General features: G+C 37.3%; 5 pseudogenes; 3 read left to right on the top strand and 2 right to left on the bottom strand.

Moving 5' to 3' along the window:
• Nucleotides 1-58,600: 58,600 nt before the first annotated feature.
• LOC100734292 (formin-like protein 2) lies at nt 58,601-97,401 on the top strand (annotated as a pseudogene).
• Nucleotides 97,402-107,183: 9,782 nt separating this feature from the next.
• Nucleotides 107,184-108,633, bottom strand: LOC100734573 (Golgi-associated PDZ and coiled-coil motif-containing protein-like; annotated as a pseudogene).
• A 389-nt stretch (nt 108,634-109,022) lies between these two features.
• LOC100734851 (solute carrier family 2, facilitated glucose transporter member 3-like) lies at nt 109,023-110,995 on the top strand (annotated as a pseudogene).
• An 11,843-nt stretch (nt 110,996-122,838) lies between these two features.
• Nucleotides 122,839-123,755, bottom strand: Cavporv1r-ps751 (vomeronasal 1 receptor cavPorV1R-ps751 pseudogene; annotated as a pseudogene).
• Nucleotides 123,756-141,401: 17,646 nt separating this feature from the next.
• Nucleotides 141,402-142,080, top strand: Cavporv1r-ps752 (vomeronasal 1 receptor cavPorV1R-ps752 pseudogene; annotated as a pseudogene).
• The last annotated feature ends 2,099 nt before the right edge of the window (nt 142,081-144,179 follow it).

Here is a 144,179-nt window from a genome sequence, read left to right as displayed (position 1 = left end):
AATCAGACAAAGCAGAATAAAACCATTTTGACTAATGAATGGAAACATAAGGCTTCAAAGCAATGTAATGTGGAATCATGATTACCATAAAGTCTTATGTACACTAACCATTTCTTATACTAGGGAGACTACACGGTGTTTATACAAGTGAATTTGATTTACATTGTTTATGAGTTTGGCCTCAAGTTGCGCTCATTTATTTATAAATATCTCCATGTGATCATTATTTATAGTTGAGTAGTATTCCATTGTATAAAAATACCACAACTTTTTTACCCATTCCTCAGTTGTGGCCCCTAAGTTTGTTTCCAAAATCTGGCTATTACAAATTGTGCTGCTATAAACATGGGTGCACATATATCACTGTGGAATGATGTTTTCAGTTCTTTTTGGTATATGCCTAGAAGTGGAATTGCTGAGGTGAATGGGACTTCCAATCCCAGCTTTTTGAAAAATCTCCAGACTGATCTCCACAGTGGTTGCACAAGTCTACACTTCCACCAACACTGAAGGAGAGTTCCTTTTACTCCACAGCCTCTCCAGCATTTGCTGTTGGTAGTTTTCTTGATCCCAGCCATTCTTTGAGTACTGAGGTGGAATCTCAGTATTGTTTCAATTTGCATTTCTCTAGTGACCAATGATGAAAAGTTTCTCATGTATTTATTTGCTGTTTGTTTCTTCATCTAAGAACTCTGTATTCATCTCAGATGTTTATTTTTACATTGAGTCTTTCAATTTTGAGGGTTGGATTTTTTTTAGTTCTTTATATGTTTTAGACAGAAGTCCTTTGTCAGAGGGACAGTTCGCTAAGATTTTTTTCCAAGTTTGTAGGATTTCTTTTCTCTACGTTGGAGATTTCTTTGACATACAAAAACTTTTTAATAAAACGTGATCCCAGTTATTGATTTTGGGATGTATTTCCCATGCAGTTGGATTCCTGTTCATGAATTCTCTACCCATATGACTTCAAGATATTTACCCAGCTTTTCTTACAACAGGTTTAGTGTTTCTCTTTTAATATTCAGATCATTGATCCATTTAGATTTTAGTTTAGTACATGGTGACAGTCACGTGTCTAGTTTCAGTTTTTAGCATATATAAAGCCAGTTTTTCCAGCAACATTTATTAAAGAGAATGTTGTTCTTTCAGTGAACATGTTTGGCCCCTTTATCAAAGATAAGGTGGTTGAGTGTGTTGTAGTTGTGGTTGTATTTTCTAATCTATTCCATTGATCTTTGGCTCTGTTTTTTATTCCACTACCATGTTTATTTTATTACAGTACCTTTGTTGTATAACTTCAAGTCAGGGATTGTGATGCCCCCTGCCTTGTCTTTGTTGCTTAGAATTGCTGTTGCTACTCCAGGGCTTTTCTGATTCAAGATGAATTTTAGGAGTGATTTCTCTAGCTCTATGATGTATGTTGATGGTACTTTCATTGGGATTGCATTGAATCTGTATAACAGTTTTGGGAGAATGGCCATTTTCACAATATTTATTCTTCCTGTACATGAGCAGAGATGTCTTTCCATTTCCTGAGATTGTCTTCAGTTTCATTTTTCAGGATATTATGATTTATCCTGTATATTTCTTTTGTAAGATTAATTCCTGAATGTTAAAAATTTTTGGATGCTAGTGTAAAGGTGTGGCTTTCCTTATTTCTCTCTAGGTGATTTTGTTGCTAGTGTATAGAAATGCTACTGATTTTTGAGTGTTGATTTTGTATCCAGCTACATTGCTGAATTTATTTATTATATGTAGGAGAATTTCAATGGAGTTTTAGGGGTCTTCTATGTAGAGTATAATGTAATCTGCAAATACTGATAATTTAACTTCCTCTTTTCTATCTTTACCCCATTTACTTCTCTCTCAGGTCTGATATCTATGGTAATATTTTCAGGATTACATTGAATAGGAGTGATGATAGGGACATCCTTGTCTTGTGCTTGATTTTAAATGAAAGACCTTCATTTTTGGCCATATAATATTATGATGGCTGTTGGTTTCTTATGGATGGCCTTTATCATATAGAGGTAAAGACCTTAAATTCCAATTTTCTGCAAGGGTCTTATCATGAATGAGTTTTGGACCTTATCAAAAGCTTTTCCTGTATCTATAGAGATGATCATGTGATTATTACTTTTGGCTTTATTGATATGGTAGATTACATTTATTGATTTATATATGTTGAACCATCCTTGCATGCCTAAGATGAACCCCACATGGTCATGGTGTATAATCTTCTTGAAGATTTGGTGCATCCTTTTTGCCAATATTTTATTGAGGATTTTTGCATCTGTGTTCATTATGGAGATTGGCCTGTAGTTCTCTTTTATAGTTCTGATCTTTCTCAGGTTTTGATACTAGAGTAATATATCCTTCCAGGAATGACTTAGTGAGAATTGTTCCTTTATAATTTCATTTCAGAGTTTGAGTAGTGTTGGCATTAATTCTTATTTGTATTTCTTGTAGAATTCCACAGTGAATCTGTCTGGGCCTGGGCTCTTCTTTGTAGGTAAGGACTTAATTGCTTTTTCAATTTCATTAATAGAAATTAGGTTGCTCAGCAGTTTTACATCTTCTTGACCCAGATTTGATACTTCATATGTTTTTAATAGTCTGTCCATTTCTTCTGTGTTATCAAACTTATGAGAGTAAATTTTTTTGAAATAGGTGTTTATGATCTTCTGTATTTCTTCAGAGTCTGTTGTGATTTCACCTTTTTCATTCCTTATTGCATGAATTTGAGCTTTTTCTTTCCTTTTTAAATTAGGTTCGCTAGGGGCTTATCAATTTTATTTATTCTTTCAAAGAACCAACTCTTTAATTCATTGATACTTTGGATTGTTTTCTTAGTCTCTATTGCATTGATTTCTGCTCTGATTTTTAAAATTTCCTCTCTTTTCCTTTGGGTTTGACTTCCTCTTCTTTTTCTAGATGTTTGAGGTGACACATCAGGTTGTTTATTAGTATTCTTTCTATTTCCTAATGTGGGAACTCACTGCAATAAATTTTCCTCTTAGGACTGCAGTCATTGCATCCCACACATTCTGTTATGTTGTATTTGTGTTTTTATTTGCTTGTAGATATTCTTTTAATATCTTCTTTAATTTCCCCTGGGTTGTAGTCAGGGGTTGTACACAAAGAACAACTAGGATTAGGACATGGAGTTCATAATATTTTTATAATGGTCACCAGAAGTTAACACAAGAAAATGCAGGTAATCTATCTGCATCATCAAAGACGTATTTAGTAAAGAGCCTAAACCCCATGGCAATGTCCCACATAAGTTCACATAAAACACAGAGCTCAGAACAATGCCTCCCTCGAAACCAACTGGAGGCCACAAGAAGGACTCACAGGGACTCAGAGCCCACAAGAAGGACTCATGCCAGCCTCTTTTATGGAACTGTGCCAGGAAGACCCAAGAGTCAGCGGTGGAAGCCAGAAAGTCCATGGCAGCAGGATGAAGGAGCTGTGCTACTGGGATGAGGATTATACATTGGAGCCTGGAGCCAAGAAGTCACACTCATAACAAAGAGCAGGGCTAGCCTGAAAGGCACCACAGTTGTCCTCAGCGACACAGAGGCCCCAAGCTCCTTTGACAACAAGCACAGTTGGGTATGTGCTAGGAAGCAGCATGATGAGTTAATCCTGGAGACCAAGCAGCACATGTCTTTCCCTCCAGAGCCAGGAAGCAATGCTCCATATGAGGACCAAAGCTTCTCCAGGAGAACCAACCACTCAGATAGCAACTTGTAGGAGAACCCACAATGCCTCCTTAATGCCTCAACCCTTCAACACCTCCCTTCCTCTCCACCTATTTATCCTGGCAACCCTCCTCAGGTGGAGCATCTTCTCTCAATGCATGCTGATATAATTCATCTGGCATTAAATTGACCACCATTTCTCAAACCATAATATCCTGTGAACACACTGATTTCTCAAGAGTGTATTATTGAATTTCCATGTGTTTGTGGGGATTTAGCAGTTTCTTTCATCATTAATTTCTAGTTTCATGGTGCTTTGATCTGATAACATTCATGGGATAATTTCAATTCTTTTGCATTTACTTAAATGTGCAAGTGGGCAAGGATACAGTCTATTTTGGCTAATGTCCCATGTACTGATGAGAAGAATGAATATTTTGGTTTTTTTGAGTGGAATAGTCTGTATATGTCTATCAAGTCCGTGTATTCACAGGTGTGATTCAGTTCTGTTATTTCTCTGCTGATTTTCTGTCTGGTTGTTCTGTTCCTTGGTGTCAATTGTATGTTACAGTCTCCTGTTATATTTGTGTTACTGCTAATTTGAGTTTTCATTTCTATTAATACTTGCTTTCTAGAACTTGGTGATCTATAATTTGGTGCATATATATTTAAGATTATCATCTCTTTCTCTTGAAGTTCCCTTAACCACTATGTAATGACCTTCTTTATCTCTTAGGATAATTCGTGGTTTGAAGTTTACACTGCCTGCAAACAGGGTAGCTGCCCCTCTGTTTGTTTAGTTCATGTTGCATGATGTATCTTTTTCTAATATTTGACTTTCATTCTGTGAATTTCCTTTTGGCTTAGATGGTTTTCTTGTAGACAGCATATGATTGGATGTTATTTCTTGGTCCATTCTGCCAATATGTTTCTTGTAATCATTGCATTGAGACCATTAACATTAATGGTTATAACTGTTATATATTGGTTTATTTGTGACATTATCTTTCTGCTGTTGCATCTTTTTTTTCCATTCTGTTTAATTGTCTTCCTTGCTTAAGGTTTTTTCCTATCTATATCTGAATTGTCTTTCAGTATTCTTTGTAGGCTTGGTTTGGTGATCATGAAGTTTTTAAGCTTTTCTTTGTCATGGACGTATCTTATTTCTCCATTGTTTAAAGGACAGTTTTTCAGGGTACGCGAGTCTAGGTTGGAAATCATATTCCTTTAGGATCTGAAATACTTCCCTCCAAGCTGTTATTGATTTTATTGTTTGTGTTGAGAAGTCTGCTGTGTTTCTGATAGGTTTTCCTTTATAGGTGATCTGTTTTTTCTCTCTGACAGCTTTTAATATTTTCTTCTTATGTTGTATTTCTGGGATGGTAATTATTATACATCTGGGTGCCGTTTTATTTTGGTTATGACAACTTGGGGTCCTGTGTGATTCATTAATCCATATGTCAGCTTTCATTTATTTATGAAATTTGCAGCTATTACTTCTGTAAATAGCTTATGGATGTACTTTGTGTTGTCTCTTTCTTTTTCATTTATCCCTATGAATCTTAAGTTGTTTTTCCTTGAATCATCTTGCAGCTGTTGAATTGTTATTTCCTGATTTCTTGTTATTTTTAAAATATTTTTCCTATCCTGTTCAGTGCATGCAAACTTGTATTTGAGATCTGACATTCCATTTTCTCTTTCATTGAGTCAGTTTTAACAACTTTCAGTGGAATTTTTGATTTCCTGTATATCTCTTTGAATATGCTTTATGTATTCTGTTTGTTTCTTATATTGTTCATCCTAGGATTCTATTCTTTTGTTTTGTTCCTCTAATTTTTCAACTGTGTCTTCTCTAGATGTGTTCAGTATCTCTGATTACTTTTATCATTTCTTCTTTTACCTGAGTGATTATTTCTAGTTTGAATTCTTTTAAAGCTTCCCAGAGTTGCTTATTTCAGTTGCTATTATTTCAGGTATTTCAAGTGTATGGCATATGTTTTCTTTTATGTGTGTGACTCATGGGCTTTGTTGGGGTCGGCTGGATGTTTGAGATTGCATTTGGGTATGTCGTTTTATCATTTTCCTATATTTCCCCATTTCAAGTGGTGTTTTAATGTCTTCACCTGGGCGTTTGTGAAATCGTCTCCTATGCCCAGGGCTCCTGGGACTGACTACAGGTTGCTACACATGGTCTATTCAGGACCTCATGACCTCCTATGCCACCTCTAGTGTTCCAGGAAGCTGAGCAAGCGCCTCATCACTGTGGATGGTGGTACAAAGCACTCGCTGGGCAAGGATTAATGTGTTGGCACTCACTTCATGTTCTCTCAACTCTTCTGATTGAGGAAGGTCACTGGGTGTAATCTAGTCAGGCTACAAACTTCCCAAGCCTAGTCTAGTGTGGCTGTAATCTGGGCGAATCCCTGACCACTGGAAACTATGATCTTAGACTCTCCTGGGGCTCAGGATAGTGAGCAGGTACTTACACTGGCAGGCAGCCTTGTTCCCTCCTCTAGTCAGCACAGTTCCCTGGATTGAAAGAAAGTCACTGGGCATGGCCCAGGCAGGCCTGAACCCTTCCTCGCCCATTCTAATGTGGCTGCAAGCTGGGTGCATCTTTGACCACTGAGAACAATGATCTTTTTTTGAATTTCTTTATTTTTACTAATGTATATCATGAATTGCATAATATTAATTTTTATGCACCTTTAGATACTTAATTCTATGCTATTACTGTTGAATATTTTTTGTTAGTGGAGGTATAGTTCTGCATTTGTAGATAATATAGTACATGAATATTCACTTTATCTGACTGTTTATTCTTCGACTACAAATTTTCTTTTTGTACCAGAAATTGAACTCACAGCCTCATTCTCACCAGGAAGGCACTATACCACCAATATGAATCCCCATCCCTATAGATCTTTTTTTACACTTAAGCTTGGTGCATTATTGGTTATTATGATACGTAAATACTCAGTTTGTCTTTGATGCTATTGTTGCTGATTTTATTGCTATTGCCAAGGTGGCATAGAAGACTAAGGTGAAATTAATCAGATTTAGTAAAAATATTAGAAGACAACACTATGATATTAAAAGAACTGTTTACAAAATTAATATGAGAAAACTCAAAATATAGGGAAATAATTGAACATATAGATAAGTCAGATGAATAGAACCTGAAATAGCCCCAATCAGAAAAGAACCTCTTCATGACACAGCATAATCAAAATCCCAGAAGTGTAACAGAAGTACAGAATCTCAAAAATGTGTTACAGAAAATCACAAAATCACTTACAAAGATAAGTCAATTATGATTACAGCTGATGTCTCACCTCAAACATTAAATGCCAGAAGATTTTGAAGTGAAGTATTTCAAACTCTAAAATAACATTACTTTCCACCGAGACTGATATTTCCTGCAAAATGATCTTTCAGAAATGATGAAGTAAGGTGCTTCTGTGACTAAAAGCACCTACAGAAATTCTTGACCATAAAAGCAGCCCTTCATTGCCTAGAAGATCTTAGAAAAATCAGTGAAGGCCTCCACCTGCCACCTGAAGGCTCCTTCCTTGTGGGCAGATAGCAGGGGCAGAGAGAGTCAGACAGATCTACCCCTGCCTGCTGGGCACCACCAAAGGAAGGCTCCTTCCTGTGGACAGCCAGCAGGAGCAGGGACACACAGAACAGCAAGCCCCAGGCACCTTCAGCCCACTTTTGAAGGCTATTGGTTCCTTAGGGCAGCCAGCACTCATGGGTAGAATCAGAAAAACATGCCTCTGTGTGCCTGCCACCATCACTGCAGTCCCAAAATAGACACACAAGCTGAGTGAAGTAGCTCTACCTTTACACACCCTTGATCATGAGGGAAGCCCAAGTGTGGAGGCACAGGTCTGGAGAAGTCTGCCCTATTCCCTGCTACCTTCTTTTAAGTCTAGGGACAGAGGAACCCAGGTGCCTCTCCTATCCCCCTACACAAGAGAGGGCCAGCCCAAAGTACAGAGTGCCTGGAGCCCCACAACCAGCTTGTTGGAAGAAACCCAGGATAATGTCAAGATGAATGAGCAAAAGGTAATCTGAGAGTTGAAACCCACACAGAGCAAATCTGGGAGATATAGTCATGGAGGAAAATGGAAGGCACATAACTGAAATCTCTGACAAGATAGCAACTGAAGTTAAAAAAGAAAAACTTCATAAGATTGTAAAATCAATCAAATCAGAAACAATGTCTCAGATAAAAGAAGAAATCACAAATGTAATGAAAGAATTGCTCACATATTTAAAGAAGACATAATTTTTTTAAAAAGAGAGCATAGGAAAATGACAGAAACCTTGAAGAAAAGTGATGGAAACCTTGAATGAATAATGTAGAAAGGAATTGAGAACAGAGCCCCAGAGTTCCAGCCATGGAGGGATTTGGGCAACTTATTCCCCTGCACTCTCGGTAAGCATCTGCCATGCGGGCCAGGAGAACAGAGCTCCAGAGTTCTGGTCATGGAGAGATTTGGGCAGCTTATTCACCTGCCCTCTCGGTAAGTTTCTGCAACACGGGCCAGGAGAACAGAGCTCCAGAGTTCTTCTGGACATGGAGGGATTCAGGCAACTTAATCCTCCACCCTCTTGGTAAGCTTCTGCAATGCAAGCCAGGAGGAGAAAAGAGCCCCAGAGTTCCGGCCATGGAGGGATTCGGGCAGCCTATTCCCCCACCCTTTAGGTAAGCGTCTGCAGTGAGGTCCAGGAGGAGAACAGAGCACCAGAGTTCCGGCCATTGAGGGATTGGGGCAACTTATTACCCGCCCTCTTGGTAAGCATCTGCAGTTGGGGCCTGGAGGAGAACCATTACCTGTGAGCCAACTTCCACGGGAGCTGAAAATCAAGCACCCTTCTTCCATCTGCCCCCTCTCCCTTACCTACTGGGGATAGGTATTTCAACATCTCTTGGGCGGATGACCATAAACGATATAGCAAATATGGGGGATTTCCTTCTATCTTCTGTTTGAAGGCATAGGTTGTTTTCATTTTTGTTATATTTCTTTTGCTCTATTCAATACTCTCAATTCGTTTTACAATGTTCTATTTTTGGTTTGATTTAACAATACATGATTGACTGGATAGCTATTGTTAAATTAAAGGGATATATCATAGTACTTATTACTAGTATCCCAGTATCCTACTGTGAAATCCTGTACCAGTTTCACAGCATTGTCTCGATTGGCTTTGTTCTGTCTTATGCTGTTCCATAATTGCTACTTTCAAAATTAAAAAAAAATACATGTTAAGACCCATGCATGTTTAGAATCTATGAACAGTCTATGAGAACTTATCTTATGACAATTGATGAAATGAACAGATACTTTGAAGAAAAGGAGACACTAAAATACCCAGTGCTGCTCCTGGAGTGTCATAATGTGAAACCCAGCAACAGTGTTATTCTTTGTTCAGAGTGATATTAGCCTGCTTGCGTTTATTGAAAGTCAACATAATTGAAGATATGAGTAACTGCATATATGTTTAAGTGTAGAGGATTGATAACCATATTTCTAAGGTTTTGTTGGATAGCTGAACAGAACTGGTTGCAGGCTCACTGTTTGAATCCCCACTTTATGTGCTCCAATTTAGTATCTTGAATAACTATTTGTAAGAAGACAATCTTTAATCATCAACTAGTGATTTCTTACTGTTTATTTTTCTTTGAAAGTATGTATTATTACTATCAGTTTTCTATTTTTTTAGTCTTTCTTTAAATTCAGTTTTAAAAAGAAGACACTACAGTACCGAGTGCTGATCATGGAGTGTCATGAAGTGAAATCCAGCAATACTATTACTCTTTGTTCAAAATGATTTTAACCTGCTTCATTTAACATAAATGAAGATATGGATAACTGCATGTATGTTTAAATGTATAGGATTGATAACCATGTTACTAAGTTCTTGTTAGACTGTTGATTAGAACTTTTTTCAGTCTCTCTGTTTGAATTCCCACTTTACATGTTCCACTTTTGTACCTTGAACAACTATTTTTAAAACAACAACATCAACTAGTGATTTCTTACTCTTTTTTTCTCTGAATATATGTACTATTTCTAACTATTTTCTGTTTTGTTTAATCTTTCTTTAAAAAAAACAAAAAAGAAAGGAATTACAATGCATGAAACAGATCAAAAAAGAGGTCCAGAAAATTAAAAAGTCAATCAAAAGCTGGAAAAACCACTTGAATAAGACTAAAGTTGGACTTTCAAACATGGAAAATAGGATTTCAGCTAGTGATTATGAAAGGAAAGATTTCTTAGAAATAACAAGGAATCAGCAAATAACAACTAAATGGCTGCAAGATGACACAGAGAAGCATAATTTAAGAATGACAGGTATCAGTGAAGAAGCAGGGGCCAAAACAAATGAAATTAATAGGTATTTACAGAAATAATAGCAGAAAACTTCCCAAACATGGGAAATGGATATGGCATGCAGATAAGTGAGTCATATAGAATTCCAACTAGCCATAACCAAAGTAAATCTACACTTAGACATACAATAATCAAGATCCCAGAAATTCAGCACAAGAATAGAATAGTAAAAGCTGTTAGAGTGTAGAAACAGATCAACTATAATGGAAAACCAATCAGAATCACGGCAGACTTGTCAAGACAATCCATCATGTCAAAAAGAGTTTGGAATGGAGTGTTTCACATCCTGAAAGAAAACAAACTTTTAACCCAGATTGATATACACTACAAGACTATCTTTCAAGGTTGATGGAAAAATAAGATACTTCCATAATAAAGAACAACTGAAAGAATTCATGACCACCAAACCAACACTACAGAGAGTGTTGAAGGATATTCTAAAGAGAGATAAAGATGACCATGGTCCCAGGAACAGCAGCAGAGAAGGATTACCATACAAGACAGGCAATTGAATGAAGGGGGAAATTGGAGGGCTAACCACAGGATAGTATAACAGAGATGAGCTGATGTGTGCTGGATATAACTATTAATATGGTGGCTTCAATTCAGCAATAAAAGGAAACACTGGAAGAGTAGATCAAGAAACAAGATCCATTAATATACTGTATACAAGAAACACATTTAACTGGAAAAGAAACTCATAGTCTGAAAATCAAAGGAGAGCAAACAATTGTTCCATGTGACAGAAGACATGAAATAAAAGCAAAGGCAACTTGCCAATCAACCACAGAATGGATAAGAAAGATAGTATTTTCATACAATAGAAAGCTATAAAGTAGAATAATCTTGAAACTCCTATAGATAAATATATGGAACTGGATATCATATTTATGGGAAAAACAGTTTGAACTTACACAAGGAAACCCTACCTAAAAAAACAGAAGAAGTTAGTGAGATTCAAAAAGGAAAATAGCTATGGCAAAATAATTGATAGGGGAGGAAACACTTGGGCAGGAAAAGTAGTAACTCCTGTTAATTTCTTATTGTCTTGTCTTGAACTCTTATTGTTGCACAGTGTTGTTAGGTTTGGCTTTGTTCTACTTTGTTTTGTTACATTTTAGTTTGTCTGATGATACAGGCAGCTGTTTTGAACATAATGGGGTGTATTATACTAATCATGATTGATTTCCTGTTATCTTATTTTGAAGTCTTACAATATTTTCATTTGTTTGCTTCATTGGTTTTATACTTTTATGTTTTGTTTGATTTTGTGTGATGGTATGAACAGCTATTTTGAAAAAATGAGACCTGGTAGCCATTGCTGATTTCTGGTCCTCTTGTTTTGAAGTATATCATGCTTTAATTCTTTTGTTTTGATTGGTCTGTTGTGTTTTGATTTTATTTTGTGTGACAGTACGGGCAACTTCTTTGAAGAAAATGAGATATTATAGAAATCATCGGTTTATTTTCTCTTGTTTTGAAGACTTGTAATGTTTTCATTCTCTTGTTTGGTTTTATACTATTTTGTTATGTTTGATATTTGTGAGAAGTTGTGGTCAACTATATTGAAGAAAATAAGAAACATGGTTGCCAATGTTGATATCCAGTTGTCTTGTTTTGAAGTCTTGTGTTGCTTGCATTGCTCTGTTATGATTTTGTCTGTTTGGTTTTGTTTTGTTTTATTCTCTTTAAAATAAAAGTTAAAAAGGCAATGAGATGAACAGTTTTGAAAGGTCTAAAAGAATGAACATACCATTTCAGGGTGACCAAACAGAAAGAACAAAAAAAAAAAATTGTTCATTGAGATGAACAAGTCAATACCTTTGAGAAATTAATGCTCATGGTGAAAGTCTCGATTCCCAAATTAAAAGTTATTCATTGGCAGGACAGATCAAGAAACAAAATCCAGTGATATGCTATACACAAGGATCAAATTTAATTAAAAAAATCAGAGTTGCACCAGAGATTTCAAATAATGGTTTTGCTAAGTATTTACACTATGTTCTACCACACAAAAACAGGCATACATTCTTTTTAGCAGCACATTGAACTTTCTCCAAAATAGGCCACATCCATAAGGCATGTTTAAGTGATGCAAAATAATTGAAAATATCCCACACATATTATCAGATTATAGTATAGTGTGTTGCAAAATCCATGGCAAAAGAAACGATAGAAATTATGCAAATTCATGGAAATTAATCAATATTGTCTTGAATAACACATGGGTCACAGACAAAAATCAATGAAGAAATCAGTTTCTTAAAGCAAATTATGATGACAGTACAATAAACTCAAACTTGTAGGACACAATGAAAGGTGTTCTCAGCAAAATTTATAAATGTGACCGCTCATATTGGAAAAATAGATCAAGTTAAAATACACCACCTAATAATGAATGGCAAAGCCCTAAAAAAGCAGAATTCAAATCCAGAATTTGTACAAAGAAGTATAGTATAGAGATTAAGATAGTAATTAATGAATGTGAGATGAAAAATATACCAAAAATAACCAAGTTAGAGTTGATTTTTGACAGAATGAACAAAAGAGACTGTTAAGCAATTTTACCAAAAAAAGAAAGAAAAGGTCCAAATCAAAATAATTAGAAATGAAAAATGTGTAACCACATAGACACCACTGAAATCCAACTTACTTAGTAAATCTTACTCTAATATATTTGAGAACTCAGTAAAAATTAGTAGATTCTTAGATAAATATGAGTTTCCTAAACTGAATAAAAAAGATATAAAAGTCCACAGTAAGCCAAGAACAAGCAATAAAAGTGAATCAGTAATAGAAAACCTACCAGCTATGAAAACCAGGTGATTATATATTCACTGTGGAGTTCCAGAAGAACTACACAGTGAATATCTAACAGCAATACTCCTCAAGTTCTTTAATGAAATTCAAAGGGAATTAGTAAAATTATTCCTGGTATCTAGTGCTGAGGACCAGCTTGACATGGTGCAAGCAAACAATAATTAATATTAATAAAATAGGCACAAAGATAATTTGAGAGTCTGTCTTAGGCCTATGTGAATTGGGGCAAGACCGCCAGTTGGTGTAGAGCCAGATTTATCTTGAAGCCAATGGCTAGAGCTGAATAGTGAAATGTTTGTGAAGTTACAGCACCCCAAAGCAAGATAACATGGCAGCTGAGGACTCTGGCATGTGCAAATTCTAACTCAGTAACTGCAGTTAGTAGACAATTGATTGCCAGTTAACTATGATCTGTCCTTGTGTGATTTGTCAAAGATACACTTCCTCACTTCGTAGATCATGACCATGTCAACAGTTCACTCCCAATGCTTCCTGCAGCTCACCAGCACCCAACCTCCAATCCAGCTATACACTTAATAAAAGCCAAAGCCACCACACCTCATGGTCCTAGCCTGTCACATGTTCCTTTGTTCATCCTGATGCTCCCTGTGACTAAATGTATGTTTTGTGTATTTTTATTCAATTGTATCTCTGAGCAGATCAGTGTTCCTAGACCTAGACCCCAGTAACTAGCACCCAATATGGGGCATTACAGGAAGGCAACCCTCAGGGGCTACCATTGGAAAATAGAGATGAGGGCAGAACTGCCCATGACAAATAATGGAAACACTCGAATAGTGAGGTAAGTGATTACTGATGCTAGTAGTTTTTCAACTAGGTTTAAAAATGGAGGAAGATTTATCAGTTGAGGAATGGCATTATATTCACTTGCTTTGTGTGTTGCTAAAGCAAGCTAAGATTACAATTCTAGCCAGCAATTTGGCTAAAATGCTACAAATATTGTCAAATTCAATCATTGGTTCCCTCAATCAGGGACAATCAACATATAAAATTGGATCATCTAGGAGATTTACTAAGGTGTGTTCAACAGCATGGCAAATTAATTTTTCCTTAGACATAGACTTCCAGGAGCCCTATTTACTCCATTCTTCGGTCTTTGTATCCTAAACAAAAAGGTTTCAATACTCTAAAATCTCAAAAGGAAAGAAAAACTAGCTGAATCACTTTCCAAGTTGGAAAGTATCTTAGCTACAGTGGATTTCCTGTCATTGAAAGCTTCCAAAGCAATGTAGGGTCAAAAATCACATAGAGGAGGGAGATGCACTCCCACCTTCTCCCTCAGAAGCCTTACTGACTCCTCTGCCCAAGGGACCATTTTCACCACCCAAAGTGGCTACTACTTTTTATCAAAGAATTTTAGAAATCACAGGAATCCAGGGAGAAAGTTTTGGCACACTGTTGTTCCCCTATATGAAATACTAGGATTCCTCACAACCTGATCAGAATACTTGCTGTGTCCTTCACAGCTCTCAAAGTTCCTGGCAACAGTGAAAGGATGGAGAAATAAAGATGAGACACAGAAAGCTGTGGTCAGGTGGATCCCTCCCTCTGGATGGGAGGAAGGAAGCTGTTCAACCACCACCATGCTTTTATTTATGCTTTTGTCAGGTTCATGCCTGCTTAACTAGCTCCCCTCTTGTGTCCTACGTTCTTGGAGCCAGAACACTATTCTCCTTAGGAGCTCCATGTCCTCAGGGTGTTCCTTGGGCATCCTGTATTCTTGGCTCTACACCTATGAACCATCATTAGCTCAGCCACTCTCAACGTCTCCCCCTTTTCTGTTTCTGTAGTTGTCACAATAGATATTCATTTGAATTTGGAAAAGCTATGTTTTTTTCAGGATTCAGTAGGCATCTTTCTTATTTGTTGTTATACTTTTCTGCTGGAAAAAAAGACCTAGGAAAAGTGAGATTTGTATTTAATTTAATTTCCTGCTAACTATCAATGTCAGTTAAGTCTCCTCAAGAATTATCTTGGAAATATGCACATCAGCTCTTAGTATTTCTTTTTTTTTTTCTGATTTTTTTTTTATTTAAGAGGAAAAAGAGAAAAACACAAAACAAAACAAAGCAGTGTAAGGTTACATATAATACAGAACTACAAAAAAAAGCATAACAGTAAGAAATCACCTGTTAATAGATTACATATTATCATCTTGGAAATAGTTGCTCAAATCACTTTGTATTCTTTGATACTGTGATTTGAGCTCTTAGTATTTCTGTCAGGGTCAGCTGTATGGATGAGTCATAGCCATTGCTTGGCCAGGATGCTTTCTGTGAAAGCTTGGGAGATTTTTATCTGACAGTGACTCTCCTTAGACACACTGTACACTGCTCATCATTGTCTTCCATAGTCCCCCAATCTCCTTCGTGAGAAGACCAGGGACTTGCTGAGCAAGAGGGTGCCACTGCAGCAGTTCTCTTAAATTGTGGGTTCTAAAATTTACCTCAGATGACTGGCGTCAAAATATTAACTATGCTTTTAGCCCATCTATCTCACTAGTTTTGGGTCTCCCACCCGCAGTTATTGAGCATCCAGCAGAGAATATTAACAGCATTAGATTGTAATAGAGGCAGTAAGCTTAACATTGCTATCTTATCTGAATATCAAGACCTTAGAACATAAAATGGACAAACATGGATGTTCTAATATTTAAGTCCCTCTAGAGGTTTAACAATTACATATTTACACAGAAAATTAAAAATCAAAAGCCACCTATACTATTGTAGCATGACAATCAAAATGACATTTTGTAACTTAAAGTTTTCATTCTGATATAGTAAAACATTTTTAATCAATCATATCTGACACATAAGAAGCCTTTAGCTATCTTTCTGTCTTTTAATTGGATACACATCACTTAACTTTTTGTAAAGGTAGATGTCTGAATCCAAAAGCAAAGTTTACCAGTGTAAACAATCCTCCTCCCACACATCAGAAGATCTGCACATCTGCAAGCATAGATACATTCAGCATACCACAAGATCAACTGTCAAGCTGTGGGGAAAACTTTGTACAAGAGCATCTTAAATGAAAAGCTTTGTCATCTAGAAAACTTAGTCATTTGACAATAAGCAATGTAAACATAATACAATAATATATTATGATAGTATTTACTGGGATGTTTCCCATAAAGCTATGAACATCACTGGGGCTTCCTATTAATGAAAAGGGATAGGATAACTAGTCAGGCAGCTGCCTTTTATTCAGCATCAAAAGGCTTACCCAATAGTTCCTCTGCACCCAAAAGGATTTTTGTTCATTGTAATTTTTTGATGACTTATGAAAACTCAATCACAACATTTAACATGTTATTTTGAAGAGAGTCTCTCAAGTCATTATGCATAAACAACAATGTATGTTACATTTGCATAACAAATTTTAGCATCATTTTGATCAGCTGGCAACTTGGGTGAAAGCATGATTTTTCAATCTATAAATCAAATTGTATTAAGAATGATCACCAGCTCTATCACTCCCAACAAATATTAACGTATATATTTTCTTTCATTTTAAAAATTTAAAATCTCTAAAACAAAGTGTTATAACAATGGAGTCCAATGTCCATATATGATTGGACTATTAGAAAATGTCTTAAAAATTATCTGTTGTTTTCATTTGATCTGCATGATTTGGCTAACACATATTTGTCACCTGCTCAATTTCTACATTTTGAGGTTCAAATGCACTCCTTGGTTATAGAACAGGCTAAAAATGTACAGGGGATATTTCTAAAATTACACTAGATATGTTCTTTGTGATGGGTAACTTTACGAATCCACATGCTCAGGATCACTGTCCTGTAGTTCTTTATATATGATTGAGTGAAGTTTTCTGCCAAGCTTGGGTCACAGTCCCAGATGATGCATCTCCAACGCAATCCTTTACTAAAATCTTACAAGGTCTTACTGAAACATATTCTCAGTTTGTGGCTTAATTAAAAGAAGCTGTAAAAAGACAAGCCTCTAACACACAAGCTGCAGACACACCTTAGTTCTACAATTGGCTTAGAGCATGTTCACTGTGATTGCTAACAAGATATTAATCCAATCAAGTAAGCCAATTATATTAGGCACATGTTAAAGCATGTCAAAACATCGGTTTACCTTCCTATAACTTGGCCTTGATGATGCAAGTTATTTTTGCCAAACTTACAGCAATAGTGTTAATGTTATATTCTTTGGCTGTGGAAGAATAGAACATTTAAGATAGAATTGCAAGACTTGTTGTGTAATTTTTTCTATGACAATGGAGATTCAGTAGGAAATAATCAGCAAAAACTAGACCCATGCCCTAGATAAAAATAGGGAGAACAATGGGCCAAATTTGTTATTTTAAATATCATAAGGATGGTACCCTGCTTCAGGGAAACAGAACAATAGCATCATCCCAGGATTACCATAACATAGAAGACCTGAACAATGCCAGCCCATGGACTCTGGCTCAAATTTACCCTACTTAGTCTCATCAGCAATTCAGGGAACAGCAGTGAGTACCCACTGGGACATATTTTCCCTCACTCAGGGAACAAGCCAGAGTGAAGAACTACATACAGTTCCCTGCCTGTCAAAGCATTACATTCCTGGGGGAGAAAGGACCTGTCCTTTTCCCAAGGCATATAAGGGCCTCCCCCAACAAGAAATCTTGGATTCATTGTTAGTAAGGCTTCATTAAATTAAAAAGGAGTAAAAACCATTCAAAGTACAATTGATGCAGATTGTGACAAGGAAATTCAAGTAGTAAGAAAACCATTTACATAAAAATGCATGCATTTAGCCAAAAATGGTAGCAAAAGCATATAAAATACAGTAAGAAGAAACAGCATTTACGTTCAAGTACATTCTTCCATTTGATCACAAGATGGTAGCAAAGGCACCTAACTGTAGTAAAGCATAACTAGTTTACAAGGCATTCTTCCATTTAGCCACAAGAAAGCAGAAAAGGCATGTAAATACAGTACTAGCAAAACAAACAAACAAAAAAAGGCCACAAATACATTTTATTGTTCCACATCCAAAAGCATTCCTCCATTTCTTTGCAATATGGCAGCAAAAGCACAACATACACAACATCACAAAAACCATTTAAAGACGGGTCTCAAACTTAACTCCACTGTGAATGGTTCAGTTCATTTTTTGACATGATACTTGCACAAATTACTCATGGAATTCTTACTACTTCTGATTAAATCAATGTACGGTTATTGTAAGCTCTGGATAATAAACACAAGTCCTCACTGTAGCACTCATCAGACATGGACAATGTCCACCATCTGTTGCTCATCTGCCTGGTTGTGTGTTGAGAATGAGCAGCTACACACTTAGAAACCCAGTGGTGCACTCCTTACAATTGCTTTTAAATCTGCACATTGACATCAGTAATCCTTTCCCTAATTACTGTAATTTGGTGAGTTTTTGAGGTTTTAGAATGTTTATCTTGAAATTTCTTTAACTGATTTCAGTTGATTTAAATTAGTCAGTTAGGCTATTTGCTTCAAATTAGCATAAGAATTCCCATGTGTGAAATATCAGCAAACTACTTTGATCACCCAATAAACAGCTTCCCAGTGTTGACATGTATTAATGGCTTACCGTCTATGTGTGCCATATACTTTGGTGCATGGAATGGGGTATTAAAAACAGAGCCTTTTTAAGTCAACAACATCCTCAGCCTTATATTTTGATTTTTTTAATAAAAAAATTAAAAAAGAAGGAGATTCAGATAAAAGAGGACATAGCAACATAACAACACAGGTCAGGCCAGAACAATTTAAGCAAAATAGTGTTTAGCCACAAAATAACCTGACACAACAGTAGTTACCATAGTGTCTCTTTCCTTGAAATATTTGAGTATAATAACATATACTATAGCATCAAACATATCAAGACAGTGTAAAATCATTCAAGAGAATGAAAGTATTACAGGGTATTTATAACCAACTAGCAGAAAATGCAAAATGGTTTTTATATTATCTCCTTGTCTATAAAACAATTTTTATATTATCACATATATTGAAATCCAATAAGATACAACATGTTAAAAGCGATGGAGACAGAAGGAAAAAAAAGCTTAATAGGACCTCAAAACAAGATGATACTAAATCAGCACTAGCTATTATGATGTCTTGTTGTCTTCAAAATAATTGTGCATACCAACATGGACAATAAAATCAAACGATGCAGAATGAAACCATTCCAATTAATGAATGAAAACATTATAAGGCTTCAAAGCAATACCTTGGGGAATCATGATTCAACATACTTTTATGTATTCTTACCATTTCTTTTTTTTCTAATATTTTTTTATTTAAAGAGAAAAAAGAAAGGAAATAAAAAACAAACCAGTAACAGGATACAAATAATACAGAATTTCAAGAAAAAAATATACAGCAAGACATCACTACTTAATAGATTACACATTGTCACCTTAGAAACAGTTGTCCAAATTATAAAATTAAAGCATATAAAGTGGACATTCATCCAGTGAGATTTCAGACAGTTCCGTTCAATGATCCAACAAAACTCAGTAATATGGTTTTCTATCCTACACACTCAAACATACATGCAGTTAGATCCCTTAGACCCCCTCCCTTTCCTCTCTTTTTTACAATAACAATTACACTTTTTGTGGTTTTTTTTTTTTTTTACTCTCATGGTTCTTATTACATTTTTGAAGAGAATAAAACCTAACGTGACTAAACAAAACCCAGTCGGTTAGAACAGAAGGATGGGCATGGTACATGATGCAAAAATAGAATATTAGATGATCAAAAGTGGTTACCATCGTGCCTCTTGCTATTTTTAAAAAGAATTGCTTATATCATCAGGTATAATAGAGTTGATCAAAACAGTACAGAAAAAGACCAATAAAACCTAAACTGGAGACCTTACAGGACTTCAAAACAAGATAATAGTCAAACCATAATGGGCATGGTAGTAAATCTTATTGCCTTCAAAGTGGTTGCCTATACCATCAAACTTGATACTGTCAAACAAAATAGAATATAGTAAAATCAGACATAACAAGATGGGGAGAGCAATACTGGGGTTAAAATCATGTTAATAGGAAAACAAAAAATTTACTATAATATATCCCACTATTTTTTTAATTTAGTTTTCCTTAATTAAAAAAAATAAGAAAAATAGATTAATTTTTTTTAAAGGGGGAGGATTGAGATAAAAGAGGACATTGTAGCAGAACAACACAGGTTGGAACCAAACAATTTAATCATCATTGTGTTTCACCCCCAGATAATATAATATAATAGTAGTCACCATAGTGCCTCTTTCCTTGAATTATTTGAGTATAACTTCGTATACTACAGCATCAAGCATATCAAGACAATGTGAAGCCATTCAAGAGAGTTAAAGAATTACAGGGTATTTAGAACCAGCTAACAGAAAATGAACAACGGTTTCTATATTATCTCTTTGCCTAAAACATTTTGTTTATACTATCGCATATAGTAAAATATAGTAAGTTACAACATGTTTATAACCAGTGGAAACAGATGTACAACAATTTGATGGGACTTCAAAACAAGATGATATTAAATCAGCACTAGCTTTTATGATGTGTTGTTTTCTTCAAAATAGCTATTCATACTATCACTGATACTAAAATCTAACAAACCAGGTTAAAACCATTGCAACTAATGAGTCAAAACATTATATGGCTTTAAACAAATATGATTGGGAATCATGAATACTACATACTTTTATCTATTCTTAGCAGTTTTAAACTAGAGAAACTATTTGGCATTTATACATGTGAGTCCAATTTATTCCACTTATGATTATGGTCTCAAGCTGTGTCCATTTATTTATAAATATCTTAATGTAATCATTCTTTATAGTTTAGTAGTATTCCATTGTATAAAAATACCACAACTTTTCTATCCATTATTCAGTTGATGGACACTTAGGTTGTTCCCAAGATCTGGCTATTACATTGTGCTGCTATAAACATGGTGCACATTTATCACTGTGGTATGATGCTTTCAGTTCTTCTGGGAATATGCCTAGAAGTGGAATAGCTGGATCAAATGGGGCTTGCAATTCCAGCTTTCAGAGAAATTTCCAGACTGACCTCCACAATGGTTGTGCTAGTCTACACTCCCCCAATAGTGCAGCCACAGCCTCTCCAGCATTTGTTGTTGGTAGTTTTCTTGATGTTGGCCATTCTTTCAGGAGTGAGATGAAATCTCAGTGTGGTTTTAATTTGCAATTCTCTAATGACAAGTGATGATGAACATTTTTTCATATATTTATTTGCCATTTGTATTTCTTCATCTTAGAATTGTTTCTTTATCTCAGATGCCCATTTATGGATTGGGTCTTTGAATTTTAGGGGTCTGATTTTTTAAATTCTTTATTTGTTTTTGACAGAAGTCCTTGGACTGAGGGGCAGTTCACTAAGATTTTCTCCCAGTTTGTGGGGTTTCTTTTCACTATGCTGAGATTTCTTTTGATGTGCAGAAACTTTTTAATAAGAGGTGATTCCAGTTATTGACTGTGGGAAGAATTTCCCGTGTGGTTTGAGTCCCGTTCATGAATTCTGTACATACTCATATGTCTTCAAGGATTTGAACCAAGGTGTCTTCCAATAGATTTAATGTTTCTGTTTTAATTTTTAGATCTTTGATCCATTTAGATTTTATTTTAGTGCATGGTGATAAGTATGGGTCTAAGTTTTTGGCATATGGTGAGCCAGTTTTTCAACACCATTTGTTAAAGAGACTGTGGTTCTTCCAGTGAACTTGTTTGGCCCTTTATGAAAAATAAGGTGTTTGAGTGTGTTTGTAATTGTGGTTGTATCTTCTAATCTATTCCTCTGACCTTTGGCTCTGTTTTGCTTCCAGTACCATATTGATTTTACTACAGTTGCTTTGTAGTATAACTTCCAATCAGGGATTGTGATACATCCTGCCTTGCCTTTGTTGCTTAGAACTGTCTTTGCTATTCTAGGTCTCTTCTCACTCCAGATGAATTTTAGGAGTGATTTCTCGAGTTCTATGAGGTATGTTGATGGTGTTTTTATCAAGATTGCTTTGAATCTGTAAAAAAATTTTGGGAAAAGGGTCATTTTTGCAATATTTATTCTTCCTTTACATGAGCAAGTGATGTCTTTCCATTTTCTGAGATCTTCCTCAATTTCATTTTTAAGGGTATTATAATTTTCTCTATATAGGTCTTTCACTTCTTTCGTAAGAGTAATTCCTAAATATTTCATTTTTTTGGTTGGTAGTGTGAAGGGTGTGGCCTCTATTATTTCTCTCTCTGTGACTTTGTTGTTTGTGTATAGGAATGCTATTGATTTTTGAGTATTGATTCTGTATCCAGCTACATTACTGAATTTATTTATTATATCTTAGAGTCCTTCAGTGGAGTTTTGGGGATCTTCTTTGTATAGTATCATGTCATTTGCAAATAATGATAATTTAACTTCTTGTTTTCCTATCTTTACACCTTTTATGTATGTCTCTCTTGTCTAATTGCTCTGGCCAGTATTTCCAGTACTATATTAAATAGGAGTGGTGATAAAGGACATCCTTGTCTTGTGCCTGATTTTAAAGTAAAGGCATTCAATTTTTGGCCATTTAGTATGATGTTGGCTATTGGTTTGTCATAGACGGCCTTAATTATATTGAGGTAAAGACCATCTTTTCTAATTTTCATCAAGGTTCTTATCATAAATCAGTGTCAGACCTTATCAAAAGCTTTTTCTGCATCTATAGAAATGATCATGTGATTCTTACTTTTGGCTCTATTGATATGGTGGATTACATTTATTTATTTATGTAAATTGAACTATCCCTGCATGCCTGGGATGAATCCCACATGGTCATGGTGCATAATCTTCTTGATGATTTGCTGCATCCTATTTGCCAATATTTTATTGAAGATTTTTGCACCTGTGTTCATTAGGGAGATTGGTCTGTAGTTCTCTTTTTCAGTTGGGTCCTTCTCTGGTTTTGGTACTAGAGCAATATTTGCTTTTAGGATCGATTTTAGGAAGTGTTGCTTCCCTTTCAATTTCATTGAGGATTTTGAGGAGTGTTGGCATTATCTCTTCTTGTATTTCTTTTAGAATTAAGCAGTGAATCCGTCTGGGCCCGTGCTCTTCTTTGTAGGTAAAGACTTAATTACATTTTCTATTTCATTTATAGAATTTGGGTTATTCAGTAGTTTTGCATCTTCATGACCTAGCTTTGTTCCTTTGTATGCTTCTAGGAATCTATTTCCTCTGTGTAATCAAACCTTTGAGAGTAGAGGTTTTTGAAATGGATATTGATGATCTTCTGTATTTCCATAGGGTCTATAGTGATTTCACCTCTTTCATTCCTCATTGCATGAATTTGAGCTTTTTGTTCCCTGTTTTTAATAATGTTGGCTAGGGGCTTGTCGATTTTATTTATTCTTTCAAAGAACCAACTCTTTGATTCGTTGAATTTTTGGATTGTTTTTTAGGTCTCTATTGCATTGATTTCTGCTCGATTTTTATAATTGCTTCTCTTCTTTTGCCTTTGGGCTTGACTTGCTCTTCTTTTTCTAGATGTTTGAGGTGTAACATCAGGTTATTTATTTGTATTCATTCTGTTTTCCTGATGTGTGAACTGAGTGGAATTAATTTTCCTCTGAGGACCGATTTTATTGCATCCTACAGATTACAGGGAGTTGTATTTGTGTTTTCATTTGTTTGCATGTATTGTTTAATTTCTTCTTTAATTTCCTCTGTGACCTACTGATTACTCAATAGTGTATTATTCAGTTTCCATGTTTTTATGGAATTTTTGCAGTATCTTTTATCATTAATATATAATTTCATAACGCTAAGGTCTCATAGCCTGCGAGGGATAATTTAAACACTTTTGCATTTATTTAAATATCTTCTGTGAATTAATATATGGTCTATTTTAATGTGTATTCTGTTGTTGTTGGGCTGTATATGTCTATTAAGTCCATTTGTTCACATGTGTGATTTAGTTCTTTTATTTCTTTGCTGATTTTCTTTCTTGTTGATATGTCCATTGGTGTCAATGGTGTGTTAAAATCTCCTGTTTGCATCATGTTACTGCTAATTTGGTTTTTTATTTCTGTTAGTACTTGTTTTATATACTGGGTGCTCTGGAGTTTGGTGCATGTATATTTAAGATAGTTATCTCTTCCTCTTGGAGTTTTCCTCTAACCAGTATGTAGTAACCTTCTTTATCCCTTCTGATCATTATTGGTTTGAAGTTCACATTGTCTGCAAACAGAATAGCTACCCCCGCTTTGGGGGGAGGTTCCTGTTACATGAAGTATTGTTTTCCATCCTTTGACTTTTAGTCTGTGAGTATCCTTTTGTGTTAGATGGGTTTCTTGTAGATAGAATATGTTTTGATTTTATTTCTTGATCCATTCTGCCAATCTGTTTCTTTTAATTGGTACATTGAGACCATTTACATTAATGGTTATAGCTGTTATATGTTGGTTTATTTTTGATGTTATCTTCTGTTGTTGCATCTTTATCTTTCTGCTCTGTTTAATTGTCTGATTTTTTCAGTGGTTTTTTCCTAAATATATCTAGGCTGTCTTTCAGTATTCTTTCCAGGGTTGGCTTGGTGATAATGAAGGTTTTCAGCTGTTCTTTGTCATGGAAGTATCTTATTTCTCCATAGATTTTTAAGGACAGTTTTGCAGGGTACATCATCCTAGGTTGAATATCATTTTTCTTTAGGGTCTGAAATACATCACTCCATACTCTTCTTCACTTTATTGTTTGTGCTGAGAAGTCTGTTGTGATTCTGTTAGGTTTTCCTTTATACGTGATCTGTGTTTTCTCTCTGACAGCTTTTAATATTCTATTATTTTGTTCAATTTCTGGGATGGTCATTATTATATGTCTGGGTGTAGATTTATTTTGGTTATGGCTATTTGGAGTTCTATATGCTTCATTGATCTTGATATCAGTTTTCAATCCTGTTTGGGAAATTTTCAGCTATTATTTCTCTAAATATCCTCTTGACATCCTTTATGTTGTCCCCTTCCTTTTCATTTATCCCTATCAATCTTAAGTTGTTCTTTGCATTATCTTGCAGGTGTTGAATTGTTATTTCCTGATTTCTTTTTATTTTTAAAAGATCATTTCTGTCCTGTTCACTGGCTGCAATCTTGTCTTCGAGGTCTGAGATTCTATCTTTACATTCATTGGGGCAGTTTTTACAACTTTCAACTTTTGATTTCCTGTATTTCTCTTTGCAACTGCTTTATATATTCTGATTGTTTTTTATATTGTTCATTGAGGGATTCTATCTTTTTGTTTTGTTTCTCCAATTTTTAACTATGTTTTCTTTAGATATGTTCAGCATCTTCTTCATTTCTTTTATCATTTCTTCTTTTACCTGAGAGATTATTTCTGTTTGAATTCCTTTAAGGCTTCCCAGAGTGCCTTCTTTATTTCAGTTACTATTATTTCAGGTATTTCAGGTATGTGGCATGTATTTTCTTCTATGCACATGGCTCCTAGGCTTTCTTGGGATGGGCTGGATGTTTGAGATTGCATTTTGGTCTTTCATTTTGTCATTCTCCTATATTTTCAAGCTTCAAGTGTTGCTCCAAGTGAAGGAGAGAGGCCCACCAAGATGGGACAAGGTTCCGCATTGGGTTCTGTTGCTTGGCTGGACTCACTGTTCCTGGCAGGAAGCTGTGGTCTGGCCACCAGGGGAGGCCAGAGGGAGAGAGTTCTGCCAGTCTGTGAGGGGACTCTGTGCCTTGTTCCCACACACCAGTCCTGGCAGGGAACCAGGGCCCAGCCGCCAAGCAAGGAAGAGTGTTCCTCTAGACTGGGATGTGATTCTACACCTCGTTCCCACTCACTGGTCCTGGTAGGAAACCATGGGCTGGTCCCCAGGTGAGGAAGAGAGTTCTGCCACACTGTGATGGGATTCTGTGTCTTGTCCCCACTCCTGGGCCTGGCAGGGAATCGCGACCTGGTCCCCTGGTGAGGAAGAGCGTTCTGCCACACTGGATAGGATTCCTTGCCTTGTCCCCACTTACCAGTCCCGGCAGGAAACTGTGGGCTGGTCCCCAGGCGAGGAAGAGAGTGCTGCCACTCTGAATGGGATTCTGTTCCTTGTCCCTACTCACTGGTCCCAGCAGGAAACCATGGGCATTTCCCCAGGTGAGGAAGAGAGTTCCACCACACTGAAACGGGATTCCGTGCCTTCCTATTCTTACCATTTTTTACACTAGGCAAGTTTTTTAGAAATTTGTCCATTAACCTGCACAATGTTTGCATCAGGCTACACACCAAGCAAAAGTGCAGGAGATTTCCTTTTTCCCCACAGCCTCTCCAGCATTGTTGTTGGTGTTTTTCTTGATCCTGGCCATTCTTTCTGGAGTGAGATGGAATCCCAGTGTGGTTTTAATTTGCATTTCTCTAATGAGAAATGATGATAAGCATTTTTGACGTATTTATTTTCCATTTGTATTTCTTCATCTGATAATTGTGTATTCATCTCAGAAGCCTATTTTCAGATTGGATCTTTGAATTTTGTGGGTCTGATTTTTTTTTATTCTTTATATGTTTTAAACACAAGTCTTTTGTCTGAGAAACAATTCACTAACATTTTTTTCAAGTTTGTGGGTTTTGTTTTCACTATGCTGGAGATTTCTTTTGGCATGCAGAGACTTCTTAATAAGAGGTGATACCAGTTACTGATTGTGGAAAGTATTTGCCATGCTGTTTGATTCCTGTTTATGAATTCTCTTCCTACCCCTAAGTCTTCAAGGTTTTTACCCAATTTGCCTTCCAATAGACTTAGTGTTTTTGTTTTAATAATCAGATCTTTGATCAATTTAGATTTTAATTCAGTACATGGTGATAGACAGGTGTATATTTTTAGTTTTCAGCATATAGAGAGCCAGTTTTTCCAACACCATCTATTTAACAGACTGTCATTCTACCGGGGAATATGTTTGGCCCCTTTATCCAAGAAAAGGTGTTTGTAGTCATGGTTGTATCTTCTAATCTATTCCACTGATCTTTGACTCTGTTTTGATTCCAGTACTATGTTGATTTTACTACAGTTGCTTTGTAGTATAACTTCAAGTCAGGGAATGTGATGTGTCCTGCCTTGCTATTGCTGCTTAGAACTGTGTTGGCCATTCTAGGTCTTTTCTTACACCAGAGGAGTTTTAGGAGTGTTTTCTCTACATCTTTGAGGTGTTTTGATGGTATTTTAATTGGGATTGCATTGAATCTGGATAATGTTTTGGCAAGAATTTCCATTTTCACAATATTTATTCTTCCTATCCATCAGCAAGGGTAGGAAGAATAAATATTGCCATGATCTTTCCACTGTCTGAGATCCTCTTCAGTTTTTTTTTCAATGCATTATAATTTTTACTGTATAGGTCTTTCACTTCTTTCATGAGAATAATTCCTAAATATTTCATTTTTTTTTGGTTACTAGTGTGAAAAGTGTAGATTTTCTTTTTTCACTGTCAGTGACTTTGTTGTTATTGTATAGGAATGCTATTGATTTTTGAATATTGATTTTGTATCCAGTTACATTGCTGAATTTATTTATTATATCTAAGGGTTTTTGAATGGAGTTTTGGGGCTCTTCTATGTAAAGTATCATGAAATCTGCTAATAATGATAATTTAACTTCTTCTTTTCTTATATTTACCCCTTTTATTTCTCTCTCTCTTGTCTAATTGCTATGGCTAGTATTTCCAATACTACATTAAACAGCAGCAGTGATAAGGGGCATCCTTGTCGTATTGATGATTTTAAAGTAAAGGCCTTCAGTTTTTGGCCTTTAGTATGATATTGGCTGTTGGTTTTCATAGAGGGCCTTTAGTACATTGAGGTAAAACCATCTATTCCAATTTTCTGTAGTGTTCTTATCATAAATGAATGTTGGACCCTATGAAAAGCTTTTTGTGCATCTATAGAAATGATCATGTATTTCTTCCTTTTGGCTGTATTGATATGGGAGATTACATTTATTGATTTACATATGGTGAATCATCCCTGCATGCATGGGATGAATCCCACTTGGTCATGGTGTACAATCTTCTTGATGATTTGCTGCACCCTATTTGCCAATATTTTATTGAGGATTTTTGCTTCTGTGTTCGTTAGGGAGATTGCTCTGTAGTTCTCTGTTTTATTTTGGTCTTTCTCAGGTTTTGGTACTAGAAAAATATTTGCTTCCAAGATTGTCTTAGAAGGATTGCTTCTCATTCAATTTCATTGAAGAACTTGAGAGGAGTGTTGGCATTAAGTCTTCTTCTTACTTCTTGTAGAATTCTGCAGTGAATCCGTCTGGGCCTGGGATCTACTTTGTAGGTGATGACTTAATTATATTTTCAATTTCATTATTAGAAATTGGGTTACTCACAGTTATACATCTTCTTGACCTAGCTTTGTTACTTCATTTGTTTCTGGGAATCTATCTATTTCTTCTGTTTTATCAAACCTGTAAGAGTATAAGTTTTCAAAATAGGTGTTGATGAACTTCTGTATTTCTATAAGGTCTGTAGTGATTTTGCCTCTTTCATACCTTATTACATGAATTTGAGTTTTTACTTCCCTTTTTAAATAAGGTTGGCTAGGAGCTTATCTTTTTTATTTATTCTTTCAAAGAACCAAGTCTTTGATTCATTGATTCCTTGGATTGTTTTCTTAGTTCTATTGCATTAATTTCTGCTCTGATTTTTATACTTTCCTCTTTTCTTTTGGCTTTGGGCTTGACTTACTCTTCTTTTCCTAGATGTTTGAGGTGTAGCACCAGGTTATTTATTTGTATTCTTTCTGTTTTCCTCATGTGGGAACTCAGTGCCATAAATTTTCTTTTGTGGACCGCTTTCTTTGCATCCTACAGGTTCCAGTAAGTTATATTTGTATTTTCATTTGCTTGTAGGTATTGTTTAATTTCTTCTTTAATTTCTCCTTTGACCCTCTGATTACTGAATAGTGTATTCTTCAGTTTCCATGTGTTTGTGGGATTTTTGCAGTATCTTTTATCATTAATTTCTAATTTCATGGCATTATGATCTAATAACATGCAAGGGATAATTTCAACTCTTTTGCATTCATTTAAATATGTTCTTTGAGCTAATATATGGTCTATTTTAGAGACTGTCCCATGTCCTGCTTAGAAGAATGTGTATTCAGTTGTTGTTGGGTGGAATACTCTGTATATGTCTATTAAATCCATTTGTTCACAGATGTCATTCTGTTCTTTTATCTCTTTGCTGATTTTCTGTCTTGTTGATCTGTCCTTTGGTGTCAATGGTGTGTTAAAATCTCCTGTTAGAATTGCTGAGTCTGATAGCTGATCCTTTGCATTTTTCTCTCATGGAAACTGATTTTAAAAATTGCTTTTTACTATTCCCCTTCATTTTCAGGATAAGAACTGTTTGGCCTTCAGTCTAGTTTCTACTAATCATCAGGCCCCTATGCACTACTTCCATTGGTGTTGTCTGCCATAGGGAATGGCAAATATTCTGACTTTATGTCAAGAATCTGTGCCTGCAGCTGTTTTGTCAGTTTGTCTGTTTATCTTACTCATTACATGGATGACATACTATTGGCTCATGTATCTTTATCCACTTTGCACAAAGTATTTATCCAGTTGGGCAATTCCCTTCATACTGTAAATTACCTAGTTGTGGCCCCTGAGAAGGTACAAACCATGTACATTTCTCATTTGGGTTACATCATCCCGCAAAGACATATTGTGCCTCAAACTATTCAGATTCAAACTAATGAGCCTGCAATGTTATCTGATTTTCAGACTTTACTTGGTAAAATTAATTGTCTCTGACCAACTCTTAGGCTAACAACCCATGATTTAGGTCATATCTTTGACACCCTCAAGAGGGACCCAGCCCCCACCTCTCCAAGGACACTCTAATCAGAGGCTAAATTTGCCTTGGATAAAGTTAATCTAGCTCTCTCTAATCCCAGCTTTCTAGAGTTGGCCCAGCTCTGCCTGTGTTTTTAATTATCTTCCCTACTCAATGTATGCACACTGGGATCATTTGGCAGTCTCAGGGGCCTTTACAATGGCTTCATATGCCACATATCCCACACAAAACCATTATTCCCTTCTATGAGGCTGTGGCAGACTCTTCACATGTGGTCAAACATGTGCCATTCAGCTTTTTGGCTGTGAGGTGCAAACTATCATTGTTCCTTTTCTTCTTTCCAACAACAATGGATATGGTAATTTTCATCCTCTTGGAAAACTGCATTGGCTAACATCCCTGGTACTACTTATTGTCATTATCCTCCAAATAAATTAATTCAATTTGTTTCACTCACAGCCTTTGTCTTTGTTTCAAAAATAAGTTCACTCCCCATAGCAGGAGCCCTGTCTTCACTGATGGGTCATCATCAGGCAAAGGAGGTTATGTTATGGCTTCCTCTTCCCAGATACAGGATACAGGTTTCACTTCCATACAAAAAAAATGAATTATAAACTGTTGTATGGGTTCAATCCCTGGTACCAATAAAAAGGAAAAAGACAAAAATAAAAAATAAAAACTGTTGTATGGGACTTGCAGGATCATCTGTCCACTCCAGTTAACCTTTTTTCAGCCAGTGCCTATGTTTGTGGTGTGATGCAGCACATTGAAACTGCCACAATACACACTAGTCAAAAAGATCTCTTTCACTTATTTCATACATTCCAACTCGCCATTAGATCATTCAATGTTCCCTGTTTTATTGGCCATTTATGCTCCCATTCCCAATTACCAGGACCTCTCATCAAGGGAAACAATGCAATAGAAAGAATGCTGGTTACTATCACTGTTGCTGCCTCAGATGCCACTGAATGGGATTCTGCCTCCCATGCCATGTTCCATCAGAATGCTTCTGCCTTGCACAAATAGTTCCATTTAGCCCAAGAAAAAGCTACATAAGTTGTGAAACAATGCTTCTTATGTGTAATACGTCTCCCCTCACTTTCCATGGGGCTAATCTCCAAGGATTACACATAAGTCATCTCTGGCAGATGGATGTCACCCACATTTCTGAATTTGGCTCCATATGTTGAGTCCATGTTTCAGGGGACACCTTCTCAGGATTTATCCTTGGTCTTATTTACATGGTGAAGCAGCTACACATTTCATTTTTCACTGATTTGGATGTCTTTAGTGCCCTAACCTGCTGACAATAGCCTGGCTTATATACGTGCTGCCTTCCAAATATTTTGTAAAGCTTTTCATGTTTCCCTTACCAGAGTAATTCCTTGTAACCCTCAGAGTCAAGGAATTGTTAAGCATACACACCATACAATCAAGATTCAATTATAAAAAGCAAAAAAGTGAAGCTTTTTCTACAGAATTCATACCTCACTGCAGACGTCATTTGGTAGTATACACTATTAATTTTTAAAATTCTAGTAAGGATAGTATCAGAGCAGCAGAAAGACAATTTAATCAGGTAAAGAAGAGTGGGTTAGGAATGGTCCTTTGGAAGGATCTTCATACTGGAAAATGGAGAGGTCTCAACCCACTACTCACCTGGGGTAGAAGGTATGGTTGTACCTTTAATGGGGATGCTGTACAGCTTATCTGAGTGCCAGAGCATGCTGTCCAGATATGTCATGTACCTATACCCAGAGGAGTTGAATTCACCTCTCAAGAAGCAGATGCTGAGTCCTATGACAGTGCTGTCTTGGAGGCCACACCACAACTGATAGAAAAGAATGAAGCTACAACCAACCTTAATTGACCCGAGATGCTCAGAAGATGGTAATGAAAAAAAGGTCCAAATAGATGATAGGAGTATATGTTAAGTCCAAAAATATATATTAAGTATAGATAAAATTTTGTCCTATTAAAATTATTTGAAAAGAGTTCTCTGCTAATTGACCTACAACAAATCTGACTAGTCTATTTAAAATCACAGATTCTACAATTTTAAAGAAATTTGTGTAATTCAACCTGGCTAAAATATATTTGAGTGCATTTGATTGTGTAAGATGTTCATCAGTCTGCCTGTGTACATGTCTGTCTGTTTGTCCAGTCTTTTAAGCTGTTGCTGGAAGTCACTGAGTTAGTGATCACTCACACATGTGGACCCAATAGCACAAGTGCCTATACAAGGGTGTCCAAGTGGCATGAAGCACCTGAGAAATGCCCTGAGGTCATGGGGTGCAAGAGGTGACACGTGTTCTGACCAGAAGGACACAGGGTGTAATAAGCGAGCTAGTTCAGCAAAGGGGTGTCAAATAGCCCCCCAAAACTTGGAGAGATCTTGTGGACACCAGCAGCTCTGTGTTTCTTTCTATATCTCTTTGAATCTGTACAGATTGTTTGTCCATGTGTCCCTTTGTCTGTGTGTGAACAGCCATTCTTTCTATTTTGAGCTCAGCACTTTTCCATTTATAGATCACTTAATAAAGATTTATTTGAGTTATAGAATTACACAAAATGATTCCACCTTGGTTCCCAGTTAGTCAAAATGATGCTAAAATCAGTTGTGTAAATGTAATGTACATTACTGTTTATCATAATTTGAGGGTCTCTCATTGTTCAAAAATAATGTTAAATGTTATAATTGGAGTTTTCTTAAGCAAAAATTATTATAAAAATGATTTTTTAAAAATCCCTTGGAGCTTGGATTGTTGAACAGGACTTCAATTGATGAATAAGAAAGGGCCAACTGGTAAGATTTTACCAGCTCTGGTTTATTGATTGGAGGTCCCAATGATCTCCATTACCTTATGGGAGACATCCCCAAGTAAAGCTCTAAAAATATTATTGTAATATGTTCACATTGGTCATCATCAAAAGAAACAATACAATAGGTTTTGATTTTTTAAAATGCCCATAGGAAGGAATTCATATGGTTATGTCAAATTATTGCTGTTAACCTCATGGTGTATTGTTATATTTATGCTTCCAGATAAATAGCCCTTCAAAGAAATGTAAAATAGGGATTATTTGTGGTGGTAAAATTTTGATTCAGATTTAGACCTTTGCCTTCAACAAATGATTATGAGATCTACATCCCACTAAATGTCAACAAGTTAGGTAAAATATTTTATGTATTAGATAGAGATGATTAACCAAAAAGCATAAATTTGATGTCAAGATGAAAATTCAAGTGTGTTACAAAATGTCATCATAGGTTTTATTCTACAACATTGTACATGGTTTTATTTCTAATTTTCTATGGAAAACATTGATTTTTGTTAATATTCAATAGGTATTCAAACGTTAAAACAGCCATGGTTGTTGAAAAATAATGGTTGTATTTTATGTTGTAAGAGGTTTGATATTTAGATGATAATCTCTCTAAATACATTGTATATGTTATCAATCTTTCCTTCTGGATGTTCAAAAACTGAGTTATAGATACCAACAATTAGATAGTTGGGCTAAGAGGACAGCCAATATTTTGGACCTAGCCCTCCAAGATCAATGAGGACCAAGGACATTAGAGAACCTCTACTGTGTCACCCTGTACTCAGTGAGTCCCTGGTCTTCTCATCAAAAAGATTGTGTGACCACTGAGGAAGGTGATCATCGATGTGTGGTGTGCCAAAGGGGAGAAAAAGTCTCCCAAGCTTTCACAGAAGCAACTTGGTCAAGCAATGGCCATGACTCATCTGCATGGCTGACACCAACAGAAGGACTAAGAGGTGCTATAGTTGGTTCTAAGGTACTCCTCAGTAAACTTAACTGCCCTTGATAGGTAAAAAAAAATGATTGTATTCAAAAAAGGTCTCACTTTAGCTTGGTCTTGAACATCTTGCAGAAAATATGCAAGTACTAGAGATATATAAAACAATGCTAAAGTAATGTGGTATAAAAGAAGCTTGTATTACTAATACCTTTTGGCAGTTGCCAGGTACACTTGTAGCTCACTACTTTCACAGATTAATGGACTCCACACACTTTTAATTACAGAATACAGGGTCTTAAAATCTTTGGACTGCATTTAAAAGCTCTACAGAGCTCTCCAACACAGTTCCTCCAGCTTCAACAGATCACCCATCCTGTGCAACAAAACAAAAGAGATGGATATATTGGGAGCTGAGTCATTGAAGCTGGAGATTAATGGGGCGGGGGAGAGCTGAAGTAAGTCCAGCCCACAAAAAGCAGAGAAACCAAAACAAACTATGTAAACAAGTTGTTCCAGCACTGGGAAGCAGTGTGCCCAAGCCTGCCAGGCAAAGAAGTTGCTAGGAAGTGGGGCTGGAATTGACACTCTTCTTTGGAGGATATAAATAAAATGCTGCACTGGTTGAGCAGTTCCTTTCCTCTCATTGGGAGTGTAATGGCTCCACCTGACCCCAGCTTTGTCTTTTCTTTAGTTTTCTCATCCTCTCATCAGTCCTTAACCCCAAGAGCCCCAAGAGCCGCATTGGGTCACAGCACTTTATGCCTGCTGTCTTCAGTTCCACACTGGGTCTATGATTCTGTATAGCAAACATCATTTGGCACAAACCCATTTGCCACAGCACGAAGACTAAGCCTAGGTAGCTTGTCCAATTCATGACTTTCTCTGACAACTCACCTGTATTCACCCAAAATAGGCAAGCTGCTGCAATTAACCAGTTTATCAAGGTCTGCTTAACAGCCTGTGGGGCTGTTCTTGGCACATTCTGTAGGACTCAGTGCACATACTGGCTATGTGGGACATCTCCTGTGAGCCTACTGCCATGTAATCAGCCCCATCGTCTCACAACCACAGCAATCATGTGGATACCCTCTCACCTATTTTTTGTGTTGTTTGTCCAGCTTCTGCAACTCCATAGTTGTGTTGGTTAGGGTTAGTTGTTCCAGGTAGGCATAGGGAGACCTTCCAGCTCTCCTCCTTGGGCTAGGGGTTTCTCTACCTCCACCTCCTGGTGAATGGCATCTTATATGCAAATGTAGGAGACCCTCCCAGGACTCTTCTTAGAAGGAGGGGCTTATACTTCAGGAGATGCTATGAGAGGAGGCTACTCAACTTGGGCCACTCAACTTGACATGCACAGAGGTAGTTGCTGCTCTAGGTCCTCTTCAGTCGGTTGCAGCTGGCCTGCTTGTTAGAGGAGGATTTCTGATTCTAGTCCCATGCTGGCAGAAAAGGGCAAAGAAAAGCCAAGCCACCTGCCAAGCAAACTCATGGTGGGAGGGCGTCATCTGAATGTCTAGCACTTCCAAGGCTGCCAAAACGTTCCCCAGCTCTGCAAGGCTATGTGCCAGTCTTTCAGAGTCTTCCAAGCCACCAAAAAGATGGCTATAGATAACCAAACTGAGTCTTAGAGTTCCCATATGGCCATTCCTCACTGGACGGTACTGTTTTCACATTCACTGGGGAGGAGACACTCACCTTGCTCACTGTGCCCATTGTCATGACTGAGGCCTAAAGAAATACTTAGGCAGCTGAGATCCCCAAGGGAAAAAACACACATGAGACAGACACCAGGTCGAATGACTGGAAATAGTAAGAAAGCAGACTCATTTTGCATTTATTGTTTAACTCTTATACAGGTGATTATCTCACATTTACATTCTTCCTTGTGGAATGAACTAATGCACATGTAGCTGTCTATTGCTGAGTAATCCTTGTATAACTATTCCCCAGTTTGTGCTACACAGTGGATTTGTGTCCTATGAAATATATATATATATATATATATATATATATGTGTGTGTGTGTGTGTGTGTGTGTGTGTGTGTGTGTGTGTTTGTCCTGGGAGACCATTGCATTTGGATCAGATCCTTGCACATTAAGTGAGAAGAGGACAAACACTGATGTATAGTGGTTTGTTTTAAAATAATTTTAATACTGGTGAGTAAACCAAGGAGTCCCAAATAACTGATTTGCGATTATCTGTAGAATTTCAATCTGTATTTTTTTTTATTTTGAAAGTAGTAAAAATGCAACAGCACAAAACAAAACAAAGCCAATCAAGACAATGCAGTGAAATTTGTGCAGGGTTTCACAGTAGGATATTGGGATAGTAATAATAGGTACTATGGTATATCTCCTTAACTTCACAATAGTTGTACAGTCAATTAGGTATAGCAAAATCAAACCAAAAATAGAACATTATAAAACCAATTGAGAATACTGAATAGAGCAAAAGAAACCTAACAAAACAAAACAGTGAAAAAAACCTTTGCCTTCAAACAGAAGATAGAAGGAAATACCCCATATTTGCTATACTTCATATGGTCATACTCCCAAGAGATGCTGAAACGTCTATCCCCAGTAGCTATGAGGGAGAGAGGGCAGGGTTCTTTTTATTTCAGCCTGCATATCAGTAGGCTCACAGGTAATGGTTTCCTTTCTGGCCCACACTGACGGTGCTTACCAAGAAGGTGGAAGAATAAGCTGCTTGAGTCCCACCATGGCTAGATCTTGGGAGCTCTGGTTCTCTTGCTGGTCCACACCAAAAGGTGCTTACCAAGAGGGTAAGTGAATAAGCTGCCTGAGTCCCACCATGGCCCGATCTCAAGGTGCCAGTTGTCCTCCTGGCCTACACTGCAGGTGCTTATCAAGAGGGTGGGTGAATAAGCTGCCTTAGTCCCACCATGGCTGTATCTCAGGAGCACTGGTTCTCCTCCAGGCCCACGCTGCAGGTGCTTACTAAGAGGGTAAGTGAATAAGCTGCTTGAATCCCACTATAACCAGATCCCAGGAAAGCTGATTCTCCTCCTGGCACATACTGTGAGCACTTACCGAGAGGGCAGATGAATAAGCTGCCTGAGTCCCACCATGGGCAGATCTCGGGAGTGCTGGCTCTCTTCCTGGCCCATGCCATGGGTGGTTACCAAGAGAGCGGGTGAAAAAGTCTTCAGTCTGTATTTTGATACAGGTTTTCACTAATTTGAATACAACGGCCTTAATTTTATTTTTCTTTTACTTGTGCCCTTTGAGTAGCTGGGATTACAATACATCACCAGACCTAGCAAGATTTTTTTCAGGATAAAATAATGGGAAAGTAAATGTGCTTGGGATAAAATGTCTTATAGTTTAATATTCCATCACAAGATAGAATAGTGATGCATATTACGTATCTTTCTAGTGATGGTAATAAGCAGAGGTTTGCAGCAGGGAATTTGGACACAAGTTGTAGGGTGTAAAAATGACTGTATTCACCAGTATATTATGTCCCATGAATTATATTAGATATCGCTGATATAGTAATATATAATTGTTGAGTGATTTGTTTGTTTAAGCACAATTAAGTGTAGGGCAAAGTATGATGTCCACTCTATTGTGGGCATTTAAAAGTGAATTGCTAATTATGTTTTCATGATACTCTAACACCATCAGTTTTTGTATTCAAGAACACTGTACAAAACATTTTACAAAACATTTCAATATTTAAAAAGATATTTAAAAATACAGTAAAAGGAGACCAACTGGCCCTCATGTCCATACCTGACCTGTTTGAAGGCATTCATCACATAACTCAGAGTTTTCCTTATGAATAATGAAAAATGGCATTGCATAAACTTGTCCTTAAAATTGGGTAAACACCACAATCTGTTAGTAAATTCCACTTGTGATACTTCTCATGAATTAGGTTCTCCTCCATGTAATTATTTCAACTTATTAGGAAAAAAATAATGATGGCCAGACATGGTGGTAAATGCCTGTGATCTCAGCACTTGGCAGGCTGAGGCATGAGGATCACTATGACTTTGAGGACACCTTGGACTACATACTTAGCTCAGGACCACCCTGAACTACATAGTGAGATTTTGTCTCAAAAATATAATTAACAAAGATGTAATGTCAATCAAAGTTTCAGAGAAAAAAGGCGCTTGCCTTACATCCAATACAACTATTCTCTCCAAAGCAGCACCACAGTTGACAAAAATTCATTTGACAAAAATTCCTTTGAAAGTGTTGTTACTGATAAGTCATGCCATCATTTATAATTATGGAGAGGTTATTAGAGGTTATGGTATACTTTTGGAGACAAGTTAAGGTCCTGTTAGTCTATGGCAATCAGAAACTCACAGCAGTTTGAGTTATTTTTGAACATATGGTTGGAAAAATTGGCTGGTGATTTGGTCTGCCCACCAGCCAGCCAGTGTAAAAAAAAAAAAAAAAAAAAAAAAGGCAGAAAAATCTTCACAAAATTAAAGGCCATTGCAACATAAACAAGAAAAGTACTATTTTGATGGTGAGAAATCAAAATTTGACATAAATGATATTTGTTCTGAGAGAAAAAGAGGCAAAATTATGTACATGATATAATATACGATGTTGGTATATAAGCAGGTAATATCATGATATGAGAAGCATAACTTGCTTATGTTTGTTGTGTAAAAAAATCAACTATGGCAAAAACACATGTTCACAAATCTCTGAATATACACCTTAATATAAAACATGGCATCAAATTGAAAAATATTGTTATATAGAGTAAAATGTAAACACCAAAAATTTACAAGAAATGTAGTTGTGGAATCCCAACAATTACCAAAAGGCAATTAACAAAATTAAGTATCTTAGTGGACTACATCTCCTAATTGTAAAGACTAAACATTTTTAAAAACTAACTATAATTGAAAGCAAAAATGCATTTCAATTTACCATGCTTAATTAAAAGACACTGTACTAAGCTCAAAAACGCATAAAGTATCTGTTACCTCAGTATTTTTATATTAAATGCTACAGATGAAAAATACAGATAATTAAGTGATACACTGAAAAACCCATAATCTGTGTAGTGTAGGACATTTCTGTTTCTATCTGGCTGGCATTGTTTTTTCTGGCACAATACTGTCACCAAGCATTTGTATTAATTATTCCTACAGGTCTCCACTCCATGAAAAAATTTCACAGGATTATAAAATTATCTCATATGTGTGTGTGTGTGTGTGTATATATATATATATATATATATATATATATATATATATATTCTCTCCAGTGAGATTTCCAAATATTTGACAATACATGTGTCTATTTTTTCCACATTGCTTACTAAAAAACTCTTTCTCCAGTGAGTTGTCTTTGAAATACTAGCAAAGCTAAAAAATTTTCCACATGGCTTTGATATATGGAATTAATGCCAAGTGTGAATTCTTTCATGTTTTTTTTTACAATAACCAGTTGTGTTAAAATTTTTCTGCATTTACATTAGTTTCTTTCCCGTGGGACTTCTTTCATGTGTTTGAAAAGTACTCTACGTGGTAAAATCTTTCACACATTGATTACATATGTAGATTTTTTCCACCAGTGTCAGTTATTTCTTGCAACTTACAATAAAAATATGTGAAAAAAGTAAAAAGCATTCTCATATTGATTACGTTCTCCTCAGTGTGTTTTAAAATGTAGTTTACACCAAAGTTTTGTACCAAAAACTTCTCACATTGCTTAAATAGTTTTTATATCTACTGTGAGTTCCCTCATGTTTCTGAGTTACCATGTGTGATGAAACTTTTTCCACATTACTCACATACATAGAATTTCTCCCCAGTGTGAGTTCTTTCATATATTTTAGAATACTGTTGTGTACTAAAACATTTCCTACATTGTTTACATACATAGGGTTTCTCCCCAGTGTGAAAACATTCCTGTATCTTACAATGTGCATGGTTATTGAACATTTTCCACATTGCTTACATATACAGTGGTTTCTCCTCATTGTGAATTCTTTCATGATTTTGATAACTACATGTACTGAAAGCTTTCCCACATTGCTTACACACATAGGGTTCCTTGACAGTATGAAAGTTTTCATGTGTTTTACAATGGTTTTGTGTAGGAAAAGATTTCCCACATTGTTTACATACATAGGATTTCTCTGCAATGTGAATTCTTTCATGTATTTTACAATGACTTTGTTTACTAAAAGCCTTCCCACATTGCTTACATACATAGGGTTTCTCCCCAGCATGAGTTCTTTCATGCTCTTGATGTTCATTGTGTGCCCTAAAAGCTTTACCACAATGTTAACATCCATAGAGTTTCTTCCCAGTATGAATTCATGTGTTTTACAATACTGTTGTGTAGTAAAAGCTTCCCCACATTGATTACATACATAGGGTTTCTCCCCAGTGTGAATTCTTTCATGTACTTTATGATGAGTGTGTGTCTTAAAAGCTTTCCCACAAACCAGAAATCTGAGCATCTCCTGGGAGGTTGACCATAGCAAATAAGGGGGACTTTCTTCTACAATTTCTTTGAAGGCAAATTTTTATTACTGTTTTGATCTTTTCTGATTAATGGTACTGCTCCATTCCATATTCTGTTTTGATAAGTTCTATAGGTTTCTATATTTCATCTCATTTTGACATATGGGATTGAAATAACAACTATTATAAAGATAACAAAATATACTGTGATACCTATTACTGTTATCCTGGTAACCGGCCGTGAAGTACTGTACCAATTTCACTGTATGATCTTACTTGGCTTTACTCTGACTTGTTCTGTTGTATACTTTCAAAATAAAAATTTAAAAAAAGCTTTCCCACAATGTTTACATACTTAGGGTTTCTCCCCAGTATGAATTCGTTCATGTGTTTTACAATACTGTTGTGTAGTAAAAGCTTTTCCACATTGCTTACATACATAGGGTTTCTCCCCAGTGTCCTTTCATGTGTTTTACAGAATCCTTGTGTTAAAAGCTTTCCCTTATTGTTTACATACATAAGGTTTCTCCCCAGTGTGAGTTCTTTCATGTATTTTACAATGACCTAGTGTACAAAAAGCTTTCCCACATTGCTTACATACATAGGGTTTCTCGCCAGTGTGAGTTCTTTCATGTACTTGATGGTCATTCTGTGTCCTAAAAGCTTTCCCACAATGTTTACATACATAGGGTTTCTCTCCAGTATGAATTCTTTCATGTATTTTATAATACTGTTGTGTACTAAAAGCTTTCCCACATTGCTTACATACATAGGGTTTCTCCCCAGTATGAATTCTTTCATGTATTTTACAATACTGTTGTGTACTAAAAGCTTTCCCACAATGTTTACATACATAGGGTTTCTCCCCAGTATGAATTCTTTCATGTATTTTACAATATTGTTGTGTACTAAAAGCTTTCCCACATTGCATACATACATAGGGTTTCTCCCCTGTGTGAGTTCTTTCATGGATTTTGTAAGTTTCAGATCTTCTAAAAGACTTCCTACACTGCTTACATGCATAAGGTTTTTCCCCAGAGTGAATTCTTTCATGTTTTTGACAGTCACTATGTGTGCTAAAAGCTTTCCCACATTGCTTACATACATAATTTTCTCCCCAGTGTGAGTTCTTTCATGTATTTTACAATTACCTAGTGTACAAAAAGCTTTCCCACATTGCTCACATACATAGGGTTTCTCCCCAGTGTGAGTTCTTTCATGTATTTTACAACTACCTAGTGTAGGAAAAGCCTTCCCACATTGCTTACATGCAAAATGTTTCTCACCAGTGTGAGTTCTTTCATGTTCTTGATGTCCATTGTGTGTCCTAAAAGCTTTCCCACAATGTTTACATGCATAGGGTTTTTCCCCTGTATGAGTTCTTTCATGCATTTTGTAAGTATCAGATCTTCTAAAAATCTTCCCACACTGCTTACATGTATAAGGTTTTTCCCCAGAGTGAATTCTTTCATGTTTTTGACAGTTCCTGTGCATACTAAAAGCTTTTCCACACTGCTTACATACAAAAGGTTTCTCCCCGATGTGAATTATTTCATGTGTTTTACAGTGTCCTTGTGTGCTAAAAGCTTTCCCACATTGGTTGCATACATAAGAGTTCTGTCCACTATGATTTCTTTCATGGATCTGAATATCACTGCGTGTGCTGAAACTTTTCATGTTTTCCTTATATATAAAGATCTTCTCTCTAAAGTGTGTTCTTTCACTAAAATTAACATTGGAGTTCCCACAAAGATCATATTCATAGAGTTTCTCTCCAGTCTTTGTTCTTGCATCCTTCTGAAAGAAGTGGAAATCACTGCAGGTTCTTCCATGTTCATTACACTTACACAGCTTCTCTTCTGATCCCAAATACTCATGTGGTCTTCACTCCAGTGTGAGCTATGTTGACCATATTTAGTGGGTAGCATTTCTCTACCACTTCATTTCTGAAAAATTAAAAAAAACAGGCAACTAGGCCTCCATGTGAATGTTTTAACACAAATTCTTCTTGATTCTTCCTAAGAAATTCTGACAATTAACTGAATGCCCTGGAGGAATTCCTCAAAACAGCCATTCCCAAGACTGATAGTCATTTAGGAATTTTTAAATTTGTATATTTTACAATACAGAAGGCTTGGTTTCATTCTGGGCAATTGATGTACATGTGTATCATATTCTGATAATTTTTAAACCTTTCCTCCTGCACTTCCTCACTTCTCTCTTTGTGTTCTTTATCATCCTCATTTTCAAAAAGTTAGACTTAACCTTTTGAATTGTCTCTCATTTACTTTATCCCTTAATTTATATTATTGGTTTCTCACATATGAGAAAGCATAAGCCTTTTCACATTGTGTGCCTGTCTTATTTCACTCCACATTATGGGATGAAGTCTCACTCATTTCTTATTGCAAGTGTCATGATTACCATCCATCTTTGCGACAGATTAGATATCATATTTTTTCTTTTTGTTTCTTTTTTTATTGATATGGAATAAACACAGGTATTAATACTGTGTTTATCATCAGATTTTTAAAAATTATTTTCAGAGATTCTCAGTGATAATTAAGTTGCTCAAGATGGCTTTCAACTTCTAATCCTACTAAATCAGTTTACCAGAGTGCTGGGAATGAACCAACATGCCAATCAAAATTTTTCTTTATCCATTCATGCAATAAGAGACATCATGCTGATTACAAGGCTTAGCTGGTTTAAACTGTCCTGATTTGAGTATGCATATGCATGAGTCAGTATAATGTAACAATTTTAACTTTTGGAACTACACTAAGAAGAGGTATTCCTGGGTCAAATGTATTTTTACATTTGGCAAGTCTTTATATTGATTACCATACTAGTTATGCTTAATATTTCAACCTACATGTTGGAGGGTACATTTGAAGAATTTAAAACATGAATGGACTCATTTTCTGGGGATGGCTTGAAGCACTTGCTTTTACAACACTAGCATTCATTTTTACTTTGAATACTTGTCCAAGGTTAGCAACTTTTAGATAGTGAATATCTCATATAAATAGATATAATAGATACATATATACATAAATAGATACCCTGAAGATGTATTTCTGTCAAAACTCAAAATTCAAGCCACACTCACCCATGTGCCAGCAACAGTCGGGAGGCTGGGTGAGAACCACTCTAAGCCAAACTCTCCCATGTGCTAGCCAGCACACAGTTTGAGACAGAAGAGCCACTTCTCCACAATAAGAAAACAGCTAATTTGAGGGAACACAGATTGAGATGACAGCCAACAAGCCAATACTCTGAGCATCTATTTAGAGAATAATAATATGCAATATAATAACTACTGGGGATTTTCTATTGTCTTGTTTTTGAAAGCCAAATATTGTTCTCATTGTTTTGTTTTGTTGTTTTATTGTTTTTTTATTCCATTTAAAATAAAAAGAGCCCCTCATGATTCATTTCTTGTTATGTATACCTATACACAATACCTGAATGCAATTGAATACATTTTGATGAAGTGCTAATTAAAGAATATTTTTGGAATTTATATGTCACATACCATCACTTTTGCATAAGTATTCTCTTTCCCATATTTGAATATTTTGTAGTCAACTGTCAGATTATATACACTAAAACTATATACATCCTTGGAAAATATTATGAGGTTAAATAATTTTGAATGTGGCTACATTTCTCTAGTTGTGATATTTCTGTTCATTCAAACAGTGAAAAAAATTTTTTGGTACCGGGAATCGACCTCAAGACTTCGTGCTTACCAAGCAGGTGGTTGTTTCACTGAGCTAAATCCCCATTCCTACACATTGAATCTTAAGAACATTACTTTTCCTTTTGAGTGTGAATTACCTTAGATTTCTCTGGTCAAATTTGTATCCTTCAACTTCCTGTTTACCCCTGGTTCTCCCTGAATTACAGACAAAAATATAAAATATTATATTAGCACACAAAAATGAATAGATTCCACTGAGATTCATTATGTAGTGCAACCAGGCCTGTGACATTCTTCAAAATGTTTTCACATTCTACTTAGTGAAACTGCACTGATGAACATCAATGTTCTATGATTGCATAAATGATAGAAATGATGTCATCCTTACCTATAAAAGCTATGTTGCTGAAAGTTTCCCTCATCACATCTCTGTAGAGCTTCTTTTGGGATGAATTCAGCAAAGCCCACTCCTCTATGGTGAAGTTCACAGTCACATCCTCCAAGGTCACTGCCTCCTAAATAATCACACATATGTGTTTTGAAGGAAGTTTCAGACTTACAATATAGGTTCTTTCAACTCCACTCATTAAATGTTGAATTGAATGACAAGTGTGGTAGTGAATGTCAGTAATTCCAGCACTCAGGAGGCTGAGGCAAGAGGATTGCTATGTGTTTGAGACTAATGTGGGCTACACAGTGAGTTTAAGTCTAGGCTGAACTGCCTAGTAAGATCTTATCTTAAAAGAAGAAAATAGAGGGAGGCAAAAAATGGAGGATTGAGAGGAAGCTGGCTAGAGAACCTCTGATGGGGAAAACAGCTCAAATGCTAGAATTTGACAACAAAGAGAGGGCCAGATGATTGGAGAATGATTCTTGTAAGCCAGGAGGAAACTGAAGGGAAAAATAAATTTAAGAAGAGGAAGAAAAATTGTGGGTGGAGGGCTGAAGCCCAACACATTCACTGAGATGCATTACGTGCTGTGCTGGGTGCGCCCTAGAGTTGGACGATCCAAAGTCACACTGAATCCAAATCTGCTGATAATGAGAGGCAAGTCCCAGGCCCTTGATGGGAGGGTATGGTGCATTTTGGGGTGGAGCCAAGGTGGAGAGATTTATTGGCTCTCAGTGAGTACTGGAAATTGAATATTTATTGGCTCTCAGTGAGTACTGGAATTGAATATTGGCTCTCCGTGAGTAACAGAAAATGAATATATATTGACTCTCAGTGAGTACTGGGGCCCCCACAGAACAGCCAGAACTGCCTGGCCACATGGGAGGAGGTCACAGAGAGGACAATGCACCTGGGCACTAAAGCCAGGCACTGTGCAGTTTTCAAAACAGGCAGGATGATGATCTATATGTGGAAAAATCACATCAAGCTACAATCTACCTCTGCAGAGGAAGGAAAAACGTAAGTGGAGGGCTGGATCCCTATGTGCTCACTAAGACCAGTACATGCTGTGCTGGGAATGCCATAGATCCAGGTGATTCAAGGTCAACTGGAAGCCACAGATGCTGATAACAGGAATTGTTGAGTCCCGGACCCTTGGTGGGAGGACAAAACACAGCATGGCGTGGAGCCAAGCTAGAAAATTGCAGTGATTCCCAGTGAGTGCTGGGGATTGGGTCCCATGGCTGCTGTCACTGACTAGAGGACATCTAGGAGTTGGGCAGAGCCCAGCACCACAGTGGCATCAGTTGGCTGCCCCTTTCACAGAAAAGTGTCGTGGGCTCTGCTGGGGCTGAGCTATGCTTCTGGTTTGGACCCAGCAGCCAGGGACAAAACAGTCATGACTCTGTGATGTCTACAATGTAAAGCCTAGGTTCCTAAAGGAAACTGCAGGTCAACTGACTCAGAGGCTTGAGGCTAGCCTGCCCCATCCCTGCATCCCAGCGTGTACCTCAGATAACAGCAAATTGGGGAGGACAGCAAAACCCCAGTCAGCATGCTTCAGAAAGCCCCTAAACAATACAGGGTGGCCCAGAGACCCCCAGGACACACCTGTCTTAAAGAAATCAGAAACAGAATAAAAGATAGAAATAAAAAAACCCTCCAGGTGCTGACCCTGGGAAAATAAGCCCATAAGAGGTAAATACAGAAGAAAATCAGTGCAGTAATCATGTAATATTAGACACAGCATCAGCAGACCTAAAGAAATAACTTCATGGCCTCATAGATGAATTAAAACTGTACTTCTGATCCAAGTGAGGCAAGGTACAAAAAGATTAATTAAAGAAATAATAAGCCCCCCATGCTCCTGAGAACACAGATGGAAGAATGGAGGAACTCAGAAAAGGAAGAGAACCCTTTGATGAAGACTATAAACAAAATCTAAAATACATTAAACAGATTCAAAGAGATTATCAGAAAACCAAAAACTCCAGTGAAAGCTGGCAAAATGTTTTGACAGAAACTAAAGTTAGCCTTTCAAAACTTGAAGAGAGATTCATGATGTGTTATCATGAAAGAAAAGATCTCTTAAAGATAACAAGGAACCAGGAAGAAACAATTCAAAGGCTAGAAGGCAACAAGAAAATTTATAACTTAAGAATAAAAAGCATGACCAAAGAAGGAGTAATCACAAATGAATTACAAACACTATTCACAGATATAATTAAGGAAAACTTGCCAAGCATAGGAAAAAGAAATGATATCCAGATAAATGAGGCATACAGTACTCCAGCCACCTCCAACCTAATCCAGAAATTCACCACAAGAAGAGAATATTAAAAGCAGTCAGAGTAAAGAAGCAGATTACCTACAAAGGAAAAGTCATTAAAATAATGACAGACTTAACAACACAAATTCTCAAATCAAGAAGATCCTGGGGGAAATAGTCCAAGCTCTGAAAAAAATAACCTCCAACCAAGGCTAATATATCTGGAAAAACTCTCTGTCAAAATTAATGGAAATAGACAAGGAGGAACAGTGGGAGTTCATGGCCACCAAGTCAACTCTACAAAAAATACTGAAGGACATTCCAGAGAGACACAGGAAAAAATACCAGGATTCGAGAAATAGTAGCATAGAGGCCTCAATGAATGGGACAGATGGTGGAATGAAGGAATAAAATGGACAAATAATAGCAGAAGAATAGAATAGCAGAGATGAGGCAGAGATGGTAAGCTATAATCTTTAATATAGATAGCCTTGATACCCTAATAAAAAGAAACACATGCAGAACAGATTGGGAAGCAAGATCCATCAACATGCTCTGAATAGGAAATACATGCAACCTGAAAGGTGGTCAATAAACTGAGAGTCAAAGATGAGAAAAGTATGGTATATGTGACAGGAAAGCCGAGAGAAATAGGGACAACACATCCAGCAGTCAACACATCCAAAAGACAGCTTGGAAAGTTATGACACTTCCGTGCAGTGGAGAAATACACAGGTCGAAGGAAGGAAAATCTTGTGGCTTTAGCAAGAAAAGGAGTATAGCTAAAGATAAAGCTCAGGGGTAAGAAGGTTCAGCAACACTCAGATAGATAACAGGTTGACCACCCAGTCTAAAAACTAAAGAAGCTAGTGGGATCCAAAATATACAAAGCATCCTGAAAAGTGTGAAGGTCATGAACTGCCTAAAAAAGGAAGGCACAGGACATTGTTAAAAGTGTATAAGGATTTAAAAGCCACAGTAGTCTTATTGCTCTATTTAGTTTGATTATACTTTGTTCTGGTCTGTCTACTCCTATGAGATTTGAGGGCACAGACAGCTAACCTCAAAATAGCAGGTTATACCATGGTAACTATCCTTAATTTCCTATTAACTTAAACTGAAAACCTGTATTACTTATATTCTCTTACTAGAACTGATCTTGAGGCTGGTTTGTTAGGCCACTATTTTGCCTTGACTGATTTTATTGAATTTGGTATGCTTGATAGTATCAAGTCTAAGAGTAGGGGAAACTACTCTGAAGATGACAAGATATAAAAGATATCCATTCCTTGCAGCATAATGTACATTAGGGAAATACATGAGGTTTCTCAGGGAATACAAAAACGGTGCTTTAAGTGACCCCCCATCTTGTCACTAGCATTGATAGGATATGTTATTCATAGTTTTGACTCTGTTTTGATCATTAGAATTTGTTCCCGTGCCTCCTCCCTTTTAATACTCGTCTCCAACCAGCACCTTGAGAAGCCTTTACCATTTGGTAGACTTTCATAGTCTTGGCATTGATAACAAAATGTACTAGAGGTAGAGATTTGGCTATAGATGAACAATGATAATAATAAAGACATTCAATTTAGTAAAGATATGCAGACATATCATGAAAAATTTTTGAGGGCAGTATCTATTATTTTTTTATGCTTTTTATTTCTTAGTATTACTTATTCAATTCATTTCTTTCAGCCCAAGTAACTACTGTAGCAGGAAAAGTATATGTGTGTGTGTGTGTGTGTGTGTGTGTGTGTGTGTGTATATATATATATATATATATATATATATATATATATATATATATAATACCTTCTGTCATCTAAATAAAATTATAATTTCAGTTGCACTATTTAACTTCATTAGGACTTTGGAATAGGTGACCTAGAATAGAAATAATTCAGAACACGTTTTCAATTTTCTCAGCTACCAAATCTCATTGAATGCATATTTGTTCATTAGTTTTAAGCACTCATTCTCAACATAGAGTACACCATGATGTTTTTGCAATGAGTGGTGACACCTTTTTAAGTAGTAATGCTTAATATGCATTTTTTCTTTTAATTATATTGTACAAAAATTTACTATACATGACTCTTAAAAGATGTTAATGACTGTTTTATATTAATTTGCTTTTTCCAATTACATCAAATACTCCTTTCTTTGCCTTAGTACTTTATTATTGTTTAACAGAATGCTTGATGTTTCAAAAAGGCATTTATTTATGTATAAAGGCATGCTTATCAGCTTTTGGGGGGAAAATCAGTCATAAAGTTTATGTATGATCTCTGAGGTTCAGATGTTGAAATTAAACCAGCAACTTTAAATATTAAAAAAAAATCCATTCCAGTTTTGATTATTAATTGCTTTCAAGTACTACAATGTCTTCAATGTTGTGTTTTTATAAAAATAGCCATGTAATGCTATGCTAAACAATATAATGCCTAATGATGTGGACAATTCTATTGAAAATAACAAGAAAAAGCATAGTAACTACTGTAGATCACCTAATATTGTGGTTGTATATGTTTTTTTTTTTCATTTCATGTTTTTCTAGGAATTTTTTTGTCTTGTTTTGATCTGCTTTTCCCTAAAATACAGAAAGGATAGATATACATGTAGAGATTCACACATGGGAAGAATTTCTAAACTATTTACAGGAACAGATTATATAATACACGATGTAATGAACAGATGCTCTGAAGAAGAGACATTAAGAAACCCAATGCTACTTCTGTAGCACTATGATATAAAATCTAGCAATACTATTATTCACTCTTCATAGTGATATTAGTCTAGTCTCATGTTCAATTTCAGCATACATAAAAATAAAGACAGCTACTACAAAGAGAATTAGAGAGATTATGATAGTCATTATTGACTTCCTCAAAATCAAGTCTTGAAGATCTAAAAATGTTCAGTATATATTCAATGTGTGTGAAGATGGGGACAACTATTTGGAAGATAACTAGAGACAATAAGATAGACAGTGAAGATCTCCAGAGGACTTGCTTTGAAATCTATTTCTGTAAATTGTTTCCTTATGAACTATTCTGTTCTATTTTGTCATGTTTAATCTTACCCTCTTTAAAATAAAAATCAAGTGTGTAGGACTGATAACTATATGACTAACATTTTGTTGTATCACTGTGCAGAGCTCTTTGCAGTGTCATTATTTGAATGCCACTTTGTATGCTTTAATTTTGTAACTTGAACAAGTATTTCTAAGATGACAATATGTAACTTATCAACTAGTGATTTCTTAATGTTTATTTTTGGGAAATTCTATATTTTTCTACCCCTTTTTCTGTTTTTTTAAATTCTCTTTAAATATAAAAAAGAAAAAATAAACAAGTTGTAGAGTTGTCATATCCTTCAAATGTTAACTCTATGTCTTGATCATCAAGTCCATGTGTATGCACATTTTTTTCAGACAGCAATTCTGATACTGAATGGCCACTCAATGCTAAAGCAACAGCAAACAGGAGAAATATTGGTTCTTTTGCTGGACCACATCAAGGGCATCTGGGCACTGTCTCTAAAGCAGATTTTATGAAGTAAGCCTAACAAGATAACCAGCCACAAAACACTGGGGCAGATGACTATCTAATGAATGATTTAATGGTCCATAGGCAATATCACTTTTCACATATTATTATTTATGACACTAAGTCATTTTTCTTTGATTGCACATAGGCAGTATTTTGACACTTAAATTTGGTGTCATGAAAAAATAATTAAGTATGAAATATGCATTATGAATATTTAAAATGTTAATGAAAAAATTTTATTGGAACAAGGCTGTGAGCACTGTAAAGAAGGAACAAGTTCTATTTTGTCTTATAACTCATGTCACCAAATGCTGACCTTGTACTCAGATATAAGAAATACTGGGAGGATGTGGGACAGTAATAAGGGGAAAGAGGTGAATAAAATGTATTATATGCATTGAAAACCAATTTATCACAAAATAATTGGACAAGAAATCAAAATTTTAGCCCTATGCAGTAGTATATTACTTTAATCTCACCAATGGGTGGTTGATGCAGGAGAACTTCCAAGAAATTACTGGTCTTGGCTTCATAGTAAATTCAAGGCTAGTTTGAAATACAAAGTGACTCCCTGGCCCAAACTTCCCCATAAAATCACTTCAAAAAGTTGTCATGTGTGAGAAACTTTTGATTAAATATAGGACAGTCATAGGGAATGGGAAAAGAATCAAGAAGCCAAACCACAATTTTATGTGAGCCAGCAGCAGTCATGGGAAACAGGAAGAGAATAAACAAGCCAAACTATGCCTTCTTGTGAGCCAGCCAGCCTCTAGGCTGGGAGAACAAAGCGCAATACCTTCTCTCTCCCCCAGTAAACAACTGGATGATTCAGAGGAACTCAGGCTGAGATGATAGAAACTGAAGTAAAAAACAAACAAACAAAAATATAATGCTTGTATCACTTGATTGACTTTGCAAGCCTAAAGCTGTCACTCTTAGTGCCTATTTGGAGGATAAAAGTATACATTAGAGAAACTGTGGGGAATTTCCTTCTGTCGTGTTTCTGAAATCCAAAGTTTTATCCCATTTTATTGTTTTGTTTTATTCCATGTCTGGTAACTTGAGCAACTATTCTGATGATAACAATATGGAATATAACAGCCATCATTAAACTCCTATGATCTTGTTTTAGAAAACTATATTGACATTGTTGTTTTTGTTGTTGCTGGGATTTGTTGTTGTTGTTCATTTGTTCATTGACTTTTCTGGGGATGTTTCTCCTTAAAAAATGTAGCAACATTGACTCCCGGGAGAACATGGCAGACAAATAACAGCAGCCATGGAGGCTCTCTGAGATTACCAGTTTAGAATCCAGGAGCGGTGCGGTGTGAGGAGTCCTACATGAGGGGAGATGTACCCTGCCGACCCAGGAATGAAATGAGAGAAAACAACTGGAAATGCAATCCTGACACTAGAACAGGAACAGATAAAATCTCAGTGTGGAAGCTGGATCTCGCGTCATTGGAAGCCATAATTTGAATTTCCTGCTACCAATACTGTGTCCCAATCCACACATCAGGGAGAGAGATGCGTGAATGCTCTGAGAGCTGGAATCAGCGAACCAAACAGCACTGAGAGCAGGACTGGCAGGGAGCCCTGCATTGACTTGTGGTGAGTGAGAGAAATGGGGACCCTTTCACAGACTAGGAGGCTCCAACAGAGGACATTCTGAGAAAGAGCAGACTAGCCAGAACAGGGCCCTGCAGTGACTTTAGTTGCATATTCCCTCTCAAGCAGAAGTGGTGGGGAGCATTTGGCCTGGTGACACCGCGGACTTAGATCCAATAGGCTAGCCCAAATCAGGTCCCTGCTCCTGGCAGTGCACCCTAGCAGTGAAGCATTCAGTAGCTTGACCTGGAGGGACAGCCCCAGCAGAAGCTGCCCAGGTCTGTGTCTCCCTATTACACTGCCATGGGCAGGAACACCTAGCCAGTGGATTCAAACAAACTGTAACAGACAAAGAGAAAAAAAAAAAAAAAACTGGGCCTCCTACATATGCTTGTATGGAAGGAACAAAAAGTATGGGAAAAGGGAGCAATGAGAGAGGGTCCTCAGTCCCCAATCCTGAGAACACTGATGCAGGAAAGCTAAATGCAAAAGAGAATGAAGACAGAAAACATGCAATATCAAACACGGCACCTATAGACATAAAGCGGTATCTCTGGAGCATCATAGATGAGTTCAAAAATGAAGTATTTAATGAAATAAAGCAAGAAATAAGTAGAATAGTTAGAGAAAAGCTAAGCACCGCCCAAGAAAAAACAGATGGTGGAATGGAAGAACAGAAAAAAAAAGGGGAGAATTGTTTGATGGAGAAAATAGATAAAACATAGAATACATGAAGCAGGTTCAAAGAGATTACCAGGAAACTAAAAACTCTATTGAAAGCTGGCATAACAGCCTGAAAGAAACTAAGGATCGATTATCAGAACTGGAAGACAGACTTGTAAGGTGGGAGCATGAAATGAAAAACTTCGTAAAAATAACAAGAAAACAAACAGCAATAATACAAAGATTAGAAGATGACGAGAGGATCTATAACTTAAGAATTAAGAACATAAAATAGAAAGTAGGGACTCAAACGAATGAACTACAAAAGCTATTCAAAGAAATAATCCAGGAGAATTTCCCTAATTTAGCAAAAGGTAAAGATACTCAGATGTATGAGGCATATATGACCCCAGCCACATACAACCCAAAAAGAGCTACATCCAGGCATATAGTAATCAAAATTACAGAAATACAATATAAGAACAGAATATTAAAAGCCATCTAAGACAAGAAACAGATCACTTACAAGGGAACACCCATCAGAATTACAGCAGGCTTCTCACCACAAACCATCAAATCCGAAGAGTGTGGGGGGAAATAATTCAAGCTTTGAAAGATAATAACCTCCAGCCAAGATTGATATATCCTGCACAACTGTCCCTAGAAATTGATGGAAAAACAAGGTGCTTTCAGGATAAAGAGGAACTAAGGGAATTTGCAACCACCAATTCAACTCTACAGAGATTACTGCAGGATATTCTAAAAATGAAAAATACCAAGATTCCAGAAACAGTGGCAGAGTGGCCACAATGAATGGAGCAGAAAGCGAAATGAAGAGGTCAAATGACAGCTAATGACAGAAAAAGAGCTCAACAGAAATGAGGCAGAGAAGGTTGGATGGTAGGAACAGTCATTTTGGAGAAAACAAGACATCATAATAGGTAGTGCCGATTTAATATTCTCTTGTTTTGAAGTCCCATCAAGCTTTTGTTCCTCTCTCTCCATCGGTTTTAACGTGTTGTATCTCATTGGATTTTATTATGTGTGATAATATAAACAAAAACTTTTATAGACAAGGAGATTATACAGAAACCATTGTTCATTTTCTGTTAGTTGATTCTAAATACCCTGTAATACTGTCATTCTCTTGAATGGTTTTACATTGTCTTGATATGTTTGATCCTACAGTATACAAAGTTATACCCAAGGATTTTAAGGGAAGAGACACTATGGTAACTACAATTACGTAGAGATTATCTTGTTGTGAAACACTATTTTGCTTAAATGGCTATGTTTTGACCTGCACTGTTTTTTTATTATGCCCTCTTTTTTATCTCAATCTCCTTTTTATTAACTACTTTTTCATTTTTATCCTTTTAATTAAGGGAAAAATAAATAAAAAATAGCAGGATATATTATAGCAACCCACTTTGATTTCCTATTAACTTCATTTGAAACTCTGTATTGCTCTCACCATCTTGTTTTGACTGATTTTCCTCTATTCTATTATGCTTGATAGTACCATATTTGAAAGTATAGGCAACAACTATGAAGACAATAAGGTTCATTGTGATGCTCATTCTGGTTGACTATTATCTTCTTTTGAAGTCCTCTAATGTCTCCAATGTTTTGGTTTTATTGGTCTTATTCTTTACTATTTTGTTCAATTTTATTATAACTGATGATTTAGGCAATTCTTATTAAGAGAGCAAGAGGCAGTATGGTAACCATTGTTGATCATCTTGTATTTTGTTTTTACATTATGTATTATGTCCATCCTTTTGATTTGACTGGCTCTGTCCTGGTATGTCACATTTGGTTTTACTTTCTTCAAAAAAAAAGTAATAAGAACTGTGGAAGTAATAAAACCCAAAATGTGTAATTGTCATTGTACAAAAGAAAGCAAAAGAAAGTTCTCTAAAAGATATAACTGCATATATATTTAAGTGTATAAGATAGATAACCATATTACTGAGTTTTGTTGGATCATTGAACAAAACCTTTTGCAGTCTCACTGTTTGAAAGTTCCCTCTATATACTTTAATTTTGTAACATCAACAACTGTTTCTCAGATGACAATATGTAATTGACTAATGATTTCCTACTGTTTATTTTTTCTGAAAGTCTGTATAACTTGTATCCTTTTTCTGTTTTTTTTTCTTTTTTCTTCTTAAATAAAATTTTAAAAAAGAAACCTAAAAATATAGCAACATTAATACACCTTTTAACGAAATAAGGCAATAAATTACATAATATGAAAGAAAGATATTCAAATCCCACCTTTCATGAGACTGTATTAATATTAGAGAGAATGACAAATGGATCTCAGGAAAGAAAGGCAATTTTCAAAGGATTCACATATATACTGATTCATGATGTTATGTGTCTCTGGAGGAAATGAAAATCTGTTTCATTTATACTCAGGGAGAAACATGTATGTACTTGGAAACCTTGATTGCATAACCTTCTACATAGAATAATCAACATACACATTGGACTTAAAAAGATAAACTTGAATTCTTTATGAAAATTCATAGTGAAATAAGTTTTAGATATAAAATGTGTTTCCCCAGAGGAAAACCAAATATCCATCAGATTGTAAGTATAAACTGAAATATAGAAAAATCACAGGAAATAAACAAAAAGAAAATATTTACTGTGCACATAGTATAAAAATATGTATAGAGAGTAAAGATGAATGAATCTCTAAAAATGACCATATCATATGTAACTCAAGAGAAAACAAATAGAAAACAAGAAGTAAAACTTTGAGGAGAAAATCATTGAAAAATGTAACTGTGGAAGAAGATAATGAGGAAGCAGATTTATTCAAAATGGAAAATAAATGGATACACTCCATTCATTTCCTGTACTTTGGAGTTTCCCAAATTCAGCAAGCCACTGACTTCTTTTCACTGTCGGAGAAAACATAGTGCAATTATTCCTGGAGATAGATGTGATGCTTTTCACATAACCTGGAAAAATTGTGAACCTAGAATGGAATGGGTGAGAAAGCAGTTTGTCCTTGATTCACATGTCAGTGCAGTGAATAATAGCAAAATAGAAAAACAACAACAACACAAGAAAGTACATATCTTTGCAATTTCTAGAATATTCACTTATTGAAAATTCTAAGGGAAGAAACAAAAAGAAAGCTGTTCACAGAACATCACACATGGAAAACTTAGGAAGAGTCAACAAAGTGGGAGAGTAGCCATCCATATCTGAAATGGAGGGTTTTACCCAATATGTGTGCACTCTAGCAATGTAAGCCTTGTGAATTTCTGGAGTCCACTACACTTATATTGTTATTACTGTTAAGTCTCACCAAGAATTTTGAAAATAAAATATATTTCAAATATTTAAACATTAAATTATGATTAAGAATATACAAATATAATTTACATCAGCCTTGGCTTCATAGTGATGCCCAGACCCTGGTCTCAAAAGAATACCAATACCACCACCACCAATAACAAAATTACTTCTAAATTTTTCTTAGCTTGGTCAGATATAATAATTGCCACTCCATGTTTAACCAGGAAAATTATAACCGTGTGGTTAAATCATGAAAATAAATTAATAATTTGTTAAAGTAACTCAAATTTTATAAAAGCAACTTGCTACAAAAGAAGCAAAGGCAAGCTGTTTGGGGAAGAAGGCTGTTTCACTGCAGCTCACAAAGGAACGCACATGCAGAAGGCTGAACCCATTCCTAAGGATATACATAGTGCACTGTCCCACACAGCCCAGGGTGGCTCAATCACAGGTGGTGAGACAGGGAAATGTAAGTCAGATGATTTAAATGAGGCTGCTTCACCACCTACTTAGCCATCTTCACAGGTGAAATTTTATGTCCTGTCTCAATACAAGCAGAGTGAAACACAAATACTCACCACCAGTTGAAGGTTGACCTTTTTATTTCCTCAATTGTTCTTTTGGTTCTAGTGTGTATTGCCAGCTAAGCACTAAGCAATTCAACAATCAATCGTGCATTGCAAAACAGTGTACCACCTTTCCAGAGTGACCAAAACCTTGACAAATTCAAAATGCACTTCTAATACACTGCTCCAAGTGAAGATTCCAAAGCTTCCAAAGCATGTTTCCAGAGATTCCAAAGCATGAAATACTGTTTTTCATTATTCTGAAGTTATCAAGGAATAGCACCCTAGATCATATAATTACCTGAAATGAATATAATGCCTCAAAGTGGCTTATGATCAAAAGGAATCACTATTTCTACAGCTTAAAATTTATGGTAGTCAGATTCTCTCTTCTATTAAAAATTATACTATACACATTTTTAATGTCAAATGCACAGATAGTTATCTAAGGGAAGAAAGTTCAAGGATGTTATTTTCAAAATGGCATCCATAATTCACATTGGGAAGATTATATTTTGATATAAAAACAAATAATTGAATGTTATGATCATGGTATATAGTTGTGATCAAAATTATATTTTGATATAAAAACAAATAATTGAATGTTATGATCATGGTATATAGTTGTGATCAAAATTATATTTTGATATAAAAACAAATAATTGAATGTTATGATCCAAATAATTGGATGTTATGATCATGGTATATAGTTGTGCTTGGTGATCCACAGCCATGATCAAATCACTCGGGGAGGCTTACGAAAAAGGGTAAGAACTTCAAGCTCAGGATAGTGAGACAAAGAGTTAAAATTCAAAATAATGATTACTAAAACTGAAAAAGGACTGGATATCCATCAGAGTGAAAGTCCTGGGCCAAATCTTTACTATTACAACAAATAGCTTGTAATAGTTTCTATTACTGTGCAATATCCTTCCCATTACACCTAAATAATGATGGCCAATCAATTTTTAAGCTAACAGAGAAACAAAATTTCTGATTATGGCTCAACAATGATTAGATTAACTTAGCAGTAACAAAAGATTTATATAACTTTATGTAAATTCCTTTATTTCTTCCAAAACTAAAATCTTAAGCCATATTCAAACTGAGCCAGAATAGAATTCATTCTTTAATTCAAACTAATAACATTTTCAGAGGAAAACCACAAGTTCAAGAGCTGATTTTGACACCCATCAATATCTGTTGTTTTTCCACATTGTATGTAATCTACTTTGTTTCTCTCTGCACAGAACACAATTTTATTCCCAATTATTGACATGCTTATAGCCCTACACTTGGTGCTTGCCCCAGGTTGCAACACCACTTTTATTCATTATTCATTCCTACCTCATTCAGCACTTAATTTGTTTTGAGAAATGTCTCACTCTGTAGTTAAGAATGGCCTTGAACTTACTGTGTAGGCCAGGCTGAACTTGAACCCCCAACATTCCTCCTGCCTCAGTCCAACTGCTGGAATTACAGACATACTCCACCACATTTAGCTAGTAAGTTATTTTAAAAAAAAAAAAAGGTCTACAAATTTTCTACAAACTATAGCATTTATGTGAAAGATGGTGCTTCTCTATTTTTTCACCCACTTACAGATCACCTGTGGATGCTCTACTTCCAGGAGATTCAGAGTTTGGGTTTCATAGTTTGCCCAAAATTGTGCTTTATAGCATTAAGATGAAAGTATCTTTTCCTTTTTACATAGATTTTTTGCCATTCTGAGCCACAAAAATCTTACCATTTATCTTTCTTTATTGTAATCTTCTGGATATAATATAGTACTTGAAGTAGGCTTGGCCACATTGCTAACATTGAATCTCATTACAGGAAATATTGAACATTTCTTTCAATTTTCATGCAATTTGTAAAAACTCTAGGATTGTAGACAAGTGTGGGAAGTGGGAACTTTGGAATTTACAGTCATCACAATCAAATTCAGACTGTTTGAGATCCTGAATCTAAACTTTTAACAAAGTTAGCATAATTGGGTGGTTTAGTCACTTCACAGTTAGTGAAATAAAATACTAAATGCCAGCCCCAGAGATCCGGCCATGGAGGCACTCAGGCACCTTGTTCACCCGCCCTCTTGGTAAGTGTCTGCCATGTGGGTCAGGAGGAGAACAGAGCTCCAGAGATCCGGCCATTTGAGAGACTCTGGCAGCTTATTCACCCACCCTCTTGGTAAGCATCTGCCATGTGGGCCAGTAGAATCAGCTCCAGGGACCCAGCTATGGAAGGACTCAGGCAGCTGGTTCACCCACCTTCTTGGTAAGCATCTACAATGCAGACCAGGAAAAGAACAGAGATCCAGAGATATGGCCATGGAGGGACTCAGGCAGCTTATTCACTGGCCCTCTTGGTAAGCATCTGCAATGCAGTGCAGGAGGAGAACAGATCTCCAGAGATCTGGCCATAAAGGGACTCAGGCACCTTGTTCACCTGACCTCTTGGTAAGCATCTGCAATGCGGGCCAGGAGGAGAACAGAGTTCCAGAGATCTGCCCATGGAGAGACTCAGGTGGCTAGTTCACACACCCTCTTGGTAAGCCTCTGCAACATTGGCCAGGAGGAGAATCAGCTCCAGAGATCCAGCCATGGAGGGACTCAGGCAGCTTGTTCACCTGCCCTCTCAGTAATTATTTGCAATGCAGGCCAGGAGGAGAACAGAGATACATCCTGGAGGGACTCAGGCAGCTTATTCACCTGCAACATGGGTCAGAAGGAGAACAGCACTCCAGAGATCCAGCCATGGAGGGACACAGGCAGCTTATTCACCTGCATTCTTGGTTAGTACCTGCAGGTTGGGCCTGGAGGAGAACCATTACCTCTGAGCCTACTGTCACATGGGCTGAAAATCAAGCACCCTTCTCCTGCCTGTAGCCTCCCCTATATCTTCTGGGGATAGATGTTTTGTCATCTCTTGTGGGGATGACCATATGCAGTATAGCAAATATGGGGGATTTCCTTCTATCTTCTGTTTGAAGGCATAGGTTGTTTTCACTGTTTTGTTATGTTTCTTCTGCTCTATTCAGTATTCTCAACTGGTTTTATAATGTTCTATTTTTTTGGTTTAATTTTACAATTGACTGGACAACTATTGTCAAGTTAAAGAGAAATACCATAGTACTTATTATTACTATCCCAGTATACTGTGAACATCCTGTACCAATTTCATTGCATTGTCTCGACTGGCTTTGTTCTGTCTTGTGCTGTTGCATTTTACTACTTTCAAAATTAAAGAAAAAAAGAAATACAGTTTAAGATGCATGCATGTGTAGAATCTATAAACAGTTTATGAGGACTTATTGTATGACACATGATGAAATGAACAGATACTTTAAAGTAAAAGAGACACTAAAATACCCAGTGTTCATCCTGGAGTGTCATACTGTGAAACCCAGCAATAGTATTATTCTTTGTCTAGAGTGATATTAGCCTGCTTGTGTTTGGTCAATATCATCAGAATTGAAGATATGGGTAACTGCATATATGTTTAAGTGTATAGGATTGATAACCATATTTCTAAGTTTTTGTTGGATAGTTGAACAGAACTGATTGCAATCTCACTGTTTGAATCCACACTTTATATGCTCCACTTTAGTATCTTGAATAACTATTTGGAAGGTGACAATCCGTAATCATCAACTAGTGTTTTCTTACTCTTTGTTTTTTTCTTTGAAATTATGTATTATTTCTACCCATTTTCTGTTTTGTTTAGTCTTTCTTTAAATTCAATTTTAAAAAGAAGACACTATAGTACCCAGTGCTGATCATGGAGTGTCATGATGTGAAATCCAGCAATACTATTAATCTTTGTTCAGAATAATTTTAACCTGCTTTAGTTTGTTTAATCTAAACATAAATGAAGATATGGATAACTGCATGTATGTTTAAGTGTATAGGATTGACAACCATGTTACTAAGTTCTTGTTGGACAGTTGAACAGAACTGTTTGTAGTCTCTCTGTCTGAATTCCCACATGTTCCATTTCGTACCTTGATCAACTATTTGTTAAATGATAACATCAACTAGTGATTTCTTACTGTTTATTTTCTTCTCTGAACATATGTACTATTTCTACCTATTTTCTGTTTTGTTTAGTCTTTCTTTAAATAAAAATTTTAAAAAAGAAAAAAAAATACTAAATACCCACAATTTAGAGGAGAAGTTTACATTGGCTCAATTTCAGTTTGTGATCTACTAGATCCATGGTAGAAATGTAATGGAAAACTGGCATGGTGAAAGAAAAGTTACTCAAGCCATGCATGCAGTTTGGATGGAAGGAAATATGTGAGGTGCTTCAAACAAGAATACATTTTTTTCTTTTAGGGACCCATCACAGACAGGTCCTGACATCCAATATGCACATTCAGATATTGAATTCACCAGTGAATGAATTCACTAGTGAGGACAGTGCGTATAGAAATCAATCAACTTTCAAACTCACAAGACACTTTAGAGTCATTTTAGATATAAAGTTTAATACCTAGTCTGCTGCTGGGAGACCTCTCACACACACAGAAACCTCACAATTGGATCATTAAAATCCCTTTAACCATCCTGCTCACTGAGCAGCATAGTGGGAGCAGGGCTGCAGTTACTGAGCCAGCAAAGGCAAGGATCTGGCCGTGACAAAGTCACCTCCATGGGACAGGATGTTTAGGTTCTGGCAGATGCCTTGATCCTACCCAGAGGGTTACAAAGGATCAAGAATGTGCACTTGTGACAGTTGACATAGGAACAATGACTAATCACCTGATTCATGAAGGTCCAAATGGCAAAGCTCATTCTGCCCATTTCCAACCACAAGTTAGGCGTCCATAAGCCCCACTCCTATGTTGGGCAATTTGGCTTTGCTTCATCACCATTTTGAGGGCTGACTGTAACCCAGCACCTTCCCATGCAGTCACAGTCAGTAGAATTCACAACACACATAATGCTAAGCCAGGTTGGGAGTCTCAGCAACATCCTGGAAACTTCTGACTAGAGTGCTTGACAGAGGATTGTGCCTGACTAAACAATTCATACAACATAGACGCTTCTTTATGATACAAGGCTGCTCCACTTTCTTCCCAATAAGATAAAAGGGAGCAGAAACACAATACCATGGCTGCTTGACTAGAGTCTACATGATAGACTCTAGACAAAACACAAAGCCCAGGGCTCCTGCTTGGACATTGCTTTCAGTCAGCCTGTTGAATCATTGCATTAAAGCAGGATTTTCCCCTAGATTTGCAGAGCTACTTGTGTCTCCTTACTGTATTCAGGAGTTTTCCTTCTTGTTGTCACTGAATATAGGATTACAACTGTCCCCTAAACATTCACAGCCAATGATGAAAACCATTAAATCTAAAGAACCCGGGTCCAAGCAAGTGCAAAATATGATGTAACAGTTAAGGAAAAGCTAAAGTTTTTAGCTTGGGGGATGGAGAAAATTAAGTGAGTCATTTAGCTTAGAAAAGACATTTCCAAAGCTTATGTATACATCTTCAGGAAGCAAAGTAAAACCATGTGAAAAGAGAATATAACTATTTAATAAATGAAGAACCTGGTACAATGTGACAACAGTATTATGTAAAAGAATCAAGAATCAGCAGTTCATAGGCGTGGCATAGATCAAAAATAGGTAAAGAAGGCAAAAATTCTGAAGCAAAACAGAAATTCTTCAAAGTATTTTACTTAATGATCTCCACATTAATTCACATTGTTAGGAAAGCCAGCATAGTACCTTCTTTCAATTTGGGGAACTGAGTTGCCAGATGAGTTCCTGCACACCATCCCTAGCCCTGGAAGAGTTTAAGATCATCTCTCCTAGTGGTCAAGGATGCTCCCAACTCACAGCCACACCAGATTGGACTCTGCAGGTTTGGGGCATGCCTGGACCATGCCCAGTGACCTTCATTCAATCCAGGGAACTACGCACTGGAAAAGCTGAGTTTCTGCACATCATCCAGAGCACCAGAAGAGATTAATATCACTGCTCCCAGTGGACAAGTACCCGCCTAACTTGCAGCCACACTCACCTGGGCTCTACTGGTTTCAGGCCTGTCTGGCCATGTCCAATGACCTTGAAATCCAGGGAACTCCACTGGCAGAGGAGGTGAGTTCCTGCACAACATCCAGAGGCTTTGGAGAGTTTAAGATCATCTCTCCCAGTGGTCAAGGACCCACTCTGCTTCTAGCCACAATAGACTAGTTTTGGGAGGTTTTGTGGCCTGACTAGATTATACCCAGCAGCATTCTTCAATCAGGGGAGTTGAGGGAACATGAAATGAGTTCCAGCCCACTGGTCCTAACCTGGGGAGAGCTTTGGACCATCATCCACAGTGGTTAGGAGGCCACCCAGCTTCCTGGAACACTGCAGATGGCACAGGAGGTACTGTGGGCCTGACTGTACCATGCACAGCAACCTCCACTTAGTCCTTGGAGCCCAAGACATAGGACACAATTTCCAACATGCCCAGGAGAAGCATTGAAACAATATAGAAATATAGGAAAATGACAAAACGAAAGACCAAAATGCAATATCAAACATCCAGCCCATCCCAAGAAAATCTAGGAGCTATGTACATAGAAAAAAAATATGAAATACCTAAAATAACAGCAACTAAATAAAGGAGCAACTATGGGAAGCTTTAAAGGAATTCAAACTAGAGATAATCTCTCATGTAAAAGAAAAAATGATAAAAGTGATGAAAGAGATGCTGAACATATTTAAAGAAGACACAGTTAAAAAATTAGAAGAAGAAAACAAATAAAATCCCTGGATGAACAATATAAGAAACAAACAGATGAAGACATGTTTGTTTCTTATAAACATGCCTGTTTCTTATAAAACAAACATGAAGAGATATGCACAAAATCAAAAATTCCATTGAAAGTTGTGAAAATGCCTCAATGAAAGTGAAAATACAATTTAAGACCTCAACGACAAGATTGTAGCAAGTGAACAGGAAAGGAAAGATATTTTTAAAATAACAAGGAATCAGTAAATAACAATTCAAAAGCTCCAAGATGATGAAAAGAAAAACACCATGATATTGATAAGGATAAATGAAAAAGAAGGGGACAACATAAAGGATGTCAAGAATATATTTACAGAAGTAAGAGCTGAAAATTTCCCAAACATGAGGATGGAAACTGCCATTTAGATTAGTGAAGCATATAGGACTCCAAAAAGCCACAACCAATGTAAAACTACACCCAGACATATATTAATCACTATTGCACAAATCCAAAATAAGAATAGAATAGTAAAATCTGTCAGAGAGAAAACAAGATAACCTATAAAGGAAAACCTATCAGAATCACAGAAGACATCTCAGTACAAACAACAAAGTCAAGAAGAGCATGGAGTGAAGTATTTCAGATCTTAATGAAAAATGACTTCCAACCTAGTGTAATGTACCCTGAAACACTGTCCTTCAAAATTGATGGAGAAATAAGATACTTCCATGACAAAGAACAGCTGAAGAACTTCATGGTCAACAAACCAGCCCGGCAAAGAATACTGAAAGACAGTTTAGATACACATAGGAAAAACTACTAAGCAAGGCAGACAGTTAAACGGAATGGAAACATAAAGACGCAACAGCAGAAAGATAACATGTCACCAATAAACCAGTATATAATAGTTAAACTATTAATGTAAATGATCTCAATTCACCAATTAAACCAAACAGACTGGCAGAATGGATCAAGAAACAACATCCCAACATATGCTGTCTACAATAAACCCACCTAAGCCAAAAGGAAAGTCACAGGCTGAAAGTCAAAATTTGAAAAAAAATACTTCATGCAAGTTGAACCCCCCAAAAAACACAGGGGTAGCTATTCTGTTTGCAGACAATGTGAACTTCAAACCAAGAAGGATCCTAAGAGATAAAGAAGGTCACTACCTGCTAGATAGAGGAAAACTTCAAGAGGAAAATATAACAATCTTAAATATATATGCACCAAATCCCAAGACACACAGTTATACAAAGTAAATATTAACAGAAATGAAAAATCAAATAAGTAACAACACATTTATAACAGGAGACCTTAATATACCATTGACACCAGGACACAGATCAACCAGACAAAAAATCAGCAAAAAAATAACAGAACTGAATCACACATTTGAACAAGTGGACTTGATACACATATAGAGTGTTCCATTCCACAACATGAGAATATATACTATTATCAGCAGAACATGAGATATTCTCTAAAATACACAATACACTAGCCCACAGAACATTTTTAAGTAAATGCAAAACAATTGAAATTATCCAACGCATGTTATCAGATCACAGGAACATGACACTGGAATTTAATGATAAAAGAAACTGCAAAAATTCCATAAACATGTGGAAATTGAATATACACTTTTGAACAATCAGTGGGTTACAGGGGAAATGAAAGAACATATTAAACAATACCTACAAGCAAAACAAAATACAAATACAACTTGCTGGAATCTGGGAGATGCAATGAAAGCTGTGCTCAGAGGAAAATTTATTTCACTGAGTTCCCACATTGGGAAAACAGAATGAATAAAAATAAAAAACCGGTTGCTATACCTCAAACATCTAGAAAAAGAGCAAGCCCAGCACAAAGCCAAAAGTAGGGAGAAATTATAAAAGTCAGAGAAGAAATCAATGCAATAGTGACAAGAAAACAATCCAAAGAATCAATGAATCAAAGAGTTCATTCTTTGAAAGAATAAACAAAACCGATGAGCCTCTAGGAAACCTTATTTAATAAAAGGGAAGAAAATGGTTACATTCATGCAATAAGGAATGAAAAAAGCGAAATCACTACAGACTCTTGTGGAAATACAGAAGTTCATCAATACCTATTTCAAAAACCTCTACTCTGATAGGTTTGATAACCCAGAAGAAATGCACACATTCTGAGAAACATATGCAATAACAAAGCAGGGTCAAGAAGATGTAAAACTTCTGAAAAACCCAATTTATATTAATAAAATTGAAAATGTGATTAAGTCCTTAACTACAAAGGAGAGCTCATGCCCAGACAGGGTCACTGCAGAATTCTACAACAAATACAAAGAAGACTTAATGCTGACACTCCTCAAACTCTTCAATGAAATTGAAAGGGAAGCAATTCTTCCTAAGTCATTCCTGGAAGCAAAGACTAGTCTAGTACAAAAACTTAAGATTCAACTAAAAAAGATAACTACGGGCCAATCTCCCTAATGAACAGAGATGCAAAAATCTTCAATAAAATATTGGCAAATACGATTCAGCAAAGCATCAAGAAGATTATACACCATGACTAAGTGGAATTCATCCCAGGCATGCAGGGAAGGTCCAACATATGTAAATCAACAAATATAATCCAACACATCAATAAAGTCAAAAGTAAGAACCACCTGATCACCCCTATAGATGCAGAAAAAGCTTTTAATAAGGTCCAACACTCATTTATTATAAGACCCTTAGAGAAAATTGGAATTGATGGTCTTTACCTCAATATATTGAAGGCCAACTATAACAAATCAACAGCCAGTATAACACTAAAAGGCCAAAAATTGAAGAAATTTACTTGAAAGTCAGGCACAATACAAGGATGTCCTTTATAATCACTCCTATTTAATATAGTACTGGAAATACTAGCCAGAACAAGTAGATAAGAGATCAAAACAAAAGGGGTAAAGTAGGAAGAGAAGTTAAATTATTATTTGTGGATGATATGATACTTTACATAGAAGGTGCCCAAATTTCGATTTGTAGACACCTAGATATAATAAATAAATTCAGCAATGTACCTGGAAACAAAATTGATACTCAAAAATCAAGAGCATTTGCATATACTGACAACAAAATCAAAGTGAGAGAAATAAGAGAAGCCACAACATTCACACTGGCACACAAAAATTGAAATATTTAGGAATTTTTCTCATGAAAGAAGTGAAAGACCTATATTGGGAAAATTATAATACACTAAAAAAGAAATTGAAGAGGATCTCAGAAAATGGAAAGACATCTCTCACTCATGGATAGGAAGAATAAATATTGTGAAAATGGCTGTTCTCCCAAAACTGCTCTACATATTCAATGCAATCCCATTAAAAACACCACCGACATACCTATGGATCTAGAGAAATCACTCCTCAAATTCATCTGCAACTGTAAGAGACATAGAATAGCAAAGACTGTTGTAAGCATCAAAGGCAAGCCCGGAGGTATCACAATTCATGACTTGAAGTTATACTACAAAGCAACTTTAGTAAAATCAACATGGTTCTTGAATCAAAACAGAGCCAAAAATCAATGGAATTGATTAGAAGATACAACCACAACTACAAACACACTCAACTACATTATTTTTGAAAAATGGGTGAAAGAGTTTCGCTGGAAGAATGACAGCACCTTTAATAAATGATGTTGGAAATACTAGCTCTCCACACACTGAAAACTAAAAGTAGACCAACGCCTGTCACCATATACCAAATTAAAATCTAAACGGATCAAAGACCTGAATATTAAAAGAGAAACACTAAATCTATTGAAAGACAAATTGGGTAGAAACCTTGAAGACATAGGGGTAGGTAGAGAATTCCTGAACAGGAATCAAACCGCACGGGAAATGATTCCCTGAATCAATAACTGAGAAATTTATTAAAAAGTTTCTGGACATCAAAAGAAATCTTCAGCATAGTGAATATAAAACTCACAAAGTGGGAAAAAATCTTAGTGAACGCTCCCTCAGACAAAGGACTTCTGTCTAAAACATATAAAGCATTAAAAAAAAAAGTCAGACACCCAAAATTCAAAGATCCAATCCAAAAATGGGCATCTGAGATGAATACGCACTTCTCAGATGAAGAAATGCACGTGGGAAATAAATACATGAATAAATGTTCATCGTCATTACTCATTAGAGAAATGCAAATTAAAACCACATTGAGATTCCATCTCACAGCTGAAAGAATGGCCATGATTAAGAAAAGTACCAACAACAAATGCTGGAGAGGCTTTGGAGAAAAGGAACTCTCCTGTACTGTTTGTGGGAGTGTAGACTGGTACAAGAAATGTGTAGGTGGGTCTGGAGATTTCTCAAAAACTTAGGATTGGAGGTCCCTTTCGGGACTTCCACTTCTAGGGATTTATCCAGAAAAACTGAAAACATCATACTACAGTGATATATGTACACCCATGTTTATAGCAGCACAATTTGTAATAGCCAGATCTTGGAAACAACCTAAGTGTCCATCAACTGAGGAATGGATTAAAATGTTGTGTTATTTTTATGCAACAGAGTTCTACTCGGCTATAAAGAATGATCACTTGGAGATATTTACAAATAAATGAGCACAGCTTGAGACCATGCTTATAAGCAAAATAAATCAAACTCACATGTATAAATACCAAATAGTTTTCCTAGTGTAAGAAATGTAAGAATACATAAAACTATGTGGTAAATACGATTCCCCATCATATTGCTTTGAAACCATATAATGTTTTCATTAATTGGAATGGTTCTCTTCTGATTTGTTTGATTTTATCATCTGTGATAGTATGAACAGTTATTTTGAAGAAAACAAGACAATATAAAAGCAATTGCTGATACAAATTCATCTTATTTTGAAGTCCCATGAAGCTTTTGTTTTTCTGTCTCCATCAGTTTACCATGTTGGCACTGAATTCAACTTCAATATAATAAAGGTCAATTGATTTTATTATATGTGATAATATAAAAAGTTTTATACACAAGGACATAATATAGAAACCATTGTTCATTTTCTGTTAGTTGGTTCTAAATAACCTGTAATACTTTCATTCTCTTGAATGCGTTTACACTGTCATGTTGTGTTTGAAGCTATAGTATACAAAGTTATACTCAAATATTTCAAGGAAAGAGACACCATGGTAGCTACTGTTATGTCAGATTATCTTATGGTGAAAGACTATGTTGCTTTAATTGTTCTGTTCTGACCCAGGTTATGTTGTTATGTTTTCTTTTATCTTAATCTCCTTTCTTTTAAATTTTTTAATAAATAATTTTTAAACATATACAAATGGCAAATAAGTGAATGAAGAAATGTTCACCATCACTGTTCACTTGAGAAATGCAAATTAGAGCAGCATTGAGACTTCATCTCACTCTGGAAAAAATAGCTGCCATCAAGAAAATGACTGGTAAGAAACATTTGTGCAACTGCAGGGAAAAAGAAACACTACTCTTCTGTTGGTGATAGAGTAAGCTGGTGCAGTTGCTATGGAAATCGGAGTAGATATTTCTCAAAGACTAGGATTGGAAGTTCCATTCAATCCAGCTACTCCCCTCCTTGGTATTTTCCCAGAAAACGTCATGTTACAATGATATATGTGCACCTGCACTTAGAAAAGCACAATTTGTGATAGCTAAATCTTGGAAACAATCAAAATGTCCATCAACTGCAGAGTGGTTAAAAAAGATGTAGTATTTTATACAGTAGGATATTACTTATATATAAAAAGGATTATCTTGAGGCCTGCACTGATATATGGAGACAAATTGAAAATATTCTAATAAGCGAAATAGATGAGAATCATATTTATAAATATCAAATTGTGTGTGTAATATAAAAAGTAACAAGAACAGTAGGGGAAATTAAAACCCCAAGTGTGTGATTGCTATTGTAAAAAAGAGAGGAAAAGAAAGTGCTCCAAAGTATATAACAGCATGTATTTTTAAGTATGTAAGTTAGATGACCATAAAACTAAAATTTTGGGGGATTGTTGAACAGAACACTGTAATCTCACTGTTTGAATGTGCACTTTGCACGCTTTAATTTTGTAACTTGAACCACTATTACTAACATGACTGTGTAAGTTATTAACTAGTGATTTCTTAGTGTTATTTTTCTTTGAAATTCTGTATTATTAGTACCCTTTTTTCTGTTTTGCTTTTTGCTCTTTAAATAAAATTTAAAAAACATATTTCATGTATTGAAAAACTATATTAACAGAAAGTAAAATTAAAAAGTAAGTTTTTCTGTAATAATCTTGAGGAAGGGATTTGGTTTAGCACATTCAGTGAAATTACTGGCATCCCACTAAAAAGAGAAGTAATTGGATGTGAGTTCAGCACAAGGAATGTTATGCAAAGGAACATGGGCCACACAGAAAGTGAGCAGTGGATGCAACAAACCTAGGTGTATGAGTGTGTATCTTGTTTTTAGTCTGGATTGCATACTACACAAATGTAGTTGGCTGAACCTAAACCATATCAGACCACTTCAGTGAACACCTAGCGCTGAACCTCCAGAGCAATCTGTAGATAGCATTCCATATGGCTTATTGACAGTGGATAGGGAGAAAATATCCCCAGGAGAAATTGATCCTTGGAATCTTGCTATCAGTGTACTTGAATGAGTCCAAGTGCCCACAGGAGAAAGTATAATATGCACATATAATTTCCAACTTTGTTTTTCACGTGGACAACAGACCTCAAATGCAGAACCTACAAGGAGGGTGGTGGCAAATTCCTTCTGGTTCCTCGGAGAGTCTTTGCTGAAAAGACTCAGGAGAAAAGAGTATCTTTATCAATGTAAAACCATAGCACATGCAGAGATACACACATGATGTATGTGTTTACATGGCTGATACAGAAAGTTCCTTTTCACTCTGAGAAGCTTTTACAGACATTGCCTATGATGTTCCTGTTGATCATTCTTTATTCTCCTGCAGAATTCCATCCTGGTTTGTAATTTTGAAAATAAAGCCTGCCTACTTGGTAGGAGCACTATTGTGTATAGGATGGGGATGTGGTGATTGGAGGATTTTTCTCCCTTTTTATTTATATATACTACACTGATGTCTTTCATCTGAAGCCTTAGATGGACTAATTTGCAATGCTGTAAGTGTTTCCCCATGTTTTTATTTTCATTTTCGTGACCAGGGAGGATAATGCGTAAGCATCTGTGAGTGATTGCATTCATATTTTTCCTACTGCTGCCCTGTCCTCCTCACTCATAGATATAAATACTGCCTATGCATTATTGTGAATTTCCCTGCAATCTTTTAAACTTTCAAAAACTAAGATATGATAAATTCTTGTTTTCTTAGTTTCCTCTTTTCAGGGCTGGAAGCTGAGGTATATATCACCCTCTACCTTACTGTACTATTTATGTGTCTTCTCCAAACTGAGCTGCCACTGCACAGGACACTGACTGATGTTCTTTAGAATCAGAAGCTGAGAACATAGGTTGAATTCAGTGCCAAAAAGCTACCACAAACTATTCCCTGTATACAATGTTATGCCTTCTAATTTTCTTTCATTGTGCATAAAATGTTTTGCATCCTTACACAGTGCCCACTGATATTCATATACCTCCTTCAAGGGGAGACTTGCACTGAGGATATTCAATTAGGTCCACAATGTGCATATCATGGCTTTATTCATTGTGTCCTTCTTGATTTCTGGACATGCAAATAAGGGAAAATGAGGAACAACTCATCTATGTGATTTATACCCCCCAGAATGATTTTTATTCACACTCACACATGGGCATTCTTTGTTCTCAGACTCTAACACATCAGTTGTGCAGTCAATGTATACAAGAAGTTAATGGGTTTTGCACAGCACCAGAAATCTCTAGCGGATTCACTGTGCCCCTGTGTCTAAAGGAAGTGCTCCTGCCACAGTGTTTGATTTGATTTTATCATGTGCTGAAGCCACTAATGCTCCTATAATTGGGAGCAGGAATATCCAAGTAAGTGATATTTCTCTCATAATTCCATTGATGTTGTCTGTATCTTCCTCATACTTTTTTCATCTTTTTGAAACAGTGTCTCACTATGCAGTTTGGACTGGCCTTGAGTTCATTTTGCAGCACAGGGTGTGGTCTTGAATTGACAATGATCTTCCTGCCTCAGCCTACCAAGTGCTGGGATTACAGGTGTGTGCCACTACATCCAGCTTCTTTTTAAATATTTGTTACCATGTCCAGATATCTGCTGATACTTTTATTCCTGAACACTTTTCCCTGACAATGCCCTGGGTTTTGACACAGTGTCTTTTTTTGTTACCTAGTCTACCACTAATATTCCGAAAATAAAATTGTCAGGGCTTAAATCAATCCATATTTGAAATACTCTTTGTTTAGTATCAAAGAAACATCTAGAAACATAAGAATAGACATTTCAGTCAGGCAGGCAGGGTAGTATTATTTCCTTAATAATTACCTCAAGCAAGGGTCCTAACTTGATTGCAAATAATGTGATGTTGATATATTTGCATTATCGTTAATAATTGGAGTGAGTATATTTCATGCATTTTCTTTGAAATATTTTATTTGCTGGCTTGTACTTTGGAATTTGTATATCTTACTGTAGTTCTTTCCACTAGTTCAAAAAACTTTTTCATGATTTGTACAGGATAAGTTGGCTAACCATGTACTGTATTTCTAACACAACTAACTGGGTTCACTGTTAATATTTTGCATACACTGTATCATATAACAGCTATAATAAATAGAAAAATCTAGGTAGTAAAAATTCACTTTTATCCTGTTTCATTCCTCTTTACCAAGCATTCCAATATAGAATTATATAAATAAGTTTATGATAATGCAAAAATTATTTAGTGCCTCTTAAATGTATTTCACAGTTCATTATTTTAATTTTCAAAATTCTCTTTCCATACAAATAAAATAATATTCAATTGTGACTTGAAATTTGAGCTCTGTGATATAAGGAGTACACATGTATATGCATAAATAAATATCAGTTTCCACATGATCATTTCTCTTTTATTACCATTTTGCTATATCATTGCACATCTATTCATCCATGTAACTCCTTTTATTTAAAGCCTTATATTAAAATTGCTATTTTTAAACTTACCATAATATGTCTTTAGACATATTATGAAATACATCTAAAGATATCATTTTCAAGTTCTTGGTTTTGCCTTAAATCAACTCCTTTCTTTAATTTCCAATTATAGTAGTGGAAATTTCAACAAAACTTTGGGAGTGTTTACATGTGTGAAATATTATTTTAGGTGCTTTAAAATCCTTGCTATAATATTATAGTTTTGATAAATATTCTATCATAACATTTTAAAATTAATTTTATACATACATTTTAGGTACACATAATGATTAAATTCATCATGGGGACAGCAAATCATCAAGAGAATTAAATACCACAACCAAGTGGGATTCATCACAGGCATGCAGGCATGATTCAACAAATGTAAATCAATAAATGCAGTCCACCATATCAATAAAGCCAAAAGTAGGAATCACATTATCATTTCTATATATGCAGAAAAAGCTTTTGATAAGGTCCATCATTAGTTCATGATAAGAACCTTACAGAAAATTGGAATATATGGTGTTTACCTGATTATGGTAAAAGCCATCTATGACAAACAACAGATCATATTATATTAAATGGCCAAAAACATAATGTCTTTACCTTAAAATCAGGCACAAGAAGGATGTCCCTTATCACTGCTCCTATACAACGTAGTACTGAAAGAAATTATCTAGAACAATTAGACAAGAGAGAGAAATAAAAGGGGTAAAAATAGGAAAAGAGGAACTAAAATTATTATCATTTGCAGGTTACATGCTCTTATACATAGAAGAGCCCCAAAACATCATTGAAAAATCTCCTAGATATAATAAAACATGCAGCAATGTAGCTGGATACAAAGTCAATGTTCAAAAATCAATAGCATTCCTATACACTAATATCAAAATCACAGAGAGAGAAATAAGAGAAGCCACACCCTTCACACTAGCATCCAAAAAATGAAATACATAGGTATTAATCTCAAGAAAGTAGTAAAATGTCTATACAGGGAAAATTATAATACCCTGAAAAAGAAATCAAGGAGGATCTCAGAAAATGGAAAGACACTCCTGTTCATGGATAGGAAGAATAAATATTGTGAAAATGACCATTCTCCCAAAACTGTTATACAGATTCAATGTAATTCCAATGAAAATACCATCAACATACCTCATAGATCTAGAGAAATCATTCCTAAAATACATCTGGAACCAGAAGAGACTAGAATAGCAAAGACAATTTTATGCAGCAAAGGCAAGGCAAGAGGCATCACAATCCCTCCTTGAAATTATACTAAAAAGCAATTGTGATAAAATCAACATGGTTTTAGAATAAAAATAGTTCTGAAGATCAGTGCAATAGATTAGAAGATACAACCAGCTGGGGATTTAGCTCAGTGGCATTAGTGCCTGCCTTGCAAGCAGGCAGTCGTGAGTTCGATCCCCAATACTAATGAAAAAAAAAAAAATAAAAAGAAGATACAACCACATCTAGAAACACACTCAACCACCTTATCTTTGACAAAGGGACCAAACATGTTCACTGGAAGAATGACAGTCTCTTTAATAAATTGTGTTGGAAAAACTGGCTCTCCATATACTGTAAACTGAAACTAGACCCATACCTTTCACCATTTACTAAAGTATAAATGGATCACAGATGTGAATATTAAAAGAGAAACACTAAATCTTTTGGAAGACAAATTGGGTAAAAACCTTGAAGACATAGGAGTAGGGAGAGAATTCATGAACAGGAACAAACAGCACGGGAAATACTTCCCAGAATCAATAACTGGGATCACCTCTTATTAAAAAGTTTCGACATGTCAAAAGAAATCTACAGCATAGTGAAAAGTAAACCCACCCACTAGAAAAAATCTTAAATAAACTCTCTCTCAAAGGACTTCTGTCTAAAGCATATAAAGAATTTAAAAAATCAGACCCCCTAAATTCAAAGACCCAATCCAAAAATGGGCTTCTGAGATAAATAAAAAGTTCTCAGATGAAGAAATACAAATGGTAAATAAATACATGAAAAAATGTTCATCACTACTAGTCCTGAGAGAAATGCCAATTAAACGCATACAGAGATTCCACCTCACCCCAGAAAGAATGGCGAGGATCAAGAAAACTACCGGCAACAAAGCCTCCAGAGTTTGTGGGTAAAAAGGAACTTTCCTGCACTTTTGGTGGGAGTGTAGACTGGTGCAACCATTGTGGAGGTCAGACTGGATATTTTTCAAAAATCTGGGATTGGAAGTCTCATTTAATCCAGCTATTCAGCTTCTAGGCATATTCCTAAAAGAACTGAAATCATCATACCACAGTGATATATGTACACCCATGTTTATGGCAGCACAATTTGTAATAGCCAAATCTTAGAGAAAACCTAAGTGTCCAACAACTGAAAAATGGATAAAAAAGTGGTATTTTTACACATTAGTTTACTACTCAGTTATAAAAAATGATCACATTGAGATATTTACAAATAAATGGATGCAACTTGAGACCATATTCATAAGTGAAATAAATCAAACTCATATGTATGAATACCTGAATACCATTTAGTCTCCCTATTTAAGAAATGGTAAGAGTATGTAACAGTTTATGGTAACTGTGATTCCCATTTCATTGCTTTGAAACCTTATAAGGTTCCTATTCATTAGTTGGAATGGTTTTTGTCTGGGTTGTTTGATTTTATTATCTGGAATGGTGTGAACAACTATCTTGAGCAAAACCAGACATCATAATAGCAAGTGTTGATTTAATATCTTGTTTTGAAGTCCTCCCATGCTTTTGTTGCTCTATTTCTATTGATTCTATCATGTTTCATCTTATTGGATTATATCATGTGTGATATTATAAACAAATATTTTATAAACAATGAGATAACATAGAAACAATTGTTCATTTTCTATTATTTGGTTCTGAATTCCCTGTAATGCTTTCAATCTATATAATGGTTGTATACTATTTTGTTATGTTTGATACTATGGTTTAAGAAGGAATACTCAGCAATTCAAGGAAATAGACATTATTTACAGTAGCTACTGATATATCAGGTTGTCTTGTGGTGAAATAGTGTGTTGCTTAAATTGTTCTGTTCATCTGCTTTATGTCATCTTTTATCTTAATCTCTTTAAAAAAATTAAAAAGGAAAGGTAACATAGAGACACCAGCCTTTTCTCCAGAATCAGCATCATTCGCAGACTGGTGGGGAGAACAAGAAGCCAACAAAAAAACCAAGCTCTTCCTATGAGTTGGTGCCATGCGTGGGTTGCTGCAGGGAGAACTAGATGCCAGCCCCTTCCAGCACAGACTGGGAGACAAGTGCCAAAGACCCCTCTCCCCACAGTAAGCACCTGGCTGATCAGAGAAACAGGCTGTGATGATACCTATGAAGGGAAAACACAACTTGATGCTTGTAGTGCTTATTATTTCACTGACTTTGCAGGCCTAAAATCTTACTATGTATTCAGAGGATAACAGTATGCAATGTAGCATCTATGAGGAATCTTCTGAGTGGAAGCCATTGTGAACTCCCTGTTATCTTGTTTTGAAGTGCTGTGTCATTTTCACTGTTTTCTTTGATTGGGTTTTATTCTATTTTGCCTTGTTTGATTTATTATATCCAATGATATGGGCAGCTATTTCAAAGAAGATATACTATGATAGTGATTTTGGACTTACTGTTACCTTGTTTTGAAGTCCTTTATTGAGCTCCTTGTTTTGTTTTTATTAGTTCTATTTTGTTTGATTTTTTTACTACATTATGGGCAGCTATTTTGAAGACAAGATGTATTATGGTAACCATTAACTATTGTTGATTCTGAATTATCTTGTTTTGAAGTCCTCTATCACTTATACTGTGTTGGTTTGATTACTTTTATTGTTTTATTTTGTTTGGTAGTATTCTTTTTAAAATAAAAATTATCAAAAAAGTGCAGCCTATCTTTTTTGAGACTAGTATTTGCTGTATTATAAGTCACACTATTCTTATGCATTCCGACAATGGTAAGAGGTAAAGGATCTTCAGAGTGAAATGTTTTATAAGCTTTGTTTCAAGGTACTATAACTGGCTATCTTGAAGTGCTGGGTAACTGGCAAATTTTAATCTCTTCAGGAGACTATTTGATGTATTTTAGAGGAAAGAGATCACTAGGAGTATGCTGTAGAATAAACTCTTCCTTACCTATCTTTCTGTCCCCTTTTTCCATCTTTCACCCTTGGATGAAATAAGGGTGGCCAGAGTTCTTCACTATGCTTCTCTACAGTGAGGTTTCTTCCTTGCTACAAGCAATAAAAGAGGATGACCAAGGCCTGAAACTTCCAAATTTGAGCAAAAATACATCTATTGTCATTTTAAAGTGTCAGCTATTATCTCATACCCCTTCAAAGTTCTCTAGCATCCATTTGAATGAACTGCATACTATTCAGGCCTATTGAGAATTAATTCTTCAATGTACTTGGAAATGTAGATATCTATTTTAGATTCTGATTTCACTTTAATAGTTTCAATTCTTTTTTTCCTTGTAAATTACTGTGTTAATGATGTCAAATAGGAAAGTGCTTTGCAAGTTATTTACTTAATGAGCACTCAACTCAAGGTTTTGAGTATAAACATCAATGTTAATACAAGGCATTATGTAATCAAGAATCTTCTAAGAAAAAGTTGATGCACATACTGTTTCCTTTTGTAAGCACAAGTGTTGAGACTCAGAAAATTATAAAGAGCTTTACTTTATCTCAGAGAGTCACAAGAGCTGGTTAAGCCAATCTCTACAGGTATCTCTTCCACTGGCTCACACCGGTACTTCCTTCAAACTTTAAGAACAGAACACTTGTAGGCCTGAGTCATTGCACTGATGCTGACCTAAATTTCACTCTTCTTTACATTCATGCTTTCCCACAGTTTTAGAGAACACTAATGAAAGGATTTTGCCCTGAATGAGAAGTTGCACTGGTGGGAGGCTGGGAGGGACTCTATCTTGAGGTCACCTTTCCTGCTCCTAAGTAATTTACCTGTGGTATGAAATGAATTCCAATGGGCTACCTGTGTTTCTGTAATGCCCCTTAGGCACCACCCAAACCTATGCTATATGTATGCCCCCACACCGTGTCCAGCAGAGAGAAAGCCAGACCCTGGAGGTCATGGAGTTTCTGTCCAAATTCTTAAAATAAAGGCAACTTTTATTTCATATTTCTTATCTCTTAGCCACAACAAAAATTCTATCAACTAGCTTCATCAGTGAATCCCCTGTGGCAAACTATGGCTCTTATTTTACTCTTCTTTTCAGATTTTAAGACAGGTTATTTTGTACATTTTTCTCTTTCTTTCTAAATAAAAAAAGAGAGAGCACAGTCAACCAATGTCATCTCTCATTATTTTTCATCTTAAAAATAGAATAAAAATTCCCACTTTCTTTAGGATGAAATAATTCATGGATTTGTAGCTGTTAAAACTGTTGTAACCTAGTTCTAACCAATGTGCCTCCTTTCTGTTCTGTATGCACCATTTCAATAGAGATTAAAATTCCATCTCCAGTAAAGACTTAAGTTACTGCTCCTTGTAAATTCTCCTCCCCTCCCCATTCTTTTTAGGTTAAGTTTCCATTTCCCATAATGCTTTAAGTTTTAGTTTTTTTGTAATTCCCCCTACCCCCTTCAGCCTACCTGCAATACAATGTGCTGTCCTTAAGAAACGTTTAACTACAAGGAAGTCATCAAACTGGGTCAAAGTTCACAACATTCCTGTGGTTTTTCGGCTTTAAAACCCAACCCTTTTAGCTGTAAGGTGCTCAGTCTCCATAATGGCTCCTGGAGTCTGTGTCTCCAGGCCTGGCCTAAAATAAAACCTTTGCTCTCCAAATTTTAATTTCTTGCTTCCTTGCATTTTTTCCAGTGTCCAAGCTATCACAAAAACCATGTTGTCATCAGCCATGAGGCAAATTCTTTGTATCATAATAAAATGTCACTGTGTAGACTACAGTCAGAAAGACACACAAGAACAACTGTTCCTGAAGATGTGAAGAAAACTCAGTAATTGAAGATAGAAGATGAACAGTCATGTTAGACAACACCATGACACTTTCTATACATATTAAACCCAATGGTATTTTTCAGTCCATTTCTATTTCTAAACAAAATACTTCATGTGCAGTACATAATAAAAAGGTTTACGTTAACTTAGAGTTTTGGGTTTATGTGGGAAATTTAAATCTGAGAATGGCTTTCTTGCTAACAGAGACTCAAGGTCACCACACTGAGCATCACATAAGGAGATTCTAAAAGTGTAGGTAGGTGATCTCTCATAGTCTCAGTTTCAAGTTCTGCATTCATCATAGGGACACCAAAAATCTTACATGTTTCTAACTGCCTCCTATGTAACCCAGCTGACTACATTTACTCCGCTATTTCACCTAATAGAATATGCAACTAGGTGTTCACCTAGTTGCCTGTACAGTGGAACTTTGATTTTATCATAAATATTGAATGGAAAAATCCATATATAGTCATGATTGTCTATATATTACTCATTAATAACTTATTTATGTGCACTAGAGATAGGAAGACTAAATACACACCAAAAATTTGTTCATTAATGCTTAAGTTGTAAGACCACGAGCCGCTACGGAGACCCCAAGAATACAACTGGACACAACTCTCATGCAAAAGCAAAGGGGATTTTATTTGTCCGTGCGCATGGGGTCCTCAAAACATGCAGGAACCGAGAAACCCCGAGTAGGGGAAAGGCTGGTGTTTTTAAGGGGAAAAACTGCAAAGCAAGCATTTATTACAGAAGCCAATCATTACAGTTAGTGCGTTACGGTGGACATCTTATCTATCTGCTATTGGTCAGTTCATAAGGGGTGACTAGCATGTCAGAGTTAATTAACTGTCTTTGTTCTGCACAACTTATCTTTAAGACACCTGGTTTCTGTAGGCTCGAGTCTGACATATTTTACAACCCTGATTAGCGTAATGGCAGGCTCTATCTCTGAGTTCCCTGGCACAGCACATCCCGAGAACATCACAGCCACAGATTTTTTTTTATCCTTTTTCCCTAATTGATATGTTAAGTGACCTAATTGATAGGTTGAGCAATACTCTCCTCTGTAAAGAATTGCAAGAATCTCACCTAATTGATATGTTAACCAATGTTGCCCTCTCCAAACTACAGAAGTTGTGCTAAAACAAGCTAACAAGGGTTGTTAATCACTGTTAGGCGTCTCTATTCTCCGCTAAAGAGCCAAAGAGAACTAGAATGGCCCATCAATTTGTACTTGTTTAAAGGAACCTGCCTGTGTGCAGAGAGATTTGCGTATGAGTTTAACTCTTTACCCTGACCTTGACACATAACCGCCATTTTCTGATCTGTATGGTGCCTTATTGTCTCCCGGACTAAGTTATGAAGCCTAGTGCGGCTTCTAGCTGAAAAACAGCATCTTGTTATTAACCTTTTACTCTCTGGTCTTTCAAAGTTACAGATAGGTAGATACTGAGAGGCAGGAGGAAAGGGAGCGGGCCCAAGATAGAGCCGCTTCTGAGATGAAGTGAACTGGGGCTATAGTGATGGATGAGCTGATCAAAATCAGGCCACCAGATGGAGACAAGATGGTTAGGCCCACAAGCCTCATGACAAATAACAGCTCAAAATTGTATTATGACTAGTGCCTTCTGTCCAGTAAGCCTGAATATTATGACAAATAAGTATGCTGATGACCAGAACAACCTGACCCTTATACCTACTCTTTTCAGAAATGCTTTTGCTCTTTTTTATGCAGTAAGCTACAGATAAACAAAATTTAATGATTCCTGTTGATGAATACTTGCTACATGCCTTGTTTCAATATTACATCAATGTTAGTCAAGCAACTGAAGTATAATCCAGTAGGATGATTTTAGCTTGATCCAAAGTAATCTTTGAAATGGTTTTACTGTACACAAAACCACTGGACAAATCAATTTTAATAAAAACCCCCTAGAGTCTCACTTTCAACCACTTTCATGCTGCTTCTTCTGCTGTCAAGAGCTGTTTGGTTTCATAAACTTTCTAACTTGCCTTCTGCATCCATTCTTTGCTGACATGAAATATGAACTTGCAACCGTATAGAAGTTAGAATGCACTTTACATTGATATTTATAACTTAGTTTATAACTTGTCCATAAAAGCTAAAAGGTAGAAACAAATAAGTGGAAATAGTTACAATGGATGGATAACCAAAAATTTAAGCTTCCCATATTATTCATTCATAGAAATAAATGATGTCCTGAAAATGTCACATTATAAATACATCTTGGAAGTGTCATGCAAAAAAGGCAGACACAGAAACAGTGCTTAATCATCCACTCACACAGTAGGCTAACAGTTCATATGGCTTGTGGTGATATGAGGCATAAGGAGGCAAGGTTACTTTAGGAGCTAAAAACATATTCTAAATGAACTTGGTTTTAAATATACTTTTCAAATGAATGAATCAAGTAAATTACCTCAGTAAAGATGGCATAAAAGACATTTTTTATTTAAAAATGTACAAAGATTGTAGAAAACTTTTTGGGGCAGCTAATGGTAATACATGTAGGAAGAAAGGCAAGAAAGAGGGAGAGATTTGAGAAAGAGCCAATGATAAAAGAAGGAGCATTAGAGCAATAAATGGAAGCAAGGAGGTATAAAAGAAAGGGAAAAAGGAAAGGACAGAGAAAATAAACAAAGAAGAAATGGGAAGGAGAAATAAAAAGGAAAAGCAACATGATGGGCAGGGAAAATTGGCAGATGGAGAGAAGAAAAGGAAGAAACACAGAGGGCAGCATGCATTGTTTATACCCAAAGCCTCCGCACTAAGTGAGAGTCTGCGAGGACAGGACTTCCCGTTGTTCTGATGATCCTTGTCCCTCAGAACAGAAGTGGCAGAAAAGTTGAACTTCTGTGGCAGATCCTGCAGAGTGCCTTCAGAGATACTTTAGAATCTGGGCTGGAAATAACTGACCTAGGAATGGCCAGAGCTGGCCAAACATAGTGAGGTTAAAGCGATCTACCATCGACCAGTAGAGGCCCTGAAGATAGCAGATAAAATGAAGACAGAGAGAGCACAGTGAGGACTACACATCTCATGTGATCACACGCATGATGAGTAGAGTTTCTCCTCTGTACAGGGCACCCTCATGAGAGAAAATCTTAGCTAATATTAGATTCACAAAAGACAACATAAAAACCTAGTATTGTCACCATATTTCCCATAACTGAAGACATCCCAGGATAAAGGCACAAGTTAGACACTGTCACAGAGGCTAATATGCAAAGTGTAACACATACTAAGGCACACACAAACAGTGGGCACAGCCCCTACCAATGAGTAAGATGAGCACGGCAAAGAGTAAAGACCATCAGAGGAGTCCAGGAAGCACAAGTAAAATAGAAGTAAATGTAGGCACAACAGCCTTACCACCATTGAGGCTGACACTGAATACACTTTTAGAGATAGGAAAAGCAGACAAGAGGAGGTACACCGATGTTTGCAGTCTGTACTCCCTCCAGACAGTAACCTGATATGCAAATTCCCTGCAGCTGACCAGGCTAATAGTACAGGAGAAAGAGAGCTGGCTGGGGCTGCCATAGACAAACCAAGAAGCCAAAAACCAATGAACTGAGACAAGGTTCAATAATTCTCAACAAACTTGGCTATCGTATCTATGAGACCCAAAACAGAACATCAGAATGGTGAAACTTAAGTTGGGACAGGAAAAAGAGCAACTCTGGTCTTCACTATTGACCAGTTTTCTAGGCATTAGTTACACTGTCTTTTTCTGATCTAGTCAATTATCATAGCCTTAACATTCACTGTAGTGAAAGCTAAAAATGAGACCAATATATTAAGTTCTTAAGCCAAGTTAAACAACTAACTGTCTGTAAGAAAGATCTGTAGCACTGCAAAGGGGCATGGTTGATCAGGCATAGTACTTCTCATGGTGAGCACATTTTAGAAAACACCGATTTGATTTGAGAATTTAATACAATATGTTCTCTAAGAGTATTCATGTTTTCATTGAGTACTTCAACATTTTGACTTATTTTAAACCTGTATATTTAGCATTCAATCCAGATATCTTACTTGCCTTTGAAATGAAGGGGGATGGGAACACTATACACTTGCAAACTCAGTTTCTTTGAGACTAAAACAAGGGGATCACAATTTCAAAGAAATTTTATTGGTATGAAAATACCAGAGAATTGCAAATATCTTAGGAAATTTCCCTGAAATACAAGTAGTAAATAGCATATCCTTACTCAGATAGAGATAGACCTATGTTAGGCTGGGGATTTAGCTCAGTGACAAGTGCAAGGTCTGGAGTTCAATCCCAGTACTGCAAAAAAAAAAAAAAAAAAAAAAAAAAAAAAAGAAATACAGCTATTTCCAATAACATACATAGGTAAATAGTTTTGGTGGCAAATTTAACATGGGTCAGAAATGCAGTTAAAAACTGTTAACTCTATTGCACTTAGAAATAATCTGACAAAAGGTATTAGATATACTTACACTATGTATAAAATGAGAAAGAAATGTTTTTACAAAAAGAAAAAAACATTTACAAAATTTCTAAGACATAAGAAATTTTCCTTCAATTACAAAGTAAAAATATTATATAGATTGTAATAGTACAAGTAATAAGAAAGAATACCTACATAATTCCGATTTGTTTTCACGTCTCACTGAATTTGTAGAATACTGGACTTAAGTCACACCAAGTATACATTTCACCATGAAACAAGTTATTAACTCACTCACATGGTTTTGATGTAAAATGTTTTTCATTATTTAGACAGCGTCTCCCTATGTAGTTCTGTCTGGACTGTAACTCTCTAGTTAGCGAGGTTGGCCCGTGACTGGTACTGATCCTTCATAGCATCTTTGTCTGAAGTGCTGGATTTCAAGCATGAATCACCATGCCTAGCTGCAAAATATATTATTCCAATAAAAAGCTTCAACAGAAACTCATGAAATAAATTTAGATATGTATAAAATTATGTAATAATTTTATCATATAATGTCAATATTTGGAAGATAACACTTTCAGTTACATATATAACTTTAAAAATATATTTAGCGAAACATTTGATCAAAAGCACAATAATTTGCTTATGAAACATGAGTAAATATATTAGAAAACCAGCCAGGTATAGTGAAACACACCTGCAATCCCAGAATTTGGGTGACTGTGGCAGGAGAATTGTCACAAATTTGAGGCTAGCCTGGAATCCACTGTGAGACTCTGTCTCAAAAAAAAAAAAAACAAATGAACAAAGTTACATATAGATGTATAACTTATGTACATATATATATATGAATAGATAACGAATACAGACTAACAAGAGGCAACAGGAAAGCACACTATGAAACTGAGGAAAATATAAGGATAATGAATATATTAGTTTCTGTGAAAGGGTGTCACTATGTGACCCATACTGGACATCAACTCTTGATCCCCTTGAATTAGCCCCTTAAATGCCCCTGTTAATAGATGTAAATAATCACACTTTTGTAAAATAGGATATTTATAAAAGAAAGTAAAACAAAATCATCATTTAATTAATTTTAGATGTTGGAAAAAGTCTTAGAGATGTACAAAAGTACAAATTAGGCAGCAGAAGAGGCAGACAGTGTAGAATGAAATAAATTGGAAAGCAACCAAAGTGATAATTAAAAAAAATTCTTCATAGACTCATCTTGCAGTGGGTTTTTCAGTGACTCACTGAAACTTTTCAGACATGGATCAAGATGCCAAATGTATACAAACCAGTTTATCAGGATAAATATTTATTATGTATAGCAAATATATGCATATATGAACATTATAATACATATGGTATATTCAGCAAACATGGTCTCAAATGTTTGTAATCAAAATGGAGAAAGGAACTTCTGCAGCTTTTGTCACCAGATTAATACAATCTTTATGTAAATCTAGACAGTTGGTAAGAAAAGGCAAGTACAGGCCTATTACAAATATGCATGCAAATTTTCAAGTCTGCTAGAACTTTACCTAGTGAAATATAAGGGTGTTTTTGAAAACAGTTTTTCAAACTTGCATGTAGCTTATTTGAAGCATGGGTCCCTAGCCTGAATGATGCATGTTCAATCTAATTCCCACATGCCTAAAAAAGTGGCTATGTTAATGAAGTTGTGTCTTTTCACCTGGTCTAAGGATGACTCAGCACAATAAGCTAAGGTGGAACTTATCAGAAAAAAAAAACACAAAGAACTGACAGCATTATTTCAATCTTGATGTAAATATTTTTTAAACTCAATTTTTGTTATTTCTTAAAGGCTTCTAATGAAAAAACAGCATAATGTGATTAGTAACTTGTAAAACACATCTTTAAAACTAGCAAATGTTATATGAATGGAGATGCAGTACATGAATTATTTTCAAAATCAGAAATAAATCAAAGATATTCATGGTCTTCACATTCTGCCACATGATACAAAAATTCATGTGTTACCACAGGATATCCAGGGAAGACACACAAAAAGCATCAAAAAGTTTGAAATTAAAGATAAAAACCTCTATGCATGAAAGATGAAAGAATCAAGAAGTAAAATTTAAAAATAGTAACTGACAGTCTATATTTTCTTTCTTTTTTGTTGTTGGTACTAGGGATCGAAATCATGACCTTGCACTTGCAAAGCAGGTGCTTATGCCACTGAGCTAAACCCCTACCCCTGGGAATCTATATTTTCAAAGCCAAGATCAACTGAAAAAGTTATGGTATATCTGTTTGATTCAATATTCATTGAAATATCTCAAATAAAACAAAGCTATATGATTCAAAAGCAGAACCTAAATTATAAGCAAATATTACTCCCAAACATTTTTTACCTCAAGGTGAGTATACCCAAAAAACTACAGAAAATTCTAAAAGGCTGTTGTTTAAGAACCAGTGTGTATCTGATTATCAGTGAAAATACAAAATAAATGTTATTAATAGAATCAACAGTTCAGGAGTGTCTTTATACCATGTGCATACAATGAACATTTTAGGGAAAAAAAACTACATTGTGAAAAATACATTTAATTAGAAGATTAAATCTGTTTAAAATTTTTGCAAATACTTCTAAAATCTGCCTTGAAAAAGAATCAACTAGATGCTCATATCCATTTCCTTACTCAGTCTCTGCCAATGTTTTTTGTGAATAAAAATGTCTCTTCACTTACACTGTAAAGCAAGGACAATATTGACATCTAGAAATGACCTCTAGATGGCCTATGATATGAAAAACGATACTAAAAAACACTGTATAAGAAATCTAGGCCAGTTATAGTTGTGTACACCTATAATACCAACACTCTGGAGGTTGAGGCAAGAGAACTGCTGTGAATTCCAAGCCAGCTGAACTACATAGAGAGATGCTGTCTCAGAAATCCAAAACAAACAGCAACACAAAAGCACATACAAACAAAACAAAACAAAAAGAACACAGAACCAAGAGTGAGGAAAACTTTACAAGTAAAATGAAACCGCACACGTTAAAGTGATATTATAGATACCAAAAGTAACTTAGAATTTCTGTTCAGGGAGGAAAATACTTCATAAAATTGACATGCAGATGGAAAAATTACTAAAAGCAATGTTGATTCTCTGAGTGAAAAATAAATACCTAGAACAAAAAGATTTTACTAAAAAGACTTCTTCAACACAAATATTAATAATGACTTAGGAGATGTTTTATAGAATGGCTTACACAGTAAATGAAAAGAAATGAAAAAAAACAGATGTATAAAAGACAGAAAAATGTGAAAAGCTTTAATTGAATTCCTCTACAAATCTGTGAAATTCATCCATCAATTTAGAAAAGCCTGACATGGATGTGGGTTGGCTATTAGAAACAGGAACTAATGCCCCCGGTGGTGGCAATATGGATAGTGTGCATTAAGATTTAAATGGGTATAGACTGTGCACGACCAAACAGGCTCTTGAAGAGCTGAGTATCTATGGCAATTTCTCAAATCTACTTCTAGGGTAGTACATGAATATGTCAAGGCATTATACCAGTGACAGACCTGGACACGCCTGCTTTCCAATAACCACGGAAAGGCAATTAAAGTATTCTGAGAATAAACAGTGTAGACCTCTCAAGAGTTATATTTATAAGCAATGCAAATAAATCTGGAAAATAATATTAGGTTGATCAAGTACACTTCAGGATGAATTCTCTAACATACTTCCATTTGGGTACACTAAACATATATGTTCATGAGACTGATGGGTAGCTCAGTGGTACAGCACATATACAATAGTCATCAGTCTCTAGGTTCTACAGCCAGTGTAGCCAGCATAAATAATGTACATAAAGCTATTATGTACAATCCAGAAGTGATTAACAAGGTTAAAAGTGTGGAAAGACATACCTGAAACAGAGTAATCAAGCACAGCACTACTGATATTTGGGTCTAATATTTCATTATTTTAGGGTTGTTCTATGTGTAGGTGACATTGATCAATGTCGTTTACCTCCACTCATGGTTTAAATTTTGCTCATGTTCTACATCATGACTACAACATTCACATGTTTTTTGATGTGCATAATCAGCAGCGCCTGAAAACTACCAACTTCGCAGGTTCAGTATGATCATATAAGCTCCTAAATGATGAGGTACCTAGAATAGGCCCACAAAGACTAGTAAGGTGTCCAAAACAATCTGTATCACAAATCCAAGCAGAGTGAATGATATTATTCAAGGTGCTCTGTCCTTGCACACTCTCTCCTTGTCCCCACCACCTGTATTGCTTTCCAGGTGTCAATAATGTAAAAACCCAAAATAGGCTCTACTCCTTGATGCTCTATAATGACATTAATTGAAAGATAAAAGGACAGACTAAGTGGTGCCTTGAACTGGATCTCTGTGCCTTATCTCAACTGTGCCTTTCTCCATAAGCTGTTTCCATGGGTTTCTTCAGGATGTCTACATGGAAGTTCTGATCTCAGAGTCTGAGGAACACAGGAGGCACTTGGGAGCATTTTAGGGATTGCAGCCTCTTGTGATTTATGGAACACATAACAAAAGTTCATGGTAATCTCTTTCCCCCGAGAGATACAAATCATTACAAATGGGAAAAGATCTTGGAAGCAAAAGTGCAGAATGTGCCTTCCTTTAGTACGCTAAAGTGATGGAAGAAAAAGTGGGTTTAGAGTATGGAAACAACCAGTATAGAAAGGAGATGTCAACCTCAGGATAAAGCAGTTAAAAAGCATCCCAGAATCAGTACAAACTAGAACTAGAAATGGAATGTTTTCACTTTAGCTCTGCACATGCTTGGTGTTGTGCTCAAACTGTTCAGCACCGTGTCTTCATGGAAAAGTTCCATCTTATCCCTTGTCATGATAATGTAAGCCAGATTATGACTACACTGAGGAACCTCTTTAGAATACTAAAGCAACAACAACAGCAAAGTCAAAGCAAAGCAAAGCAACCCACATATAACCACAAAAAATTCCCAAAGTAGTTTTCCTTGTTCAAAACAGTCCTCATACTAACTCCTGGTTGGGCTGTTCTGCAGGAAGTGGTTACTGCAGCTTTCAAAGAATTGAAAGAATGACTACAGTTGCTCCCTGAGTTTGAAAGGGAAAATATCATGATCAACCTAAAGGGAGTAGAACACCAAATGTATTAAAAATTCACAGAATGCACCCAATCAATGAAACATCATTGTCATGCTTTGGCTCTTGCTCAACACACCTGCCTTAATCTGTGTTTATGGAAACACATGTAACACAATACAAAATTTCTAATAAAATACCAAACATATCATGAACTTTATGATATACAGTACATTGTAAATCACTGGCTGTTCATCCTTGTGTCCAGTGGCTGACAGAGCAGTGACTCATTACTGCTGTGTCATGAGAAAGTACCATTAAAAATAAATAAATTATAAAAGGGAAAGATCTCCACTAAATAATTTCCTTTTCTGCTTCAGTACTCAAGGCCACATTAATTTCGGTGATTTAGATCCCAAAATATTTATTTCATATTGAAACAGGATCTTGTTCAATAATCAAGGATGGACTTGATGTTTCGATACACCTGTCATCACTCTTTCAGTGTGGCTGGGATTAAAGGTGTGCACCATCATGTATCACTGATGTCTACCCAAACACTGAAATTTTGGTAAATCATGGTGATTAAAGAACCCCAATCTTTTCTTTTTCTTTGGTACTAAGTATTGAACTCATGACCTTGTGCTGGCCAGGAAGGTACCTTATGCCTCTGAGCTAAATCCTCAGCCCTAGAACCCCAATCTGATACTGGCAAAATGCCACATGCCTGTCATCTCAAAAGTGAAGGAGGTGGATACAGTATCAAAAGTTTTCCCAGACTGGGCAACTTACTAAGACTGCGTCTCAAAAAAAAAAAAAAAATTTTTTTTAATGTGAGGTTGTGGGAGTATTTGTGGCTTGGGGGAAGCTTCCTGAGTTTAGTTCCTGTACATAAAACCATCAAACACACCTTGAAATCTTCTGTATCCAAAAGAAAATCTTTCTCATTCTTCTTCAATAATAATGCCCACTGTATTTTTTTAACCTACAAAACTATTTTGCTAAATTCTAATTTTGCCTCACAATTTGGTAAACTGATCAGTAGTCATAAGTCATAAAGAAAAGACATAAAATACTGGTATAGTGTTTGTTATGAAGTTCCCCTATGTTCTTTATGCCTGTCACTTCTAACCCATTTTCAGGCCAAGGCAGCAAATACCCATGCAATTGTCATGCTAAGAACAATCTAACCTCAGTGAAGCATTCACAGTTGTAACAGCTGATTTCACCTTCCTCAAACAAGCTATGGTCCCCCATTTCCTTTTTACTTCTCTTTGCCTCTCCCTATTAAAAATTCCTTTTATTCCTATTGCTTCATGCATTTGTAGACCTTAACAATGGGGAACCATCTCTACCTCTGGGCTTGTTTTACACAAAGTCCATTTCAAATTAAAAAAAAAAACGTTTAGAAACATTCCAATAATTATAGCAATCATTTCCGAAATGAGAGCCCTCTTACTCTTTCCACTAATACTAATATTAGTATTATTGGACATGTCTATGTAGCTACCCTAATTTAATGTGTTTCTCAGTTTGGGTTTAAAAGGCAGCCCTTTCAGAAAGTTAGATTTAGCAAAAACCGTTTTCCCTCATTTGGTAATTAGTTAACAACCCCTCCATTTTTCTCAGCATTCTAAACTCTCTGGGAAGACCTCATTTAAATAGTCTAATTTAAAGAGCATTTTATTTAGTGATATAGTAATCAGTAATACAGTAATTAGTAACTTAGTAATGCAAATAATATTTTACTTTTGCAAATAAGGCACCTAGCTAAGAACAATGTCCTGAGATATACAGAGGACCAATAGGCCACATGGGTAAAAACAGTGAACAGAGGGCCAGGAATGAACTTCCTCAGGCAACTTGGAAAGCCGCCCCTCCCTAAGACAGGGAGTTGCAGCCACTCCTACCAAGCTCCTGAGGGTCAAGCAATTTGAAGTGCAAAACAATCAGTGCTCCTCTAAAATTCCAATAAAACTTTCAAGGTAAAAGAAATAATTTAAGAACCTGAGTTTCAAGTGGCAATTTTAAATAGAGTCAACAGTGACAGGTGGTCATTAAACAACTGAGCAATTACTATGTTTTGATTATTTATAATTTGTTTTAGATTGTGCAGCCACATAGCCATTCAAGATGCTTCCAAGGGAGTCAGAAGGATTATTTTTCTTTCCAATAAAAATTCTCCAATATCTTCTTTTTGGTTAATAATTTCATTCCAGAATGGGAGACCACAAGCTCTTTTCTTTATCTTTGTAAGTTCTCACACAAATGATTAATGTGATAATTCGGGGAATGCTGAATATAAGAGGCAGGATTTCACTTCATGCTTGGCAAGCACTTTGCCCCTGAGTCATATCACTCTCAATCTTAAACCTTTCTTTGGATTCTCATAGCTCACATCAGCAACTACTATGACTTTAGGAATATGAAGAAACACTGGAGACTTAGGGCTCACTGAGATCATAAAACTGCAGAGGTCTGAAGAGATGGGTATGAATGAGATTGTGCATCACAAACATTTCTAAACGTCAGAACCTCCAGGTCTGCTAATAAAAGGAATGAGACCAGGGACTCAACACAACATAACTGCAACCACTTCCAAGCCATTCCTGAATCAGTCTCTCCAATAACCCCCACCCTGATTTCTCCAGATAGGTGTAGATGAGGTTGTTCCTTGGGTGACCTAACACAACATCATGGGCTAGGCATGTCACAGCGGGGACAAGATGCAGGGAATCCGGAAGTAACCCCGACCCAGCATAGGGAAGAAGGCCAGCATATCCTCAGGGTTTGGAGCTAAGCACAGAGGCTGTCGTTCCCTGTAGCTGGCTCTTGTCACTTCCTTTCAGATCTCTTCCCGATTCCACCCCATCCCTGGCTTCCTCCCACAACCTCACCATTACGTGGCTTCAGGGTCTCATGGAGTACTTTCCATGCAGCAGGCAGCCAGCAGAACTCACAAAAGGTAACCTAGCCAGCAAGAGGGGCTCAGAGCAACTTGCTCTGGACTGGTAGCTAAGCACCATGACACCAGAAGAACCTTTCTACATTGGCCCACCTGATTGGACAATTCAAACAGCCTGCTGTTCATCGCTGATTGGTTCCTACACTATTGCCCTTCTCCTCTGAGCCCCGAGCCAGTAGGAAAATAAACTCCTGTTGCTTGGGTAAACCTCAGTGATAGTCTGTAACCCAGGAACTTCTGGACAAGTCTGTTTCCCACAATGTCAACCTCAACTCCCCTAATAATAATGGAATTTCAGGAGTTTATTTCTGGCTTTTCAGAGCTACCCATGTTTTCTTAATGGATTTAGTGTGCTCTTCCTGAAAATGGAATCACTTGTGTGCTCAGAATGTTCCACAGTTCTATGGAAGAGTTGATTCCCTGATGTAACAAAACATCATGAGTACACGCCAGGACCGGACAAAATGGCATGGAAGGAAGGTTGGCTATTTGACAGATCAATATCTGGGGATGAGTCAGCGGGCTTCACAGTCATGATTTTCACAGCATCTCCATCTATTCATTTTCAGCCAAGAAAATCAATATATTGCCCTTCCGCCCAAAATGCAAAATTGTTTAAAGGAATAAAGTAAACTTAAATGATATCAATATTCTGCAAAAGAGTAAAGATGAAAGAAAAGCAAACATTGCAATTCCCTTAGGTAAGCTTCATACTTCATCCAAAGTTGACCAGCTTTAGTTTTGAGATCCTGCAAGACAAATATAAATTAAATGACACAGGAAGAGACTTTTTCATGCTGATAAACTGATTTTGTATCTTTACCATTTTCTCTCCTTTTTTTTTCCTTTGAGCTACAGTCCCTGAACCATAAGCAAACATTACATACAGGAGATAAAAAAAAAAAAGCCTATCAAAGAGACAGTTCAAGATGTCATCAAAGGGACATAGATGGTGTCTGTAAGCACCAAGCTGCATTTGTCTTCTCAAGGTGCTGGCCCTGCGTGAGAGTCCACTTCAGGCTTATAGGCTGCAGGTGTCAGCAGAACACTGGATCACTGCCTGTAAATGAGACTGGTAGGAAGGATCATGGACCTGCTGGACATGCCCACTGGCAGGTGCGTGGGAAGCAGCATTCAGAGAGGCATGGGCTCTGGCTCCCTCCAGAAACCAGGGACAGGAGAAGAGAGCTGCAGGACTAGGGCACCTGAGAGCTTGAAAGAGACCATAGGTGGCTGGGCTCTGGGCAGCAGTGCTAGAGAACTACACGTGCTGCACAATCGCCAGAAATAGTGGAGGGCAGCAGCTTGGCACTGGAAGCTGCTGTGATTTCCAGTGCAAAACAGAGGTTTCAATTAGCCCCTGGCTATAGGTTGCAGCTATCATGGGCAACACAAGGAGCATGGGTTCGTAGCAGACTGATTTCAGGGTACAGGATGTACTTGTTTTTTTTTAAGAGCAAAATCTGTTTAGTGGGGAAAGACATCTTCCTTGTAAGAGAGACAGAAAAGGTCCTTGAGCTCATTGCTGAGGGCCCCACTTTTCAAGAGAGTTTTATAAAGCAAAGCCTCGAGGTGAGGTGAATCGAAGGTGTGGAAAATTATAACCAACTAATAAGGTTACAGGTATAATCACTTAGGTAACATTGATCCAATGCGAAATCACAAGTAAGCATAAAATGTGACAAAACTATGGTCAACCAATAACATCAGGAGTATATAATTGCACAAGTAATACTGATTAAATGGGAGAAATTTGTCACTTATTAAGCAGGCATAGGACAGAACCGCGGCTTTCCCTGGACAGGGTAGCTCAGTGGCTTCTTCTGGCTTTCAAGGTAACAGATATCTACTCTGAATATTAATCACTCCTGTTTACCTCTAGGGAGATAGATGGCTGCATTCATCTTTTGTCTGGCCCTCAAGGTATGTGCCTCCCACAGAACTGCAATGTATCCCATTTTCTGAAATATCTCTCACTTTTAAGGGCTTAACTCTGTCTTACTGCTTGTAATATTTCTACCTAATTTAGCTGCTACAGTAGCCCCCCCCCCCACAAGAAGTACCCCAAACTGCCATGAGGAGGTAAGAGGAAATTATTGCTCAGGCTTCTTCAGACTGAAGAGGGTTTTAGTTGTGATCTATTTAGTTGCTAAATGCTAGTTTCATGGTTTTTGGCTGTGTCCCCCAGGCCTCATGAGTTTGCATTGTGCATTTGTGATCGGTTCATTGTCTAGTGCTTAGATTCATGGTGTCAGTGCTACACCACAAAGGAGTGGAGCAGGATATGATGTAATGGCAGGAAGATAGTGTGTCTTGCTCTTTTTGCTGGTTCCTAATTTCTGTTTGCAGCTTCCACGAACTGTGGCACAGCCATGCCCTCCTGTCTTGGAGCCAAATGAGTGTGGACTAAAACCTCCAAAAACTGTAAGAAATAAATCTTATCTTTCCCAACTTGAGATTCAGGTATTCTGTCTCAGCAACAAGTAAAAAGCAACTAAGAAAAAATTGGTACCATGGAGTGGGGTTGTTTGCTGTAACTATACCTACCATGTTTCTGGAGAGGCTTGGGAAATGGCTTGTGGATGGAGTTTGGAAATGTTCGGACATATCACCTGGAGGCATAGTGCTGGAACACTTAGGCTGTTCTGTAGAGGAGATACTGGTCAGGAGACCACAAGGCTGATAGAAAGCCTGATGGTAAAGACCAGGCTTGGGAGGTTTCTGTTGGGAAGAAGGACTGCATTGGTTGTTGGACTCCCCATGATATATGTTATGGGTTGGCAGAAAGTTTGTGTGCATTTTGCTCATGCACAGAGACTTTGCCTGAGACTGAGACAAAGGCAATGGACTGATTAATCTTGAACAGGAAATTAAAAAGCAATTGAATGTTGAGTCTGTGGCATGGCTATTTTTGGGGGCATTTAGTCAGCTTTATCTGCAAATCAAGAACAAAGAGCACAGCAGAATAATTTGCAATAATGTGAGTTTGGCCAGAAGGAAAATGCCAGGAAGGCTGTGGATTGTAAAGACAAAGTTGAGATTTTGATTGCTGAGGAGAAGCCGAGAGATAAGAAAGATAGACCTGGGGCGTCCCAGGAAGCAGGTCCTCACCCTTTGCAACCTCACTGCAAAGGTGAAAGAATTTGCTCAGAGGAGAAAGCTGCAGAGTACCATGCTCCAGAATTGTGACAGAGGCCACATGAGGTTCCAGAATGGCAGCAACATAGAACAGATTTTTCTCACAATCAGATAAACAGAGCCCTGCAATCCAGGAAACTGACCAATACAGCCAAGAGAGAGAGAAAAGCCTGGCTACTGCTTCAGCTGGCAGCAGACCTTGGTGGCATCCACAAGGTGCTGATTTTAGGTGCAAGGAAAATGAACAAGGTCTGAGGGTAAGGCAACTTCCACCTCGATTGCTAAGGGCCTGGGAGGCCAAGTATTGTGCCCCTGAGAGGGCAATTTGTAAAGATGTAAGGGTGAAGCCAAAGGTGCAGTGGAGACTCCAGAAGTTTGAAAAATCCAGGAACGTGGGTGATACAAGGAAAGCTACAAAATGCGAGCAGAGAGTATTTAAGAGAAAAGCTGTGGGAGGTGAAATCACTGGAAGTGCCACAGGGGTGGAAAGCCTTTTGGAGTTTGCAACCAGATTGCTTCTGATTGTGGGCATGACCTATGATTTAATGTTTGTCCTGCTGTATGTTGGACTTGCTTTGTTTCCAATTCTTTATATTTTCCTTATATTCTTTATATAAGGAATTCTTTATTTTCTTTATATTTATTTGTAACTTTTGCAATGGTAATGTTTATCTTGTGCCTTTGCATTTCAGAAATGTTTAACTATGTTTCATTTGTACAGGGGGTTACCATTAAGAGTTTACCATAGATCCTGGAAGAGACTTGTGACTTGGACTTTTCAGGAATGCTGAAATTGTTAGGATTTTGGCACCTCTTGGAGGTGGACTAAATGTCTTTGTGTAAAGGATGTACATGAGTCCTGGGGGCTAGGGGTGAAATGTCATGGTTTATGTCTGTGTCCCCCAGTTCTCATGAGTTTGCATTGTGCATTTGTGACTGGTTCATTGTCTATTGTTTGGAGTGATGTTGTCAGTGTTACACCAACACAGGGGTGGAGCAGGATGTGATGTAAAGGCTTGTTCCTGCCTGCTTTTGCAGCCACCATGAACTGTGGCCCAGCCATACCTGCCTGCCTTTGAGCCAACTGAGTGGGGACTGAAACATCCAAAAACTTTAAGAAATATACCTTTTGTTTCCCAACTTGGGCTTCAGCAATGAGTAAAAAGTAGCTAAGACAGCTAGGCACTCTTGTCTTTGGTAGGCATATGGGTAGCCAGACCATGTGAGCAGAGAACTATCAAATAGCTATTTTTTCAATGTGTCAGAGTCAAACATCTTCCAATACATTAGAATACATTCCAAAGGAGAAAGAGATTTTGACCCTGTGTACGCCATTTCTCTGTCCATGTCCAGTTACTTTGGTGGAAGACCTCCAATGACATAAAGGAAAGAAGCTCCCCAACTGCTAGATGTCTGGTAGGAGTTCATATTTTCCAAAATGAAAGAATGAATTCTAGGAACAATGGATGTTAAAAGAATAATCTATTTATTGAGAAAAAGAAAGCTTCTAAGAGACACAGAATGGGTCCTAAACAGGTTGACACAATGTGCCTTAGAAGCTGACATTGCTTGAGCCATGTGAGCTAGAGAAATTACTTGTCAAGGTGCTAAATGCTATGCATCTTTCTCCTGACAAAGGTTACCAAGGCAGTATGACAAGGAGAAAAATGGGAACTGATTTGTGACTACAAACATATGGGTTTTTTTCCATTTTATAGACATAGTATAAAAGAAGTCAATAGTCTTTTAGCAACTATTGACAGGAATGATTCCAGGTGAACAATGCTCCCCACACATACCTAGAGAAACTTAAAATCTGGCTGTATCCAACTGCAATTAGAAAGAAATTAGGAGTCATGTTCAAGAATCTACACAGGTGTTAAGAGAACTGAAAATTTCTTTAAGAGCAAATCACATTACATGGGTCAGAGAAATTCTGAATGAAGAAAACAAAGGCCTGGATATTCTAGTAGAATATCAGTTTCTTGCACAGTATGTAGTAACGTTTAACTTTGAGAGTATTAAAAGTACCAATGAGAGTTCAGTGAACAAATCAAAGCTCTGGAATAGGTCTGTCAAGGACCCGCACAGGGGTAGCAACCTGCCTGCACCACTGGGCAACACTATGTCCCTCTCAGGGAGACACACTGCACTGCAATATAATACATTTGCAAGTAGAGGAACCCTGACAAATCCAGCTTAGAGAGAAAGCAGGAGGATATATTTGCATCATGTATGTATGTGTGCCCTTATGAATTATTAGTATGCTTCCAACATGTCTATGACTCATCCATCTGCAGTCAATGAGATTGCACTAAGCATAACAAAAAGACTCCTAGAACAAAGCCCTCATCCTGGAACTTTAGGCAGTCATTTGTCTTGTTAGAGGTGGGCATTAAGTCATTTTATCAGCTTTTGATTAATGTGAGGAGTTTTTTAAGAGAAAAACAGTGTTTGAGAACTTGATGGAATATTTCAGGAATGAAGACAATAGCACATGCTGTGGTGGCCTCTATGCTATTCATTAATAGAAGACATGAACTTCCGCCAATATGAATTTACCAAGTTAGACCTGAATGAATGCTTGGACAAGCTGAAATGTACAGAAAGTGACAAGCCTCAAGGACAGATTTAGGTGTACATGAACAGCATGCTTAGTGTAGAGCCCTGCTAGAAGATGCAGAAACCAAGAATGCAGCCTTATCATAGGTGGAAAAATTGGAAGAAAACACCTAATTTATCTGAAAAGCTTGAAAATACAGAGAATTAAACTATGACCGAGATTGTAGAACGTGGGAAGAAGTTTATGCAGAATAATAAGAAACTGATTGTTTTCCAAGAAATCTACAAAGATGCAAATACCCAAGTGCATACAATAAGAAAATGACCAGAGGAAAAAGAAGAAACCATTCAAAAACAGCTACCATGGAAAAACATATTTATGAACTGGAGAAGAAAGGTGATGGGGACATCACTATACTGCCAATCATGGCTACTGTTACATTGTTCCGAGGTCAGATGCACTAGTGAGTATGTGGGACCAGTTACCAGGAATATCACTTCATGACTCTTGCCTACACTTTCTCCATCACTACCTCTGTCTCAGGCACACCTGAGGCAGTGCAAAATGATCTAGTAATACCACCTGGACCACTGCCTCCTCTTATGTCTCCTCACCCCCTTATGCTCTCCCAGAGCCTGCAGATGAGACTATGCAAACACCTCCTCTGTCAGCACCCCTCCCTATGCACTTCCACTGAATGGAATGTCTTAACCCACAGTGGTTTTCAACTCAGGATTAGCATCTGTGAAAATGAAACAGGCAATGAAGATGCCATTCAGAATGCTGGTGTCTGACTTGATTGCTTGGAAGCCTTATGAGATCAATGACACAATCTTCAATGAATTCTATTTTGAGCAAATTCATTTACTAAACATAGAGAAATTTGAGAAAATATTCAATGCAAGAGCCCAAAGTCTTGCTATTGATCATTTGCAAGCAATCAGTAGGTGACACAGAAAGGATCAAACAACGTGACATTACTGGAAGCAAATTGGGCCAAAATTGTTGCTATAATGTTAAGAAAAGCTGGAAAGACTGATGATGAGACATGTGAACTATTCATGTAGTTGAAAAAATTGACTGTTGTTTTTTGTAAAATCCATGATGAGATTCTTTCCAACTGAAAATAAGGTGAAAACACTGGCTCTATGAACAGGAAAGGATGTGCCTGGAGAACACAATCACACCTAGGTTTGGGGAAGGGTGATGTGGCAGTCCTCCACATTATGTGCCACTGTGATTATTCCATAATGGCCCTTGTTGGTTTCTTAATCAGTTGTAAATAGCATGGATGCATCTGCTATCAGATTTATTTGCTGAGATTGCTTTTAATTAATTAATTTTGTGTTTTAGCCATATCCATCAACTTTGTATTTTAAAGAATTGGAACACAGAAGGAATAAATCACATTATAAAGTCCCTTTGCCACCAAGTTCCAGAAAAGTACAAATAGAATACAAATGCAGTGGCATAAGGAAAGTCAACTCTGTTTCCAGTTTTATTTTGTTCTAGTTCTAGGGTATGGTGCCAAGCCCTGTGAGAGATACTCACTCTTATGAACACAAGGAGGTGATGTCCTAAATATGGAAGGCTTATTTGCGGTGCTGTGTTCTGAAACTAGTCAACTTTTTTTTTAAATGTAGGAGATGCCATCTTAATTTACAGGCTAATAAAAAATATTGAATTCACCTAGACAGAACATATTTGTCATAAATATTACAGATCCAAAGTCGCCTCCCAAAGGAAGACTGGGCAGGTGAACAGCAGATCACAGAATGTCAAAAAGTGTGCAGCTTGCATTGAAGCATCAGTTTTGTTGATAAATGTGAAGAAGTCAGTCTACAGTGCTTGGGAAAATAACTGGCCATCAAGCTGTGCTAACTTTTGATAACTTCCATTACAATTGCCAACACACAAAATTTCATCTTTCTCAAATATTTTTTAGCAATATTGTATTTCCATCAAACTCCCATCAGAAATACTAGGATGGAGAATTTGAGGTTAATTACACACACACACACACACACACACACACACACACACACACACACACATATTTGGACACTCTCAATGACTGCTTTTCTGTGTAATGATTTCTTTCCTTTCTCCACCTTTCCCTATCTGTCTTTTCCCCAGAAGCCTCAGTATTATACTGGGTTTCCTCCTGGAAACGTGGAAGAACCAGGACTTGTTCTCACTTGAGACTTTGGGAAAAGATTATAGTTATAAGCCTATCTGAGGACATTGCTTTTTTTCTAACACAAGCATGCAGCAAACTGGTCCTGACACATGAGTCTCACAGTGACCTCGAAGTGACAGAATTCTCCCATGAGTGCAAAGACTCTGAAAAGGGAGTGGCTGCATACAACCCTCCCCAGCTGCTGTCAGCCTGGGCAGGGTGATTTCCATCATCACATGACCTTTTGACTGACACACAAACTCACAAAAATGCTAATTCAAGATCCTGAAAACCTTGTAGACTCTCATGTATTTCCTGAAAATCAAAGGAGTACAGCTCACATTTGCTAAGGGCTCAGGCCTACTGGATAAAGGATCTTTCCTGAAAAAATGCAATGGTCAGTCCACCCAGCCATGTTTTAAGATAATAACAGTGGGGTGCAGAATGTTTGGCCTTGCTGCAGTCACACTTTTCCTTACTAAATAAGTACACTGGCTAAAATCCAGTTTGATGACCTTCTTCATCTGTGTCTGGCATTGGGGAGTGCATGAAGAAAAAATAAGCTTTACCTTTTAAGAAGATTAGACACACCCCTATCAGGAACAAAGAACAGTGTACAGCTTCCTTATTCTTTAACAACTAACACTTGCTTAGAGTCAATACTATACTACATAGTATTTTAATATCAGTAACAATACACTATGAAGTGCACTTCTAGTTACAAATTAACACAGTGATATACAGATGAATAAAGCTACCCAAAACAAAACCTAAATGAGCTAAAGGTTAAACACAAATTTATAATTAGCAAAATCAATTTTCAAATAGCAAAATAAATATATGCAGTTTATAGATTTGACTTTGAGCAAATATAATGTACCTGGGAAAGACAAAGTAGTTTTTTATCAATGTAATATCTGAAAACTTGAAATGAGACACTGATAACATCCTAAAATCCTAACAGGCTTTCTCCCCCTCTCAGTGTGACCTTAAATATTTAATCCTGTGAAACGGCGACAGAAGCAGATAGTACCGCTTCTTTAAAGGCAACATGGAGCAGCAAGCAGAGGGCAGGCTCCATGCTTGCTCCTGGCATAAGAGAAGGAAGAGCACTGCTCACTCGCACACCCTGCTGTCACACAGGAACTAACTGTGATAGCTTGAACCCCAGAATAAAACCCAAAGAAGCAAGAAATTAAACTTTGGGGAGCAAAGGCTTTATTTTAGGCCAGGCTTCACGATGCAATCTCTGGGAGCCAATTTGGAGACTGTGCACCTTACAGCCAAAAGGTTGGGTTTTAAAGCTGAAAAGCACAGGAATGTTGCGAACTTTGACCCAGTTTGATAACTTCCTTCTAGTTAAATGTTTCTTAAGGACAGCACATTGTATTGCAGATAGGCTGAAGGGGGTGGGGGGAATGACAAGAAACTGAAACTTAAAGCTTTTATGGGAAATGGAGACTTAACCTAAGAATGGGGAGGGGAGGGGGATTTACAAGGAGCTGAAAATTAAGTCTTTACTGGAGACTGAAGTTTAATCTCTATTGAAATGGTGCATACAGAACAGGAAAGGGGCACATTGGTTAGAACTAGGTTACAACACTAACAAGAGGAGCAAAAGGCACAGCATGGAGCCCTGCTCTGGCTGCCCCAGCCCCAGCTCCAGCTGGGCAGGTGACTGGCAATCCAGTGCTGAGGCAGAACTGCTTTTTAAAACAGCTCAGCATATTTCAGCCTTCCCTGCCAGACACCTTATCTTCATCTGCCAGGTCTAATACAAGACAAACTTTATGAACAATTCAAAAGAGAAAACTTTTTCATGGTCCCCAGAAAATAACAACTTCACATTAGTAACCACTAAACATTAATAATGTAATGCTCCAATACCATGCATACAGATCAACATAACTGAGAACAGCTATTTTACACTTATCTCCACTTTCTTTAAAGCCCCAAAGTAAAATTTATATTAATTTCAGAAACTACTTCTAGTGCACCACTAGTTGATGAAAAGTATTTTGTGTTGCATGGAATGAAGCTGGAAGGCAAACCCATTACAATAAGTGACCATAAAGAATTTCTGTATCAGGATGCACAATAAATCTTTTAAAACCCTAAAACCATTCTTCCTTAAAAGAAAATAAGTGTACATTTCTCCCAGAATTGTTCAGACTCAATCATGGGTCAATTCTGTCCTTTTAAATGCAACAGTTAACATTCTGAAATATATAATGTGAACTCCCTTACTATTTTGAATTTCATGACTGTTTTTCATAAAATTCCAGTTGGCACTGTCCTATGCCTAAATAAGAAAAGGAATCAAATAAAATGCTAGTGCTTCATTTGGTACTTAAGACCCTAGTAATACAATATTTGCATAGGAAGCTTATGCTTTGGTGCTTACAACTCCAGGTAAACCAAAACTGCTTCACATGTAGTAGTGTGAGAGTTGACCCCCCTGCTATAACCCCCTCCCCGAGTTATAAAAAGCAGCAAAGAATGTTTCACTCCCTAACTCCCCAGAGCGGGGAATGAAAGGGTTAACTCCCTAGCTCCCCAGAGCGGGGAATAAAAGGGTTAACTCCCTAACTCCCCAGAGCGGGGAATAAAAGGGTTAACTCCCTAACTCCCCAGAGCTATCAGAGCAGAGCAGAAAGAAATGCCTAACTCCCCAGAGCTATCAGAGCAGAGAAAAAAAAAAAAAAAAAGAAAGAATGCACCTGCAAGGTTGTTCTGTCTCAACGAGATAAGTAAGACAAGTAACTGTTCTGTTCTGGGCACATAGTGACTGGGCTAGGACCCCCAGTCTCCATGGTTACTCAACCCCAAACCCCTCCAATCAACTTCTGCCAAGTCCTATCCTGCTCAAAATTAACCAATGCAATCTGCTTCTGTAAACTCGCTTGCCTCCCGTTTGCGCCCTTAAAAACCCTACACAATTCCCCCTCGGGGCCCTCCGCACTTGTTTGCCTGGGGGACCCCATGCGCATGGAAATAAACTTTTTTTCCCTCACCAAGAGTTGAGTCCTTGGGGTCTCTTTCCCTGCGGCGTCGGCCCTAACATCTTGGAGGCCCTAGCGAGATAGCACGTCTCACCGGAGGTGACCTCAATGGCTCTGTGGTGGGTGAGTACGACCGGTCGCTTCTTATTTTTACTCTGAGGATCAATCTACCGGTATTTTACGCCCCGAGCCAACCGGGCAATTTTTGTTACCTGTTTTTGTTATCTGTTCTCTGTTCTCTGGTGACTGGGGGATGCCCCACACGGTTTTCCGTGACTCACCGTCTGCGATAGGATTTTCCTATCAGTTTGGGGAATTTCATTCCCAATCTGTGGTCCGTCTGGGCCAATCTGGGGCCCAATCTGTGGTCCGTCTGGGCCAATCTGGGGAATTTCATTCCCAATCTGTGGTCCTTCTGGGCCAATCTGGGGAATTTCATTCCCAATCTGTGGTCCTTCTGGGCCAATCTGGGGAATTTCATTCCCAATCTGTGGTCCGTCTGGGCCAATCTGGGGAATTTCATTCCCAATCTGTGGTCCGTCCGGGCCAATCTGGAGGCACCCCCTAAGGTGACTCATCTGATGTAAAACTCATGCGTGAGAGTGAGGTGGCCGGCCTGTTTGTCCTGTGTGTTGTGACTGTTGTAAACGGTTATTTGTTGTGTCGCATGTACGCTAACCACTCTTTGTCTTCAGAACATCATGGGCCAGACGACATCGTCCCCATTGTCCCTCAGCCTCGACCATTGGTCAGAGGTTCGAGAGAGGGCTCACAATCTCTCCTTACAGGTTAAAAAAGTAAATGACAGACTTTCTGCTCGTCTGAGTGGCCCACATTCTCCGTGGGTTGGCCACCGGAGGGGACTTTCCACCTTCCCCTCATCTTAACAGTTAAGAACATCATCTTCTGCCCTGGACGAGAGGGCCACCCCGACCGGATCGCCTACATCTTGGTATGACAAGACCTCAGGGAGGAGCCCCCACCGTGGGTAAAACCCTTCCTTCCTCCGCCCTCTCCTTGATTGCCTGTTTAAACTTGTTACTAACTTAGGGGCTTGTTGCCCATTTCTGTTGTAGGATCCATATGGTTTATTAAATTAAAGGTTCATGATAAAAAATTTATTTCCTTTAGCTGACCAAACTATACAAGAAGCTCCCTTTGTTTGTGTCTTTAATGTTGTGGCGCCTTGTTTAATATGTAAGACTTCAATTGATTGCTTGCAACCTCAACATGCCTTTTAAAAGGAGTATTTTTTTCTCTCTGGTAAAAATATAAACATGTACACATATATATATATATCTATGGTTGTTAAGAGTCATGTCAACTTTGCCAAGTAAAAACCAGGCGGTACTATATTTGAGCCAGTTAAAAGGTTACAGTTTTGTTTTTAAAATACAGCATTTTTATGTGGTAAAAAGACATAAAATAAGTATGTTTTGGACTACTAAAAGGTAACTTCAAGGGTTTTGTTGAGAGTTTTGATGTTGTCTGAGAAATGAGAAAAAAGATAATTGACTGGTAATAGTAAAAAGAGGGACAAAGAGAGTGGTCTTCAAGTAAAGGTGTCTGGCTATGCCAGAATGTGGAAAAAGATCAAAGCTTAGTTTGAGAAGTATTATTGTAAGTTGTAAAAGGCTCAAGAGGATGTAAATTTTATTTGTCTTGGTTTATAGTACTACAAATAACAGGTTTGACAAGAAGTAAATGTGTTCAAAATTTGACAGTATTAGATCAGTTTTGGTAAAAGTATACATAAGATTGTACTTTGCTGCAAAATGTTTTCATTAAAATGAGATTATAGGTGATACTAAAAATAAGATACAAATTCTTGCATGTGCTGTAAACATCTGGGAGATTATGCAGCACAATTTTGTTACCTGTGAAAAAGCCCTTTTTGTTAAGAATATAATTTTAGTAAAATGATGGCCTGTCACGTGACACCCTTGGACAAGAAACAGTGTGCCATCCAGATGAAGCCGGCTCTCTGATCCGGAATGCCAAAACCATGTTCTCCTTTTGTGCCACCCTGACTGGACATCCAGAGGTAAGGAGGTTTCCCAGTATCGCCAGTTGTTCTTTTTGTAACTCAGTCGGCCCCACATGTTAGACAAAAATTAGGTTTGAGAGGTTTAAAAAAAATGCCCCTCAGCCAGTTAATAGAGATAACACAAAAAGGTCTTTGAGAACTAAAAAAAAATTTACAAAAAGATAGCCAAGGTGTTATGAAAAAAAAAAAAACTTTTAAAAACAGACGAGAGTTTCTGGGGACAATTGGATACTGTAGGCTAAATTTTACTAAAATGCTTACCTCTATATGACTCCCATAAGGGAGAAACTCAAAATTCACTGAACTGGACTGATAAATGTAAACAGGCCTTCCAACAGCTCAAGCGGGCCTTGACAGAGGCCCCAGCCCTGGGACTCCCTGACGTTACCAAGCCTTTCATCTTGTTCATAGATAAACTCAGGGACATTGCCAAAGGAGTCCTAACTCAGGACATTGGCCCTTAAAAGAGGCCTATAGCCTACCTCTCCAAAAGACTTAATCCAGTAACAGGAGTATGGACCCCTGCCTAAAAATACTAGCTACTGTGACAATGCTACTTAAGGAGACAAAAAAACTCGCTTTAGGCAAGTGATTTCTGTGGTAACCTCTCACTGTTTAGAGACTCTTATCAAAACCCCTCCTAAAAAAAGGCTCTCCAATGCCAGAATTCTACTGTCAAGCCCTGCTTCTAGACCCAGAGTCAGTGATATTCAAGACTTCTTCAGCTTTAAACCCAGCCACCCTTATGCCTGATGATGACCCGGAGGAACAAAGGACACCTCTCTCCATGAGTGCGCTGACATCCTCAAACTGCAGCGGAACCTACAGGCTGATCTTACTGACCAGCTTTTGGAAAATGCCGACAACTGTTCAATGGAAGCAGCTTCATTCAGAACGGCAGAGACAGATGAGTGGCCGGGACAGCAGTGACCACCAAAAAGGAGGTACTCTGGGTTAAGCGGGTAGAGCCTGGCACTTCTGCCCAAAAGGCGAAGCTTGTTGCTTTGACTAAGAGGCTAAAACTAGCCACAAAAAAGAGGGTAAAACATTTTTCTTACTGTAGATATGCCTTTGCTACTGTACATATACGTGGAGCCGTCTATCAAGAGTGAGGTTTCTTAACCTCAGTTGGGACTAAGATTAAAAATGCTCCACAGATTCTAGACTTGCTGACAGCTGTCTGACTGCCTCAATGGGTTGCTATTCATTACAAGGCTCACCAGACAAGAGATGACACTGTCACCTTAGAAAACAGTTTAACAGATCAAGCCACTTAAAAAATAGCAACCACATCAGAGGGGTCAACCAAGAAAATAACTGCTCTGATACTAGTCCTCTGACCTTGTCAGAACCAGTCTACATAAAAAAAGACCTACAGTTGGCATCTCAACTTAAAATAAAGTCTCCCACCCCAAGGGGCTAATACCAGTTACCTGATATACAAGTACGGTTACTGGAGACACTAGGACAGGAGCTGTTATACCGGGCTCGCCAGACTACTCGTTTAAAAAAAACTAAACTTGTGGATTTGTCCAGAACTCAGTATTTTATTCCAAAACTCTACAAACTGACCACCTCTTCGAGCTCCAGATGCCCACAATGCTTGTTAGTCAACTCAGCCAAGAGCTCTGCGTTGAAGACCACCTGACATCAAGAAATTGTTCCAGGAGAACATTAAAAAATAGACTTCATGGACATGGTAAAACTTAATTTACAGGGACACTGCTATCTCTTGGTATTAATAAACATTTTTACTGGCTGGATAGAGACTTTCCCTACTAAGTCTGAGTCAGCCTTAGTGGTAGTTAAAAGGCTATCGCATGAGATCATACCTTAATTTGGCCTCCCACTATCAATGGGGTCCGATAATGGCCTGGCTTTCATAGCCCGAGTCACCCAAAAGTTAGCCCAGGCATTAAAGATTAATTAAAACTCCACTGTGCCTATCAGCCACAAAGCTCAGCACAAATAAAGCGTATGAACCAAAGTCTCAAGGACATTTTAGCTAAGCTGTTTTCAAAAACTGGTGATAATTGGATGAGCCTTCTTCCCTTTGCACTGTTAAGAGCTAGATATACCCCATATGTTTCTAAAATTTCCCCCTTTAAAACCATGTTTGGGAGGCCCCCGCCATTGGTTCCAAGATTGTCAGAAGACAAATTAGCTAAAATTACTAATTGAGATCTTAAGTCCCTACAGACACTCCAACCTGTGTTGGCCTAGATCCACCAGCTGTTTAGACAAAAACACTTGGACCTGCCTTCAGAGACCAAGGCCTCAGGGACTCCAGTCTTGGTTCGATGTCACCACCATGACTCCCTCAAATCCTGCTGGGAAGAACCTTTCACCGTGATGCTCAGTACCCCCACTGCCATCAAGGTAACAGAAAAAACTGCGCGGATTCACTACACTCATGCAAAGCCACTGAAAACAGCGGACAACGAGGGACATACTCAGTGGACTACACAACAGACTGGTAACCCTTAAAGTTAAAAATTGACTAAAACATAGTTAGATTATGCTGGTTATAAACTGTTTTAGCTTGCTTGTTTTGATTTTAATAACATTGATGCCGACCTTACACGGCGGCTTTGGTCCCCCTGTAAGCAAAAATTATTATTAAAGATCTTTTGTTTTTAAAAAAGGGGGTCTCTGCGCTGCACTTAGAAAAAAATGTTGTTTTTACACTGATCATACTGAGATTGTAAAAGATACAATAAAAAAGTTAAGAAAAAAAAATCAGATCTCAAGAGCCCCCTTCAAGTAAAGCCAAAATGTTCTCTTTCCGGGAATCAATCCTGCCCTATATTCTCCCTTTATTGGGACCCCTGGCCAGATTCATTATAGCCCCTTGCCTCATTAACCGAGTAACCCAGTTTGTGAGGGCCCAGATTTCTCAAGTAAAAGTTATGGTGCTACGTCAACAATATGATCCCTTACCCATACAGGACCTTTAAGATAAAAAGTCATCGAAAAAAAAAAAGGGGGGAATGTGAGAGTTGACCCCCCTGCTATAACCCCCTCCCCGAGTTATAAAAAGCAGCAAAGAATGTTTCACTCCCTAACTCCCCAGAGCGGGGAATGAAAGGGTTAACTCCCTAGCTCCCCAGAGCGGGGAATAAAAGGGTTAACTCCCTAACTCCCCAGAGCGGGGAATAAAAGGGTTAACTCCCTAACTCCCCAGAGCTATCAGAGCAGAGCAGAAAGAAATGCCTAACTCCCCAGAGCTATCAGAGCAGAGAAAAAAAAAAAAAAAAAAAAAAAAGAAAGAATGCACCTGCAAGGTTGTTCTGTCTCAACGAGATAAGTAAGACAAGTAACTGTTCTGTTCTGGGCACATAGTGACTGGGCTAGGACCCCCAGTCTCCATGGTTACTCAACCCCAAACCCCTCCAATCAACTTCTGCCAAGTCCTATCCTGCTCAAAATTAACCAATGCAATCTGCTTCTGTAAACTCGCTTGCCTCCCGTTTGCGCCCTTAAAAACCCTACACAATTCCCCCTCGGGGCCCTCCGCACTTGTTTGCCTGGGGGACCCCATGCGCATGGAAATAAACTTTTTTTCCCTCACCAAGAGTTGAGTCCTTGGGGTCTCTTTCCCTGCGGCGTCGGCCCTAACAGTAGCTAGTCATAGGGTGCCACACAAATGGGGGTTGTGCATTCAAAACTCTTTGCATGAAGTCCTCCGGTACCTGCTTACTCTAGGCAACAAAAAGCCTCTCTTGACACAGGATGGTCTTTGTCACCATCCTCTCGTTCCCCTAATTCAAAACAGTCTGTTGAGCAATCCTGTCTGGAGATGCAGATGCCCAGAAAGTCTTTTTATGATACAGATCACTGTGCAGGTCACCTCATTTTGAAGCAGCGTCATCTAGCAGTGTCACTTGAAATCTCCAGGTATCCATCCTCCTGGACATCAGTGGCTGTCTTCTTATTGTATCCTGGGAAAATTTTGACTTCCCACTGGTATCTCTGCAACTAGCACCAGGGTGTCTGTCACCTCCAATTCAATCAGGTACAGACTGTAATGATGCCTGCTCTCATCTTCATACTATACATTGTCGTCATCATAATCCATGTGCACTACTTCAAAATCAGTCTTGACCCTCTGCTAGGAAAGTATGCCTACAACTCCTTTATGCTTTGTGTCCCTCAGGTTAGCTCCATTGATTGCCAGGATGGCATCCTCAACATGCAGGCCTCCACATCTGTGAGCAGGTTGCAAGGGTGGATCTCAGAAATGAGGACTGGAGCACCATGCTCTTTCGAATCTGTAATTGAAATGCTGAGGCCTTCGTGGTTTTCCTTAAGAAGAACTTTTCTAATGTGACCAAATTTCTGGCTTTTCTTTAAAGAATATTGACTGTAGCCCAGAAGGGCCTGCATGGGTTGTTTCAGGTTATTGATTCTCCTACAGGTTCCTTTGACAGTCTTGCGCCAGTACAAATGGATCTCAGCTTCCAACTGGTGCTGAAGCCTGTCATGTGTAGGGCCCTTCATACCTCATCCTAGGAACTGTATCTGCTGGACTATGCCAGCAACTTGTCCAGGTATGGGGCAGCCAACCTGATGCCTAACACCTTGGCCTGGAGGACAGTTTTGTGTCTACACAGAGCCTCATTCTCTTTTCACAACAGTTTCACTTCAGCTTCAAGCTGGGCCTCTTTCACTTCCTCTTTATTGTTTGCTTCAAGCCGTCTTTCCAATTTCACCTTGATGGTACTGAACTTAACATTGGGTCCAGTTTTTGCATGAAGCTGCAACTTGGATGGAGTGCAACTGCAAGAACTGGTCATTCGCCTTTTTTTCTAGCACGATCTTCTCTGCCTGGGTCTCTGTCAGTTCAGGTCTTAGGCCCACCAATTGCATCTCTAGCTTGTGGTTGATCTGCTACATGGTCTGTGCTTTGTGGCATAGCTATGTGAAGCAGGATCTCAGGCTCATCATCTTCTGTCTCCTTGCAAAGATGATGTCTGCCTGGTCTGGGTTGATCTTGCCCAGCAGTAGGTCCATGTCCACAAATGCCTGGTTGAACACCTTCTCCAGCACCATCAGCCACTGAAACATCAATACCCCACCCAGGGAGATGGACACATTGCCCCCTACCACTGCACCATCCTCTCCAGTGGTTTCTGACAGGGGCAACTTGCCAATATGGTGACAACTCTGCCACTCAGATGGTGCTGACACTGCCTCTGCCTGCCCACACATCTGAGACTGCTATAGGCTTGCAGGGCTCCACATGCCATCCAAATCTGCTTCCCTAGTCCACTTTTTAAACATTCAAATATATTTATTAGTTAACACTAAAATTAATATCTCAGTGATCAGTAGTAGGATTTCCAAGCACCATTATGAGGCCATCCTGAGAAAAGAAATTGGTGCCTTGCTAGTCAATGACTGAGTTGCAGTTAGGTACTCAATTAGAGCAGTGCAGAATATTAAGAGGCAACTAGCTAAGGAAGAGTTTAATGTGGCATGGAGAGAGTCACCACAACAATGTCTGTGCTGACTCTCTGAGGACAAATGGTGGGATTTGAGCTTAAATGTACTCTGATGGGGAGAAGGTATTGGCCAGCTGGCATAGATTGCTCAGTATGATGAGGCTAAAGGGAAAAGGGTCATTTTTGGAACTTGCGGGCTTTGGAAAGGGTGGTGGGGAAGAAGAAACCATAAGCATTTTTGGGAAGAAGGAGCTAGGCACTGTTATGACTCAGCATTGCACTGTCGTCATGATGAGTGTGCAAGTATTAGGCGGGGGATCTATCAGGCAAGGAGAAGGTAATAATAGTAGCTCTGTCAACCAGTATGAGAGACTGAACCTTCTATCAGAGCAAGTTAGGCACCTAGCCTTATTCTCCTCTGACAGTTGCAGGGTTTGTTGCTTCTGTTTATCTTTATAAATTGGAAAATATCAATAGATTTGGCATTCTGCACCAAAACTGAATTGTTTTTCCATACCAGGTTACATATGAATACTTATAATTAACTTATTTAAAAGTATGAATATCAGGATGAAGTTTATATGTAACAGGACTACACAGTCAACTAAACCAATATTATTTTCCCTGCCTCTCTGGCAAGGGACTTAATTCAATCTAAAGTTAAAAAAAAGAAATTGGAGAGGACTAACTGGTACCAAGAGTCTAAGGGGAACTTGCTGCCTGTCTCTGATCTCTGTTCCTTGGTCATTACAGTGCAATCAATTCTTTCCAGTTCAGATGTAACACTGGGATCATCAATTCTCCCAAGATGATCATTACAAAGTTTCTCAACAGCACCTTGTCACAGAAGTTAGATAACCCTCCCAGAAATAGGGTTGCTCACAATCCTCTGACACTTGTCCTTGGCCATATGCTCAGTGGGTGGAATGCTTGGCTCTTTTTCCCCTGGATTCTGCCAGTAGATTTGGCAGGCAAAACTCCATGCTAATGGTCAACATCCTGGTCATGGCCAATGGCTGCTTCATGGGCTTCTGATGATTCTGGGATGCTTGAGTACAGGCATCTTGTGAGCTCTGCACAGGGTCTATGCCCATGTACATTGGGGAGGTGTCTTCTACACCCTGTAGGGCAACTTTAGCACCCTCCACCAGCTGGGCATCATCATCATCAGGATTCTGATGCTTCAGATCTTTGGCCTGCAATTAACATTGTGGACTGAAGAGTACTGGCCTCTCCTACTAGCCTTCACCATCATCCCAGCCTTCTTAGGAAGTGTAGTGCTCCTTTTCTGCCTGAAAGTCCTAGATTCTTCCTGATTAACAGAAAGGAGGAGAAGGTGTTATGAAGATTTTGCAGTGATTATGCGGCTCCCACGATGTGTCCTAGAACATCCCGGAGATGAAGAATGAGAAATGAGATAGGAGGAGGAAGTCACCTTGCAGGAGCTCTTCAGATCCCAGAGATACCAGCAGGCCATCATCAATGTCACCATGCTGTAGGTCTCCCAGCAGCTCTTTGGGAATCAATGCTGCGTTCTATTATTCAACAAGAATCTTCAACAATGCAGGCATCCAGGGGCCAATCTATGCTAACATTGGAGCAGGGATGGTAAACACCATCTTAACTGTGTTTCTGGTGTACAGAGTGGTAAGGGGGAACCTGCATATGATCAGCTTCAGCAGCTTGGCTGTTTGTTCCATCACCATGACAATCTCTCTGTTACTGAAGGACACACACAGTTTCATGAGCTACATCTGCATCATGGCAGTCTTGACATACATGGCCTTCCATGAGGTCAGACTAGGACCCATCTTCTGGTTCACTGTGGCCACCCTCTTCAGCCACGGATCCCTGTCTGGTAGCCATGTCCATGACTGGTTATTCTAACTGGACCACCAACTTTGTAGTTGGACTGCTTTACCCTTTGGCTGAAGACTCTGAATCCCTACATTTTTATCACCTTCACCATCTTCCTTATTATCTGCCTGCTGTTCACCTTCTTCAAAGTTCCAGAGACCCAAGGCAGAACGTTTGAAGACATAACCTGGGTCTATGAAGAGTTTGCTAGTGAGGCGCAAGGGCCTGGAAAGAGCACAGCTTTGGAACTGAGCAGCCTAAAGGCTGACTAGGAGTGAGCCATGGATGTCTAGGACATCTACACAGATAGTGATCTCCCACCTGGGGGAGTCCTCACCTGAGGAACCCAAGGCTGACTGTGCCAGTGCTGCTGTCCATGCCTGTGTTACCCTCCACAAACCCTCGGCTTGGCAGTGCCTGGGCTTCTTGAGAACTTCACTTTTTGGACCTTATCCTGTGAGAGCTAGGTGGCAACAGTTCACTCCAGGCTACACATCCTCTCTTCTGCACTGAGTTCAGTTCTTCTTTGGCTCAAGGGAGAGATCTGTGGATTGCTCCTCATCTTACAGCTGTTGCAGCAAACTCCACTTGGGTTGTACTCATTTTATTTTCTGGTTTTATGCATAAATATCTATTTTTAAGTGAAAAATTTACCAAATAGTGAAGATGTAAGGAAATAGAGGTGAGAGAAATGTGTTTTAAGAAAGGTTATTTGGGCAAAGCAGATTTGATAGTGTGGTTAAGGTGCAAGAAGGTGTAGTATTACTTGATATCTGAGGTTGTTACTAAGATGGGCAGTGTAATTAAAGTGGGCTTATGGATTTTGATTTCAGATGGAGTCTAGAGAAGGGAGATTGTGGAAAGCTATCTCATCCCCCATCATAGACTCACTTGTGTAGACCTCACATCACACCCTAATGGGAGAGCCCTCCTGTGAGAACCAAAAATATTGGCTTTCAGTAGAGATTTGGTGTTCCTCCATTTTAAGATATTTTGTTTTTTATTTTAACGTGTAGCTTTAATGGAGTTCAGAGGAGGACCCTCATCAGTAATTCTGAATTTGTAACCTCATCTCTGGGAAAGGATTTTTCCTGACCCACCACTCTGTGCTATAAATGTGCTGTCACTGTAGTGTCATAGCTTGCTTGTCCACATCTGCTACCACATCAGAGTACTGTTGTACTATGTTACTGTGATGCTATTAGGTGACCTTAGGGACCTGAATCTTCTTTTGGATATATTGGAGACAATAGGGGTAAATAACAGTGGAGACCAGAAGTGTGTGTGCACCATCACTTTGCTTGTATGAAAGTATTTCACAGCTCACTTACTTCCTGTGTTGCTGTTGTCTTCTTTTGGATAGAATTTATTAAATCCTGTCCCTGTTTGTAGACACAATAGTGCCTCTGCTAGGTGGCATTTACTCCCAGAAATTCTGAGTTAGGCTTATCTATTGTCTTTCCCTGCAGGAGGGAGCAGGACAGCCACTTTCCTGCATCCTGAGGCCAAGCAAGAAGAGGAGTAAAGAGAAGAAAGCCTGAGGTCAGCTGGGTGACTCTGAGGTGTTTTAAGGAGAGGATGTGGTAAACTTTCAGGGAACAAGAGCAAATGAAGACTTGCTTCTAATTGGAGTGGTTCAGAAACTGAGCGGGGGCATGGCTGCTATCTCAAGCCACCACATTTCCACAGTCATCTCAGTTCCCTGCTCTCTTCTCTCCCTCTCCCATGCACACGTTATTCCATCCCCCCCCCCCTGGTACTTACACATTTCAGACCTTTGAGTAGACAGTGGTGTTCCAATTCTTGGTTCACTACATTTCCTTCCTTAATGTGATTCCATCCTGAATATCCTACAATGTGAAATCCAGGAACAGAACAAATGCTACTGTCCAAATGCACAAAGCTGTCTCCACATTCGTGATGATGCCCATAGAAAAGGAAAGTGTGATACATAGACAAGAAAAAATATTCCCACATAATTCTGCCTAATCAGAAAGGCTATCCAGGAGTATGTGAAGACTGTGCTTTTCTATGAAGGTACCTGTGCATAATTGTTTCCTTTAATAAATGTCAGTTTTTCTCCACTGTTTTGTGAGGTTTATCAAATGACAACTGTCAGATATGAAAGGAAATTAGATATCCTTGGATTTTAAGTATCCAAAGACCCCAAAATTTGCTTTGGTCTGAAAAGATAAATTGTGTCTCTGTTGAGATCTGGGTAAATTCCTTTTCTAGCCTAATGTTTTCTATCACTTTTCACAGAAAGAGAAACCTATGGAAAACAACAATAAATAATCTATTTACTGATTGGTGTAATCTAAGTCAATCAGGGTGTTAACTTTTATTCCTGGATTAAGGAATAGTCAGGGGCTAAGGGGCACAAAGTGAGTACATGTAATGATTTAACTAATGCTAGCTTCCTCAAGTACATAGCGTACACTAAGTTGGTGGTAAATACACAGCCATCAGTTATGCAGGTGTCCTTTATCATCCCTAGTTACATAAAATAGTTTGTGTTTAGATGTCCCACAAGTGTTTCAAGTAGTCATGGTGAGGCAGTGTTTTTGGAGATGACTGAATCTAGAGTTCATGATTGTTTCATTGTCTGGTGCTGGGATTAGGGGTGTGAGCACTACACTTACCCTAGGGTGAGTACTCTACATATTGTCTTTCTTTTGCTGCCTTCCACCACCATGAACAGTTGGCCCTCTGCCACATTACCCTGCCTTGCAGCCAACTGATTAAGGACTGAAATCTCTATAAGTTGTGAGCTAAACAAACGTTAGTTGATCTTTGGGTATTTTGACCCAGCAATGAGACAAAAGATATCAAGCCACTCTCTCTATAGTAGCATCTGCACCTTTAGCTAAATTTGTGCTTTCATAATCAAGTGGATTCTCTGTTTACTTAAGTATAGAAAGAATCATGAAACACAACTATATTAAGCAAAAGCTCCAATAAAAACTATTTATAGCAAAAACAATTATGGAAAACTTAGTAGGTTTTCCTCAATTTACAATTGAATTATTGTCTTGTGATTAGGCCATTAATTGAATTTTTCACTAAAACAAGTGTGTACAGTACATATTTCTATGTTCTGAACAAAGAAACTGTCAAAGGAAACCCCAACTTAATGACTTTGCTTTTATTTATATAACTGTGACATCAAGAACTGTAATATATAGTATTTTTGATTTTTCAAAAATTTATTTTAGAACAATAAATCAAAACAAAAACAAGAACAAAACAATGAGAATATGGGATTTCAAAATAAGACAGAAAGAAATCCCTCATAGTTGCTATATTGCATATTGCTATCTGCTAAATAGATGCTCAGACTACTGGATTTTGGCCTACAAAGTCATTCAAACATTATGAGCATTAAATTCATTTTCTAAATTCAGTTGGCATCATATTAATCTGTGTTCCTTCCAATCAGTCAGTTGATTATGGGGTGGGGCTAATGAGGGACACTCTTCTTGCCTACCAGCCCATGCATCAGCTGGCTTATGGAAGGGAACAGGTTGATTTATTGGTTATCCTCCTGGCCCACACCTGCCCCTGGCTCACACAAGGGCATGGTTTGACTCCAGGTTTCTCCTTCTGGTCCAAAACTGGTGCTGTTTCATGGGAGGTGCAGATTAGCTTCTTAGTTCTCCTCCTGGCCCATGATTTTTACTGGATTACAAGTAGGGGTGGGATGGCTAATTTTCCCCTCTCAGCCAATATGGTTGCTGCTAGTTCAGGAGGACATGAATTGGCTTCTTAGTTCTCCTCTCAGCTCATGGTGCCACTAGCTCACAGGATGGCATGAGTTGGCTTATTGGTTCTCTTCTTAGCCCACAACTCTCCAGAAATGTAATGTAAAACAACATTACTATACAACACTATTGTACTGTAGTACAATAAGCAAAAATTACCATACTGCATAAATGATAAATTATGTAAAGAATACACTGAAGTTCTATAAAGAAGGTATACTGAACTGTATTTTTTAAAAATAGAGTCATAAATCTAAGTGGCAGGTCATAAGTCTGAATGCCATGCCTCAGTCATAGGTCTGAATTATTATTAAATGACTAGATCATTAAGGATTATCTGTGGTGGACACTATAGTTGGTAGATGTTTGAAGAGAAATCGGTTACTTAGGTATTCTCCAGGGAATTCCCAATGATACTTATTAATTTAAAAGTAGAAAATACAACCTGATCTTCCAGTGAACCAGTGGCAATCATGTACCAGGAAGAGAACCAGGAAGTCAACCCACCCTTCCTGTGAGCCAGTCAATGTGTGGGCTGACACAACAACAGTTGCCTCACCAAGGCAACCAACCAATTCAGAGGAAAACACGCTGGGATAACAGTAACAGAGGTACAAAAGCAATTTTTTTTGTCTTTTTCATTTTTATCGGTACCGGGGATCGAACTCACGACCGCCTGCTTGCAAGGCAGGTGCTTATGCCGCTGAGCTAAACCCCAGCCCCTACAAAAGCAATTTAATGGTTGCATTGGTTGATTGTCTTTGCAGGCTAGAGGCTGGTAGTATGGGCATCTGTTTAGAGGATAACAATATGCAATAGAAACTATGGGGATTTATTTCTGTTTTGTTTTTGAAATTCAATATTGTTCTCACTATTTTGTTCCATTTGATTATTTTGTTTTATTCCCTTAAAAAAGGAGAAAATAGTAACTGTATTGCAGTTAACTCCATTAAATACCACCAATAAATAATATTTCAATAATGATAGCATCAGAAATAGAATGCAATGAGATTGTGTATGTCTTCATACAGGATGTGAGGGAGGACATTTTATCTCTGGGTTGTCCTTGGCAAAGTGTATAACCTGTTGTGATAAGAGGAAACTGGGTAACTAAAGGAGACACTCTATTAAAGGTAAATAAAGACCAAGAAAAGTTAGACTGGAGGAGGCTGAGCAGCAAGGCAAGTAAAGATAATGTATTTGATTATGGGATACAAAAGAATCATTGATGATCAAAGAGATTACATTCAAATGAATCTGTCCATGTAGTGGTATTGTATAAACATCATTTCTTTAATTGTTTTGTCATAAGTACAGTTAGAAGCCAGGCGTATGGTTTACAGGAAATTTAGACTAGTTTTGCAAGATTTGCCTAAAAATTATTTCAAATTACAATAAAACTAATATGTACAGTTTAAGATTAAACTGATATGTAAAGTTTTTTGTGTAGGCACTATAATTGGATACCTGGACATATTTTTGACCCTGGTGATAATCTGTACCTTTTAATTGATTAGTAACATGACTTTAATATGCTGATTGAGGTGAAGTTTGACTTCAGTCTATCATGAAACTAGCTTTTAGTACACTCAGGTCTGTTAGTTTTTCCTGTTGTCTTCTACTTTAATTAATAGTTTAATAGTTGTATAAAACTATACATAAATATTAAACTATAGATTAATAGTTGTATTCACTGGCACTTTTTGCCCATAGTATTCATGCAAGGGTGGGCCAAATCAAGCCAGGTTTTTGAAATACAATTTTAATGGAATTTCTTGTGCGTTTTCAGATTGCCACTTGTGCTTTCATGTTTCAGTGGCAGAGCTGAAGTGGAGCAGTTTGAAAGGTAGTTTTAGTCTGGAAAGCTGGATAAATCTGTCTGATATTTCATGGAATATACTCACCAATTTCTGTCCAAAGCTACACAAACCTCTCTGTTTAATGCCCCAAAGCTTTCCTATTTATTCCCAGTATTCTGCCCTAGTCACAAATTTCTGTCTCTGTGGTGAGAGGGGTGCTGCCTATCAATGTCAGAGCCAGATGATGTAAAGAACAGAAACATTGTGCTTGCAGTGGCTCTGAGGAGTGGACCCCTCTGTGTTGCCTCATTGGCTCTCAGTCACAACCTTGGCTTCCACTGCTTGATCACTGTCCATTTACCAGAACCTTAAAGGCTGTGTGTGGCATCTTGAGTGTCCTCCCATTGGGTGGATATGACTCATTTTGGAAGGAAGAAAACAGGTTCAGAGGGGCCAGGTAGCTAGCCTGAGTCCTGTGACTCTCTCGTCAGTGAAAGTGTCAGGACCAGGTCTGCACCAAGGCCTTCTGGGTCTCCATTCCCATGCTTTGGAAGCTCCAGATTCCTCTCCAGGGTGTTTCTATGTGTGTCCATTGGTTCTGGGCAGCAGAATTACCAGAGTCTCCTAGCCAATACCACCAGGCCTGCATCATCTGACAATGCCAGCATGTGTCTCTAAAGAAAAAAGTCATTAGGTATTTCTACATATGGTTTGATTTATTTCACTTATGAGTGTGGTCTCAAGCTGTGACCACTTATTTATAAATATCTCAATATGATCATTCCTTATAGCTGAGTAATACTCCATTGTATAAAAATACCACAACTTTTTTATCCATTCCTCAGTTGATGGACACTTAGGTTGTTTCCAATATCTGGCTATTACAAATCGTGCTGCTATAAACATGGGTGTACATATGTCACTGTGGTATGATGCTTTCAGTTTTTCTGGGAATATGCCTAGAAGTGGAATAGCTGGAACAAATGGTACTTCCATCCCCAGCTTTTTGAGAACTCTTGAGACTGACTTCAACAGAATCAGTAACTGGGATCATGTCTTATTAAAAATTTTCTGCATGTCAAATGAAATCTTCAGCATAGTTAAAAGAAAACCCACAAACTGGGAAAACAATCTTAGTGAACTGTCTCTCAGACAAATAACTTCTGTCTAAAACATATAAAGAATTAAAAAAAAATCAGACCACCATAATTCAAAGATCCAATCCAAAAATGGGCAACTGAGATGAATACACAATTCTCAGATAAAGAAAAACAAATGGCAAATAAATACATGAAAAAAAGTTCATCATCATTACTCATTAGAGAAACACAAACTAAAACTACACTGAGGTTCTATCTCACTCCAGGAAGAATGACCAGGATCAAGAAAACCACCTAGGACAAATGCTGGAGAGGCTGTGGGGAAAGCGGAACTCTCCTGCACTGTTGGTGGGAGTGTATACTGGTGCAACCATTTTTAATTAAGGGTAAAAATAAATTTAAAAAAGCAGGATACATTATAGTACCCACTTTGATTTCCAATTAACCTGATTTGAAGCCCTGTATTTCTCTCACCATCTTGTATTGACTGACTTTATTCTACTTTGTTTTGCTTGATAGTATCAAGTTTGAGGGTATAGGCAAGTTTGAGGGTCGTATTGAAGACAATACGATTCACTATCATGCCAATTCTGGTTTGACTGTTATCTCCTTTTGAAGTCCTGTAACATCTCCAATGTTTCAGTTTTGTTCTGTACTATTTTGTTCAATTTTATTATAACTGATGATGTAGACAATTCTTTTTTAGATACCAATATTTATTATGGTAACCACTGTTGATAACCTTGCCTGACCTGCTCAGGCCAACCTACCTCAAATCATGCCCTCGCTGCCTGGTAGCTGCTGAGCCACATTCACCAAATCATAAATAAACTTTTGCTTCCAAAAGGGGGTTGTGGTTCCCTGCCAAGAACAAGGCTTGAGAGAACACAAGGATAAAGTTTATCCAAACCATGAGGTTTGGCAAAGCACAGGGAGCAGTGACAGCTTTCATTATCAGAGCTAATAATGATATGAATCTCTGGGTCCAGTTGTGCTGAGTGGGGTCACCTAGAGTGGTCTCTAGGCCTTGGATTGGCCTAGGACTGTGATGTCCAGATTCCTGGAGGTCGCCATAAAAAGTGACACCTGTAGGAAAAAGTTTCACATGCTCATTTGAATCCCCTCAGCCTTACAGCTGACTTCTACCTTCATGCTTTTCTCTAACACATTTACTCTGGATTTCTGTACCTAAGTACATTATTACATTATTCTTCTGAAAATTATTTCTAACCATCCTACTTATCTGTTCTGTGTCCATGAACTTTTATCTAATTATCAGTTAAACATTGTTCAAATCTTCCAGTGAGGTGAAAAACATTAGAATTACACTAGAAGCATCACCTCAGATAAAGTGAATAGAGTAGTTGTGTCTGGGTCTCAGATTTGGAGAAATCTTGTCCCCTGACAGATGATATGACTCCATTCAGGGGGAAGGAAGTGACATGATGTGTATTGACATGTATTCCTTCTGCTGACTTTGTAAAGAAATGTAGAGAAACCCCTCCCTACCCTCTCCTACTCATGGCTTATTTTGAGGCTTCTTTTCCTCCTCATGGCTGCTGATGTCTCTTGTACTCTCATTCTTTCTGGATAATACATTAGTGGACTGTCAAGATGATACAGGATTATAAACTGTGTCATCAATTGGAAATTAAAACTGAAAAAAACAGTGTGACCTCACAGAAATAAATTTGAATTGAGAAGGAAGAAAAATGAGGAAGGGATTTACTTATTTATTTATTTATTTATTTTATATATTTTTTATTTTCAGAGGTATTTACACTACTCAGAGTGCAAAGAACAACAGGCTGTACAGCATAGCTCCTAGCTGACTGGAAGACCTCAGGATGGCACAGGCAACTACATTCAAAGACCTAGAGATGCCTGGGTATGTTATTTGCCATAAATCCTCTTTGTGTTCAGATTGTTCTTTGAAACTTCTGAAGGAAAACCTAGAATTTAGCATTATGACAGGGGTGACTCATTTGAAGGAAGAACTTACTAGCAAGGGACTTTTATTTTCAGTGTTTAGTAGTTACCTGGCTACATGGAACTCCTTCTCACATCTTCTTTTTGGTGTGAGAAAGAGTAAAGACACAGTGAATTCAGATATCTGCCTTCTGTCCTGTGTCCTGCATGCAACTGTATTTATGGATTGAATAGTGAGAGATTTTCACTACACCCTAAGTCACTGGTTGGAACCTAGAATTTTCTCTTATCTTTGGGAGTTTTCTCCTCACTCGTGACAAAGATCAGGAAAAGACATTTTCTATCCCTTTGTCAGAATTTAAGTTTTGCCTCTTCTTTATGCCTGATCTAAATACTTCAGGGAAATATCAAATGTCTTAAATGTCATATTATCTGCAAAGCAAAGCAACTACTTTCAAAGATTCTCACACAAAGCATTTGACTCACATATTTGTTAAGAAAGATTTTAACACCTAGTTTCACTGCTGAAAACAAAATCATATAATTTTTATGTGTTTGTCCAGTAATTTCCTCTGCCCAAAAACTAGAGGAACCCTGAGAGAAGAAAGAGTGAGATTCATCCATTGATTTGTGCCAGAGAGAAGAAGCACAAGTGGGAAGGACACAATCTTTCAACATGTAGTGCAAGCAAACTTACTTATCTGACTCAGGAGAATTTTATTGATTTTACTACTAGGACTAGAGCATAGAGAAACACAGGGAGACATAGGGAAATGGGAGAGAGACAGACAAAGACAGAGACAGACAGAGAGAGGGTTGATAATCACAATTCAAGGTTATTCATTTTGCAACTATACTTCACATGATGTTGTGGAACACAGCTGAAATATTTGATAAAGAGATATGAGAAATTTTCTGGTATTTTTATATAATGGAAGTGAGTTTTATTCTACATTTTTGGAATTTTTGATTCTGAAATTACAAAATACCTATTGAACATTTAGTCTCAGAAGTGGGCCAGAGTATTTTGAGGGAGGAGACAGATGGATGGGAAGAAAAGCTACAGAACTCTGGTTCATTTGGGGCAGCAAAGCCAGGGACAAGAAGTAAAAGACAATGTCTAAATATTCTCTGCATGTTTTTAAAATTTTATTTAATGAAAAAAAAGAAAAAGGATAAAAATAATACATACTTTCAATAAAACAGTGAGAAACCACTAGTCAATAAATTATATATCATCATCTTAGAAATAGTTATTCCTGTTACAAAAGTAAAGCATACAAAGTGAACATTTAAACAACAAGACTGCAAACAGTTCTGGTCAACTGTCCAACAAAAGCTTAGTCAGAATGGATATCAATACTACACACTTAAACACATACAGTTATATACCTATGAGCACTTTCTTTTCCTCTCTTGCATAACTGAATTTTATCTGTGGGCCAAAACATCTATCTTCTGAAAAGGTAAAAAAATCCTATGGGTAGAATAATACATTAAAGTTATTCTTTATAAAACTTTATATAACTTATAAAACTTTATAAAATTTTAACTCACATTTTTCTTCTCTCATGTTAAAATTTTTATTTTATTTTTATCTTTTAATAACCTAACTTTAGGTCCTCAAATGTTGTGAGTAAATCTGATGATTACAGTGATTCAAATATTAAGGTTGAACTAATCACTGGTTTCAGTTCATTTGATTTCTGGACTTACTACACTACATTCACTTCTAGCTGAAAACACAAGCTGTTAAAGGACTGATGTTCAGAATAAAACCAAATATGACAAAACAAAGCAGTCAGTTAAAACACAGAAAGGACATAGTACATGATGCAAAAAAAGAATACAAGTTAATCAACAATGGTTACCATAATGCCTCTTGCTACCTTAAAAAGAATTGCCTGTAAAATTAGGTATAATAAAATTGAACAAGGGCTGGGGATTTAGCTCAGCGGCGTAAGCATCTACCTTGCAAGCTGGCAGTCGTGAGTTTAATCCCTGCTACCGTACCAATAAAATGAAAAAGACAAAAAAATTTGAGCAAAGCAGTACAGAAGAAGACCAATAAAAAATAAACATTGGAGACACTACAGGACTTCAAAAGAAGATAATAGTCAAACCAGAATGGGCATCATAGTGAATCTTATTCCCTTCAAATTCGTTGCCTATACCCTCAAACTTGATACTATCACACAGAACAGAACAGAGTAAAATCAGTCAAAACAAGATAGTAGGAACAATACAGGGCTTCAAATCAAGCTAATAGGAAATCAAAATTTACTACAATATATCTGCTAATTTGTTTGATTTTCCCTTAATTAAAAATAATAAGAAGAAAATAAGTATTTTTTAAAAAGGGCGAGATTTATATAAAAGAGGACATAACAACATAACAATACAGGACAAAGCATAACAATTTCAGCAACATAGTGCTTCACCAAAAGATAACCCGACTTAATAGTAGTTACCATAGTGTCTCTTTCCTTGAAATATTTGAGTATAACTTCATATGTTATGGAATCAAACATATCAAGCCAGTGTCAAAACACTGAAGAAGATGAACGTATTACAAGGTATTTAGTACCAGCTAATGGAAAAAGAACAATGGTTTTTATATTATCTCTTTGCCTATAAAATGTTTTGTTTATATTATCACATATAATAAAATCCAGTAAGATACAACATGATAAAACCAATAAAGATGGGAGAACAACAGTTGGTGGTAACCATTGTTGATTACCTTGTATTATGTTTTTACAACATGTATTATGTCCATCTTTTGTTTTGACTGAGTGCTTTGTTTTGTCATATTTGGTTTTATGCTTATCCAAAAAAAGTAATAAGAACTATGGGGGTAATAAAGCCCAAAATGTGTAAATATTGTAAAAAGGAAACAAAAAAAAAGTGCTCTAAAGGATACAACTGCAAGTCTGCTCAAGTGTGTTAAGATAGATGACCATATTATTAATTTTTTTTGGATCATTGAACACAACTATTTGTGGTCTCCCTGTTTGAATGTCCACCTTGTATGCTTTAATCCTATAACTTGAACAACTATTACTAAGATGAAAATATGTAATCTATTAACTAGTGATTTCTTACTGTTTTTTTTGAAATTCTGTATTTCTCGTACCCTTATACTGTTTTGTTTTTTTCGCCTTTAAATAAAATTTAAAAAAGAACTGATGTTCAAATTACAAAATAAAAAAAGATGACATGTTTTACAATAAACACAGAGAACTTTTGCTATAGCCAAGGAAAGTATCTCTCAACAAAGCAAAGTCATTCCTATACAATAAAATATAGAAATTAAAAAAATTCCCTTCAAGACACACTGTGATACTTATTTACAGAATCATTCCTTAATATTTCTTTACTAATAAGTATTAATATTTATTTTTCACTATTGGTCACTAACCATTTATTTTTATCATCCCTTGCTAATTGTGGATCAATTTTACAATTATGTTCATGATGCTTTCAGTAAGTGAATTGCAAAACAATAGAATTATTCATCATATAATTAAGAAAGAAATGTACTACTCATAAATTTAAAGCTTATTTTTTTCCTTGCACAGACAAGGTGGATTCTGGATATATTTGTGTAATTGTTCATGAGCAGAAAAGTGCTGACAGTTGGGTTACCTCTAGTGACTACAGCAGCAGCATTCAAGAGGATCTTGTTAGGGTTGCTATACAATGTGAAAAATGCTTGGGAATTGGAGGCAAGGGTATAAAAGTAGACAAAAGTGCTGATGAAAAGAATGATAGTTTTGGTGGCCCTGGATTCAGCAGAGTATCTATGTGCAATGTTTTTCTTGTGAACATGCTGCATTCCTGCTTGTGCCTGTAAAATGGTGCTGCTGGTCCACAGCATGAGACCCACACACAGTGCATCAGGGAGGGATAGCAGAAGTGCACTCAGGATTGTCCCAGATTGCTTTTGGCAAACAAAAGGGCAGTATCCAAACTCTTTTCTGTATGTGATGTTTTTGTGATACAACTTGTCAATAACATACATGAGAACAATTATGTTAACAGCATGTGAAGAATCCAACAGAGGGTACTGAAGATGCATAAATGGTTGGGAGATGTTAGCTTAAGCTTTGTCCACCTGGAATTCCCAGGGCTGATCTTTATCACCTGGAAAAAACTCAAGAGGCAGGTGCTGCCAATAGACACACCACTGCCTACTTTGTGAACATAGAAAATAAGTTTGCATCCAATGTCACTGAGAAAATCTTTCAAGCCAAATGCTGCCATGGTTTCAGGATCCCCTCTAAACAGAATGGTCAAGGAGTTGGATACAGTTAGGTGCTTGAGAATGAGATCAGTGGACGTTAACTTGCACTTAGTGAAATGAAGACAGGAAGCCTAGTAAAGAAGAGAGAAATTCCTCAGTATTCCAATGAGCACCTGAGAGAAATAAACCAATGCCATTGCCAAATTTCTGGATGCCACTGAGCCAGACACAATGTGTGATATTTGTCTTTACATTCAGTGATTCATGAAATGAAATGTGCAGAATGCCCTATATTTATGTATATGAAGGGAAGTCTAATTTTCTATCCATCAATTTTGTTCATTTAAGAAGTTTCCAGCACTAATGTTATGAACTGAACATGAGTAATAGTACAAAAATCCATGGCTTATTATTTATTCTGACAGTTACTAAGTCAGTAACGGTGATAATCTTCACTGTGTAGATGAGCATGTTTTCTGACATGGAGAGTTCAGTGAAATGGCTAGTTCCCACCTGAGTTAGGTGCACATTTGCATCTGAAATTTAGCTGTAGTAAATTATCTTTAACCTCACTGTCAGTACTAGATCCTGACACAGACTTTTTAGTAGTTCCAAAAGCTCAGTTTTTCAAGTCTCTTATTGTGTGTATCTGTGGGTTATTTTCTAATATTTAGTTTGAAAAATTGTTCATGTCACTCTAAATGTTTATCATATGAATTATTAATTATAAAAATATCAAATCTTAATTTAAAATTGTCAGAACAGACTCTAATTTGATGCTACACTTACCTGCAGCTTGAATTCCTACACTTACATGACAACAGAAATGTCCATTTTGCCTTGTCAGAAAAAAATGTTGAATTACAATTATCTAATCATACTATGCTATTTCCCATACCTAGAGCTCTTAAATACAATGCATGATAGTGTGTTCAAAGAAGGAACCAATTTAACATGAAATTTTATGGATGCAATTGCTATAATTACATATCTGAATTAATAAAGTGAAAAAAAGGATTTGAGAGAAATACTAAGATACAAAATATTTGCACAATGGAAGGTCTAAAGTGATAAAAGTGTGTTGTATGACAAAGCATACTATACTTATATTAACTAATTAATTTTAACATGACAGATGTCTGAAGTCTGTGTGTGCTGCTTGACAAATAGTTAATGAAGAAAGAACACTCAAACATCATAAGCCAGATATTTGTAGCAAAGAGACACTTACTGTTTCCAATCTACACCTGCAGCCTCCTCCATATGGAGCAGAGGAATGAAGTGAGAGGAATCATTTCTACTTCTGCTGCAGAGATTCAGATGTAACATTTTCATTCTGACTACAGAAGTGCTGATTATAAACTCAGACATTTTGTGTGCAAATACATAACAGCCTTGAGAATTGATTCTCTGAGTCCAATCAGCACATTGGTTTTTCAAGTTACAATTCTTAAATCCAAGTCCCATTATCCTTTGTGTTTCACATCATCAGGTGGTGCCACTGTGCATTCCCCCACACTCCATTAGGGAAAATTAGTCAAAGAGTTGTGGAAGAATATGAGACTCATCTCCATTTCTTGGGTCATCTCGTACTTCAGATCTTCTGCTTTCTCCCACGTGTCTCTGACACAGGTCTCATTTCAAATCCACAATAGTTTTTCCATTTTTGTTTAAAAAGTCAGCCTCCTCCTAGATCACATCCTCTCTCATTCTCTGCCTCTGATACTGATATAACACATACTTATCTGGATTCAGATACCAGGACTCTGTTGATCTCTGGTTTCTCTGACACCCAGTATATTTGTGGCAGAATCAATCAGACCTGAGGTATGTGTTTCTGAGTCTGTGATCTCACCTCCCTACAGATCATAATTTTACCTTCAACCACCCAATACAGTGCAGTATTCAGGGAAGTCAAGTGCACCATCAAAACTTTTTTACAGTTGCTCTTTATTAAGGCCAATTATGACTTTGCAGTAACTGTCTCCTTAGAGACACTTGCAAATCTAGGAAAGCTTATTTAAACTAATGATTAAATGAGGACTGTGGCAACTGAAATCTCAAATGAAAATAAGCAGGAAACATAGAGGTCTGACATGTCAGGTTGTGAAAGTAAACTACTAATGATTTCATTGACTTCTGTGATACTCTGTGGAGTGCTCAAAACTCACATTTATCTCTTTCCAAAACTTCAGACTATAGAACAGTACTACCCTTACCAAATGATCAGAATTACATTCATAACTATATCCCAAAAGAGAATTTTCAAGATATAGAGGTAAGAAATGTTACTTGTACTTTCCATAAGAAATCATTGAAATCATTGGCATAAATAAAATCATTTTAGCATTGTAGATGATATATATTTTTATAGGAACATGTATTATAACAGTGCTCTTAACCTTTGTGGTGAAAAGTTAAAGAGAACTATGACTATCAGAGAAAAGGTATATATATATATATCCTTCTGAATAAAAAAGGAAACAAGATAGTAAAATGGAATATCCTAGAGTTCTTGTCTTCAAAATCATACATAAGGTGAGTGCTCCTTTCCAGCTCATGAATTTTTTACTACTTCTCTCATGTTCTTCTTTAATCAATCGATCATCATAAACTGTAGACACCCAAGAAAACATCTGGATTTTGCAAGTAATTAATCTATAATTTCCTTCTGGGGTATGAATCAATTCTCTTGTTTCAATACCTCCACAAATATCTTTACTTTTTGTTTAATTTCAAGACAATAAAACCTAACAAAATGAAACAGAACAGAATCAACCAAAAGTAACAGTGAAATTGATACAAGATTTCTAAACAGGATAATACAAAATCACCCATCCCTATTTTTGAATTAATGGATGAGCAACTTCATATTAAGAATATTTACATACTAGATGCATTCATACACACACACACACTAAGGCAAGGTAATTACATGTAGACATAATTAGTTACGTGCCGTCAGAGTTTGCAGTTGACATCTTTATTACAAATCCTTCTAAGAAAAGAGCAATGCACAGTATAGAAGAGGCTGTGTTTTCTCTGTGGACTGCAGACAACAATGCTATGGAAGGCCCCATATAGGAGCCCAGCAGTTTCATTCCTCAGCATCTTAGCAACAGTCCCAGTGAACAAGAGGTCAGGCTTTATTTTGAAGAGTCTGGAAAGGTTCAGAGATGTTCCTGAATGCAAAAAACTGTAACAGTTTAGGCTACTTTTCATGCGAGATTCTGGTCAGAGCCCGGGAGCCTAGAAGGCTGAGAGAAAGCCTGCATGTAAATATTAGGCTCTGAAGTTTTCTGATGGGTAAAAGGACCACATAGATTATTGGACTCAAGACCATGTATGTTGTGGCTTGGTGGAAAATTTGTTCATGCCCAGAGACTTTGCCTGAGACTGAGATTAAGGAAGGAGGACTGATTAATCTGGCGTAAGAAATTTCAAGGCCATTAAAGTTTGAGTCAGTGGCATAGCTATCATTGGGTGTTTTTTAGCCAGATTTTTGTTGCGAATCAAAAGAAAAGTGCCCAGTACGATGATTTAAAGTGCTGTGAAGTTGGCCAGAGAGAATATTTCAATAAAACTATGGATTGTAAAGACAGAGTGGAGAACCCTATTGCTGAGAAACACCAAGGAAATAAAAAAGAGAGCCAGTGGCCATCCCAGAAAGCAGAGGTTGTTCACCTTTCACAGCCTCAAACCAGCAAACCTGAAAGGATTTGTTTGGAGAACAAAGCTACAGAATGTCCCATTCGAGACTGGTGATGGAGGACAAAGAAGTTTCCAAAATTGCAGCCACCACACCAGAGTTTTGAATGGCAGTGGCATAGATAGAAAAACATGACTTGCTCCAGTTGGCAGCAAGCCTTGATGGCATCTACCTGGCATTGGTGTTAAATGCAAGAAAAATATGAAATTCTGAGGGTCAGATAACTTCCACTCTGATTGCAAAATGCCTGGCAAGCCAAGCAGCCTGTCCCTGAGAGGAAAATATATAAAGACTTTAGGGAGCAGCCAAAGGTGCAGTAGAGATTGCAGAATTTTGGAAAAGCCAGGTACAGGGGTCATTTAAGGAAACATGCAAAAACCAAGCAGAGGGGCATTAAGAGAGTAGCTGCAGGAGCTAAAATCTCTGGAAGTGCCATGTGGGTGGCATCGCTCAAGTGTTTTGGAGCTTGCAACCAGTTTGCTTCCAATTCTGATCATGGAACTCTAGGACTTAATTTTCACCCCGCTGGATATTGGACTTCCTTCTTTTCCAACACTGTTTTCCCTTGTTTGTAACTTTTCAAATGGTAATGTTTACTTTTTGTCTTTGCATTTTGGAAATTTTTAACCTTCTTTCATTTTAACAGAGCAATTACTGGTTAGAGTTTTATATAAATATCAGAGGAGTCTTCAGACTTGAATTTTTCTGTAATTTTGAAGATGTTAGCACTTTGGTAACTCTTGGAGATGGACTAAATGTCTTTTGTACAAAGGATGTGCATGAATCTTTGCATGCTAGGGGTGGAGTGTCATGGTTTATGTAAGTGGTCTCCATTCCTCATGAATTATGAAGTCAACCAAATCTAGCATTTGTGATTGTTTTGTTGTCTAGCATTTGGATTGGTGTTATGAGTGCTACACCCGCATAGTGATAGAGCCAGCAAGTGTTGTAATGGTAGGAAGAAGGTGTCTCTTTCTCTTGCCTGAGCAAACCTTGCTGTTTGCAACCATCCATGAATGGAAGCCCTACCATACGACCTTGTCTTGGAGCCAGGTGAGTATGGACTGAAACTTCCAACAACTGATTACATCCCTAATTCTGAATGTCAGATATTTTGTCCCAGAAATAAGAAAAGAGTTACTAAAACACTCCTGTTTCCCTTGCAGCAATGATTCACAGGCCTGCAAAGCCAAGGATAGAAATGTTTTAGAGATTTTGGCAGGTGGGCAATTGGAAAGAAGAGGAAGGAAAGTTCTTACGATATAAAATTTCCATTGAGTCCTCTTTTGTATGAATATATAAGAGTTTTGAAGGATGGTTTAATGGTTGACACATTGTGTTAACCTGGGAAATTTAGTAGTTTAAATGCTGCAATTCAGAAGTGAGCCAGGGACTTCAGTTTGTAAGCATCCTCATCTTGTGAAATAGGATGGAATGCAGAAATTGTGACTGATACACCCACCCTATTAGGTTGGAACCTGCCTAACATATAAGCAGGAAAAAAGGCTTGTTCTCCCAAACAACTTGTGCTTTTACTGCATTCTGTGTTCTGCCACCTTGAAGTGTTACCCCTATGCCATGTCACCTCTCTTTGAGCCAGCTGATTATGGACTGAAAACTGCACAACTGTAAGCTACATAAATCTTTCCATGCTTTTGTGGCATCGGGTATTTTGTGTCATCAATGAGGAAAAAGTAACTAAGATGAGGGCAAAGCCAGGAACCAAGAGTTGGAGGGAACTACTGTGAAAGGGAAGAGAAGTTGTGTTGTGCAGAGGATGGGAATCTGAGAAATTGGTTTGACATATTCTTAAATGTTTTTGTATATAAAAATACCCAGATAGGTGACAGATAAAGAGGATATTTGAACCTCAGATGCAGAACCATGACCACAATTCATGTCTAAGTATTGAAGGAGTAGGAGAGGAACCCATCTAAATGATTCATAAAAGGAGCTGCAGGGTAGGTGATCATCTGCATTCTGTATGAGGAAGAAATGAGACAGGAGAAGTGATAGCAAATCTCATGCAAGGGCCTGACAAAAATAGTGGGGACTGAGCCAGCTCAGGTTAACAGTTGGGAATGACAAGTGTCAGAGTCTCTCCGGGTAAAGGTGAACACCTTCTATGAAGAGGGATGTAAAGAATGGTGAATAAAGCATCCTTCAAATATAGGACGGAGATGTGCATAGTTGATGGGGTATAGGAGATAAAAGGGTATGTGACTTGGACCCTAGAGGGTACATAGGAAGGACTATTTGATTAATAGCAGAGATGAAGTGCACAAATATATGGGTGCCAGCCATCTTTGGAACAGAGATAACTAAAATATGGTTATGGACATAAAATGGTGATCAAGCCAGTATATCTGATTCTAGTAATTACCATGGTCCAGGCAAGCCTCCAGTTTACCTCTGTTCCTGCTATCTTTATCTGTTACTTCTATTGCCCAGAAATGGCTGGTCACTATGATGGATGTTTGACTATTGTGAGGCACACTGTAGAATCCAATGCCCAATTGACAAGCCACTCTGACACTGTACTTCTGCTTGAAACTCCATAAAAACCTCTCTTACTAAGAGTTTACCTGCCTTCTTTTGGGAACGATCCCAGTCAGGTTCATCGTGGAAATAAAGCTGTTCACTGGCCTCAAATCTTGAGTGTCACTCCTGTCCTGTTTCCAGTTTTCTGCAACATTTTGGTTCCCTGATCAGGAACAGCTTATAATGTATGTTTATGACACAGTATTGGGCCACGTGTGTGTGTGTGTGTGTGTGTGTGTGTGTGTGTGTGTGTGTGTAGCTAGGGCAGCTCTATAGGTTATTCAATGGGAAAGTGTGTCCTTAAGATTTTCTCAGAGTAGCCTCAGGGATTTTGAATGGATGCACTTTAAACCCACCAGACACAAAACAGCAATACAAAAGGCAGCCCAGTATGGGCATTACATAAAGTAAAGTCCCCCCAGCACCTCTGACAGACAGTATGTCACTCCTGTTCAGCTCAAGCAGAAGGAGAGATGTGATCTCCTCTCATCTGTAAAAGTAAGGAACTCCCTTGAAGAAAGGGAGTAGGAATGTTTAAACTCTGATTGCCTGATGAATTATTGTGTGAATGATTGCAATGGATGGCGAAAGCAACAGATAGTTCTATCCATGCCACATAGTGAGAAGGCATGGTTTCTCTTCAAAAATGGTGTTTGATTAACCCTAACTGGTGGTTCCATGGATGCAAATAAAAGGATGAAACAGAGACACTTCGTTCAAGTTCTCCATAACCAGGCAGTTCCAATATTACTGAGAGTCATGTGGACCAGCAAGTGCCTAAATGGACTCTGTTGAGGGTCCCGCATCCTTTGTCTATCACAACATCATTGAAGGATAAACCACATACACATAAGGAGCCAAAATGGTTGGAATTCAGCTAATTCAAACCCCTAGTCATTTATGATATGCCCAAGAATTTTTTAAAGAGGCTTTTTTCTGGTGATTACAGAATTAAAGTGAAACCAAACTGTATATTAAAAAAATGATTGACACTTCCTGAGAATTGTTGTTTGACAGATAAATCAACATTATTGCCCCCCACACCTGCTGCCAAAACAATATTCAGCAGCCAGTGCTCTACGTATCACTGGGGACACCAGCCACTGCCTGTTTTAACCAACTTGGCTCCCCTACCAGAACCTTCTGCTTCACTGCTTCATGGCTACCCTTACACATGTAACCTTGTCAGATGGTGTAGTGTAATGCCCACCTTAGATGACTGTAAGAAATTCCTTCTGAACCTGATCAACACAGAAACATCACTTCATTTTGACTGAAGAAAACACTGGACTATCAGCCCTGAAAAATGTTTTGCCATGGCCATTCCCAAAGTTCTCATTACGTAGGAGCAAGAAATCCATCAAAAAGAAACAAAATAACCCTGCCAAGCCCTTTGAAAGCATCAAAGAAAGGGACAAAAGTCCATCAATATGTCGTTATTACTGTGACCCAGTAGTAGCATAAAGCTCTTCAGACTTTTATGAGAGACTCTATAAAGTCTAAAAGATCTGCACTTCTTTGACGCTGAGGTAACTGAAAATCTACAGATGGTAGATGCAGTCATCATTGCTCAAATAACACCTGATATCCATGAGAGAATCTAATCTGATTGACACCAATATCCTCTGATCAATGATCATTATGCAATATTAAAGGCTATGGACACTAGAAATTATATGCCAATTCTAATTAAAAGGTAAAGACTCTCAAAGCTTCAACATAGATCTGAAAAATAAATTTAATCAGCCTGAGGAGATCAAACAAGGCCAAACTAGGATTTCTTTATCTGTATTCTTGGAGACCTGCACTCCATATCCATGTTGGGGATCAACTTAGGGCTTTCCAGGCAAACCAGAAACATGTTTGTCCTCTGTCAGAAAAATTTACCATCACAAAGGTAACTGAAACTGCATCTTACACCTTCTACCAGCCAGAAACTATAGCCTGAGAGGACTTCTCACCAAACCTGAATTTCTGTATATGTCAGAATGCCCCATGTCACTTCTGAGAAAAGAACTACTCTTCAAGTTAAAAGTGACCAACACTTTAGGAGAAATTCTAGGCATGTATAAGACTCTACATTTACATCTATCCTTTCTGTGTTAGAGGGAAATAGAAAACAGAAGAAAATAAATCACTAGAAAAGCAAGAAACAAAAAAAGACAAATAAATAACAATAGCAAGTTGCCCAAAATAATAAAGATATAGGTCTTCAAAACAAGGTGGTGGGGATGTATTTACTGGCATTATTTTACATAGAGAACTTCAAATAATTCTCAGATCATCAAACAGAAAACACGCAAAATTCATCCAATCCTATGTATGTTAACTGCATTGTCCCAAAAACGAATAGAATTTGCATCAAAATCATCTTAGCTATCAGTGTATTTACACAATTTTAGAGAAATTTTTTCTCTTCCTTTTTTTCATTGTTTTTCCTAGATTATTTTTCCTCTTTGAGAAGATTCTTCCACAGTATTTATTGAGGATTTATATGTTATGCACTCTTACCATTTCTTATACTGTGAAGACAATATACTGTTTACACATGTGAGATGATTTATGTCACTTATGAGCATGGTCTCAAGTTGCATGCATTTACCTATAAAAAATCTCAAAGTAATCATTCTTTATAAATGAGTAGACCTCCCTTGTATAACATTGCCACACATTTTTTTTTATCAATTCCTCAGATGATGGGCATTTAGATTTTTTCTAAGATCTGGCTATTACAAATAGGCTGCTGTTAACCTGGGTAGCATATATCATTATGATATGATGTTTTCAGTTCTCCTAGGAATATGTCCAGAAGTGGAACAGTTGGGTCAAATGGGAATTCCAGCCCCAGATTTTTAAAGAACTTGCAGATTGTGATCCACAATGATTGCACCAGTCAACACTCCCACCAATAATGCATAAGTTTCCCTTTTTCACCACAGCCTCTCCAGCATTTGTTATTAGTAGTTTTCTTCATCCTGAAAATTCTTTCTAATTTCACCATACATGAATGTATGGACAGCTATTTTGAAGAGAACAAGGATCATTAATTTAGCCTCTATTGAGTTTCCTATTGTCTTGTTTTGAAGGTCTATAATGACTTCATTATACTGTTGTGATCAGTTTTATACTATTTTTCTTTGTATGAATTTTCTTTTGTGAAGATATAGACAACTATTTAGAAGAAAACAAAAGTAATAGCAAATATAGATTACTTTATGAAATCTGTGTCACATTGTTTATTTCTGATCTGATTATTTTCTCTTTTGTTATGGTTTGTTTGAATCTCTTTACAATAAAATAAAAAATCTAAAAAATCAGCGACCATCACCAAGCCAGGCCTAACTCTGTTTCCTGAAAAAAAGAATGAAGCCTACATCAGCATGAGAAAGATAAGCACAATCCTGAAAGACTAAAATTTCCCTATAAGAGTTATGGGCTAAAGACACACTTTGGGCATGGCCATTAATCCCCATGCTCTCTTGGTGACTGAACTCTACCATGCCATGTCTTCCATTGGTCCCAGGTATTATCCTGAATTACAGGAAGCTCAAACATCCATGTCACATCTCAGCAGGCTATGGCACACTAGGATTTTGAAAGACTGTTCATCACCTTGGAACAGACCACACATTTCAGTGAAAAATCCCAGTGTGGTTTACTGGTCAGTGCAAGATCTTCATGCACTGTGGTGCACTCTGTGATTCCCCACACATACACACTTGGCTGTGCTACTCCAGAAACCTCTTAATGCATTTGCCTGGAAGTAAAAGAAGACTCCTTCTTTTGAGTGTTGCCTGCTATCCACCAGCCTGTTATTCTTTAAATGAAAAGACTCCACTTCTGGATTCTTAAGTCAACTCAACTGGACTCAGATTCAAAACCTTGCTTACCAGCTTTGGAGAAGCCTTCGCTGTTGATCTTGGTATTTATCCTGTACAAAACCCTGCTTGGAAGACACTAAAGCCCTACTGCAGCATTTGAAAAGAGTGATGCCATGTCCTTAGGCCAGAAAGAAAAGAGATTATCTCTTTCATCACAATTCCAACCCTGGGAATTCCTTAGAGCTGCTGATATCTACAAAATCTGAGTTGACAAAAAGCAAGATACCTTTAAGATGCCATTTCTGGAAAAGACTTTGACAATATTTTATTGTACACAAAACTAAAAAAAAAAAGTCTTAAATAACATAAGACATGTCTTTACAACGTCAACGTTGGAAATTCTAGAAGTAACTAGAACTCAACTTGCATATTGATCAATGATGACAGTGGCTTTAAAGATGACTACTTAGACTGTCAGTTCCTGGAAGCACTCAGCATCCTGTTAAAAATATTTGAATCCTGTGACTGAGGGCTGTCCCATTTGAATCCATGCTCTAATAGCCACCACACTTCTAAACAAGACTCAAGGGAAGCTCAGTAGGCTAAGGTCTAACTATCCTGATGCTGCATGCTTTACTTCACCTTAATGAATAAACATGCCCATTACTGGCTCTCCAACAGCTGGGTCCCCAGTACAAGCATTCTTATTCAAAAGTCCTTACGTGATGCTTGTGGCAGTAAAACCGCTCAACCCTGATACATACCTGCACATCAAGCTGGGCCATCTAGAGAACTAGGGCAACATGTAACTTTCTAGAAACAGTTTATATAAACTCTATTAAAGTGTATTAAGAGCACATGTGTCTTCTTCAGAAAAGCTTTGCCAGGGAAAGAAAAAGAGGGGACCAAAATCTGAGTTCACAAAAATGACTACCAGCTAATGTACTACAGAGTTTGGTACTTACTGTTGCCCAGGGAACCTCCAGGTATATTAATCCCTGTTACTATCTGTTTCCCAGAAAATGTTGCATGCTCTGTTGCAGGCCTCATCATTGTGGTGTACATTGTAAGAACCAATTTCTGATTGATTAGCCATCATGCTTCTATATTTCTGCTTGCAACCCCGTAAAAACATACCTCCTTCAACCTTGAGGACGTGACTTCTTTTGGGAGTGGTCAGGGTCCACCAGTGTACATATAACTGATTTCAGCCTAGAAAAATTCTGAAGTGTCTTTAATTTTAGAAAATATTTTCCTGTGCTCCACAGGACACATGTATTTTTGCTGATTTCTCCAACTCTACATGAGAAAATAAGTTTGTGTTGTTTACGGAAACAAGCATAAAATTCATAGCTAAGTTACCAATAAAAACTGTTATGATATTGGCAGAATGTAGCATCAATTCATGCTTTCACATATAGGTCTTTGAATTGCTCAAGTCTCAGAATCTTCTTAAGAAGTGATTTCTCTATGTGATTCACAAGAAGGTGAACAGTATGTCTATAGTTTTCTAATTATTAGTATCAGAGTGGTTAATGAGTTCAGGCATGTTAAGATTGTGAGACAACAGGTGAAGGGCATAAAAAAATTCAGGCTGAAGTTCTAGATATTGAACAATTAAGCCTATATTGTAGACATATTGTTATCGTCATGAAACTGAAAAAGATGTAGAGTTTACGTGTTTTATTTCCAAAACTCTGGAACAAAAGTCAGTTCACTGTGAGTAAGTGGAAGATGACTATTATTTCTTTGGTCATTGTTGATAAGGATATTTGAAGGTTGAATGAGATATCAAGGAAGGAGAAGAATTTTTAAGGGAGAACTTACTCTCAATATTGTGAGGGTTCACAACATAACCTATCCACTATCATTTGTGAAATGGTTTTATCAGGGAAACCCCAGAATCATAAATGTCTTCTGCGTGGTTCATTGCATGACAGATTTTTCAGGAAGACTGTAGTCACTCAAGGGAGAAAATTGAATGTGATGAGGTTTAGATTGATTTTAAGATGTCAGGATCCATTTTGGAAAAATTAATTACTAGTGGAATAGTGGAAATACTGACTGTAATGGAAGCCAACAGCAACACAATGATTGGAGTACTCTGACCCATGTAGCCATGCTGATTAATCATGGTGCACTTATAATTGAAATAGATTGGATGCCAATTAAGTTTTATGAGATTTCTAAAAACAGAGAAATATTCAGGACAAATGAACAAGAATCTACCTCAATGTGTAAAACAGACAATCATAGTTCCTCAACCAATTCCAAGAATTCCATCAGGTAACAAAACAAGTAATACTTGAATAAAAGTGAAGCCCTGCCTCTAGAAGGAAGACATATGGGATAAAATTTCTTAATTGTAATCCCTCTTCCATAATTCCAATGAGATCTCTTGCCAAAGCAATGATATTACTTGGAGTGAAAATGATTTGATGCGGCAGAATAGTCAATACTGATAATAAACGAACAGTGATTTCATGAGAATTAAAATATTTTGGGGCACCTAATAAGACACAATTATTATAAAGTTTCAGTAAAATTTGGGTTTTAGACCATGCCTGAATCACAGTAAGAAGAATATGTCTCCAGGGTTTCATGTGGCTCCTTCCTCAGATACTGAATGCATAGCTGAATGCGTATGATTAATACTTTTCAAAATTCTTATACTCATTCAATAACACTTGAATTGAGCTCAGTTATGTTGGAAGTGCTAAATAGGATTTCTATCTATGGGAAGAAATATCAAAGCTTTATTACGCCCTTGGAAGTGCAGCATCCATGGGAATATCAATATTTAAGCAGTACTGGGCATCTCCATGTTCTCCTTAACTGTGGTTTTTTCTTTATTGCTGCTCTTAATATTCAGATGGAGTCATTCTGCTATGTACATTCATGTTACATTTTCTTTTTCCTTTTCCTACAATAACAATCACTGAATTGATTTTTATCATAGGCATTGTAACAATGTGACAAGAGTCATGGGAGTGCATGTTACACATTTCCATACTGACTTTGTTTCCTCTAAATGTAAACTCAGAAGCCTTGAGAGTCTGTGAAGTAGTCCTGTCTTTAAGTTCTTCAGGAGAATGAGGCAGAAGGATGAGTCAGGGGGAAGTATATCCCTGAAGAATTTCTTTGTAATTATGTAAATCCATCTGTATATATGTTAAAACAATGTTTTTATGAAAGTACACATATATTTATGTATATTTATATTTCAGTATAAATTGGGGAGAAGGCACAAGCTTCACTAAATTTACTTCGTCTTTCAGACACTGAGGTTTTCTCTTCTCATCCTATGAGACCACGGTACTATGGCTTCTGGGAAAAGCCTCTCCAGATCATTCACATACACTCTCTCTGTGTGGAGATGTACACAGAAACTTCTGTTTATGGGAATTGGCATGTGGAAAGAATTTACTTGTTTCTTTACTTTTTCTGTGCAGTTAATTCTGCTGCCTGAACATGCACTGTCATGAAATGTACCAGTGAAGTGGTAATTGCATTTCATGGGGACTTGAGATCACACAACCATGACTCATATCTTGGGTCCTGATAACCTCTCTTCCACACAAGCAGGAGGGTTCACCTCAGCCTGCTGCTCAAATATCAGGAAGGATGTGGGTTGGTATTTTCTGTAGTTTCTGTCCTAGTTTGTGAAATAGAGACTACTAGGTAAAGAGTTGGTTCAATGTCTGTATAATTGTGAGTTGTCATGTCTGGAAAAACAGTTCATCTTGGGTGACAGAGTTGCACAGGGCAGAAGGATGATTCACAAGGCACAAACTGAGCTTTGGACAGTGGCTGGATGCATGACACTCCTCACCACTATCTTAGGGCTCCCAACATGCTTTTACATCACTAGCAGGAAAAGTGTGACCAATCCTCCAAGCGATATTTCCCACATATATATAAGACTGCAATCTGCAAATCCACCAACTGTTCAGAGTGCTGTAAATAAATCACAGAGAAACTTGTCATTTGCATTCTTGATTAAGTAAAAGCCCTTGTTTGCTATAATGCATCTGAAGGATGGCATTGAAAGAGCTTTTTTCTATATAAGCAATGTGTTCAAATTCCAATTTTTTAATTTAAGGTGTTTTTTATCCTACTGGGATTGAGGTTGATTGGAGATAGTTTTTTATATATAATATTATTTTTATAATGGTCACTGGGAGTTAACACAAGAAAATTCAGGAAATCCATCCACAACACCAAAGGCAAAGATTATTCAGTCAAGAGCCTAAATCCCACAGGATTGTCCCACATAAGTCCAGATAAAAACACAGAACTCATGGCAATGCCTCCCACAAGTCCAACTGGAGGTCCAAAGCCCAAAAGAAGTACTCACACCAGTCTCTTTTTCAGATCCATGCGGGAAAGACTCAAAGCTCAGCGAGGTGAATCCAGAAAGTCCATACCAGTGGGGTGAAGGAGCTGAGCTTGTGGGATGAAGGTTCTACACTGGAGCCAAGAAGTCACTCTCACAACAAGACCAGGGCTGTCCTGAAAGGCACCACAGCCATCCTCGGCTACATGGAGGCCCCGAGCTCTTCTGACGACAAGCAGTCAGGTACATGTCAGGAAGCAGCATGAAGAGTTCATACTAGAGACCAAGTGGCACACTTCTTCCCCTCTGGAGCCAGAAAGCAATGCTTTCCTCACATTTGTGTGAGGACCAGTGCATCTCCAGGAGAATCAATGCCTCAAACAACAACTCGTGGGAGAACCTAAAATGCCTCAATGCAACAATGCATTAACGCCTCAATGCCTCAACACCTCCCTTCTTTTCCACCTATTTACTTATTATAAGTCACAGAACAACTACACTTTAAATCCCTGGGCACACCAACTCCCTGTTATTGGATGATAGGTAGACACAAAAGACAGCGGTGGAGAGACAGTGTATTAGCTTCAGGTCTCTAAGCAGTGGGGAGCTTAGTATCTGGAGGACACAGTGCATGGCTGTGTAGCCTTCTGTGTTGAAGAGACAAGCCAATTATATGTGGGGTTTGTTTTGGAAGGAAATAAATCTGATATTGCTGGAATCTAGCCCACAAGATTTCTTGATTCGCCTTGTTGTACTTCTCCAAGAGAACTTAATGATCTATTCATTTTCACACCTTCCAACATGTTTGACAATATGCCAGTGCTTTGATATTTCCCATGTCATCAGGTACACAGATGGGGTGGGTTCATCTTTGGAGTTAGGGGAGGAGCTAACCAGCTCACATGAATCAAAGTAGTTGGGGGTAGTAGTGAATTTGTGTGAAAAGAAAGAAACAAGCAATATAAAAAATATGTATACAACTCTCAGGCAGAGAATATACCATTGACTGACAGTTTCTGAATTGCTGCAAACATTTGTAGTATTTATTTTACAAATTTATTCTACAAATTAAACATTTTCTTTATTTGAGGTATTTCCATGAAAAAATTATCATAATTCCTTTTTGATTTAAACTGGAGAGAAATTAATGATGTCACATTATGTCTAGTTATATTTATCAAGTTTAAACACTTCAATGTCATTTTGTGATTCCATGTAATCCTTAGCCATTACAATGTGTGTTATCTGATACCTTAAAATTTCATTTGTCAATTATGATATACTTTAGCAATATTTTCTAAAGAAGTTTTACTGCTTTGTATTTCTCAATTCAGAAAAAAAGAGCAAGCTATCTAGTGATGGTTAATTCAGTTTTTAAGATAGAAATTTCATAGGTACCTGCTACATTAGAGAATAAAATCAATATAATATGTGATTTCTATTTTAAATGATATGAGAAAAACTTTTATTTAAAGAGAAAAATCAAAAAAGGGTAGAAATAATACAGAATTTCAGAAAAATAAACAGTATGAAATCACTAGTTGATGTTACATATTGTCATCTTAGAAATAGTTGTTTAAGTCACAAAATTAAAGCATACAAAGAGACATTCAGATAATAACACTGCAAACAGTTCTGCTCAATGATCCAACAAAATATTAGTATTATGGTTATCAGTCCTACACACTTTTTTTATCGTAAGGAGGGTAACATTAAATATGACAAATCAGCACATAACAGCTCATAAGGAAACAATTCATAGAAACACAGATTTTAATGCAAGTGAAACTGGAGACCTTCACTGTCTATCTTATTGTCTCTAGTTTCCTTCCAAATAGTTGCCCCACCTTCACACACATTGAATACACTGAACATTATAGAACTAATAAAATCATTACAGGACGATGAAGGCTTTTTAGGTCTTTAAGGCATGATTTTGGGAAAGTCAATAATGACAACCATGTTTCTCATTCTCTTTGTAGTAAATGTCTTTATCTTTATGTATGCTGAAATTGAACATAAGAGACTAGAATAATATACTCTGAACAGTGAACAATAGTACTGCTAGATTTTATATTATAATGCTACAGAATTAGCACTAGGTCTCTTAGTGTCTCTTTTTCTTCAGAGTATCTGTTCATTACATCGTGTATTATATAATCTGTTCCCATAAATAGTTTAGAAATTTTTTTCCGTGTGTAAGACTCTAAATGTATCTATCCTTTCTATATTATAGGGAAAACAAATCAAAAAAAGACAATACAACAAATTGCTAGAAAAACATTAAGAGAAAAAGACATATAGGATCATAATATTAGGTGATCTACAGTAGTTAGTATGCTTTCTCTTGTTATTTTCAATAGAATTATCCACATCATCAGTCATAATATAATTGAACATAACATTACAAAGTTATTTTAATAAAAATGCAACTTTGAAGACATTGTAAGACTTGAAAGCAGTTAATAATCAAAACTAGAATGGATATCTTTTATATCTTGTCAACTTCAGAATAGTTGCCTCTACTCTTAGACTTGATACTATCAAGAATACTAAATTCAAATAAAATCAGTCAAGGCTAAACAGCAGTCTAACAAACCAGCTTCAAATAAGATCAGTCACGGTAAGACAATGTAAGTAATACAGAGTTTCAGTGTAAATTAATAGGACACTAAAGATAGTTACCCTGATATAACCTGCTGTTTTTGGGTTAGTTGTCTGTGCCCTCAAATCTCATATGAGTAGACACACTGGCACAAAATATAATCAAACTAAACAGCGATAAGACTACTGTGGCTTTTAAATCCTGATACACTTTCATTTCTGTCGCTATCCAAACATGATACATGTTTATTGAACCCACATAGAGTATAAGAGATTATTCGGTAAATCATTAATTTTAAAAACATGCATATTCTGTTAGAAGTGATTTTGTGGTATGAGTAAAACATTGACACTGAGTGGGGGTTATCACTGTGAAGTATTTCTACAGGAATAAACCAAATATGCTGAATTTTATATAGAGACAAAAATCATGAGCATTCTGACTGTCTGAAAATGCAGCATAGAGATAAATAAAATGTCACTGATTCTTGATTCACAGTTCCAAATCCCTATCAACATTTTAATGAGTCACATACGTTTCCTTTACTAACTATGCTTTTTCTTAATGGAAGATATTATTAGGTCCTAATCATCATGTTGTAGTCCTACATAAATTGCAATTGCTGAGCCACAAACCACAGAATTTCATATACTTAAAAAGCTACATAATGAATAGGAGCACTGAATATTTAAAAACATATTTATAACACAAAGTATATCATTCAAATAATATTTAAAAAACATAATTGTGAAAAATATTGAGCACATTTCCATGAAATCTCTGCAAAACTTATGTTTTGGTATACAGAATTTCATACCATGATATGTTGTTATGAATCCCGCACAGTTGAATAGTGACAGCTATGTATCTGAAATTTGTAATCATCTTCCTTTTGCCATTGTCATTGGATGCCTGGGAAATCTCTCACTACTATGTAATTCTATCTGCCTTTACTGCAGTGGACACAGGTCCAGGTCCACAGATGTGATTATCTGGCATTTACTGTGGTCAATTCCCTGTTCATTCTTTCCAGAGGAATCCCACAAATCATGGCAAGGTTTGGAATGGAAGACTTCCTTACTAAAGCTGGATGCAAACTGGTTTTCTATATTCAAGTGATAGCAAAGGGTGTGTCTGTCAGACCACCTGCCTGCTGAGTGTCTTCTAAGCCATCACCCTCAGCCCCAGGAGCTCAAGTTGGGCAGAGCTGAATGTGAAAGCTGCAAAGCACATTTGACCAAGTACTATCATATTGTGGGTCCTGCATATGCTGCTGAACATCAAATTTCCTATGCTTGTGAGTGACAAAAGGAACAATTCAAACATTATAAACACCATTGATTTTCAGTACTGTTCTGCTATGACTTTTAGCAAAGAAAAAACCTCCATGTTTGTAGCACTGATATTATCCCATGACATTTTGTGTTTGAAACTTATGATCTGGACTTCTGGGAGAACATGGCAGACAGATAGCAGCAGCTACAGAGGATCTCTGAAAGACTCGGCTTAGAATTCAGGAATGGTGCAGAATAAGGAGTCATAAGCAGGTGGAGATATGCTCTGATGACCCAGGAACGAACTGGGCTGAGAGAAACCAACTTGGAATACAGTCCTGGTGATAGAACAGGAGCAGAGGGGCCTCAGTGTGGAGGCTGGAGCCCACGCCATTGGAAGCCATGATTTGGGTTTCCTGCTGCTCGGAGGCTGTATCTACATCGGCTCGGCAGGGAGAGAGACCTGAGAATGGGAACTGGCAAATGGAGTTGAAAACAGGATGGGCGGGGAGCTGTGCATTGACTTGTGGTAAGGTGAGTGAGAGAAACTGACACTCTTCCACAGTTTAATGAGACCCCAGCAGAAGACATTCTGGGACTGGGCAGACTTGCGGGAGCGGGGTGCTGCAGTGACTTCAGCCACGTATCCCCCTCTCAAGCGGGATTGGTGAGAAGTGCCTAGCCTACATGATGCTGCTGGCTAAGACCCAGTAGGCTAGCACAACCCAGATCTCAGAGCCTATGGGTGGCCTGGAAGGGCAGGCCCCGTGTAGGCTGCCTGATCTACAATTTCCTGGTGTGCTGCAGTGGGTGGGAACACCTAACTGGAGCAATTTGATCAGGCTGTGGCTGACAGGGAGGGAAGCTGGGCCTCCTATATAAGCTTGCATATATAAGGAACAAAGAATATGGGAAGAGGCAGCAACAAGAAAGGCTCCTCGGGCCCCAATCATGAGAAACAGGCAATAGCGGACACCGCACCAATAGACATAAAGTGCCATCTAGAGAGCCTCATAGATCAGTTCAGGAATGAAGTTATTAATGACCTGAAGCTAGAAATAAGCAAAATAGTTAGAGAAATGCTAAGCACCACCCAAGAAAAAACAGATGGTAGAATGGAAGAACAGAAAAAGAGGGGAGAATTGTTTGACGGAGAAAATAGAGAAAGCATAGAATACGTGAAGCAGGTTCAAAGAGACTACCAGGAAACTAAAAACTCTATCGAAAACTGGCATAACAGTTTGAAAGAAACTAAGGACAGACTATCTGAACTGGAGGGCAGATTTGTAATATGGGAGAATGAAATGAAAAACTTCTTAAAAGTAACAAAGAAACAAACAGCAATAATACAAAGACTAGAAGATGATAAGAGGATCCATAACTTAAGAATTAAGAACATAAAAGAGTAAGTAGGGACACAAACAAATGAGCTACAAAAGCTACTCACAGAAATAATCCAGGAGAATTTTCCTAATTTAGCAAAAGGTAAAGATACTCAGATGTATGAGGCATACAGGACCCCAGCCACCTACAACCTAAACAGAGCAACACCCAGGCATATAATAATAAAAATTCCAGAATACAAGAACAGAACATTAATACAAGAACAGAATATTAAAAGTAGATCCAATGATCTACAAGTAGATCCAGAAAACAAAATGAAGAAGACAAACTGACAACTAATAACAGAAAAAGAGCTCAAAAGAAAAAAGGCAGAGAAGATTGGATGATAGGAACAGCTATTTTGGAGAAAATGATGTCTTAATAGGTAATACTGATTTAGTATCATCTTGTTTTGAAGTCTCATTAAGCTTTTGTTATTCTATCTCCATTGGTCTAAACAGGCTGTATCTTATTGGATTTTATTATGTACGATAGTATAAGCAAAAAACTTTTAAAGACAAGGGGATTATACAGAAACCATTGTTCATTTTCTGTTAGTTGATTCTAAATACCCTGTAATGCTATCATTCTCTCGAATGGTTTTACATTGTTTTGATATATTTGATGCTACAGTATATGAAGTTATACTCAAAGATTTCAAGGAAAGAGACAATATGGTAACTACTTTTATGTCAGGATTATCTTGTGGTGAAACACTATTCTGCTTAAATGGTTATGTTTTGATCTGTGCTATTTTGCTGTTATGCCCTCTTTTATCTCAATCTCCACTTCATTATTTACTTTTTTATTTTTATCCTTTTAATTAAGGGAAAAATAAATAAAAATAGCAGGATATATTATAGTAACCCACTTTGCCTTTCCATTATCTTGATTTAAAGCCCTGTATTACTTTTACCATATTGTTTTTGACTTATGTCCCCCTATTCTGTTT

This window comes from Cavia porcellus, unplaced genomic scaffold, assembly GCF_034190915.1.
Source record: "Cavia porcellus strain 051 isolate PalLab524CR breed Dunkin Hartley unplaced genomic scaffold, mCavPor4.1 scaffold_37, whole genome shotgun sequence".
Classification (NCBI taxonomy): domain Eukaryota; kingdom Metazoa; phylum Chordata; class Mammalia; order Rodentia; family Caviidae; genus Cavia; species Cavia porcellus.
Note: the sequence above shows the minus strand (reverse complement) of the source record. Positions and strands in the feature narration are given on the sequence as shown.